Source organism: Salmo salar, chromosome ssa25, assembly GCF_905237065.1.
Source record: "Salmo salar chromosome ssa25, Ssal_v3.1, whole genome shotgun sequence".
Classification (NCBI taxonomy): domain Eukaryota; kingdom Metazoa; phylum Chordata; class Actinopteri; order Salmoniformes; family Salmonidae; genus Salmo; species Salmo salar.
This window is the reverse complement of record NC_059466.1, coordinates 21,276,977-21,401,246: the sequence shown is the minus strand read 5'-3', so window position 1 is coordinate 21,401,246 and position 124,270 is coordinate 21,276,977. Positions and strand designations below refer to the sequence as shown.

Here is a 124,270-nt window from a genome sequence, read left to right as displayed (position 1 = left end):
AGATACTCCAGGAACCTTTTCTTTTTAAAGTGTAAGACCTCTATTCCAGGCGGTGTCAGAGGAAGAGCCAACAAATGTTCAAAGACTCCAGCCACCCAAGCCACAGACTGTTCTCTCTGCTACCGCACGGCAAGCAGTACCAATGCACCAAGTCTGGAGCCAACACGACCCTGAATAGCTTCAACCCCCAAGCCATATAAGACTTCTAAACAAGACTGCTAAATACTGTAATCAAATGGCTACCCGGACTACCTGCATTGACCCTATGCACACTCACTGGACTCTATACAGACACACACACACACACACACACACACACACACACACACACACACACACACACACACACACACACACACACACACACACACACACACTTGCAAAAGTATTCACCCCCTTGGCATTTTTCCTATTTTGTTGTCTTACAACCTGTAATTAAAATAGTTTTGGGGGGAGTTTGTATCATTCGATTTAACAACATGCCTACCACTTTGAAGATGCAACATATGTTTTAAACAAACAATAAGACAAAAAAGCTGAAAACTTGAGCGTGCATAACTATTCACCCCCCAAAGTCAATACTTTGTAGAGCCACCTTTTGTAGCAATTACAGCTTCAAGTCTCTTGGGGTATGTCTCTATAAGCTTGGCACATTTAGCCACTGGAATGTTTGCCCATTCTTCAAGGAAAAACTTCTCCAGCTCCTTCAAGTTGGATGGGTTCCGCTGGTGTACAGCAATCTTTAAGTCATACCACAGATTCTCAATTGGATTTAGGTCTGGGCTTTGACTAGGCCATCCCAAGACATTTAAATGTTTTCCCCTTAATCCACTCGAGTGTATGCTTAGGGCCATTGTCCTGCTGGACGGTGAACCTCCGTCCCAGTCTCAAATCTCTTGAAGACTGAAACAGGTTTCCCTCAAGAATTTCCCTGTATTTAGCACCATCCAGCATTCCTTCAATTCTGACCAGTTTCCCAGTCCCTGCCGATGAAAAACATCCCCACAGCATGATGCTGCCACCACGTTTCACTGTGGGGATGATGTTCTCGGGGTGATGAGAGGTGTTGGATTTGCGCCAGACATAGCGTTTTCCTTGATGGCCAAAAAGTAAAATTTTAGTCTCATCTGACCAGAGTACCTTCTTCCATATGTTTGGGGAGTCTCCCACATGCCTTTTGGCGAACACCAAACATGTTTGCTTTTTTTTCTGGCCACTCTTCCATAAAGCCCAGCTCTGTAGAGTGTACGGCTTAAAGTGGTCCTATGGACAGATACTCCAATCTCCACTGTGGAGCTTTGCAGCTCCTTCAGGGTTATCTTTGGTGTCTTTGTTGCCTCTCTGATTAATGCCCTCCTTGCCTGGTCTGTGAGTTTTGGTGGGCGGCCCTCTCTTGGCAGATTTGTTGTGGTGCCATATTCTTTCCATTTTTTAATAATGGATTTAATGGTGCTCCGTGGGATGTTGAAAGTTTATGATATTTTTTTTATAACCCAACCCTGATCTGTACTTCTCCACAACTTTGTCCCTGACCTGTTTGGAGAGCTCCTTGGTACCACTTGCTTGGTGGTGCCTCTTGCTTAATGGTGTTGCAGACTCTGGGGCCTTTCAGAACAGGTGTATATATATACTGAGATCATGTGACAGATCATATGACACTTAGATTGCACACCGGTGGACTTTATTTAGCTAATTATGTGACTTCTGAAGGTAATTGCACCAGATCTTATTTAGGGGCTTCATAGCAAAGGGGGTGAATACATATGCACTCACCACTTTTCCGTTTGTAATTTTTTCAAATTTTTTGAAACAAGTAATTTTTTTCACTTCACCAATTTGAACTATTTTGTGTATGTCCATTACATGAAATCCAAATAAAAATCCATTTAAATTACAGGTTGTAATGCAACAAAACAGGAAAAACGCCAAGGGGGATGAATACGTACTTTTGCAAGGCACTGTACATGCCTACTGACGCCACACACACAAACACTTTCACACTTACCACATATGCTGCGGCTACTGTCTATTATCTATCCTGTTGCCTAGTCACTGTATCTCAACCTATATGTACACTGAACAAAAATATAAATGAGCTGAAATAAAAAAGGCCAGAAATTTTCCATATGCACAAAAAGCTTATTGTCAACATCCCTGTTAGTGAGCATTTCTCCTTTGCCAAGATAATCCATCCACCTGACAGGTGTGGCATATCAAGAAGCTGATTAAACTGCATGGTCATTACACAGGTGCACCTTGTACTGGGGACAAATACAACACAATGCCACAGATGTCTCATGTTTTGAGGGAGCGTGGAATTGGCATGCCGACTGCAGGAATGTCCACCAAGCCTGTTGCCAAAGAATTAAATGTTAATTTCTCTGCCATAAGCCGCATCCAACGTCGTTTTAGAGAATTTGGCAGTGCGTCCAACCGCAGACAGCTTGTATGGCGTCGTGTGGGTGAGGGGTTTAAGTCAACGTTGTGAACAGAGTGCCCCATGGTGGTGGTGGGGTTATGGTATGGTGCAGGCATAAGCTACGGACAACGAACACAATTGCATTTTATCAACAATTTCAATGGACACAGAGAAAACGTGATGAGATCCTGAGGCCCATTGTCGTGCCATTCATCCGCCGCCATCACCTCATGTTTCAGCATGATAATGCGTGACCCCATGTCACAAGGCTCTGTACACAATTCCTGGAAGCTGAAAATGTCCCAGTTCTTCCATGGCATGCATACTCACAGATGTGTCACTGATTGAGCATGTTTGGGATGCTCTGGATTGACGTGTATGACAGCGTGTTCCAGGTCCCGCCAATATCGAGAAACTTTGCACAGCCATTGAAGAGGACAACATTCCACAGGCCACAATCAACAGCCTGATCAACTCTATGCAAAGGTGTTGCGCTGCATGAGGCAAATGGTGGTCACACCAGATACTGGCTGGTTTTCTGATCTACAGCCCTACATTTTTTAAAGGTATTTGTGACCAACAGATGCATATCTGTATTCCCAGTCTTTTGAAATCCATAGATTAGGGCCTAATGCATTTATTTCAATTGACTAATTTCCTTATGAACTGTAACTCAGTAAAATCTTTGAAATTGTTGCATGTTGCATCCATATTTTTGTTCAGTATACAATACATAGCTACCTCAATTACCTCGTACACCTGCACATTGACTCGGTACTGGTACTCCCTTTATATAGCCATGTTATTTTTACTAGTTATTTTGATTTGTTTTTCACTATATTTATTCCTCATGTCAATATTTCTATTTGTTTTTATCTTTAACTCTGCATTGTTCAAAATGGATCCATAAGTAAGCATTTCACTGTTAGTCTACACCTGTTTTCTACAAAGCATGTCACAAATACAATTTGATTTAATGATTTTTTTAACAAACAGGTTTGTTTCTTATCATCAATCTGAAATGCTCTTGTCCTTATGCCTTAATCTCTGTGTACAGTATCAAGAGATGTTTACTGTTGCCTATCTCTCTCTCTCAACACACACACACCACCTTTTGTGCAGTCAGCAGGTAGGATACTGCATGTGTTCAGGAAGATGCATTCCTGAGTCTATTGTGTTTTGGAGACCAAACAGGAAATGTCTCAGTCATTACCATACCTAATTCTGGATTGTTAGAGAGAATCAAATAACTCTTTATATGGATACACGAGAATGAACATTTGGCACAGAACTATGGAGCACAAATGTAGCTTGTCCACTACAGTCTATTATTGTTGGGGTTACTGTTCTCTCCTGCATCTCTGATCTATTTCCTGTTGACAAAATCATAAAACCCACCTCCATCCCTAAACTAGTAGCCAGCCAGCCACACCACACCAGTCACACCAACCAACGACTACACTAAACCCTTCAGGGGACATCTGACCTGGCAAAGGCCCCACTAGTACAAAGTCGTGACTAAATGTCCCCACCCCCTGCCATGGTCGCCAGAATGGCTGACTTTTGCCTTGAGGGAGAGAATCAAACTCTTCCTTCGTACATCTTCCTAATTTATGGTGCCATATCAAGTCGAATTCTCGAAAGCGAGCATGATTCACATTACTGATACACACTATTACTACTCGCTCCAGGGCCTCTTTCTCATCTCCCTCATCCCCCCTACTACCTCCCTACAATGGAAACCCTCCCCCGCCACTTATATCTTTACACTTCAGCAGTATCCCCCCCTTTCACCACTCTGCATAGAGACCCATGCATGCGCTGCCTTTGACCCAGTTTCCAGGCAGACTCAGACTCCACCAAGCTCATTGCTCACTCAGCTCTATGATATAGTCTGAGTCTCTTGAGGACAGTGTGTGTGTTGAGAGAGCTGAGCTCTGAGTTCCTCTTATCAGGGCTGAATAGGAGACTGCCTGGGTGTCTGTCTGGGCGCTGGTTGCCCAGTTCAAGGACCACACTATGAAAGATTTGGAGCTCTTCCTTGGTGATAGGTTGACTATAGCCATGTTATGACATGGGGACAGGACTATGTCCACTGCCTCGCTTCACTGGCCTTAACCCACACGATGAGCAGCAGATGTACCACTGATCTATTATGAAGGATGGTGCCTTTGCACCTTCTTGCATGACATCATCAGACCTTTAGAGCTGTTCTGTTAATAATATCCTGTTAGGGATAGGGGGCAGTATTTTCACGTTCGGATGAAAAGCGTGCCCAGAGTAAACTGCCTGCTACTCGTGCCCAGAGTCAAATATTTTCATTTTATTAGTAGATTTGGATAGAAAACACTGAAGTTTCTAAAACTGTTTGAATTATGTCTGTGAGTATAACAGAACTCATATGGCTGGCAAAAACCTGAGAAAAATCCAACCAGGAAGTGGGAAGTGGGCTTGTAGTTTTTCTTTCTAATCCCTATCGAAACTACAGTGTCTGTGGGGTCACATTGTACTTCCTAAGGCTTCCATTGGCTGTCAACAGCCTTTAGAAACTTGTTTCATCCGTCTACTGTTACTGGACAGAGAATAGGAGCTCAGTCAATCAGTGGACTGCCTGGGAGCAGTGAGTTGTTTACTGCGCGGGCACGTTGGTACGCCGCTCCTTTTTCTTCTGTAATGAATACGCTATTGTCTGTTTGGAATATTATCAATGTTTTATGTTAAAAAGACCCTAAGGTTTGATTGTAAACATTGTTTGACATGTTTCTAAGAACGGTAATGGAACTTTTTGACTTTTTGTCTCTGGTTTTACGCTCGTGCATTTTGCCTTTGGATAGTGATCTGAACGCGCGAACAAAAGGAGGTATTTGGACATAAATATGGAGTATTTCAAACAAAAATAACATTTCTTGTGGGAGTCCTGGGAGTGCATTCCGACGAAGATCAGCAAAGGTAAGGGAAGATTTATAATATTAATTCTGATTTTAGTTGACTCCAGAACTTGGCGGGTAACTGTATAGCTTGCTTTGATGGCTGAGCTCTGTACTCAGAATATTGAACAATGTGCTTTCGCCGTAAAGCTATTTTGAAATCTGACACAGCGGTTGCATTAAGGAGAAGTGTATCTATAATTCTTTCAATAACTGTTGTAAATTTTATCAACGTTTATGATGAGTATTTTTGTAAATTGATGTGCTCATTCACCGGATGTTTTGGTGGCAATACATTTTCTGAACATCACGTGCCAATGTAAAATGGGGTTTTTGGATATAAATACAGTGGGGGAAAAAAGTATTTGATCCCCTGCTGATTCTGTACGTTTGCCCACTGACAAAGAAAGGATCAGTCTATAATTTTAATGGTAGGTTTATTTGAACAGTGAGAGACAGAATAACAACAAAAATATCCAGAAGAACGCATGTCAGAAATGTTATAAATTGATTTGCATTTTAATGAGGGAAATAAGTATTTGACCCCCTCTCAATCAGAAAGATTTCTGGCTCCCAGGTGTCTTTTATACAGGTAACGAGCTGAGATTAGGAGCACACTCTTAAAGGAAGTGCTCCTAACCACAGCTTGTTACCTGTAAAAAAGACACCTGTCCACAGAAGCAATCAATCAATCAGATTCCAAACTCTCCACCATGGCCAAGACCAAAGAGCTCTCCAAGGATGTCAGGGACAAGATTGTAGACCTACACAAGGCTGGAATGGGCTACAAGACCATCGCCAAGCAGCTTGGTGAGAAGGTGACAACATTTGGTGCGATTATTCGCAAATGGAAGAAACACAAAAGAACTGTCAATATCCCTCGGCCTGGGGCTCCATGCAAGATCTCACCTCGTGGAGTTGCAATGATCATGAGAACGGTGAGGAATCAGCCCAGAACTACACGGGAGGATCTTGTCAATGATCTCAAGGCAGCTGGGACCATAGTCACCAAGAAAACAATTGTTAACACACTACGCCGTGAAGGACTGAAATCCTGCAGCGCCCGCAAGGTCCCCCTGCTCAAGAATACATATACATGCCCGTCTGAAGTTTGCCAATGAACATCTGAATGACTCAGAGGACAACTGGTGAAAGTGTTGTGGTCAGATGAGACCAAAATGGAGCTCTTTGACATCAACTCAACTCGCCGTGTTTGGAGGAGGAGGAATGCTGCCTATGACCCCAAGAACACCATCCCCACCGTCAAACATGGAGGTGGAAACATTATGCTTTGGGGGTGTTTTTCTGCTAAGGGGACAGGACAACTTCACCGCATCAAAGGGATGATGGACGGGGTCATGTACCGTCAAATCTTGGGTGAGAACCTCCTTCCCTCAGCCAGGGCATTGAAAATGGGTCGTGGATGGGTATTCCAGCTTGACAATGACCCAAAACACACTGCCAAGGCAACAAAGGAGTGGCTCAAGAAGAAGCACATTAAGGTCCTGGAGTGGCCTAGCCAGTCTCCAGACCTTAATCCCATAGAAAATCTGTTGATGGAGCTGAAGGTTCGAGTTGCCAAACGTCAGCCTCGAAACCTTAATGACTTGGAGAAGATCTGCAAAGAGGAGTGGGACAAAATCCCTCCTGAGATGTGTGCAAACCTGGTGGCCAACTACAAGAAACATCTGACCTCTGTGATTGCCAACAAGGGTTTTGCCACCAAGTACTAAGCCATGTTTTGCAGAGGGGTCAAATACTTATTTCCCTCATTAAAATGCAAATCATTTTATAACATTTTTGACATGCGTTTTTCTGGATTTTTTTGTTGTTATTCTGTCTCTCACTGTTCAAATAAACCTACCATTAAAATGATACTGATCATTTCTTTGTAAGTGGGCAAATGTACAAAATCAGCAGGGGATCAAATACTTTTCCCTCCACTGTATGAACTTTATCTAACAAAACATACATGTATTGTCTAACATTGAGTCCTGGGAGTGTCATCTGATGAAGATCGTCAAAGGTTAGTGATTAATGTTAGCTGTATTTCTGGTTTTTGTGACGCCTCTCCTTGCTTGGAAAATGGCTGTGGTTTTTCTTGTGAAGTTGATGTCCTAACATAATCTAATGTTTTGCTTTCGCCGTAAAGCCTTTTTGAAATCGGACACTGTGGTTGGATTAGGGAGTATCTTAAATCTTTAAAATGGTGTATAATAGTTGTATGTTTGAGAAAATTGAATTATGAGATTTTTGCTGTTTTGTATTTCGCGCCCTGCTATTACATTGGCTGTTGGCTAGGGGTTCCACTAGCGGAACTCCTGTCCATAACAGGTTTTAACAGATACATGAGTAAGTGTTGCTTCTGGCATAAACCTGAGGGTGTCCCACAAACATGTAGGGCCTGTTTCCTGGACAGATTAAGTAGTCCTGAACTAAAAAGCATGGTTAATAGAAATTCTCAATTGAAAGTGCTTTTTAGTACAAATATGGTGTCAGCAGTCTTTACCTATAGGCCAATAGGGGCCTTGCCCTTGATTCTCTCCCACCCACTGACAGTAGCCCAAACACACATCCTTTCCCAGAATCCCCATATAGCCTTAGAGGCACACAAGCATTCGTTTCCACGTCAAAACCACAGGGCTAGCTACACGGAGCACTCCTTCTCCTTGGTCTGTTATGTCTCAGCAGGATGACAGGGCCTGATAAGGGAACAAAAGGCATTATAGAGGGTTGATGTTTCCCTTTATAAACATTTCTGAACAAACTGTAGCCTTTGTAATGTAATCTTGTGGCATTTCTGGGTGAAATATAGCTAATTTGGTATGGTCGATGATCTACGCCAGCTTGTGTACATTTAACTGCAATAAAAAAAACAATCATTACTCTAAGACTAGTAGTGCCTGTGGAACATGAGGTTCTGACATGACACAAGGTGGCAAAGGTGATCTGCGTGGAATCTGAATCTGGAGAATGCTGGTATGTTCTCACATATTCAACCAAGGAGTTCTTCTCCCTCCAAGGTTATGACCATAGGCATAGGGAAATTACCATAGGGAAAGGAAGATTGTACTTTTCATAGACCGCTTTCCATATACCACTTTCCATATTATTACTCCTATGAGTAGTCATGTCTCATGCTTTACTTTGACCAACTCAAAATAAAGCAGAGGTTTTATTTTATACACAAACGTTTATTCAGTCAAATAAAGCAACATTCTGATAAGAACAGGGGGGGGTGATCACGGATAGGCGAGCAAAGCATTGAGAAGGAACGGTCAAGGCCGGTAAAAAGAAACCATGACAATATTTTAAAGAGTTTCTGAGTTGCTTTTCCATTCCTTAACAAGGCAAACTTAGAGCCTGCACTTCACTGTACTGTCTGTCATTCCTTATGGAAATGATTATAAAAGGAGAAATAAAACAAAACAATACAATACATACAGGTTTTAAGAAGTTGTTCCGTTTTATACTCTATTTCCCTATCATACACAGCTTTTATTGTATTAAAAATGAATCTCAGGCCACAGCCACTGTGGCTGTGCTGGATACACCCACTACAAAGACAGAGGAGATAAATAATATAAAAAAATGGACCAAGTCCTATACACCAAGAGAGATAGGACAAAGGGTGAACAGAGAGAAAGAGAAGAGGGAGAGAAATCGTCAGAGAGAGAGAGCAGATCAGTATCACAGGAAGTACTCCAGCTCATAGCGGAGGTAAGGGTTCTTCTCATCGTTGTAGACGTGGGGGTAATGAGCAATGAGAGCATCCTGGGAGCCGATGTAGATAGAGTTGTAGATCTTCCAGTAGACGTCTCGCACCTTCCTGGCAGGGTGGAACAGACCCTGGGGAGAGGAGACAGGGTTACAGAGCATCATCAACTCAATGGCTGTACTTACAGTGCTACTATATTTTCATTAGGCTTATTCTTTTTACGGTAGTTCTTTCATGGACGTCATAAAGGGTAGGTTTCGGTTGATAGTAATATAAGTTATCACATTTACATCCCTTTCTGGACATTTGATGTTGATTCAACACTGGGTTATTCTGGAACTAGCTTAGACATACATATATAGTAGTCTGCTACCTGTGTCAAAGCAAGGAGAACATTGATGTAGGTCAGGGGTGGGCAAACCTTTTGGCTTGCAGGCCACATCTGGATTTCGAAAGTCGGAGGTCGACAGATTTTTTAGGGACCGGCCATTTAAATCAGGCCGTAGTTTGCCCACCCTTGATGTAGGCAGTAGTGGTAGTAGTTACCTGTAGGCAATACTGCAGCATGCGGCAGGGGCCGATGGCCACCCTGAGGCCTTCCAAGGCCCCCATCACAGCCTGGATGACGTGGGGCGACGTCTCAAACACGTTGGGCCACACATAGTTGAGCAGGTGGTTGAGAGAGTCTTCACAGCCGAAGCCGTAGACGCCCAGGGACATGTGCTGCACCACGGCACTGGCTGTCTGTCTGTGGACCAGGTCTCTGTAAGGAGGAGAGGAAGTGGGGAAACAGGGTTAACATGGGTCCAATCAAAAGGTGTAAAGGGCCTCCGGAAAGTATTCAGACCCCTTCACTTTTTCTACATTTTGTTACATTACAGCCTTAATATAAATTGGATTAAATAAATGTTTTGTCAGCAATCGACACACAATACCCCATAATGACGAAGCAAAAATGGTTTTCGAAACTTTAGCAAATGTATTAAAAATAAAAAACAAATACCTTTACATATGTATTCAGACCCTTTGCTATGAAATTCAAAATTGAGCTCAGGTGCATCCTGTTTCCATTGATCATCCTTGAGATGTTTCTACAACTTGTCCACCTGTGGTAAATTCAATTGATTGGACATTATTTGGAATGGGACCCACCTGTCTATATAAGGTCCCACAGTTGACAGTGCATGTCAGAGCAAAAACCAAGCCATGAGGTCGAAGGAATTGTCCATGGAGCTCAGAGACAGGATTTTGTCAAGGCACAGATCTGGGGAAGGGTACCAAAAAAAGTCTGCAGCATTGAAGGTCCAAGAACACAGTGGCCTCCATCATTCTTAAAAGGAAGAAGTTTGGAACCACCAAGACTCTTCCTAGAGCCTTCCGCTCGGCCAAACTGAGCAATTGGGGGTGAAGGGCCTTGGTCAGGGAGGTGACCAAGAACCCGATGGTCACTCTGACAGAGCTCTAGAGTTCCTCTGTGGAGATGGGAGAACCTTCCAGAAGGACAACCATCTCTGGTGCACTCCCACTAATCAGGCCTTTATGGTAGTGTGACCAGATGGAAGCCACTCCTCAGTAAAAGCCCACTTGGAGTTTGCCAAAAGGCACCTAAAGGACTCTCAGACCATGAGAAACAAGATTCTCTGGTCTGATGAAACCAAGTTTGAACTCTTTGGCCTGACTGCAAAGCATCACGTCCGGAAGAAATTGCTCCATCCCTACGGTGAAGCATGGTGGTAGCAGCATCATGCTGTGGGATGTTTTTCAGCAGCAGGGACTGGGAGACAAGTCAGGATTGAGGGAAAGATGAATGGAGCAAAGTACAGAGATCCTTGATGAAAACTTGCTCCAGAGCACTCAGGACCTCAGACTGGGACAATGGTTCACCTTCCAACAGGACAACGACGCTAAGCACACAGCCAAGACAATGAAGGAGTGGCTTCGGGACAAGTCTCTAATTGTCCTTGAGTGGCCCAGCCAGAACCCAGACTTGAACATCTCTGGAGAGACCTGAAAATAGCTGCGCAGCAACATTCCCCATCCAACCTGAGGGCTTGAGAGGATCTGCAGGGAGGAATGGGAGAAACTCACCAAATACAGGTGTGCCAAGCTTGTAGCGTCACACCCAAGAATACTTGAGGCTGTAATCACTGCCAAAGGTGCTTCAACAAAGTACTGAGTAAAGGGTCTGAATACTTATGTAAATGTCATATTTCCGTTTTTTTGTTTCGTTTTTTTATTAGTTAGCAAAAATATCTAAACTTGTTTTTGCTTTGTCATTATGGGGTATTGTGTGTAGATTGAGGGGGAAAAAGCGATTTAATCAATTTTAGAATAAGGCTGTAACATGTGGAAAGTCAATGGGTCTGAATGCTTTCCAAATGCACTGTATATACTAAGTCTGAGGGTGAAATCCTCATTGACAATGAATTACACTTTACTTTGTAACCAACAGGTGCAGGGTGAGAACAGAAGTGAAATGATGTCACATCTGCCAGTTCTCATGTTGGTGTCCATCTAGCGAAGTACTAGCCCTGATCTGACCACGGGGATAGGTCCAACAGGCGAGAATGATTCGCAGGCGTAATACCACCCATTAAACTGAGTCAACTGCCTGCCAACACTGTTGACATACAGGGCTGAAGCTCACCATGGCTAGTTGTTAAATGTACTGCTTGTAGATATAATGAATACTTATTTGGAGTGAAATGTTATGTTTATCTGGGTAGTGAAGGAGTTCATTGAGTTACTAGAACTTAAGCCAAAACATCACAATGCAGTCCTTTCACCTGTCCATCAGTGCATCCTCCAGCAGGGGCGTGACAGCGTAAATGTAGTCCTTGCCCATCTCCCCAATGTACTCAAACAGGAAGGAGAGGGACTTGAGCACCCCGTTCTGCACGTTGAGCTCTGGCACGCGGTACTCATTCATGAGCGCGGGGAGCACGGTGAAGGGAGAACAGGTCTCAGCCACGATGGCGATGGCCACGGTGGTACACACTCTGTTCTGACGCTCCTGAACCTTCAGGTTGTTGAGTAGTGTGGCCAGCACGTCATGGGGTCTGGAGGGGGAGAGAGGGGTCAGGAGGTCACCCACATGCTAAATCAGTGCACATTAAAAACCACAACAGCAAAAGGAATATGACCAAGCACAATTGAAAATGCTCACATTTGGGAGGGGAAAACATTCAATTGAACACAACATCCTTGAGCAGACATTTCATTTCCAAACAGAATCCCTAATAGATGACAAACCGTGAGGATGGTATGGGCATGAATTAGCCAGAGACTGGAGCACTCACCCGATAGCCTTGGCGATGTATCCAAAGGTGTTGACAGTGGCTCTGCGGATGGCCTTCTTGTGGGCCTTCAGGAGCTCCAGCAGCTCAAAGCAGATCCGCATCCACTCCCTGGCCGACACGTACTCAGCACCCCTACACAGACAGAGCAGGAGTTATAACATGGTTGACGAAACATCTACTAGTTTATCAACTTCTGCACATACGAGTAGGCGTCAGAGGCTTTCTCAATTCATCTTTCCTCCTCTCCCAGAGGGAACTCGGACCCTCTCCAATACGGTTGAGAAGGAAGAGACAGGATGTCGAGGAAAGTCGAATTGAGAGTCAAAGATTGAAATATACAAGGCCATCATCACACACATACCTGTCAGCAATCCTGCCCACCAGGTCAATACAGTTCTCCTGCACCTTCTCATGTCTGTTCTTCAAGATTGGCGTCAGGCGCGGCAGCAGGTCTTTGATTGGTGGAGTCATCTTATGCATGCCTATGAATGACAGGACGGACAACCAATCAGATGTCTGGATGCATATCAACCAGTCTTACTCTTACCACCACTACTACTACTACTACCATAACCACTCTTCTAATGTTAATGCTGTTGAACCCTCTGAACAGACCAATCCAAGTTCTTCACTGAACTCAACTAACCCAATTCATTCTTAGGCATTTCTCTTCCAACTTGAGTGCTATCTCATAAATAATTGCAGCGTATGTTTCAGGAAGCGAGAGGAATGGTGTCCTGAGCTATATAACACAGAGAATAAGTTGTGTTTTGGAAGACACTAAATGCCAATTGACTTTTCATTTGTAACCAACGGGTGCAGGGTGAGAACAGAAGTGAAATGATGTCACATCTGCCAGTTCTCATGTTGGTGTCCATCTAGCGAAGTACTAGCCCTGATCTGACCACGGATAGGTCCAACAGGCGAGAATGATTCGCAGAGAGAAGACCGGTGTAGCAGTGAGAGGGTGATGTTTACATACCAATGACGTTGACGATGGCCTTGAGAGCACCGAGGATGCTTCCCAGTACTTCAGGGTACTCCTCTCCTAGGTACTCATACAACACCACTCCCAGATGACCCATCAGCTTCTCCTGTTGAGGGGAGAAAGAAAGGTTTAGAAAGGAAGAGAAACCCTGCTCATCTTTTGTGACGTTCGTAGCAAAGTTTGTGAGTGAGAGAGTACGAGTGTGTGTCTGAGTCAGTCTAACCTCCTGGCAGGTCTTCATGACCACGGCGGTACGAGAGATGAGGTCAGCAGCCTGCTGGCGGACCTTAGCAGACTTGTTGTTGAGACGCCACAGTACCGTACCACAGATCTGAGGCAGGTAGGGCTTCACCCTCTTCCCCAGGGCATTCACCACCGTGCCAAACCCGTTCAGCATTACAGAGTCCTACACAGGGTCAGAGGCCAACTAGAGTTAGTCATAGTCTACACAGGTAGGCTAATGGATAGAGTGTGTGTTCAAAATGGCATCCTATTCCCTATATAGTGCACTACATTTGACCAAAGCCCATAGGGCTCTGGTTTAAATGGAATAGTATGCCATTTCAGACACAGATGCTTACCCATTCCAATCAATATGAATCTCCCATCAAACCTCAGACTACCAGAAGTCCACACTGCTGTTCAGACAGGGATAACTTGTTTCATCACAGGCGTTTACAAAATGTCTATCTGAACATTCCCCAATGTCCCTAACATTATACCCTGAGCCAGGTTCAGTCGGCAAACATTCTGGAACGTTGCACATAGAAATGTCATGAATAGAGCGGACATGATTCCTTATTCTACAGGTCATAAAGGCATATTTGTTCTACATAAACTATTTCTATCTGAACGTTCCACAACACTGTTCCTCGCTGAAGGTGCCCCTGGTCTCCCCCACCCCCAGGTCTCACCTCAGTGGTCTGTTCCTGGAAGGCGTACAGGATGCCGTCGATCAGCTGCTCCTCCAGCTTGTGGTCGATGTCAGCAGCTCCCAGGTTCCCCATGATCTTCTCTATGGTCTCCATCACCATCTTCCTGTACTGCTCTGCCTCGTCCTTCAGGTCATCTACGATACGAGAGATGATCTCTGCTGCTCCCACCTTGTTGGCCAGCTCTACTGTGGTGTCCACCAGCTAGAGAGAGATGGGGGGAGGGATTGGGTCAGTTCACACCTCGGGGGGAAACACGGCAGTGATTAATTAACGTTGAACTAAACATTGAAATCCAGTCATAAAATCTTCTGCTTATCGTTGCTTGGTATAGTTCAACTTAATGTTGAACTTTACTTAGTAAATCTAACGCTTAAATCACCAGTCATCTTCTGCTACAAGCCTCGGCACAGACCTTAATTTTTGCTTTTCTATTTATACTTGGACACAACTGCCTACTTGACCAAACAAATTCAACATGTTGTTAGTGTATGGAGTCATGTGTACCTACCTGTCTGTAGTTGCGTCTGTCCAGGGCCATCCTGTGCTGCCAGAAGTGCTTGAAGAAGGGGGGCAGGATCTCTGTCTTGATGTAGTTGGCCTCCACACCGTCAGTACCACAGCACTGTTTCACCACCTGGAAGAGAGGGGGAACAATGGGGGTTAGAAACAGGCCACACATACACCAATTCTGTTTTAAGTGTACTAGCTAGCATCTGCAACTTCTTTCCATTTTGGAAATGTAACCAACGGGTGCAGGGTGAGAACAGAAGTGAAATGATGTCACATCTGCCAGTTCTCATGTTGGTGTCCATCTAGCGAAGTACTAGCCCTGATCTGACCACGGATAGGTCGAACAGGCGAGAATGATTCGCACGCACACACACACACACACACACACACACATAGAGTTAGGCTCCCTCACCTTGAGCACGATCTTCTTCATCTCCTCGTCAGGGGACTGGAACTCTCTGATGAGGATCAGCATGACCTCTCTGGTGTAGTAGTTAGCATACTCAGCATCCATCAGAGGGATCAGGTAGCCAATGGCCTTCAGGAACGCAGCCAGACCCTGGAACCCAGAGGGGAAAGAGAGGGAGGTTTAACCTCTTCGCTATAAGGGCAGTATTTTCACGGCCGGATGAAAAACGTACCCAAATTAAACGGCCTACTTCTTGGGCCCAGAGTCAAATATTTGCATATTATTAGTAGATTTGGATAGAAACACTCTGAAGTTTCTAAGACTTTTTGAATGGTGTCTGTGAGTATAACAGAACTCATATGGCAGGCAAAAACCTAAGAAAATTCCAAGCAGGAAGCGGCCTGTCTGTGACAAAGAGATTGGATATGCGCATTCACGCTGTTTTTTTCTTTACCTCTTTGAATGAATACACTATTGCCCGGTTGGAATATTATCGCTATCTTACGAGAAAATACCATAAAAATGGATTTTAAACAGCGTTTGACATGCTTCCAAGTATGGTAATGGAACATTTGGAATTTTTTTGTCTCGAATTGCGCTCGCGCGTTACCCTTTGGATAGTGACCTGAACGCACGAACAAAACGGAGGTATTTGGACATAACTATGGATTATTTGGAACAAAAACAACATTTCTTGTGGAAGTAGTAGTCCTGGAAGTGCATTCTGACAAAGATCAGCAAAGGTAATACCATTTTTCTAATACTAATTCTGAGTTTAGTGTGCCCCGAACTTGGCGGGTGTCAAAATAGCTAGCCGTGATGGCTGAGCTATGTACTCAGAATATTGCAAAATGTGCTTTCGCCGAAAAGCTATTTTAAAATCTAACATAGCGATTGCATAAAGGAGTTCTGTATCTATAATTCTTTAAAAAATTGTTATGCATTTTGTCAACGTTTATGATGAGTAATTTAGTGGGAATACAATTTCTGAACATCACACGCCAATGTAAAAAGCTGTTTTTTGATATAAATATGAACTTGATTGAACAAAACATGCATGTATTGTATAACATAATGTCCTAGGAGTGTCATCTGGTGAAGATCATCAAAGGTTAGTGCTTCATTTAGCTGTGTTTTGTGTTTTTGTGACATATATTCTTGCTTGGAAACTGGCTGTGTGATTATTTTTGGCTATGTACTCTCCTAACATAATCTAATGTTTTGCTTTCGCTGTAAAGCCTTTTTTGAAATTGGACAATGTGGTTACATTAACGAGTCTTATCTTTAAAATGGTGTAAAATAGTCGTATGTTTGAAAAATTGAAATTATTGCATTTGAGGTTTTTGTATTTCGCGCCACTGGATATTGGCAAGCCTAGATGTAAGAAGTTAACTCAGTTACCAGGTCTACACAGTCAAGTAACTCTGATAAAGTTGAATGTGATTTCAGGTAAACTTGTATTAACTACTTGTTTTAAGAATGTAACCAACGGGTGCAGGGTGAGAACAGAAGTGAAATGATGTCACATCTGCCAGTTCTCATGTTGGTGTCCATCTAGCGAAGTACTAGCCCTGATCTGACCACGGATAGGTCCAACAGGCGAGAATGATTCGCAGGCATGAAACCGAAGGCAATGGGTCCTCAACAGTTTGGTCCTCCAGTGTTTTGTCCTCACCTTTCCTCTGTGCTGTCTGATACCCTTCCACAGGGGTTTGAGTACGGAGTCAAAGGACTCGATACCGTAGGGAGTGGCAGCCTCTGCCAGGGCAGCGATGGCCAGGGCACTGATGGTCCGCACCTTCTGCTGCTCATCCACCAGACCTGAGGGGGGCGCAGACAGTAAAGGTCAGTAAAGATCATATTTTATCCTTCCTGGTAGTGTGTTTAGTGTTTAGTGACCATGTGTGAAATGCACTTAAAAAGCCAATGAACTTGAAAACGCACAAAAAAAATGTAAAATAAAAAAGCTCAACTACGAATCACATTTACTAGACAGTAACTCCCAAATATAACAAAATGACTATTACTAGATAGTAGAAAACTAAACTACCCCATCAAGTCACATACTATCTGTCGCTCCCTCGGCTCACCATGCTCGATGATCTCCACCAGACTCCTCAGATGGGGCAGGATGGCACAACCCATGAGGATGGCGATCTGCTGGACAATCTTGATGCCCGTGTGGCGGGCCTGCCATGACTTCTTGCTCTTACACACAGCCTTGAGGAAGGGCAGCAGGGAGGGGATACCCAGAGCGGACGCTACGACAGCGAAAGCTCTGGCTGTTGTATTTCTGACATACTCATCCATGTTGTCAATATCAGGCCTCATGGTGGAGATCATAGTGGCCAGGCCGGCAGCCTAGAGGGGGAGGGAAGGAGAGAGACATGGAAAGAGATCAACAGATTAATTAGTGTTCATGACACTGCTTGCATAGACAGCATAAGTGTCATTTTCTAATGTGATTTCAGGAGAGAGAAAAAAATATTCTCTACTCGCTGTAGGAATGTAACCAACGGGTGCAGGGTGAGAACAGAAATGAAATGGATGTCAAATCGGCTAGTTCTCGTGCTGGTTTTTCAGCTAGCCCTGATCTGACCACGGACAGGTCCAACAGGCATATTACCTAACCGTGGTGGATGTGGGAGTACATTATAGGTCTGGGAGTGGGGCTCACCTTGGCCAAATTGGAGATGATCTCTCTGCCCTCCACTCTGGCGTAGTAATCTTCATCAATCAGCAGGGGCTCAATCACCACCAGGATCTGGGGAACAGAGAGTCAGTTAGTGAACCACACACAGTGCCAATCTCAGCACAGGAGACATATTGAAACAGAGTCAGAGTACTGCCACTCTCACACACACACTGACCCACCTTGTGTACGTATGGGCGGACGAGATCGTCCAGCTTGTAGAGGATGCGGTCAATGACCTTGACCAGTAGGTGGCGCTCCTGGTCCTCCAGAGTAGGAGACATGAGCAGGGGTAGGATCTGGTTGAACAGGGGCCCTGCTCCAAACTCCCTCGCCTTGTCTGTGATCTGACGCAGGGCAGCCTGAGAAGAGACGCAAAGGGGTTAGACTGGGTGGTTGACATTTCAGTGGTGAGAGTTACACACCAAAATGAAGATGGAGTAAAGACCATAGAGATACAATATATATAGCCTATGTCATAAACCTTCATAGCTCGTAGAACGTGCGGATAATGGCAGCCATCTTGGTCAGGGAAAGTTCCATTTTTTATTCTGTGGTCAAGACTGAGGACAGTTGGCAGCTGGTCTCACCTTTCTCATGGGAGGTGTTCCGTTCTTGATCTTCAGCAGCAGTTTCATGATCTTACGCTCCTTCTGTTCCTCTGGGCTCAGAGTGGACTCATCTACCTCAACCAGCAGTTTATCAAAGTACTGGATGTCGTCTGGTTTGAGGAAGGGCAGGTTCCCACTAGGCTGGTCGTTGATCTGCTTCATGGAGCGGTCCTCCTGCTGCATGTGGAAGCCTGTCATACCCCCCATGGGGGTGGGGGTGGCAGACAGCTTCCGGGCCGGGGTACGAATGGGCACATAGCCTGCTGGTGGGGGAAGGACCTGTGGAGGGAGGTGGAAGATGAAACATCAGTACTGTTCACTTACTATACCGTTAACTTATTTTACAGTACGGTTTACTCTTTTTTTGTGTACAGGACTGAGGTCTTCAGTAAGAGACACGCCGTTGTGGGGAACTGAACCCAGAGAGACAGAACGTGACACAGACCCAGTGACCAGAGACAGACTGTCCTGTTCCAACTCATTATCTTATCATCACTGAAGACTATTCACTCAATTAATATAGGTATATGATGGGATTTCTCCATTGTGCTGGTGAGTGTCTACCCTACCTTGTATCCCTCTGGGAACATGGCGTCCAGCTCATCGTCTGTGAGTGGTCGGTTTCTCTCATCGATCTCCCTCTCCCAACGCCACGCCTGCAGCTGCTCTGGGGTCATGCTCATCAGGTGACCTGACAGGATAGGAAACGCATACATAATGTAAAACACGCCTCAACCTAGTATCACGACTTAGTGGGACATTCTACTACTTCTATCACTAGTAATTTATACTACTAACAAATTAACAACAAGTACGTAATAGCAAACGTGATTCGCCAACCGTTGTCAGTTTTAAATGATATTCTACCTCTAAAAGAATTGAAAATGGGTTGAGATGTAGGTTAGGTGATTGACAGTACCTGGAGAGGGAGTGGCCATATTCATGGCAGGGGTTCCAATGGGAGTCTTCCCAGGGGTCATCAGTGGAGTGGAAGAGCCCATCTGGCTGGCAGGGGTCTCGTCCCAACGGGACTTCCTCTTACTGGCCCCGGGGGTGGGGGTCTCTCCCACCGACTCGTCTCCTCTGTCTGTACGGGGAGTCTCGGCCCAACCACTACCATGACCAGGGGTCTCCCTCTCAGTCTTGGGGGTCTCGTCCCAACGGTTTTTGCGCACGCTGCCTGTGGCTCCCCCATGCCCGGGGGTGGTGTGTCCCGGTGTGTCCCCTCTGCCTGGGGTGGCTGCTCCGGCTGGGGTGTGGCTGGGGGTTGGGTCCCACATCCGGGAGCTAGGAGTGGCCCCTGGGGTCTCGCTACCCTTATTCCTGCCAGGGGTCTCGTCCCAGCGGCTGTTGGAGGGGGTGTGGCCAGGGGTGTGTCCTGGGGTCTGCTGTGGAGAGAGCGAGAAAAAGAGTCAGGAGATAAAGGCATCAATGAGTTCTTACAGACCAGAAATGAAGCCAGGTTGATGTCCTTAGTTCCACTAGGAGCATAAAAAAGAATATTTAAGTCATGGCAAGACAGAAATAAACTGCCCCAAAAACACTTGGTCCTATATAATTTGCTGATCAAACACTAGCTCGCACCAAGTCACAGTAAGGATACAAACTTGATTGATCTGATCAGCTAAGACAACACGTTTTACCTCAGCAGCCTGGTCAGCCTGGTCCCAGCTAGACATCTTCTTGGGTGTGCCGGCGTTGCTGGGTGTTCCTGATTGGTCCTGTTTCTCGGCCGTCTGGTCCCAGCGGCGTTTGCGCTTGGCGGCGGCAGCGGCAGCCTGGGAGGCAGCAGAGCCGTTGACAGCCTTCAGGTCTCCCGTCTTGGCCTTTTCTGCCATCTGCTGACGGATCTCTTTCTGCATAAAGGGAGAGAAGAGAGAGTGAGAACACGAACCAGATACTAACCACAACACAGGAAAGTTTCCCTTGAGCTTTGTAGGACGGAAGTCTATTGAAGGCAACAAAACCCCACACTGAACAGACCCACATAATGAAATATTCTTATATATTATAACCCTCTATGGATACACCACTAATAAGACACATTACCTGAAGACAAAGTTATGCCCTTGAGCTAAACCACAAAGGGGGTATATCTGGTCTGTCTTACCTCCTCTTTGGTCAGGTGCTGCTCCTTCATGACATCCATGTACGACCTGGACTGCAGCTTTGGATCCGGCGTTTTGCCCCCTGCGCGAGAGAGCACCAACAAGACACAGGGCAGCCGATTAGAACACGCCCCAGGACCCGGATCCATAACATACACAGCAAGTAAAACACAGCCAGCTCAGCTAGGCCCTCACTTCTTTAGAAACTTTTACTGTTTTAGTTCCTTAAGCTGAATCACAACAAGACAAACCTAGATACACAACATACAGGCAGTCCTCTCTTGCTTGCCTTACATACAAACATAGCTGAATAAAAAAACAACAGGCAGATACATAGAGAAAGAGCTGAGGTGGGGTTTTTTTCTTTCTTTTAAGGAGATAACAGGCGAGGATAAAGCCATCACTGATGCAGGGGTCCTGGGCTGTGCTCTCCAGAATACGTACACTTTCAGTGCCAAGGGTCCTTCTGCAGTCAGACTTCAACCGGCAGAAAAGAAGCCTAGAAAATGTCTCTTTACCATTAGTAACACTTTGGAAAAGGGTTGGAACTCACACACATAAGCATACCACCTGTGATTTGTTTTTAAGTCACTCAAAAGAAAAATCCTCCTGGGGCTCAAACCTTAAATAAATGAAAAAATGTAAAATACCCTCTAGATTGTGAAGTATTGATTAATAAAATTAAAATCTAAAAATTGTTCCCAAATCTAGGAATCTTCTTGTGAGATAAACGTGTAGCTACTTTATGTAACCCAGGGTAGGGAGAGCATCTATACGTAGTTACACGTTTACATCAGGGGCTGTGGAGGCTACGATTAGTTCCGGGGGGGGGGGGGGACAGGCAGCCTGCTACTGAGCAGTTGGTAGTTTGACATCAGAGACGATTGCCATTTCAACTTCGTAAATGTAGATCTTGACTTCCTTTTTAGAAAAATATATTTTTTTTTAATTCATTATTAATTACAAAATCAATCTAAAGCAAAAGACTACCATGAAATTGCTATGGTTTAAAGGTAATGATATAAAGTCTAGGGTAGAAGATAAAATTAAAAAGGTTCTCAGGGTAGAGGTTTATTGAGTAAGAGCTGCCCCCCCCACCCAGACAGACAACCAGCGGACCCTGACAAAAGTGACAAGCGCACGCTTCTGTCTGTTCACCATAACCTACACAAGATGAGTTGCTGCACCCTTAAGAGACTGCAGTACAGGACTGGCAAAGCAGTACTGCTGTAGGAGAGAAATTAAGGACAGTTAGTATGGGCCTGTGGAATTGCGGCACACAGATTTCTTTGATATGTTTCTATTTTACAAAGATGTAAAATAGAAATATATTTACACAACATCTTTGTATATGACAGAGCTGTCTATATGCAGGCCTACCCAGACTACATAGAGGCACTGAGGCCACTTCATCTCAGAAAAGAGACATGGGTGCTTCAGCCAATACAAACAAATTGTTGCATTGTGTAGATAAATACCTTAAATCTATTCTAGGCGGTATGTGTTTAGTTAATCAAATACTCAATGGCTAGTCAAGCCGTATTCTCAGAGATAGTTAAACAAAAGAGGGCCTGATGGACTATTCAGTTCATTTAGGCTTTGAGGAATGTGAATATAGCTAGTTGACAGCTCCTTGCCCCTGTGAGGGGTAAGGGGCAAGACAAGCCCGTTGCCAAAGATTAAGCCGCAATTGTAATTCACTCTATTAAATCACACACTTGGGAGTCCAAGTCACGACGCCTGAACCGACTTGGACCAAAAGCCATTTAAATGTGCGATGAAATCTGAGACCATAACTCAGTAATGTGGATGACACACACACAAACTGTAGTGCCGTTGTGTCATAATTTGTGACGTCCTGTTCTTTTCTAATGGAAGTTCCCCAACCCCTAGAAGTCTGACAAGCCAACAGTGGTGGTAACTGACCATAAGCCTGCACAATGGTACTGTACTGGAGTGAAGGAAGGGCCACTTGGAAGAAAAGGAGTGGTCTGATTACATTGCTCATTTTATGTGTTCTTGTTCTACACAGAAATACTTCATATCTGTACCCAGGTGGTGTGCCATCTAGGGGCTTTCAGTGACTTGGAGCCAAGCTTCATACGGCCAGCACGTTTCTGGGGTGGTGTATGTATGTGTGTGTGGGGGGGTCATTGTGTTCCCGTCTACTGGGCACAGCAGGTTGTGGCATATTGCATGAGCAGGTGAATTACCCCAAAGTTGACCATCAAACCCATATAGAAGTTTATTTTCTTTGCAAATCACATTACTTAATACCTTTCTTAAGAGTAAGACAGTTCTTTCCACCATCAGTACATGAGATAGCCACATGGGTATGTTAACCCTTCGAGACACACACAAGCTACCTGCCACCCATGTAGTGTTAGGTACGAAAGTCTAACCAAGACAACGGCAAACCACCTCTCCCTAAAACAAAATGGAACCCCTCACTGGCAGACATTTATTTTATACTACTTAAATCCTGTTTACAATTATTGTCATTTTCCAAGAAGAAAAAAAAAACATTGTATCTGCATTGCAGACCGTTTGCCTCAAAGCAAAGAGATTTTATTGAGAGAAAATGATGAGTGATAAAAGGCGCAGTGACAAGAGAACCAACCGCCCTCGGGCCAGGAAAGATTACCAAGGGAAGGTCTTAGTCTGGGGAGCAAGCCGTTGCAGTGCTCGAAGGGCTAAGCAACAAGAGGTGGGTTGAAACCCTTGAAAGGCAGCCATGGGATAAGGGAGAGAGGGTATAACATGAACAGGGGAGGACACTATGGAGGGAGGACGGAGGGGTGAAATTTACCATCTGCAAAGGGGTCGAGTCGCTCCGGAGAGATGATCATCTGTCGTCGTCTGGCCTTGTACTCGTCCTCACGCTCTGCAATCTTGGCGGGCCTGTGCTCGGCGAACGGGTCGTACTGAGAGGAAAGAGAACACAGCATGTTACAATACATGTCATCATGGTAAACAGACATTTAATGTGAGAACTAGCCATAATAAAATGTATATGACAAGATAGTAGCAGGATAATTAAGCAAATCCCAAACTTTTGCAATAAGGTTCAGTAATAGGTTCTCTGTCAGGTTTGAACTCAAAAGTAGAATTCTACACTTATTGCAAAAGCTGGAGAGGAGAGGGAGATGGTGTTACTGGGGCTAACCTGTTCGTCTGACTGTGGTATTGCATTGAGTATAGCCACCGGAGCATGATACCCCGGTTTCTTCTGTCCAAGTAGACTTGTTGAAGAGTCCTCCTCGTCATCCTGAAAATAAGAGAGAGAAGAGTCTGGTCAAGCCTAGCCACTTAAGGCAGACTCTCCCAGCTCGCAGACAAGACATAATGGAGTAGTGAACGCCATTAAAAATATGACACTGGAATAGCTGACGCCTGACCCCTAGGAAGAGAAGGAGGATGTCAGTGTTGCAGACAACATAAAACACTTTTATGTGACAATTTTCAAAGTTAAAAAGAAAACAAGCATACATACACATACATCAAAACACAGGATTTGACATGCAACACTTACATCCTCCTGTTCATTGGCAGCAATGGAGGTGACATATCCAGCGAAGCGGCTGTCACTGCCACCATAGATCTCCTGGTCGTAATATCCAGTTGAGTCCAGGCCCACACCCTGATCTGCTCCCTCCTCCACCAGGGCAGCCTTCATGCCCTGGATCTCCAGGATCTGGGCCTCAATGTCTGGGGACAGGGGGAAGAATAACACAACAGTCATTGACTTTCAGGGTGTTGAAAAATATGTACAAACGCATCACCAAAGATATCAAGCATATTACCATATGAGAATTAACAAAAACGTAAATAGCATCAGCAGTAGTGAAAAGCTACATATTTCCTTTAAAAAAAATCTACTATTGTATTGTAATGAATTAGTATGCTTGTATAGCACGCATTAGCTCTCATCTGTGGTCAAATCGATCGCTGTGTTGACAAAGTAACTAGGGCATCATTTCCCAAATTCAGTTCTGGGGACCACAAGGGGGGCACGTTTTTGTCCTAGGACTACACAGCCGATTCAAATCATCAAATCTGGATGATTAGTTGATTTTGTTGATCAGATTTGTAGCGCTAGATATAAAACCTTAACCTGCAGCCCTTGGGATCCCCAGGACCGAGTTTGGGAAACGCTGAGTTAGGGCCTGCTAAATTAGTTTCAATTTGAGCGCAATCAGATCGTGCTGGCTGGACAAAGATTAGATCATCCAAATAACGTTGGCTATCATAGCTAGTTAGCTACAAAATGTATTCGTGATATGTGTAATCTGGAACACGTCAAACGTTACGATACTAGGATCAGTGCGGTGTCCGTCCGACATCATGCCATACTTCCAACGCCATTTTAGTTTCTACAACAACACTGACGCTGTTAAATAAATATAGCCATGTCTGTACCATAGCAAGTTTATTATAGCAACATCTACACAATTAGTATAATTGAAGAGCATACTGATAAAGGAAATCATGGTTGTAGAAATGTTGTATTGTCTAGCTAGCCTAGCAGTTGAAGGGGGGGGGGGGGCATTAGCTATCCGTCCTCGTTGCGTTTATCGTTAGGTTGTCACGAATGAAAATAGAGCTAAAACATGTAGCTACCTTATAAACAATGGATGCATATTAATCCTCTTTTTAATAGGAACCCGACGTACGTCAAGTTAAATTATAATACACATTTACAACATTTTCTAAATAAATAGTCTTACCTTCGTGTGTTTTGGCGACTTTCGCCATTTTGGTGGTTCCGTAAGACTGAAACCGGAAGTCCGAATTAATTCATATCCGTTCAGCAAAAATAGATAAATCCTGGACAGTTTAGTCACAGATAGAACAATGAAAGTTGTAAAAGTCTTTGGCTCAGTGGTCCTGGATGAGAAAGGTATTGTTAATGACGGCCAGGAAACCAGGATTGACCCAGTAATAAACTGGAAATGAATATGCTCTGAATATTACTCTGATCTCGAGTTCAAATGTGGTGTGTAAAGTAAACATACTTTAAAGTACTACTTACGTCGTTTTTTTTGGGGGGGGGGGTATCTGCACTTTAATCTTTATATTTTTGACAACATTTACTTAAATACATTCCTAAAGAAAATAATGTACTTTTTACCCCGTACGTTTTCCCTGACACCCAAAAGTAGTTGTTACATTTTTGAATGCTTAGTAGGACAGGAAAATGGTCAAATTCACTCACTTTTCAAGAGAACATCCCTGGTCACTCCAACTGCCTCTGATCTGGCTGACTCACTAAACACATGGTTCGTTTGTAAATTATGTCTTGAGTGTTGGACTGTGCCCCTGGCTATCCATAAATAAATAAAAAACAACAAAATGGTGCCATCTGGTTTGCTTAATATAAGGATTTTGAAAAAATTATTTTTACTTTTGATACTTAAGTATATTTTCTCAATTACATTTACTTTTGATACTTAAATATATTTAAAACTAAATACTTTTAGATTTTTACTCAAGTAGTATTTTACTAGGTGACTTTCACTTAATTTTCTATTAAGGTACAGTATCTTCACTTTTACTCAAGTATGACAATAGGGTACTTTTTCCACCTCTGGAGTTCAATGGCAGGCATATGTAGTTACAAAGTTTGGAAGGAATCTACAGGGGTAGTGTCACCGCCGTCCTACAACCCCAAAATCTGAGGGGGCACAAAGTAAGTAAAGATGGCTGGTGGGTGGTCCGGAGGGGGGCTAGAGCCCCATCGATATGTTGGAGAATGTTTGCATTTTTCAAACACCTGAAACAGCTTTATCCCGCAATCTAGAGCCATAATCATTATGCTTAATTCTATATTAAAAATATGTTTTATTTCTGGTTCTATTTTTAAAGAAACTCAGGGGTGAAAGTAAGGTGGTAAGGTCCGGTAAGGCGTACAGGCAAAGGCAATATTGGGGTACGCCATACCAGTAAAACATGATGAGCCTATCACAATAATTAAAACAAAACCATGGAAACCATGTGTTTGATGTTGTTGATACCTTTCCAATTATTCTGCTCTAACTACTACCACATCCTCCCCAATTAAGGTGCCACCAACCTCTTTACATTTGAGTCATTTAGCAGAATCTATTATCCAGAGTGACTTACAGGTGCAATTATAGGTTAAGTGCCTTACACAAGGGCACATCAGCAGATGTTTCACCTGGTCTTTCGGTTACTAGCCCAACGCGCTTAACCGCTTGGCTACCTGCAGCCTCTTGTGTTCAACTGACAGATTAGTCTTCTCTTTTCAGCAGTAGGCATTTGCTTTCCAAACTACGTTTTTCCCACGATTGTATTTTGAAATCTGCAAAAGGTATACTGACAGCCGCAATCAACCATATAAATATAATCCATAGATGGCGGTACCCATTCAAGTCAGGACTGGCATCCATTGCTAGTGTACCCATGAGTTTAATAGTAAAATTGCCAGGGTAAGAGGTTACAAACCTTTCTATGTCATTGACCACAACGCAACAAGCTTTATATTTGGTGCACATGCTGCCCAAACTGCAGTTTCCCACTGTAGGCATACTGGTAACTGCCAAAATAAAGGAAACACCTGAGTAAACGAGAGATACAAAGTATATGTTACATGTGGGGTGCATTTTTCTGGCATGGTTTAGGTCCACTCATATAATGTTTTATAAACTATTGATCCTCTGTGGCTAAATTATGATTTTTGGTGTATTTTGAACATTGAGAGCAGAGCGGATGTTTAGCAGAGTGACAGGCTGACTACTGACTACACTCATTGAGAGTGGGCTCCTGAGTCCTCCTGTGGTTGGTGGTTGCAGTAAAAAATACAAAATATATACTACATACATAATATACACAGTATACACTGAGTGTACAAAACATTAAGAACACCTTCCTAATATTGAGTTACACCCCCCTTTTGCCCTCAACACAGCCTCAATTCATCGAGGCATAGACTCTACAAGGTGTTGAAAGCGTTCTACAGGGATGCTGGCCCATGTTGACTCCAATGCTTCCCACAGTTGTGTGAAGTTGGCTAGATGCCCTTTGGGTGGTGGACCATTCTTGATACACACAGGAAAGTGTTGACTGTGGAAAACCCAGCAGCGTTGCAGTTCTTGACACAAACTGGTGCACCTGGCACCTCTACCATACCCCGCTCAAAGGCACTTCAATCTTTTATCTTGCCCATTCACCCTCTGAATGGCACACATACACAATCAATGTCTCAATTGTCTCAAGGCTTAAAAAGCCTTCTTTAACCTGTCTCCTCCCCTTCATCTACACTGATTGAAGTGGATTTAACAAGTGACATCAGTAAGGGATCATAACTTTCATCTGGATTCACCTGGTCAGTCTATGTTATGGAAAGAGCAGGTGTTCATAATGAATTGTACACTCAGTGTATATTTCCTTTATTAAAAAATATAGGAAAAAATCTGTTGTTATTTTTTGTTTTGTTTTGCTTACTTTTGGGCCCCCCATGGGCCAGGGTACCGGGGCTTCAGCCCCGTTAAACCTCTGCATTAATCCGGCCCTGGATGTAGTATTTCATTATGTATTTTGTTTTCTTAGGGAAATTAGCACAATGGGTAGGATTTAAACCTTCCCTGTCTCTGATCTACACTCCAGTCCAGTTGGTGTCGGTAATGCACCTTAAAGTTGGTTGCTAACTCCCATAGAAAATGCACAGAAGAAGCAAAATAAATAAATGCACATGTGTAAACATTACAGTCCCTAATTGCTTTTTTAAAATAATGTTTGCCTGTTTTGCATGTTATTTTGGCATTAATACATGTCACATATCAGTTTGCAAACAATGTAAAAAATAAATAATCTTTCAGTTAATAAAGCCACATACAAACATGGTCTCTTTTTTTGCTTTCTTGAGTAAGGGAGTTCCAAAATGCAGGTGTTTCAGACTAGCTCAGTGCTTTCTGTGGTGGTGGGGCAGCCAACGGAAAATAAGGAACACAGGGGTTGGTAATGTTCTCTAGTTGCGCAGTGATTGGCTCAGTGTTTTGTCACTCATAGGGACACTATGTCGCCGCAAAATCTACGGGGAGAGATAAAAAATTCAAGCCCCTTGGGTGCTGCCATAGATTTACATTAGAAGTAACCATCCAAGAAGGCTCAAGGTCATTGGCCATAGATAAAATGACATCAAATCATGTTATATCTACTGTAGCAAGCAGTCATCATCATGAATCAAATCAACAATCTACTGGCAAATCCTTTTCAATCCTTGTCATATGAAGAGAAATTATGAAGAGAAATTATAGATAAAACATATCGGTGCTCATCGGCCATTGGACATAAACATTACACAACAAGTTTGAAATTGCAAATTCAACAGTGAGTGGTTTGCAAAGCAACCACTAGCCTGCTATTCAGTGGAGTTGTTGTGTGGTCCAAATCTGGGTTTAAGGGTCTCTTTTCCAAGCTTAAAAGGATAAACATTCAAAATTGGCCATGCTGTCAATCCAGCATGACTTCTGCCGCGTTAAAAAAAACTGGAAACTAGGAACTAGGAAATCTTAGACTTCATTGAGTTCAAGACAACTGGGAGGTCGTTAAAAATTAGCTCAGACTGGGAAAATACGTTTTGAACGGTCATCCAACTCGGAATTCCAAGTAAGGAACTCGGGCCTCTTTCTAGAGCTCCAAACTGAAGATCACTGACGTCATGATTAATCCTTGTTTTTTTTCAGAGTTCCCAGATTTCTTGAAAGCACCATAAATCCAGAGAATGCCCGACTTTGATTACAATGTTTGATGACAAAATTTGTCCACGAAGGAATGCCGCACCACCTTCCATTTCAAGTGAGCACAGCACAAGGTGAGTACAAAAATGTCTTGTAGGCTGCTGCATAAATTATGTAATATGCCAGGGAGATATGTATAGTGCAGTTAAGAAAGTAATACTAAGTGTATGTTGAACAGTAAGCTGTTAGCTATTGGTGGTGCACATGTAGCCTATAGCCTGTTTAAGAGAAATGTCATCATCTAATATTTTAGAGCTTTCATTTTCTACTTATATGCCCCCTTTATTTACCCAACGGTACTGACTTGGTGTACAGGGATAATACTGTAAGAATGGCCCATGTTCTGAATTCTGTCGCTGTACATTTCATAAGTGCTGAACAAATAGTTTAAGTCCTGTCTGTCCTAGCTCGCTCACTAACGTTTTCAACAAAATTACGGATTGCCCCCGTCATCTCAATTGTCAGTAGAAACCACATTTGTTTAAGCAAGTCAGCCATATCAGCTTAATTTTTTTTAAAGCATGTAAATGAGGCAGGAAATGAGGCTGAATGAACTGTTTCGCTGCCAGACAAGGCTCTGCTGATAGCCAGGTGTAGCAGTAGTAAGGATTCACTCCATAGTGTGAGTGACTTTGCTGGTATGCATCTAAAACATTTTTAGTTTTTGTTTGTCCCACCAAGATTTACATGCTAAAATCAACACTGCATTTGTTTATTGGACAAAATGCTCACTTTAAATCCATTTATGATTATCGTGAATCATCAATCTTCATATTACTTTGGCTTTGGACTTCCAACAACATGCGGGAGCCGGGAGGAAATAGCGTACAATAGCCCGGCTCCCTAAAAGCCAACATATGCTTGATCCGAAATGTGGTCTGGGGTGCCTAATGGATGGTGTGGTGCAATTGCGGTGCCTCTGGAGGCATGCAGAGGCCAAATTGAGCTCCATACCGCATTCCTGTGCGCCTCTCAAATTGTTTAACAATGAGGAGGGCTCTGTATAACTCTGCATTGACATGATTGGTTGACGGTAGGAGAGGGCGGGAGGTCCTGTATAAATGCAAACTCACTTCCTTCACAACAGCTTCACGAAGTGCAAGAAGTATGAATGCCCTGACTTCTGCAGAGGCCATATCGCCGTAAATGCTGCATGGCAAATGCGGAAGTCGGATTGACCATACAAGACCTTTGCATTGGATGCACTCATAAATGTGCTGCAACTCACAATATTTCCGAGATATCAAGTTATGATGGTGCTTGCATTTCATCAAGTACTCGCAGTCAAAACAATAATAATGTGCAACTCTGGTTCTTTTCCTGAGTTTGGTCTGGACTGTGTTCTCACCAGCAGCAAACACACCACTACAAATTTTAATCTGACGGAGACCACCATTTTTGAGCAAACCGCTGTGCGTTTAGTGAGCTCCTGAGTGCGGATAGAATGTTCACACTAGTCCAAACTGAACTAAGGGGTTAAAAGCACCAGTTTGGAAAGATCGCACCAAACCATTTCGTTGTGAAAGCTCCCTTATAAGTAGTTTTCACAAAGCCTACAAAATGTATGTCCAAACTCTGAATCAAAAATGCTCCCCCAAAATAACATGCAGTGGAAGAACATTTATTTTGATTGGTGATTTTCAGATTTTATCTGAGTGCCATTAGGTAGCCTGATTTCAGATGTGTCCATGTAAACAGGATTACACAGAAATTGTTCATCTTGCAAAACATGTAAACGTTTTAATCAAAATATTATATTAATTTGACTACCCACAATATTCGCATTGTGTGCATGTAATCATACTCATGACGCTCTCCTCCAACATTTATCAGTATCTGGGTCACAGAGGATAGGGGACTGTCTTTTGCCGAAATGAGAATCTCCCCACGTGTTCAGTGTTTGTGATGGCATGTAGCGGCCTAAGTTCCTTCTCTTTTCCATGTTGTGCATACCTGAGTACACTCTAAAAAATGAGGGGTTCAACAAGGGTTCTTCTAAGATCCTCAAAGTTCTTTGAAGAACCTTAGGGTTATTGGCACTGAAACTGGCCCTTCCAAGAACCACTTAGGAGGTGGGGTTCATCAAGGAATGGTGTGGGTTCTTGCAGGAACCTGACTGCTCAACTGAAACATTTGGATTTGAATTTGAAAGGACAGCAGGTGCAGGCACTTAACTGAAAAATGTTAAGATCTCCTCAATTTAAGGTAAGGTTTGTCCCTTGTATGATCTATATTCATCTTGTTTTGCGATGATACCATCTATCTTTTCATATTTGTGAAAATCTTTATAAAACAGAAAATGGACACAATTCAATGGATATCAATCAATCCAACAAAGAGGTAATAATATGTAGGCTATAAGAATATGTTGAAAGCTAGCTGTATTGGGTGCAGATGACAGTGTAGTCCTAGGGCAAAAACCAAAATGTGCACCTCTTGGGGTCCCGAGGACAAGAGTTTGGGAAACCCTGGCCAACACAAAAAGAAAAGGTTCCTGGAGTATCCTTTAGGGGTTCTTCAAATTGAAACTGTGGGGGAAACCCTATAAGTTCTTCAAAGAACCCATTTTAACAGATCCTCAAAGAACCTTTTGAATAACTTTTTGGGGTACATTTTTGAACTACCCCCCTATTATTATTATTATTAATAATAATAATAATACGCATAACAATAACACAACATTTTAGATGTCAGTGTTTATTATGATTTTCGTGGCAAAGAAAAATGTAAATATGAGGTAATCTCGCAGCAGAGCCCAAAGTCCAATTGATATATCCTCTGGTGTGTTGATGTTAATGCGTTGATGTTCTCCGTTATCCATAGCCAGATTTTTTTTCACCTTTATTTAACCAGGTAGGCTAGTTGAGAACAAGTTCTCATTTGCAACTGCGACCTGGCCAAGATAAAGCATAGCAATTTGACACATACAACAACACAGAGTTACACATGGAATAAACAAAACATACAGTCAATAATACAGTAGAACAAAAGAAAAAAAAAATACAGTATGGGGATGAGGTAGGTAGATAGATGGGCTGTTTACAGATGGGCTATGTACAGGTGCAGTGATCTGTGAGCTGCTCTGACAGCTGGTGCTTAAAGCTAGTGAGGGAGATATGAGTCTCCAGCTTCAGAGATTTTTGCAGTTCATTCCCGTCATTGGCAGCAGAGAACTGGAAGGAAAGATGACCAAAGTAGGAATTGGCTTTGGGGGTGACCAGTGAGATATACCTGCTGGAGCGCGTGCTACGAGTGGGTGCTGCTATGGTGACCAGTGAGCTGAGATAAGGCAGGACTTTACCTAGCAGAGACTTGTAGATAACCTGTAGCCAGTGGGTTTGGCGACGAGTATGAAGCGAGGGCCAACCAACGAGAGCGTACAGGTCGCAATGGTGGGTAGTGTATGGGGCTTTGGTGACAATACGGATGGCACTGTGATAGTCTGCATCCAGTTTGTTGAGTAGAGTGTTGGAGGCTACTTTATAGATGACATCACCAAAGTCGAGGATCGGTAGGATGGTCAGTTTTACGAGGGTATGTTTGGCAGCATGAGTGAAGGATGCTTTGTTGCGATATAGGAAGCCGATTCTAGATTTAATTTTGGATTGGAGATGCTTAATGTGAGTCTGGAAGGAGAGTTTACAGTCTAACCAGACACCCAGGTATTTGTAGTAGTCCACGTATTCTAAGTCAGAGCCGTCCAGAGTAGTGATGCTGGACGGGCGAGCAGGTGCAGGCAGTGATCGATTGAATAGCATGCATTTAGTTTTACTTGCGTTAAAGAACAATTGGAGGCCACTGCAGGAGACTTGTATGGCATTGAAGCTCGTCTGGAGGTTAGTTAACACAATGTCCAAAAAGGGGCCAGAAGTATACAGAATGGTGTCATCTGCGTAGAGGTGGATCAGAGAATCACCAGCAGCAAGAGCAACATCATTGATGTATACAGAGAAGAGAGTCGGCCCGAGAATTGAACCCTGTGGCACACCCATAGAGACTGCCAGAGGTCCGGACAACAGGCCCTCCGATTTGACACACTGAACTCTATCAGAGAAGTAGTTGGTAAACCAGGCGAGGCAATCATTTGAGAAACCAAGGCTGTCGAGTCTGCCAATAAGAATGTGGTGATTGACAGAGTCGAAAGCCTTGGCCAGGTCGATGAATACGGCTGCACAGTAATGTCTCTTATTGATGCGGTTATGATGTCGTTTAGGACCTTGAGCGTGGCTGAGGTGCACCCATGACCAGCTCTGAAACCAGATTGCATAGCGGAGAAGGTACAGTGGGATTTCAAATGGTCGGTAATCTGTTTGTTAACTTGGCTTTAGAAGACCTTAGAAAGACAGGCTAGGATAGATATAGGTCTGTAGCAGTTTGGGTCTAGAGTGTCACCCCCTTTGAAGAGATGACTGCGGCAGCTTTCCAATCTTTGGGAATCTCAGACGATATGAAAGAGAGGTTGAACAGTCTAGTAATATGGGGTTGCAACAATTTCGGCAGATCATTTAGAAAGAGAGGGTCCAGATTGTCTAGCCCAGCTGATTTGTATGGGTTCAGATTTTGCAGCTCTTTCAGAACATCAGCTATCTGGATTTTGGTGAAGGAGAAATGGTGGGGGCTTTGGCGGGTTGCTGTGGAGGGTGCCGGGCAGTTGACCGGGGTAGGGGTAGCCAGGTGGAAAGCATGGCCAGCCGTAGAGAAATGCTTATTGAAATTCTCAATTATTGTGGATTTATCGGTGGCATCAGTGTTTCCTAGCCTCAGAGCAGTGGGCAGCTGGGAGGAGGTGCTCTTATTCTCCATGGACTTTACAGTGTCCCAGAACTGTTTTGAGTTAGTACTACAGGATGCAAATTTCTGTTTGAAAAAGCTAGCCTTAGCTTTTCTAATTGCCTATGTATATTTGTTCCTAACTTCCCTGAAAAGTTGCATATCACGAGGGCTATTCGATGCTAATGCAGAACGCCACAGGATGTTTTTGTGCTGGTCAAGGGCAGACAGGTCTGGAGTGAACCAAGGACTATATCTATTCCTAGTTTTTAAAAAATTGAGTGGGGAATGCTTATTTAAGATGGTGAGGAAGGCACTTTTAAAGAATAGCCAGGCATCATCTACTAACAGGATGAGGTCAATGTCATTCCAGGATACCCCAGCCAGGTCGATTAGAAAGGCCTGCTCACAGAAATGTTTCAGGGAGCGTTTGACAGTGATGAGGGGTGGTCGTTTGGTCGCAGACCCATTACGGATGCAGGCAATGAGGCAGTGAATGATTTTGCAGTACATGGTGATCGAACAGGTTTCCTGTTATATTCATCAGAGGTGTAGGGAGGGTGAAGTCTGTGAATCCAAAAAATAGTAATTATATAGATTTTTAACAAAACATGCACATGACAGTATTCCTACCTAGGTTTTTGTGGTAAATGTTAATGAAAAAAAAAACTGTTTCGATAATGGTTTTCATACACATACCTTGTCCATAATGTAGAGGGATATTCATTGAAGATTTCAGGGAGGAGGATGGTACATGTGATCTGAAATCATCTGCACCCACAGTCATCTGCGCCCAACTGCGCCCAATACAGCTAGCCTTCAACATATTCTTATAGCCTACATACTCTTACCTCTTTGTTGATTGATATCCATTGAATTGTGTCCATTTTCTGTTTTATAAAGAATTGCACAAATAAAGATAGATTGTATCATCATCAAACACTATTAATTTAGATTATACAAGGGACAAACCTTACCTTAAATTGAGGAGATCTTACCATTTTTCAGTTAAGTGCCTGCACCTGCTGTCCTTTCAAATTCAAATCCAAATGTTTCAGTTGGGCAGTTAGGTTTCTGCAAGAACCCACACCAACTAAGGAGGTTGGTTCCTCGATAAACCCCACCTCCTAAGTGGTTCTTAGGAGAACCTTTTGGGGGCCATTTTCAGTTTCGAAGAACTTTGAGGATCTTTGAAGAACCCTTGTTGAACCCCTCATTTTTAGAGTGTAGGCTAACTACACAGAGCGTGCTCAGGAAGCACAGATCACCCGAATAGCGTTGTCGAATCATACAAACTTTGTAATGGCAGTCAAACAAGTAAAATAACCAAAGTTGCTAAGCTTACTAGATAACCTCCTACGAATGACAGAATATCTCCTATTTGGCAAAGTCGAGTTGATGATTATACAGACAGCAGATCAGCTCATGAATAACAGGGAGATGATGAGAGGGAACTGTTTAAATATCAAGGTATCTTAATGGGGACCAACTCTATTTATACAAAAAATTATCCATATCTACTCTCATACTGTTTGTTGGTCACACATTCTCTACCGAAGCTCTCATACGGGCAGCATTACGAGATAGTGCAGAGAAGCGAGGGAAATCTTATTGCGGTATTTGGACATGCACAGGTGAGAAGTGCTTTAATAATGCAACCTGTGGATTACAGAATAAAATTGGGAATTTTCATCTGAGACAAGATTTGGGGTTTCAGTGGGATTTGGAAGATGTGAAAATAGCCTAGGCTCTATATAAGGCTACTAAGTGAGTCAATAGATAAATAATACACTTGATTTAGGCTACATTGTTGCATGCTAAATGTTTCTGATCAGTGATAGATGAGCATACGAATAAAGTATCTTCCACTTGAGAGATCAATTAACCAAATATACAGACAGAGATTCAGTGAAACAAAATCACATTAACTGATTATCAGACAAGTATTTTTGGTCGGAGTAGGACAGGCTACTACGTGAGTGAAGAGCAAAATCCACTAGTATAACATGCTAGAAAAATGTTCATATATGAGCAAACTAGAATTATGATGATCCTTAGCACCTACCTCAATTTAGCTAACATTTTCCCAGCCTTATTGTTACCAAATATCCATACGGAGATTCATTGAAATCAAAGATCTGACATTGTTTTTATCTAGATGAGTCCCCCATTATCCCGACCCCTCCTGTCTTAGTCTCCAGTATTTATGCTGCAATAGTTTATGTGTTGAGGGGCTGTGGTCAGTCGGTTATATCTGGAGTATTTCACCTGTCTTATCTGGTGTCCTGTGTGAATTTAAGTATGCTCTCTCTAATTCTCTCTCTTTGTCTCTCTCTCTCTTTCTCTGGAGGACCTGAGCCGTAGAACCATGCCTCAGGACTACCTGGCCTGATAACTCCTTGCTGTCCCCAGTCCACCTGGTCATGCTGCTGCTCCAGTTTCAACTGTTCTGTCTGCGGCTATGGAATCCTGTCCTGTTCACCGGACATGCTACCTTGTCCCAGACCTGCTGTTTTCAACTCTCTAGAGACAGCAGGTGCAGTAGAGATACTCTGAATGATCGGCTGTGAAAAGCCAACAGACATTTACTCCTGAAGGTGCTGACCTGTTGCGCCCTCTACAACCACTGTGATTATTATTATCTGACCCTAATGGTCATCTTTGAACATTTGAACATCTTGGCCATGTTCTGTTATAATCTCCACCCGGGACAGCCAGAAGAGGACTGGCCACCCCTCATAGCCTGGTTCCTCTCTAGGTTTCTTCCTAGGTTCTTGCCTTTCTAGGGAGTTTTTCCTAGCCACCGTGCTTCTACACCTGCATTGCTTGCTGTTTGGGGTTTTTGGCTGGGTTTCTGTACAGAACTTTGTGACATCAGCTGATGTAAGAAGGGCTTTATAAATACATTTGATTGATTGATCGGTCACTTAAATAACCGAACTGACCTCAAAAAACACTAATCACTCAGCACTAATAACTAAACACATGCCAGGCTGGGAGTAGCACAGGGTCAAGGGCACATTAGTAGGTGGCACCTGAGATATTGATGCCAACTACACTGGCATACTTTGGGTAGCTAAAGTTGCTGTGTCCCATTCAGTTGTAAAGTAATCCTCTGCCATAGCCTGTGTCTGCATATCACTACTCAGTCATAGTATACAATTTTAAGAACCATGGGAAAGAAATGGCAGTTGGGTTGATATCATAAGGTGAATGCACCAATTTGTAAGTCGCCCAGAGCGTCTGCTAAATGACGTACATGTTGATAATATATCAGGCATACAGTATATTGACAGGTTTGACACGCACACAAACTCGGATTACATTGTGTCCTTTAAACAAATTTAGCTCTTAACCTTTCAGAGCCAACTGTGCACTGTAGGTCGACCAAGTATATGCAACTCAATCCCACATCTCGTGACATTTCTGCGCACGCACCCCATCATTACGCAAAAACTTACGTCAACAGTTTTAAGGTGTGACGGAGAGCTCATTTGACCAATGAAAACTCGTACTAATTAACTATTGTCCAATCATAGTGCTAGTTACAGAAGGCGCGTCCCCAAGAGAGGCTGGCAATTCTGGTGACGTAGATTTCACGCCTTCCAACTGAGTAGCAGAGAAGAGATCATCGCAGTGATTATGGCGAGAGGGAGCCGGGGACTGAGGAAAGCGGTAGAATGTATAAAACAATTGCCGGTTACAGCCAGCCGAGAAACACCTACAAGGAATGGCTTGAGGTAACTGTTGTTCAAGTTTAATGTACAATTGTAAAAAATGAACGTTTTAAGCTTGCATTAGCATAGCTACACTTAGCTAGTAGTTTTTCTCGATGCCTTCTAGCTACTATAACTTGTTTGATTATTCTTCAGATGCTTTGTCAATCCGGTCAATCTGCCGGTAAAACTTTTTTTCTGTCTAGTTAGTAAACTTTAGCAGACTGCTAACCTGTTAACTACCTAAGTTATCAGACTGTCGCTAAAAGTACATGTTTAGTTAGCTAACTTTTGGCAGCTAGGTAGGCCTGTTGGATTGCTTAACAAGCTAACGACAGCTAGCTAGGCTAGCTAACTAAAATGGTAATGACCCAAATGTCTTTTCCCCACCTGAATGTGACCGACAGGTGTTCGTTCTTGAAGGCAGTGGAGGTTTACTACAGTTTGTACAAGTTGTAATGACTGTTATGGAATGTTGGCTTTTGAAAGGGTAGTTGGCTACTGTAGTGTGTTACTACCTCAGTTGTAGCAGTCAATGGCTGTCTGGCTGAAATAGTTAACATGCCAAAGACATCTGTCAAGGCATTCATCCAGTTAGCAAACTGTTAAGTGACTGAAGTTATTAGAGGAGTCTGGACAACTTTTTCCATGTCTCCAACTACCTGTGTTACGCAATCAGTCTTTGCACATTCATCTGTGTCTTAAAAGGGCCACAGGGTTTCTTTGTTTGCTTGGCTCTCACTAGCTGACCAAACTCAGATCTATGGTGAAGGAAGTTTCTGATGAACTCCATCTACTGAGTTGAGCAGAGACCAGGCGTTGTGGAATTCAGTTCCAACTATATTGATTCGTCCAAGGTCAATACTTAAATTATTAAACTTATCTTGTACTTATGTTTGTCCTCTGTAGTTTGCAGAAATCTGTATTTAAACAAACAAAAAATAATGTCAATCAAATACAACCCCCTAAATGTTTTGGGTGTAGTTACCCTATAATTTAATTGGGCACCTAGCAAGATGCTTGTTTGGCTTGCTCTGTTTTTGTACCATGGGGCATTCTACAATGTAGGCTACATGTGATGGCAGAGTTTGTAAAACATGCCCCTGTGATTGATACAAATCATCATGATATCATTCTGCCAGGTAGGCCTACTTTGCAGTCAAGCTTTAATTGGGAAGGTTTTTTTGGAAAGCTTTTAGAAATTCATTCGATTGGCGCATGATGACCAAGGGTGAAAGTCAGTGGTGTGTTTTCATGGAAGCCAAGGAAAGCTGAGAAATTTACCAAGGAAAAAACACTATTTGGCTTGCATTGATTGGACTAAATCGTTTTTGCTATCTTTTAGTTGTCACTGTATTAGACTAAGCATACGTGATTTGATGATGTTGAAATGGTGCTGGAATAGTGGAGGCAGCTCCTGTTTTCTTTGCTACTTGTGGTAACTCTGGTTCTAAATCAATTGTTTAGTAGTCCGAAATGTCGGAAACATTACCTTCCTTGACAATGCTGTAGATCATGTGACTGTTTGTAACATCACTGGACAGATGTTGCTCTTTTTTATTGAAACAAATGTGTGGTAAAATAAATTCTGCCACTGTCTTGGCCTATAGATCTCTATCACGGTGTGTTTGGAAAGTATTCAGACCCCTTGACTTTTCCCACATTTACAGCGTTATTCTAAAATGTATTTAAAAAAAAAAAAGTTTATTCATCAATCTACACACACTACCCCATAATGACAAAACAAAAATAAGGTTTTTCAAAATTTTTGCAGTTGTATTAACTAAAATGATCACATTTACTTAAGTATTCAGAGCCTTTACTCAGTACTTTGTTGAAGCATCTTTGGCAGCGATTACAGCCTCAAATCTTCTTGGGTATGATGCTACAAACTTGGCACACCTGTATTTGGGGAGTTTCTCTCATTCGTCTCTGCAGATCCTCTCAAGCTCTCAGGTTGGATGGAGAGTGTTGCTGCACGGCTATTTTCAGGTTTCTCCAGAGATGTTGGATAGGGTTCAAGTCCGGGCTCTGGCTGGGCCACCCAAGGACATTGAGATTTGTCCCAAAGCCACTCCTGCATTGTCTTGGCTGTGTGCTTAGTGTCGTTGTCCTGTTGGAAGGTGAACCTTCGCCCCAGTCTGAGGTCCTGAGTGCTCTGGAGCAGGTTTTCATCAAGGATCTCTCTATACTTTGCTCCATTCATCTTTCCCTCGATCCTGACTAGTCTCCCGGTCCTTGCCGCTGGAAAAACATCCCCACCGCATGATGCTGCCACCACCATGCTTCACCGTAGGGATGGCGCCATGTTTCCTCCAGATGTGACGCTTGGCATTCAGGCCAAATAGTTCAATCTTGGTTTCATCAGACCAGAGAATCTTGTTTCTCATGGGTTAGAGTACTTTAGGTGCCTTTAGGGAAACTCCAAGCGGGCTGTCATGTCCTTTTTACTGAGGAGTGGCTTCCGTCTGGCCACTCTACCATAAAGGCCTGAATGGTGGAGTTCTGCAAAGATTGTTGTCCGTCTGGAAGGTTCTCCCATCTCAACAGAGGAACTCTGGAGCGCTGTCAGTGACCATCAGGTTCTTGGTCACTTCTCCGACCAAGGCCCTTCTCCCCCGATATGCTCCATTTTGTCTGGTCGGTCAGCTCTAGGAAGTGTCTTGGTGGTTCCAAACTTCTTCCATTTAAGAATGATGTAGGCCACTATGTTCTTGGGGACCTTCAATTCTGCAGACTTTTTTTGTACTCTTCCCCCAGATCTGTGCCTCGACACAATCCTGTCTTGTAGCTCTACGGACAATTCCTTCGACCTCATGGCTTGGTTTTGCTCTGACATGCACTGTCAACTGTGGGACCTTATATAGACAAGTGGGTCCCATTCCAAATCATGTCCAATCAATTGAATTTACCACAGGTAAATTATGTCCAATCAAGATGTAGAAACATGTCAAGAATGATCAATGGGAACAGGATGCACCTGAGCTCATTTTCGAGTCTCATAGCAAAGGGTCTGAATACGTATGTAAATAAGGTATTTATTAAAAAAATATATGTAATATATTTGCAAAAATTTGTAAATCTGTTTTTGCTTTGTCATGGGATATTGTGTGTAGATTGAGGAAACACTTAACTTAATCACTTAAAATAAGGCTGTAATGTAACAATTTGGAAGAAGTGAAGGGGGTCTGAATACTTTCCGAATGCGCTGTAGCTAACTATATGATGGTATTCAATCTGAGGTTTGTCAATAAATGGATATTTTAGCTAGGTAGCTAACTAGCCAACATTATGTAGGTAACGTTAGCTTGCTTGTACAAAGTCCAGCAGCTAGTCTCTGTAGCTAGTTAACACCAGTCCGCTGAAAGCCTAGCCAGCTAACAGACCAAGGTAGCTTGACCAAAAAATGGGGTTGTTTTGATTAGCGAGGTAGCTTGCTAGCTAAGAAAACGTTATACCAGTTAGATGAGAGCTAATGTTGGTTAGGCAGCAAACCAACAAGCAAGGAAAGCTAGCTAGGTATATTTTGCCAAGTAAGGTATTTCACAAGGCTGAAGTCATGTGTAAACTGCTGATCTAGATACTTGCGTGTAGTCTGAGCACAAACATGTACAAATAAACTAGCGAATGTCCTTGGCTGCTATGATAGCTAGCTAAAAGTTAATTAGCTAAGTAACCTTAGCCAACATAAGATTGTAATGTTAGCTAACGTCTATTGCCAGTTCATGCACCACAATAACTCATACTTTCTTTCCCAAAGTTTGATGGTTATTAACTTTGTAACTGCCACGCTACTCACATTGATTTGCATTGCACAGACCAAGCTACAGTAAAATGAGGTAGCCAGATTTGAGACAGGACACAACTGTCCTTAGTTACGCTACTTTTCCTCGAAGAACAACCAAAACCTCACAAACCATAGCTGAGGGAAAAAAATAGTTTTGTTAAGAAGAGTAAGCTAGTTATGAACCACACAGGAAATGGTTGAACCGCAAATGCACATGTATACAGAACCTCAGTTGTGCATGCTGGCTTGCATCAACTTACCAGACTCGACTGACAGCATTGCTGTTTCAAACGTGTAGGTGTCTTCACGGAAAATCTGAAATCGCTATGCAGAAGTAAAAAGTAGTCGAGGGTGAAACATCAATCACTGCATGCGCAACATGCTGTGTTGCAGCCTGGTCTCATAGGTCTAGTCTAACCTAGTCAATTTAAATCTGTGATGTTAAAACGTGTTTGGTATGATTACATAAGACCGAAGGTTACTTAAGGCAAAAAAGAGGGTGGTTGGTTGGGGTGGAAGGATGGGTGTATAACACAAATGTCTAGTAATCTGAAGGTTGAGTGTTCTAATCTCATCATGGACTACTTTCACATGTTTAGCTAATTACCAACTTTGCAACTACGTGCTACTTTGCAACACTTAGCATGTTAGCTAACCCGAACCCTAACTAGAGGTCGACCGATTAATCGGAATGGCCGATTTAATTAGGGCCGATTTTCAAGTTTTCATAACAATAGGAAATCGGTATTTTTGGACGCCGAATTTTGTTTCAAATTTATTTCATTTTGAAAGTAATTTTTTAAAACTTTTTTATTTTTTTTTATTTTTTTGGGGCCTTTATTTAACTAGGCAAGTCGGTTAAGAACACATTCTTATTTTCAATGACGGCCTAGGAACGGTGGGTTAACTGCCTTGTTCAGGGGCAGAACGACACACTTGTCAGCTTGGGGATTCAATCTTGCAACCTTACGGTTAACTAGTCCAACGCTCTAACCACCTGCTTTACATTGCACTCCACGAGGAGCCTGCCTGTTACGTGAATGCAGTAAGAAGCCAAGGTAAGTTGCTAGCTAGCATTAAACTTATCTTATAAAAAACAATCAATCAATCATAATCACTAGTTAACTACACATGGTTGATGATATTACTAGTTTATCTAGCCTGTCCTGCGTTGCATATAATCGCTTAGGTACACGTTGCTCCAACCATAAACATCAATGCCTTTCTTAAAATCAATACACAAGTATATATTTTTAAACCTGCATATTTAGTTAATAATGCCTGCTAACATGAATTTCTTTTAACTAGGGAAAATGTGTCACTTCTCTTGCAAACAGAGTCAGGGTATATGCAGCAGTTTGGGCCGCCTGGCTCGTTGTGAACTGTGAAGACTATTTCTTCCTAACAAAGACAGCCGACTTCGCCAAACGGGGGATGATTTAACAAAAGCGCATTTGCGAAAAAAGCACAATCGTTGCACGACTGTACCTAACCATAAACATCAATGCCTTTCTTAAAATCAATACACAGAAGTTTGAATTTTATAAAGCAAAGAAGTTAAAATGTTTACCTGCGACTGTTTCTTGAGCAACAGAGAACACTATTTAGATATTGCCGTCTATTCATTTTTCAAATGAATAGCTAAATGAAATCCAGGTTAGCAGGCAATATTAACCAGGTGAAATTGTGTCATTTTGCATTCATTGCACGCAGAGTCAGGGTACATGCAACAGTTTGGGCCGCCTGGCTCGTTGCGAACTAATTTGCCAGAATTCTACGTAATTATGACATAACATTGAAGGTTGTGCAATGTAACAGGAATATTTAGACTTAGGGATGCCACCCGTTAGATAAAATACGGAACGGTTCCGTATTTCACTGAAAGGAAAAACGTTTTGTTTTCGAGATGATAGTTTCCCGGATTCAACCATATTAATGACCTAAGGCTCGTATTTCTGTGTGTTATTCTTATAATTAAGTTTATGATTTCATATAGCAATCTGACTGAGCGGTGGTAGGCAGCAGCAGGCTTGTAAGCAGTCATTCAAACAGCACTTTCGTGCGTTTTGCCAGCAGTTCTTCGCTGTGCTTCAAGCATTGCGCTGTTTGACTTCAAGCCTATCAACTCCCAAGATTAGGCTGGTGCAACCGATGTGAAATGGCATGCTTAGTGGGTGCGCGCTAATAGCGTTTCAAACTACACTCGCTCTGAGACTTGGAGTAGCTGTTCCCCTTGCTCTGTATGGGTAACGCTGCTTTGAGGGTGGCAGTTGTTGATGTGTTCCTGGTTCAAGCCCAGGTAGGAGCGAGGAGAGGGACGGAAGCTATACTGTTACACTGGCAATACTAAAGTGCCTATAAGAACATCCAATAGTCAAAGGTATATGAAATGCAAATCGTACAGAGAGAAATAGTCCTATAATAACTACAACCTAAAACTTCTTACCTGGGAATATTGAAGACTCATGTTAAAAGGATCCACCAGCTTTCATATGTTCTCATGTTCTGAGCAAGGAACTTAAACGTTAGCTTTTTTACATGGCCCATATTGCACTTTTACTTTCTTCTCCAACACTTTGTTTTTGCATGATTTAAACCGAATTGAGCATGTTTATTTATTTGAGGCTAAATTGATTTTATTGATGTATTAAGTTAAAATAAGTGCTCATTCAGTATTGTTGTAATTGTCATTATTACAAATAAATAATAAAAAATCGTCCGATTTAATCGGTATTGGCTTTTTTTGGTCCTCCAATAATCGGTATCGCCGTTTAAAAATCATAATCGGTCGACCTCTAACCCTAACCTCTACCCTTTTGCATAACTCTTAACACTAACCTTAACTGTAACCCCTAGCCTAGTTAACTTTAGCAACAACAAAAAAATAGAATTCCTAACATATCATACATATTGGAAATGTGTAACTTATTGCTATGAATTGCAACATATCTTGCGAATTGCAAAATGGATTATGGACATCCACACATCCACAAATGTAATACATACCATACTAAATGGTTGTAATGGATTTACGTACAGAATAATACGAAATGCAATGATCAGGTTGCAGGCCCTGAGCAAGCAGCGTGCAGTGAAAAAAGGAAATGCTTGTTAACTACTTGATTTAAATGGGTCTGTTTTCAGCTGTTTTAGACTTATATTTTCAGTACGCGAGACATTTTAAATAGTCAATCTTTTTAAGAATAGGCTTCGTAGTGTAATGGTTAGAGTTCCCCGCCTGTGGATCAGAATATTGCTGGTTCTCCTCTTCGATGTAAAGTCCCCTGTTTAGTGGACTTGCGTGGTTCTGGTACCAGTTCCGACCAACATTTTCACTTAAATCAATCTGTGGATACCGTTCTCCTTTCTTCTTGGCTTTTTGTGCTGACCAATAGTGCCAACTAACAACTTTGCCATGTGTTGGATATTTTCCTACTCTGTCATGCACACCAGCTAGCCACAATAGTGGAATTTGGAAGCACCTCTAAGTATATGAGTTAGGTTGTTTTGTTAAGGTTTGAATCCTAAGCATCCTGCCTACACATAGTTTGAAGTACAATACCAACGTAGCTACTGTAGTAGGTAGAGGTCGACCGATTATGATTTTTCAACGCCGGTACCGATTATTGGAGGACCAAAAAAGCCGATACCGATTTAATCGGACGATTTAATAAAAAATAAATAAATAGTATTTTTTAAATATTTTTTTTATTTGTTATAATGACAATTACAACAATACTGAATGAACACTTATTTTAGCTTTAATATAATACATCAATAAAATCAATTTAGCCTCAAGTAAATAATGAAACATGTTCAATTTGGTTTAAATAATGCAAAAACAAAGTGTTGGAGAAGAAAGTAAAAGTGGAATATGTGCCATGTAAAAAAAGCTAACATTTAAGTTCCTTGCTCAGAACATGAGAACATGCTGGTGGTTCCTTTTAACACGAGTCTTCAATATTCCCAGGTAAGAAGTATTAGGTTGTAGTTACTATAGGAATATTTATCTCTATACGATTTGTATTTCATATACCTTTGACTATTGGATGTTCCCCTTGCAGAGTTGTTCCCCTCTGCAAGGGGAACAACTACTTCAAGGTTTCAGAGCGAGTGACGTCACTGACACTCTATTAGCGAGCACCCTGCTAACTAGCTAGCCATTTCACATCGGTTACACCAGCCTAATCTCGAGAGTTGATAGGCTTGGAAGTCATAAACAGCTCAATGCTTGAAGCACAGGGAAGAGCTGCTGGCAAACGCACGAAAGTGCTGTTTGAATGAACGCTTACCAGCCTGCTGCTGCCTACCACCACTCGGTAAGACTGCTCTATCAAATCATAGGCTTAATTATAACATAACACACAGAAATACGAGCCTTTGGTCATTAATATGGTCAAATCTGGAAACTATAATTTTGAAAACAAAACGTTTATTCATTCAGTGAAATACGGAACCGTTCCGTATTTTATTTAACGGGTGGCATCATAAGCCTAAATATTCCTGTTACATTGCACAACATTCAATGTTATGTCATAATTATGTAAAATTCTGGCAAATTAGTTCGCAACGAGCCAGGCGGCCCAAACTGTTGCATATACCCTGACTCTGGGTGCAATGAACGCAAGAGAAGTGACACAATTTCCCTAGTTTAATATTGCCTGCTAACCTGGATTTCTTAATTAAATATGCAGGTTTAAAAAAGTATACCTCTATGTATTGATTTTAATAAAGGCATTGATGTTTATGGTTAGGTACAGCCGTACAACGATTGTGCTTTTTTCGCAAATGCACTTTTGTTAAATCATCCCCCGTTTGGCGAAGTTGGTCTTCACACAGTTTGCAACGAGCCAGGCGGCCCAAACTGCTGCATATACCCTGACTCTGTTGCACAGAACGCAAGAGAAGTGACACGATTACCCTAGTTAAAAGAAATTCATGTTAGCAGGCAATATTAACTAAATATGCAGGTTTAAAAATATATACTTGTGTATTGATTTTAAGAAAGGCATTGATGTTTATGGTAAGGTACACATTGGTGCAACGACAGTGCTTTTTTTTCTCACGAATGCGCTTGTTAAACAACCGTTTGGCGACGTAGGCTATGATTCAATGATAATCGATGCGGTGCCTGTTAATTTATATGCAACGCAGGACAAGCTAGATAACTACACCTGGTTGATATTACTAGTTTAACTAGTGATTATGTTAAGATTTTTTTTTTTTTTTTTTTTTTTTATAAGATAAGTGTAATACTAGCTAGCACCTTACCTTGGCTCCTTGCTGCACTCGCATGACAGGTAGTCAGCCTGCCATGCAGTCTCTTCGTGGAGTGCAATGTAATTGGCCATGATCGGTGTCCAAAAATGCCGATTACCGATTTATGAAAATTAGGGCCGATTTCAAGTTAATCGGCCATTCCGATTAATCGGTCGACCTCTAGTAGTAGGTCAAAGCTGTGTGTTGGAAAACCTTGGTAGAGCATGGGTGGAATAGGCATTGTGGTGCTCATGAATTTCCTTTATTTTTTGGCTTCAGACAAATGCCTATTCTCATTTAACAGTTTTTTGTTTTTAATAGGTTCATAGAATTGAGTTAGGGTGAACTCCTACTTGGCTATGCACTTAACCTATGATGGGAATTCTACATTTTAATCCCACCCACATGGGAAAATGTATATCCAAAAATGATAAACCATGTTCTTTTTTAAAAACACAAATCAATTCACAAATGAATAAACAAGCCGTTTTCATGTTTCCGATAGCTCCATTTTAACTCAGAACACAAACGATCAAAACGTACACAGACTGAAATCTTACCACAAATCTTGACATTATGTTGTCTGTGACTGGCTAATTATCTTGACTGCTGTGACGTGAACACAAATGTTCTGTCAATTCTCCAGATCAACATTAATTCCTGGTGTGCAGTATCACACCAGCTCTTTATCACTTGACTGTCATTCAGAAAATCCTTTCCTGAATTGGCTGTTGTGTGATCATTTTCAAACATAACCAATCAGCTAAACAACAAATGCGCATCAATTATTATGCATAATTATTGAAGAACCCTGGTAATGACAGTATCAATAATTTTTTTTTGTGGGGGCGGGGGGTTGATTCCTCTTGATAAGGTTACTGTTAGAAGCATTCGAATGAGCAATCCATGCATTACTTTGGATGCATGTACCCATAAATTATTTTCACACCGTAAAATAGAGAGATACGAAATATTACAGTGCACTCCGAGCTCTCCATACAAAGTGTCCAATATCCAGGCATTTTACAGGATCAAGTTCAATATGTAATACATTTTTTTAGTATGTGATAATGCCAAACAGCAGTGTCAGAAATGTAGTTTTGTCACGATTACATTTTTTGTACTTTAATACCCCTTTTTCTCCCCAATTTCGTGATATCCAATTGGTAGTTAGTCTTGTCCCATTGCTGTAACTCCCGTATGGGCTCGGGTGAGGCGAAGGTCGAGAGCCGTGCGTCCTCCGAAACAACCCCGCCAAGCTGCACTGCTTCTTGACACACTGCTCGCTTAACCCGGAAGCCAGCCGCACCAATGTGTCGGAGGAAACACTGTACAACTGGCAACCAAAGTCAGCGTGCATGCGCCCGGACCGCCACAAGGAGTCGCTAGAGCGCGATGGGAGAAGGACGTCCCGGATGACGCTGGGCCAATTGTGCACTGCCTCATGGGTCTCCCAGCTGCGACACAGCCTGGGATCAAACACGGGTCTGTAGTGACATCTCTAGCAGTGCCTTAGACCACTGTGCCACTCTGGAGGCCTGTCACACGATTTTTGCCAAATCTATAAAGACTTCAAGCATGAGAGGGTTTAAACAACATTAGGTTTTGATTCAACTCGTGAATTCTATTGAATGTATCAACGTTCCCCAGTTAAGGTATAATGTATTCATGTGGAAAAAAAGGGAAATTATGAATGACTTTGTAACTGCTCCAAACAGAAAATGCTCACTGGTACCCTAGTTTATAGAAAGATCCATGTGTATTGGTGTCTCTGCATATTGCCTTTTTTGTTGGAATTAAACCACTTTGAATAGTCCTAATTGTGCGTTGATAGGTTCCCTGTTGCACACCAGCTCTGACAGAGATTCCCTCGGGCAAAGATGTTTCAACCACATTAGTATGGAGTGAGCAAGCAGGCTATGTGTCATTGGGGCAGTTGCAGGTGTGCTCACTGAGAATGTGACAGACCTGGAGGACCCGGTCTGTCTTTATGTTTCAAGCCTCTGTAGCCTTTCATTAGGCTAGTCACATGGCATGCTTTCTAATGTCAGCAATGTTGTATTGGAAAAGTCCAAGGGCAAAGGATAGGTACTTCATGTTGTAATGAACAGAGTTTTCTAATTAAACAATGTGATGAAGCGCAAGACATGCTGCCAATTTCACTTGTCATAGCTACCCCATTGGAATGGCATGTGTAGGCTGCAGCTTCCCAGGACAGAAGATTGTGTTCTAGTTTAACAGTGCCAAATTCCTCATGTATTGCCACGCAATGTATTGGTTGACTTTGCATTAGTGTGTGTGTGTGTGTGTGTGTGTGTGTGTGTGTGTGTATGTATATATATGTGTGTATATATATATATATATATATATCTGAAACACTGGAAGGTAGTTTGTTTTTGGAGAAGCATTAATTTACTCTGGTATTTATGGTTTGGTGTATACGTCAGCAGTGTCAACATGAGCTCATAGACCTTATGAGGTTCTGATGAACCATTGGCCACTTACATTATTGACCACTTGCGTCGTACATTGATTCAGCTTTGATCTAACTTTTGAAAGAGCACCCTGCAGGCTCCGACACCCGGCATCAGTAAAGGGAGCAGCGTAAAGTAGGGAATCCCATACATGCGCAGAAGGTCCGGTCGTTCAGCTATCGGGAAGGGCGTCCAGAGAATTTGGCCACTCTGTAACTGGCAAATTTCAATGTACAAATGAATGTGACACAGATGTGACGATTTGTGTGTGTGGCAAATAATAGGCCCTTGTGTTTTGCTTTGACTCACACACTTCTCGCTCCTTGTTTTGGAACAGATATCTCTCCTCATGCGGGATCCTCATGACGAGGATGCCGCCCCTTCTGGGGACCATGCCCAGGCCCAGAGTCATCGTGGCCCCCACCCGCTCCTTCTTCAACCTGGCTGACACCTTCAACAAGAGGAAGGAGTACTCTGAGAGACGCATCATGGGGTCAGTCACCATGCCTCATTTGAAATCCGACCGGCCTGGGTTCAAATAGTATTTTGAAGTCTTTCAAATAATTTGAGCATCAGCTCTAGCCTGACTGGAGTGCCAGGTGGTCATGGTTTGCACTTTTCTATTTGTTCCATTGCAACAGGCAAGTTTAATGAAGCACAAAGTATTTCAACTAGTATTTGAATCCTCCTAGAAATGTATAGATACTCTGGTTTCTCTATGTACGTCTGACCTGCTCCTGCCAATGACGCTGTTGTGTATCCAGTGAAGGTCATAATCACTAGGAAATTGTAACTTATTAATAGTGACACTGTGTGCCGGACTTGTTGCCAGGCTGTTATGTAATGCAGGGACAGCAGTGGTTGCTATGGTCTGACTCGCTGAGTTAGTCACCAGGCCAGTTAAGAAATGGGGACAGAGACTGTTGGGTTATATGGGACTCTTTCACCCTCGTCAACCTCGCCTTCTCCTTGACAATATGTCTGTTGACTGGTCACAGCTTGAGGAATAATCAGCAGGTGACTTGTGTGTTAAGTATTTCCAGTCACTTACTGAGACGCGTATTCAAATTCCAGTTTTAATCAGAGCTGAATCTCAAACGTCCTTGAGGAGGAACCTCCGCTCTTCTCCTCTGTGCCTCGAGAAGGAGATACAGAGGAAGTACTTATGAGATGTTGACCCGGGCCTCCTCTCTCAGGTACTCTATGTTGGAGATGTATGAAGTGGTAGCTGGGGTGGAGAACTACCTTCACTTCGTTCCCTGGTGTAAGAAGTCTGACGTGGTGTTCCGGCGCTCTGGGTTCTGCAAGGCCAAGCTGACCGTTGGCTTCCCCCCCGTAGTGGAGAACTACACCTCGCTGGTCACCACAGTGCGCCCCCACTTGGTCAAGGTAAGGCATTGTAGTAGCCACTGCTATCTCCCACCACTACTGTATCTGCAGTGAAGGTACCTGGCTAATACAAGATGAGCAGCTGTGATATAGATGGATACTGGGTGTGTTCCAGCTTGTTATTTATGTCATAACGTCTGGAGAAGTGTTTCAACATCTCCGGAATCACATAAATATTATATAGCAGTCTTATGAGATTCTTGGTACGCTTGTAATAAAGACGACCTGGAACGCAGCCACTGTGGTTATATCATCAGCATCACAGTCTGACTGGCTGTTTTGACCCCCAGGCTGCCTGTTCAGACGGTAAGCTCTTCAACCACCTAGAGACTGTGTGGCGCTTCAGCCCTGGCCTCCCTGGCTACCCTCGCACCTGCACCGTCGACTTCTCTGTAAGTACCGCAACACACTGTCAGTGTGTCCGTGGATGCGTCTGTCTGCGAATGAGGTAGCTAGCTTGCCATGTATCTCTCTAAGACAGAAAATCTTCTAGTTTGTCTGTGTGATGAGCTACCTATGCAAGAAAGGCATTTCACTGTACTTGTGCAATTGACATGAATAACTTTAAACTATATCTCTGTCACATTTTCAGTATTATCTCATTACTTTTTCACCTGAATTCTCTCTCTCCTCTCTCCAGATCTCCTTTGAGTTCCGCTCTCTTCTGCACTCCCAGCTGGCCACGGTGTTCTTTGACGAGGTGGTGAAGCAGAACGTGTCTGCGTTTGAGAGGCGGGCCGGGAAACTGTACGGAGCGCAGACCATGATCCCCCAAGAGCTCATGTTTCACGAGGTCCACCACACGTAGCGCGCCCCAATGGGGCTTCTCTTTACACACATGCGCACAGCCATGGCTTGAAGAGAGGGAGGGGGATGAGAGAAGAAGTTATGTGCCTGAACACTGCAGTGCCTTATCATAACACAACCAATTATTTTATTCCCAACAGCCTGCAGCTGGATTTTGTCATGGACATTATCCCCTCCCTACCCCAAATAATTCCCCCCTCTCAAACATACATCACTCCTCCTCCCCCTATGCCACCATTGTCCCCTCCTGGCGCCCCTTCTCCCCAAAGAAACCATCAGCACCTATGGCCAGGAGTAGGCACACCCCAGAGCTTTGTGCTGTCCCCATGGGGTGGGCCTAGGTCAGGACAGGGCTCATAATGCCCCTCTTTTGATAACACTTCTGCTGAGGCTCAAATAAAAATGGGTTGATAGTACCTTACACACAGCCTTTTACTATGGTAGGGAGATCATGGGAAAGGGTGTGGGGTTCTCATGTCCTGATCAGTCCAAGAGGTTGTGAAGGCCCATCCAAGCGATCTGGTTTGGTTTGTTACAATAACATATCACACAACATGCAGTAACCTAATGCTAGGTTGTCATGTGGATAAGATGGTGTATCAAACGATCAGGGTGTACGTTTTAGATTTTTTTTTAAATGGAAAAAGCTTGTTTGTCACTGTCCTTGTGAATGAAGTGTGGGGACAGTGAGCACTTAAAGATGTTTCCAAAAAGAATGTACCACTGCAGAGCAGGGGTGTATTCATTATGCTGATTCTGTTGCAAAATGTTTTGTGAACTGAACAAAACTGGGAGGGACCAACCTGAATTTGTTCAACCGCTTCAAAACCGTTCTGTTTTGCAACTGTTTGGGCTAATGATTATGCCCCAGATGTATACACACTGCCATGCCTACCTACATACATACATACATACATACATACATACACCTGTTCCAAGAGGTGCTGTGTTACAACAATATCGCTGGGGGCATTTCTGCGCCCCCCCCCCCCCATATTGCACCTTGCTCTCTAACCCCCATGGGAGCAATGTTTTATAGCTAGTTTATAGCTAGTTTTTAAAGTCTGCAATATCGTAATGCATTTGATTTTAAATGCAGCAAATTTTTCGCCAGCAATATTTAAAAATGGGACCAGATGGGTTAGGCTGGGGACAGGGTCATCCCCTGTGCCCTAGTTGGCACCCTATTCCCTACGTTGTGCACTACTTTTGAACAGAACCCTGTGGGTCCTGGTCAAAAATAGTGCACTATAAAATATAATGGGGAATAGGGTGCAGTTTTGGATGCTTGCTATCACAGTGAGGCATCTTAACACCCTAGAATTTCTTTACCCAGTGTCCTTTTGACCTGGTCCTATTGGCATCTTTATTGTATATCATTATGCATTGTACTCGTATAAAGATATTTATTAAGATTAATGTGAGAACACATGTACATATTGTTTTAAGACCACAGATGAAAAGAGTGCACCTTGAACTTGCTGGCATAACAGAACTGATTTGTTTTGGGGATTGGAATTTATAGTGCAAATGGAGGTGTTTCAATGTGTCAAATGGGTGAAGATGTAGCGACTGCATGGTTTAACTATTTTTATATTAAAAAATGTACTCTAGCCAAGTCTGTTTTTTTTTGGGGGGGTTGTGTGTGTGTGTTTGAGTTATTAATGGTCTCGCTCCACAGTATTTAATCGGATGCATTGTGGGTCAATTGTGATTGACAAATACTGTGAAGTTATTAATTATGTAGGGTGATTTGTAGTTCAGTCAGTCTTGATTCACCTGCAATGTCAAACAAGCCCAATGTTAGTCAACATCTTGTTGGTTTTGTGAGGTAACAATAGAATTTACATTTTTATTGGAGTTATGACTCATGCTGGACAAATACACAATATGAACCAATTGTCCTAAGCCAAGGGCAGAAATCCTATAACAAAATACCATAGACAGGTGTATTTTGAGTTACTGGACTAACGCCAAATGGCCCTTGCCTTGAGCTAAGATACTATTACAGTCCTAGTACAGGTGTCAATTAGCCTTGCGGTTACAGCGTTAGGCCAATGAACGAAAGGTTGCCGGTTCTAGCTGACTAAATAAGGTGACTAAATCGGTCTGCCCTAGAGGGGGCCAGAGGGCTGACCCTCTACAATGCTCTATCTGGTGTGACTTTTAAAAAAAAATGATAGAACATTAATTATACCAAATAATTATACCAACAAGGAGACAGATATTTAAACAGATGTATAAATGCGAATCATCCGGTTGGCGTTTCCACTCACTACTAAATATGGTGGCCGGCAGTGGGAGAAGAATAGCGCGAGATGGATTTTGGATGACGTTCTAATTTTCTCATGGATGAAACATTTGATCTCGGTACAGTTTTCTTTTTCCAAAACTACAATCTGTTACGAGCAGGGTGGACTATGTTTTGTAGACATTACCCTTTATCAAAGTTATTTAAAAAAAAAATGCGTTTAGGATTGCAAGGGCGAATGGAGTTAATGCACACGTGCACTTCAGAGTAGGCGTTCCCTAACGGAAATATGCAAATACATGCTTGAACGCACCAATATGCTGTCACTAGCTCATGCTTAGCTCTGCCCACCTTGCTTGTCCTGCCCACTAGGATTCGTTTGCTCCCATTGGAAACAATAGACTGGTATACCTTGGGTTAGTTCTAAAAATCTTTGCAACATACACTACATGGAGTTGGTCCCCCCTTTGCCGATAACAGCCTCCACTCTTCTGGGAAGGCTTTCCACTAGATGTTAAAAAATTGCTGTGTGGGCTTCCATTCAGCCATGAGCATTAGTGAGGTTGGGCGATTAGGACTGGCTTGCATTCCAATTCATCCCAAAAGTGTTAGATAAGGTTGAGGTCAGGGCTCTGTGCAAGCCAGTCAAGTTCTTCCACACCGATCTCAACAAACCATTTCTGTACGGGGGATTGTCATGCTGAAACAGGAAAGGGCCTTGCCCAAACTGTTTCCACAAAGTTGGAAGCACAGAATCATCTAGAATGTCATTATATGCTGTGGTGTTAAGATTTCCCTTCACTGGAATGAAGGGGCCTAGCCCGAACCATGACAATTATTCCTCCACCAAACTTTAGTTGGCACTATGCATTCGGGCAGGTAGCGTTCTGCCATGGAAACACATTAAGAAGCTCCAGCCGAACAGTTATTGTGCTGGTGTTGCTTCCAGAGGCAGTTTGGACCTGAGTGATTGTTGCAACAGAGGATAGACTATTTTTACTTGCTACGTGCTGCAGCACTCAGTGGTCCCGTTCTGTGAGCTTGTGTGGAATACCACTTTGTGGCTCAGCCATTGTTGCTCCTAGACATTTCCACTTTACAATATCACTTGCAGTTGACCAGGGCACGCTAGCAGGGCTTTGACAAACTGGGTGGCATCCTATGATGGTGCCATGTCACTGAGCTCTTCAGTATGGCTCCCTCCCTCCCCCCTTCCACACGGAACCCCACTAATCCACAGACGGAAACGCACGAGGTGGCTAAATACAGACCTCCCTCCATCTTCCACCAGCTTGCTACCTATGGCCCGGCTAGCTGTCTGAATCTCACTGGACCCTTTGATCACTCGGCTAAGCATGCCTCTCCTTAATGTCAATATGCCTTGTCCATTGCTGTTCTGGTTAGTGTTTATTGGCTTATTTCACTGTAGAGCCTCTAGCCCTGCTCATTATACCTTATCCAACCTCTCAGTTCCTCCACCCACACATGCTATGACATCTTCTGGTTTCAATTATGTTTCTAGAGACAATATCTCTCTCATCATCACTAAATGCCTAGGTTTACCTCCACTGTATTCACATCCCACCATACCTTTGTCTGTACATTATACCTTGAAGCTATTTTATCGCCCCCAGAAACCTGCTCCTTTTTCTATCTATTCTGGACGTCACAGACGACCAATTCTTATAGCTTTTAGCCAACCCTCATACTCATCCTTCTCTGCTCCTCTGGGGATGTAGAGGTGAATCCAGGCCCTGCAGTGCCTGGCTCCACTCCTACTCCCCAGGCGCTCTCTTTTGATGACTTCTGTAACCGTAATAGCCTTGGTTTCATGCATGTTAACATTAGAAGCCTCCTCCCTAAGTTTGTTTTATTCACTGCTTTAGCACACTCTGCCAACCTGGATGTTCTAGCTGTGTCTGAATCCTGGCTTAGGAAGTCCACCAAAAACTCTGAAATCTTCATCCCTAACTACAACGTTTTCAGACAAGATAGAACGACCAAAGGGGGCGGTGTTGCAATCTACTGCAGAGATAGCCTGCAGAGTTCTGTCCTGCTATCCAGGTCTGTACCCAAACAATTTGAACTTCTACTTTTAAAAATCCACCTCTCTAAAAACAAGTCTCTCACCGTTGCCGCCTGCTATAGACCCCACTCGGCCCCTAGCTGTGCTCTGGACACTATATGTGAACTGATTGCCCCCCATCTATCTTCAGAGCTCGTGCTACTAGGTGACCTAAACTGGGACATGCTTAACACCCCAGCCATCCTACAATCCAAGCTTGATGCCCTCAATCTCACACAAATTATTAATGAACCCACCAGGTACAACCCCAAAGCCGCAAACACTGGCACCCTCATAGATATCATCCTAACCAACGTGCCCTCTAAATACACCTCTGCTGTTTTCAACCAAGATCTCAGCGATCACTGCCTCATTGCCTGCACCCGTAATGGGTCAGCGGTCAAACGACCTCCACTCATCACTGTCAAACGCTCCCTGAAACATTTCAACGAGCAAGCCTTTCTAATCGACCTGGCCCTGGTATCCTGGAAGGATATTGACCTCATCCCGTCAGTAGAGGATGCCTGGTTATTTAAAAAAAAAATGCCTTCCTCACCATCTTAAATAAGCATGCCCCTTTCAAGAAATGTAGAACCAGGAACAGATATAGCCCTTGGTTCTCCCCAGACCTGACTGCCCTTAACCAACACAAAAATACCCTGTGGCGTTCTGCATTAGCATCGAACTGCCCCCGCGATATGCAACTTTTCAGGGAAGTTAGAAACCAATACACACAGGCAGTTAGAAACGCCAAGGCTAGCTTTTTCAAACAGAAATTTGCTTCCTGCAACTGAAACTCTAAAAAGTTCTGGGACATTGTAAAGTCCATGGAGAATAAGAACACCTCCTCCCAACTGCCCACTGCACTGAGGATAGGAAACTCTGTCACCACCGATAAGCCCACTATAATTGAGAATTTCAATAAGCATTTTTCTACGGCTGGCCATGCTTTCCACCTGGCTACCCCTACTGCATTCAACAGCACTGCACCCCCCACAGCTACTCGCCCAAGCCTCCCCCATTTCTCCTTCTCCCAAATCCATTCAGCTGATGTTCTGAAAGAGCTGCAAAATCTGGACCCCTACAAATCAGCTGGGCTTGACAATCTGGACCCTTTCTTTCTAAAATGATCTGCTGAAATTATTGCAACCCCTATTACTAGCCTGTTCAACCTCTCTTTCGTGTCGTCTGAGATTCCCATAGATTGGAAAGCAGCTGCTGTCATCCCCCTCTTCAAAGGAGGTGACACTCTTGACCCAAATTGCTACAAACCTATATCCATCCTACCCTGCCTTTCTAAGGTCTTCGAAAGCCAAGTCAACAAACAGATTACCGACCATTTCGAATCCCACCGCACCCTCTCCACTATGCAATCTGGTTTCAGAGCTGGTCATGGGTGCACCTCAGCCACGCTCAAGGTCCTAAACGACATCGTAACCGCCATCGATAAGAAACAATACTGTGCTGCTGTATTCATTGACCTGGCCAAAGCTTTTGACTCTGTTAATCACCACATCCTCATCGGCAGACTCAGTAGCCTTGGTTTCTCAAACGATTGCGTCGCCTGGTTCACCAACTACTTCTCTGATAGAGTTCAGTGTGTCAAATCGGAGGGCCTGCTGTCCGGACCTCTGGCAGTCTCTATGGGGGTACCACAGGGTTCAATTCTTGGGCCAACTCTTTTCTCTGTATACATCAATGATGTCGCTCTTGCTGCTGGTGAATCTCTGATCCACCTCTACGCAGACGACACCATTCTGTATACTTCTGACCCTTCTTTGGACACTGTGTTAACAACCCTCCAGACGAGCTTCAATGCCATACAACTCTCCTTCCATGGTCTCCAACTGCTCCTAAATACAAGTAAAACTAAATGCATGCTCTTCAACCGATCGCTGCCTGCACCTGCCTGCCTGTCCAGCAACACTTCTCTGGACGGTTCTGACTTAGAATTTGTGGACAACTACAAATACCTAGGTGTCTGGTTAGACTGTAAACTCTCCTTCCAGACTCACATCAAACATCTCCAATCCAAAGTTAAATCTAGAATTTGCTTCCTATTTCGCAACAAAGCATCCTTCACTCATGCTGCCAAACATACCCTCGTAAAACTCACCATCCTACCAATCCTCGACTTCGGCGATGTCATTTACAAAATAGCCTCCAATACCCTCCTCAACAAGCTGGATGCAGTCTATCACAGTGCCATCCGTTTTGTCACAAAAGCCCCATATACTACCCACCACTGCGACCTGCACGCTCTCGTTGGCTGGCCTTCGCTTCATAATCGTCGCCAAACACATTGGCTCCAGGTCATCTACAAGACCCTGCTAGGTAAAGTCCCCCCTTATCTCCGCTCACTGGTCACCATAGCAGCACCCACCTGTAGCACGTGCTCCAGCCGGTATATCTCTCTGGTCACCCCTAAAGCCAACTCCTCCTTTGGTCGTCTCTCCTTCCAGTTCTCTGCTGCCAATGACTGGAACGAACTACAAAAATCTCTGAAACTGGAAACACATCTCCCTCACTAGCTTTAAGCACCAGCTGTCAGAGCAGCTCACAGATTACTGCACCTGTACATAGCCCATCTATAATTTATCCCAAACTACTACCTCTTCCCCTACTGTATTTATTTATTTTATTTATTTTGCTCCTTTGCACTATATTATTTATATTTTAACTTTGAACGTTCTTCAAATAACAAATCTACCATTCCAGTGTTTTACTTGCTATACTGTATTTACTCTGCCAGCATGGCCTTTTTTGCCTTCTCACATCATTTGCTCACATTGTATATAGTCTTATTTTTCTACTGTATCATATATTGTATGTTGTTTTACTCCATGTGTAACTCTGTGTTTTTGTATGTTGTCGAACTGCTTTGCTTTATCTTGGCCAGGTCGCAATTGTAAATGAGAACTTGTTCTCAACTTGCCTACCTGGTTAAATAAAGGTGAAATAAATAAAAAATAAAATAAATCGGCCATTCTACTGCCGGTGTTTGTCTATGGAGATTGCATGGTTGTGAACTCAATTGTATACACCTGTCAGCAATAGGTGTGGCTGAAATAGCTGAACCCACTAATTTGAAGGGGTGCCACATACTTTTGTCAATGTAGTGTAGATTCAGCGAAATGATACTGCCACGAGCAGCAACGCAGAAATTGAGATGACCGCGATGCAAGACTTCGCTCCGTCACAGTATATATGCACGAGTTCGTGTCACGCGGTTACAGCGTGGTAGCCACAATACTTAAAACAGCGGAGAAGTTGCGCCTTGGACTTCAATGCTCTTAGTGGTTGCGGGAATGCACTCACTACGCGGTTTAATTTAACATAGACTTAATGTACACTGTAGTTCATGAATCTCAAATGTATTTTTGTTAGAATTCTAGTTCAGCGTTTGTTTGGTATCATACTTTGAAAGCTGCAGATATTCTGAAGTTGTATGTTTGGTCATTAAAAAAAAAGCACAATACACTTGTTCCTTCAGAACATTTGATTTTATTAAATACATAAAAATAAAAAAAATCACAAAATCTCTACATTGTACAAAACACGTTGAATGATCAGTTGTTTGCAAAGACATAACGTAGAGGGGGAGAAATAGAGTAGCACAGTTTAACGCTTGCTTACACGCGCGCATGATAGTTTGTGGCTCCTATTGAACACACAGCAAATAAAATGTAGGCTAAATATCATGAGCAGTAAGTACACATCAGGTCACAAGGACACCAACGGGTTTAACATTAAAACGTGTGGCTTAGACCTTCACTGGCCCAAACTGCTACATCTACCTACCCATTCAACCTCTGCAAACTGCGCCCTCCCTTTGCCAGAAAGGCATTTAGCTGATTTAGCTGATTTAGCCGTCCCCTCCGCTAAATTACTAGTAAACGAGGCACTCTTATCCAATCATAAGGTCATGTTTCTTAGTAAAATGTATTGATTTATTCTTTCAGTTCTAAAGTAACAGAATATGAGTATTAAAATCAGGTCAGAGAAGACAAGAAAACGCTCATGCTCAGCAATAATTGTTTTTTAATTAACTTAACCCCTCTCAGTTATGGTTCCTCCCAACATTGTGGATGAACCTGGAAAACTGAAATTAACAAAAAGGTTACAAAAAAATAAGTGTTGTTCCTGCAACCCAACCCCCCCCCCTTCTGTAAATCAATATTGTGTTACATCTATACTGTGTTTGACCATTTTAGGTCAGTCTTCTCTTTTGAACTTCTGTAGTGCACACAAACAGGCTTCATTACTTCCATTTGATATCAAATGACAACTTATCAAGAACAGCATTGCATTATTCTCACTGGTGAGCATCTTTCATAATTGACAGTGAATATTCTGCATTATATTTATGACTATTTTGCATGTTGAGGATGGATGATGAGACTGCCATGTTTGTGAGGTAAACTGTGTGGGGGGGGGGAATCATCGGTGCAGATTGGAGTCGGTCAGAGCCTCAGTCAGGTGTGGGTAGAGGGACGGAGTAAGGCTGGGCGAGGCTGGTCCGGTCTTACAGAGGGTGGACAATCAGCAGAAGTAGTAGGGTTCATCCATTTGCAGCACCAACAAACTTATGGCCAGTCTGTTTAGGCAGGTCTGGGGTTGGAGGGATAATTTGCCCCCTAGCCTCATGCTGCCATTAAGTCTAAACAGCACTTTGAGGTGAGCCTTAGAACATGCCACCTCCCATGCCACCCCCCATACCACCCATGCCACCTGGCATGCCAGCCTCCTTTTCATCCTTGGGCAGTTCTGTGACCACACACTCTGCGGTGGAGAGCAGAGAAGCAACACCTGCAGCGTCCATCAGTGCCGTTCTTACCACCTGTAGGGGGAGACAGTCATTGCTGTAATACAGACAGACACCGGCAAAGGGAGCAAAATCATCAGACAACGTGTGATACCGCCATCAGCCAACTTTTGTCTATGCTATGTCAGTCTAACCAAAGATTACATCATAACGGAAGTAGAAAAAAAATAAGTAGACGGGTTGTCTACGTGCTTCTACACCTGCATTGCTTGCTGTTTGGGGTTTTAGGCTGGGTTTCTGTACAGCACTTTGAGATATCAGCTGATGTAAGAAGGGCTTTATAAATACATTTCATTTGGTTATTTAGCAACTATGGGGCAAAACAGAAAGGGTTGGCTTAGATTTGACAACATGTAAACTATATATTTACTCTCCAACTGTTTATTGAAAACAAATACATTTGCAGAATGAGCACTTGAATTAAAAATAACTTTTGCAAACATTATGGCTGTACATTTCCAATCACTAGAAAACTGAACCTGTCTTTATATCTTTTGTACGCTGGGTGAACGACAGTAGTGCCGAGCTGAAGCATCCATACCTTGGTGGGGTCGATGATGCCCTTCTCTACCATGTTGACGTACTCTCCCTCCATGGCATCGTATCCTATCTCCCCCGCGGCCTGAAGGATCTTCTCCACCACTAGAGAGCCCTCCACACCAGCGTTCTTCGCAATGGTCATGGCTGGCACACGCAGGGCTCGTCTGATGATGTCAATTCCTATGGAGACAGGAAGTGATACACCAAGTTAAGCTACAATACTTATCTGTCCAGAAGTTGGAAAGAAAAATCTAACAACTTTACAGCCAAAATTAAAACCGATTGGCATGTTAGGTTAAGATCCAGAGTAGGAACTCTACTTACCAATCTTCTGGTCAGTGTTAATGGGCACGAGGGCATCCAGGGCAGGGATGGAGCGCAGCAGGGCACAGCCACCTCCGGGCACGATGCCCTCCTCCACAGCGGCCCTGGTGGCATTCAGGGCGTCTGTCACACGATCCTTCTTCTCGTTCACCTCCACATCACTCGTTCCTCCTACCTGGAACAAAACAGAACAGTCAGTGACACTTTCACTTTCTCTGCCATGCAAGGTAGATACAGAAGCGACTCATTAACAAATGTAAATCTTGTCTCAGAGTAGGCATCTCCTAATTTTAACATCCTACCTAATTTCATAGGCCTAGACTAAAACTGGACAATATTCAGGGACATTAAAAGGACAAAAAGCAATCAAATCATACTGCTACCCATCTCGCTACACTCTTAAGACTTTCACTCTGCGATCGTATGTCCCCCTCCATGTTTTATTTAACTAGGCAAGTCAGTTAAGAACACATTCTAATTTACAATGACGGCCTACATTGGCCAAACCCGGATGATGCTGGGCCAATTGTGCTCCGTCCTATGGGACTCCCAATCACGGTTGGTTGTGATACAGCCTGGTTTCATACTAAGGTGTTTGTAGTGATGCCTCTAGCACTGAGATGGTGCCTAAGACCACTGTGTCATTCGGGAGCCCAGCTGACCCCCTTCCCCACTCCCCCTTAACCCCTGCCCTGTGACTGACCTTGAGCACAGCCACTCCGTCAGACAGCTTGGCCAGCCTCTCGTTGAGCTTCTCCTTCTCGTAGTCGCTAGTGGTGTTCTCCAGCTGCTCAACGATCTCTGCCTGGCGCTTCTCGATGGCCGCAGTGTCTCCCTTCCCCTTCAGCAGCATGGTGTCATCCTTGGTGACAGACACCTCGCCAACCTTACCAAAGTCATGGGCCTGGATGTCCTCCAGGGCAATGCCCACCGCTTCATCACCAAATACCTAAAGAGAAGGAAGAGGGAAAGGGAGGGATGTCAGTAAAGGGCAGGATTTGAACAGGTATACATTGGCCCTAATTGAACATTTCAAAATGGCACCCATCTTTCAAGAGAGGCATGAGGGTGCAGTTTCCATTATTACAACAGGTCCAAGTTAAAGCCTCAACCATGGGATAAGCATGATTACGCAAACTCTCTTCATTGATTGGCAAATCATGCCAGTGTAGAAGTGTCAGACTAAGCGTCCCTGCCTGGCATGGGATGCAGTCAGACAAGGATAGTAGGAGACATGTTTCTGTGTAGAAGGGGGAACGACAGAAAAGCACTGCACAAGCCGCACTAACTTATCTTGCTTTACAATTAGTTTTCTCAAATCAAAATGGACTGATGCAAGTATGGGGTGGTTGGTGTCAAAGTATTCTTACAGTAATTATAGATCAATGTGACCATGGGGTGGTTGTATTGTAAAAGTAATCTTACAGTGCCCCCGGTGGCAACGGCCATGTCATGCAGCTGGGCCTTCCTGTTGTCTCCAAAGCCTGGGGCCTTGACTGCCACCACTTGCAGTCCCACCTTCAGCCTAAAGAAAGAGTAGAGGTTAATATAATACAGGCTCTCAAAGTGGGAATATTTTAGAGTGTGTAATAAAATATTGTGAATCTATACAATTTCTTAACCCTGTGCAACATGGGACTGGGAGGCTTACAGGGATATTGGTATCCAGAGTACTCCACCAATTATATATTTTTCAATTCAATACGTCTTGTATCCCTCCAAAATGTGTATACATAAATGCACTGTAATTTAAGCTTTAAAACTGCAAATTTCTCTGCCTCATGGCAAAATTTGAAGTATTGCAGGAAATTAGTTTAAACTGCAAAAATGTATCCAATGCCAAGAGGTGGGCCTTTAAAAAATGTTCCTTCCCAGTGCACGAGATTTGGTTTGTCTGGCCATGCACTGCTGAAGTCATAGTAAAACTCCTTGTATCCTATTTTTATCTCACTCAAATTGTGTTCGGATTAATAACACGTTTTGTCCTGGAGACAGACCTGAGCGAGTTCCCCTTAGATAGGCCAGCTGCAAAGTGAAAATTGGCTATAGCAGTGTGGATAAGGTTAGGTTTAAAATCATATTTTATGACTGTGGGTGTGCCAGCTAGTGACCACACTACAGAGCTGCCTCCAGAACAAAATTCATTACAAAAAAATACTAACCTGCAATGAATGCCATCACAAAAGGGATCCCCAACCCCAAAAAGTTTGAGAACCCCTGATAACACACCCAACACCCTCCAGCATCTAAGTCTACACAGAGAGTCCAACTCTGATATTTTGCCCAATTATTGGCCAAAGATCTGATTGGTCAATAAAACAATTAGTGGCAAAAGATCAGAATTGAGCTGCCTGTGTAAATGCAGCCGTTGTAGAGGTTAAAATAACACTCCACCAAACTGACTGACTCCCTACATCTACACACATTCCTCTACCCATAAAGAGAGGGCAGGAATTGTGAAAGGGTCTACAGCTTTATTGAGGTTGACTCTTCAGTCATATATTAATACCTAGAGCTGAATGATGTTGGTGATATAGATAAGCCCTTTATATTATTGTTGCAGGCCTGTGAGCTGGTTGTGTCCCTTTGGCCCAGGCAGTCAGTCAGTGTTAATGTGAAGGGGAGAGCAAAAAGAGGTACTTAAGGGTGTTTACTGGTTAAATAAAGGACACCGACTGAGTACAAGGGCCTGTATTCACAAAGCATCTCATTTGGACTCTTTCCCTAGATCAGGTCCCCCGTGCATATAATTATGATCTAAAAGCCAAAACCGATCCCAGATCAGAACTGCTTCTCTGAGACACAGGGTGCTTAACGGACAGGGAACTGACCTGTTGAGGACCAGGGTGCTGAGGGCCTCTCCGTCAACATCCTCGGCCACGATGACTAGAGGTTTGCGGTGCTGGTTGGCCAATTCCAGGGCAGGGACGATGCTCTGGACAGAAGAGATCTTCTTCTCACTCAGCAACACATAGGCATCCTGGAACTCACACTTCTGGCCTGAGGAGCAGAGATGAGGGAGACGGTTGATGTAAAAGCTCCAAAATGGCCAAATGTGGAGCATCAAGACCATAAAAACCCATTAAATCTGTAGAGCATCAAGATCACCAGTGTGCTGGAATTTCTCTTCATCTTAAAGCCCCAAAACAGCAGAAGATGGGCTTGGTGGTGGGGTCATGGGGACCTTACCTTTGGCTGTGTTGATGAAGTAAGGGGAGATGTATCCGCGGTCGAACTTCAGCCCCTCAATGATCTCAAGCTCATCATAAAGGGTTTTGCCATCCTTGACAGTGATGACTCCCTTGCGGCCCACTTTCTTCATGGCGTTGGAGATGATGGCGCCGATCTCCACGTCTCCATTAGCAGAGATGGTGGCCACCTAGCAGACAGAACAGAAAGCATTGAAAACATTAGTCACCATCAAAAGGTTATCTTAATATAAAGTAGAATATAGATATCGCATCTCGCAAAACAATAATTTGCATCAATTGAATAGATATGAAATGATAAGAATATTGACTTATTTGAGCAATCAATATTCTTAACACAATTGGTTACCTGGGCAATCTCCTCAGGGGTGGTGACTGGCTTGGACATCCTCTTCAGCTCGTTGATGACGGTCTCCACAGCCAGCATGACGCCACGGCGGATCTCCACAGGGTTAGCTCCTTTACTGATGCTGTCAAAGCCCTCCTTGGCGATGGCTCTGGCCAGCACGGTGGCAGTGGTGGTGCCATCTCCCGCTTCCTCGTTCGTGTTGTTGGCCACGTCCTGGACCAGCTTGGCACCAATGTTCTGGTACTTGCACTTCAGGTCGATGGCCTTGGCTACAGTGACACCGTCCTTGGTCACCTTGGGGCTGCCCCAGCTCTGCTCGATGATGACTGTGCGACCCTGGAGGAAGGGAGGGGGAAAGGATACAGCTCAAAACACTTGTGTTCAGTTGTTCCTGCCAGAAACAGCACCTGGAACAAGACACTGTGGTGCACAGGGTTCTTCGGGTGGAAATGAGAGTCAAATGAAAAGTGGAACACTAATGGATTGGATTTACATAGCAGTTTCGTACATTCCACGAAATCAGAGTGAAATGTAAAAATCGTACAGAATTGTATATTTCATTTGGCACCACAATACCGCAACCCATGGTCATAGCAAGTCCCTCCTCTCCTACCTTGGGTCCCATGGTGACGGCGACAGCATCAGCCAGCAGATCCACTCCCTTCAGCATCATGGTCCGAGCATCGGCTCCAAACTTGACGTCCTTGGCGTAAGCCCGGGTGAGGTGAGGGGCCAGGGCCCTGCTGACTGGCCTCATCTGCCTCATCACTGTGGGTAGACGCAACATCTCTGAAGGGGAGAAAGAGAACTGTATTTACTATGTCATAGTCCACTCAAAAAGCCTGCGTTGTGGCAACAGCTGTTGGCTATCAGGCCCTTCCTTTTAATATACACTTCAATGTGTTGGTAATAGCTAAAAGTAGCAAACTACTTGTTTGGCCTGTAACACATGAACCTTCCGGATCATTCCCAAAACACCTTCTCCCCCAGTCCAGATGTCACATATGGACAATGTCTGGAGGTGACAATGGCAAGTACACCCTAGTGACCACTCCTGGTACAGAAAGAGTTGTAAGACAAGAATCAACGAATGAAGTGATACCTATGATGCAATACACCGAAACTCTCAAGGACATCATTTCCATAACACAGAGCGAACACATGCAAATGTGTGTTTGATGTCTTGCAGAAAGACCAAGACATTTAAATGCCAAACTTATTTAACAGGTCATGGTCTCAAAAGGAGAGAATCTTAATAAACTGTCACAGTAGGCTATCATAAGAGTTAGTCAACATGTGAATGATTTGGCAGAATTTCTTATTCCACAGAACCCAAACCGAGGGCAGAGGACAAGATAGCCATAGAATTAGGAATTAGATTTCATTTAATAGGAAATCTGTGTCGTTAGAATTCTGCATAATAATCAAGTAGCAGCCTAATTCCATGTTCAGCATATGAGGGCTATTGCACTTGGTTGTTAATCTCTGATTACAAATTAATGTTGTATCTGATGGGGAGTTTGTTGAGATTTGCTAAATTGTGACGTATGTCTCGAACCGCTCTTTTCCTGATTCTGCCCACGTGTGTTCAGGACATGTAGCGTAAGGTCAAATTGCTCATATGGCACGTGCACAGTAACGTTTAATGCCTTCCCCAAATGAATGAACTAGCTACTGAATTAATTGAAAATGTAGTAAAGATGCCCTAAGACAAAAGAAAGCATTATTTGTGAACTGAAAATGCAAAGGTTTATTTATATGCAGCCTATAGCAACCCGAGTAGACACTAGCCCAGATCGAGCTTGGACAAGACCGGACTGGGTTGACTGCTCACCCCTTTAACTTCGGATTTACAGAATTCAATATCTGACAAATGCAGATTGAGTGGGGGGAGAAAAAAAATCTAGATAAATGTAACAATCTTTTGGAATAAATTGTGACGGCGATCAAATCTCTTGTAGGTACAGCATGTCATGACGTGAGTCAATGTGACCAATTGGGCTCTCATTATTTAAATCAAGATGAGAGGACATGACAATCAATATGAAAACAATTACGCGACTAACTACCATCGAAATACCAATTAAACGTAAATACCAAGACTAATGGGAAAGTATTGGAGAAAGACAGCCAAGTCAAGTTGCCATAATTACCAGTGTCTTGTAATTATGGCAACTTGGATGCACGTTACATTCCTAATCCTACTTAGGCTAGTTAGCTAACGTTAGCACAGATAGCTACTTATTTGAATGTCGTTGTTGGAGAGGCATGACAGGCTTGAAAATATGTTCAGCTAACAAAAGCATGACGTTTCAGACAATATGTTGTTTAGATTGATGCTCATTAAGGTCTATAAAATGTTACGAAGACATAATAGTACTTACTTGTTGTTTAATGATGACACGATTTGCTCGTCTGAAGGAGACAAGATGGTATAACGTGGAAAAGAATGGTACAGCAGTTGTGCAACAGAGACAGGCAACAATGCACGTTGCCTTTAGCATCCGGGCAATTTACCGGTCCACCCCTAAACATGCATAGGAAAAAATATATATAAATATTTCCTGAAGTTGAAGGACTTTTTACATCAAAACCATATTATGTCAAATAATTGTGCTATTTATGCACTTTGTTTTAGGAAAATCATTTATTTTGTGTGTTTAACTTGTCAATAAAACTACACGTTTAACTGATATTCTCGTTCCAGGGCCCCATGTTCCAGAACTTTCTCATGCGCCATTGGAGAAAAAAGGGGGTTCAAAGTTGACACACTGTGCAACATTGCTGCAAACTGCAATCACATGAGAACACATGAAACATAAATTATCATTTCTTCACAACTGTTCTGGCGAGTTCCTTATGTCGAATTTTTGTTACTTTTATATAATGGAATATTTTGGAACTGAAACTGTCCAGGAACAGTAAAGTAAGGACATTTGACGACACGCATGCGCGAACCATTTCTTGATATTTCCTCACGTGGAGATTCTCGTTCAGTGTGTCAAATCCACGCTCAAAGAAGTAGGTGCTCAACATTACAAGGTCTCTCACATACAAATGGTAAGACATTCTTTATCAAAAACACATAGCTAGAATATAATTTAGGATGGAAAATGTCATGTTTGTCACTAGCAGAGTTAGCATTCCGAGTTTCATATTGTATTGTAGTAGCTAACCTATGCTTTGATTTCTCGCAGGCAAGGTCAGGCATGACCAAGAATACAGGAGGACTTTATCAGATTAGCTAGCTACTGTTACTGTGTAAAGGTGTGTCATATATGACCTATGCGATCTGCCATGCATTGTCCCACACTTCTGATTGTCCGTTAGCTAAATTAGCTAGCTCGAGATTACTTGCTATTTTGCACCATCAATCTCAAAATCGTTGGATATTATATATATATATATATATATATATATATATATATATATATATATATGGAGAGAATTGCCAGCACCAGTTTCACAATTGGCACTGTAATTGATGGGTAGTAGTAAACTATGAATAACGAATAAATTGATGAGTAGAAGCATTTGCTGTTGCCATCTAAATTGATGCTATGTGCACAAGTGTGGTATTTTATATGACCTATTGTATGTTCTAGTTTATTTCACTGTCTATCCTTGCACAACGAAAAATAATTACCGGCTATCAACCAGTTCCGGGTAACGCAGACGCGGTGACCCCATGTGCAATAGCGTCACCGCATTTTATTTGTCCATTAATTTTGCCGCACTTGTAATATCCTAAAACTAGTCATAGATTACACAATTCTGCTTGGGAATATTGCACAGTATTCTAAAGATGTTAGAATGGGATCTGAAACCCCAGTCACTGAAGAACAGACCTTGAATGCTATTTGTTTATGTGTTCAATGTTTTCAATGTTCTCTTGACGTCTGGGTCCTTGAGCCTACTAAACCCCACAAAGCCTTGCCCAGGTTTCACTGTTTGTCTACACCTGTTTAGGAAGCATGTGATAAATTAAGTTTGATAGATTTTTGGGCCCATGTGGGGGTGTGTGAGCACACTCCCTGACCTGTTCTGGAATTTAGTCTAACATCAAAGCCATGATTAGTATATATGTTTATCTGTGGGTCAGGGTTGGAGAGCCCTGCCTGGAACCACAAACCCTCCGGTGTCCCCTGTCTCACCGACAACCTTCATTCAAGGTCAAAGATGCATCTGTTACCAGACAGGCAGCTGGTGTTGCAAATCTTCAAAATGTTGACTCCTAAGCTCCTTGCATTATGCTGGCCACAGAGAGAATCCATACTCTGAGTAGTTTTAGCTTAAAGATCATTCTACATCATATCTAACAATTGCTTGCTTTACGCCAGGGTTTCCCAAACTCGGTCCTCGGAACCCCAAAGGGTGCATGTTTTGGTTTTTGCCCTAGCACTACACAGCTGATTCAACTAATCATCTAGCTTTGATCATTTTAATTAGCTGTGCAGTGTTAGGGCAAAACCCCAAATGTGCACCCCTTGGGGTCCCAAGGACCAGGTTTGGGAAATGTGCTTTACACCTTTTCAATGGTGAATACTAACATTGCCTTTGGCAGGCTCTACTTGAAATTGCCTGGACACTGCTAGTAGTCAAGGGCAGTAACAAACCCTCACATGATTTCCTGTACAGTTACAAGTAGAGGAAGGTTCCACTAATTATATTTCTATGGTATATTGGTGGTCCGCAAAAATATGTGCGGTGTATGCCGCCACCCACTGTACGGGTTAGTATACTCCTATTGTTTCCAAATAAATAAAAGACAAAGAAACAAATCAATGTACTCCTTTAGTCATTCAAACGTCAACTCCGATCCCTTCAGACTCTGGGGCTTGAGAAGGAAGAGCATCTTTGGACAGTATTCCTTGCAATGTTTCGGCCGTGAAGTCCTGGAGACCCAATAACCTTTCAGCCGCAGATACAATTATGGCCAGTTCCTTGGACTTCTTGTTCATTTGGGCAGGACAATTAATCACATGTGCAAGAAAAGCCACAATCCACCTTCATGATCAGCATATCAGTTTCCCTAAAACTGTTGAATGACAATCTCCACAGCCTGCGGGGCATCCACCATATCTTCAGCTTCGCTCACTCCTTCAACTATTTTTGCGTAGAGTACCACTAATCTGTAGTAGGTTTATGTATACCTTTAGTGACTAGTTTCTTGTGTTCAGTGTGCAAGCTCATTTGGCTACATTCAGCTAAAAGATATGTTAATTTAGATCCCAAAGTGCCCTTTTTTTCAGTAGCACTTAAATGTACATACCACCAGCTCAAAAAACAGTAGTAGACCTAACCGTATGCAAGTCAGGGAGCCAAATGAAAGTCTCTTTCACAGATGTGATTCGGTTTCAGACGTTCACAAAAAATAGCCGTTCAAAAAGAGCAACTACAATTACCAAACCAGGAACTCTTGGAATCCACCTTTAAGGTTTTGAATGGTGTACACTGGGGCTCCAGAGTGGCGTAGCGGTTTAAGGCACTGCATCTCAGTGCAAGAGGCGTCACTATAGTACCTGATTCGAATCCAGGCTGTATAACATCCGGGCGTGACTGGGAGTCCCATAGGGCAGCGCACAATTGGCCCAGCGTCGTCTGGGTTTGGCCGGAGTAGGCCGTCATTGTAAATAAGAATTTGTTCTTAACTGACTTGCCTAGTTAAATAAACAGTCCCCCACCAAATTGTCCTTATTTTCAGCAGATGGTTACAACACATCTCCTTTTGGCTATTGAAGGGGCCCCTCTCATGCAATTTGTATTACTCAAGCCTTTATCAGTTCACACAGTGGATCAAACTCTACCTAGTGGCAATTTGAGGGTATAACAATTGGAATGTCAAGCACTCACTGAAGAAGAGTCCAACACTTCTCAACCTCAGATCAGCTATGTAGATGAAATCCGTTGCAACGTTTTGTTGTACATTGTCTCCGTCATAAATAAAACCGTTCGCCTACATCTTTTAGGCTTTCAGGAAATTCCTTCCCATGTTTGACCGGGTGCTGGTGGAGCGTCTGGCTGCAGAGACTATGTCGAAGGGGGGCATCATGTTGCCAGAGAAGGCCCAAGGCAAGGTTCTACAGGCCACAGTGGTGGCAGTGGGACCAGGCTCCACAAACCAGGTAATTTTACTTCAATCTCACTCTCTCTGGCTAAACAGTAGCTTATGTATGATTTGTGTAACTAACTGGAGTCTGTCTACAATTGTGGCTTAGTCTGTCTGTGTTGTCTAACTGGTTTATCAGATTTCACAATGCCTAGAGATTAGAAGTGTTTAACTTCAAGGACCACATAGGATACAATATATACATCTTTTTTTCTACTGATGTCATTCAGAAAGGGAAGCTGACACCCATGAGTGTCAAAGTTGGAGAGAAGGTCCTACTGCCAGAGTATGGAGGAACTAAAGTCAACCTGGAAGACAAGGCATGTTTAGAACTGTTTTCTACTTTATTATTAGATGTATGATAAGTGATCATTTGATATTGTCCAACTATCATATTTATTAGTTTGTGTATTGATTGTCTATTTTAATATATCCATTTGTCTTTCAGGAATACTTCCTGTTCCGTGATGCTGACATCCTTGGCAAATATGTAGAGTAAAACATGTTTCACTGTAAAACATCCATGTAACCCCCATCCACCCTGTTAGAGAAGAATGTTGCCTCATTCATGTCTTAGTTTTTTTTGAATGTTATTCAATTGTAAATAATTCTGATCATGTTTTGTTACAATAATAAAGTGGACTATTGAATCTGGATGTGTATCTCCTGAGCAGATATATGAAAAGAGGATTTGGGATGTATTGTATGTGCAAGTGGGGACTGCTCAGGCTGAGGAGTGCGTTTCACAGGCCCCCATCTGCAACACTCTGAATAAGACAAGTTGAATATACATATGAACTTAATTAACATGAAAATCAGATCTGCATAACATTGTTGAAGGAACTGGTTTTGGTAAAAGGTCCTTCCACCCCTGCATTCACTTCTATTCTTCAAATGCTATGATTCACACTTGTGTATGTAAGCAAGCAAATATGCAGTGTCAGTGATATCTCTGGAGGAATGACAACCATTTGGTAGCTCACAGCTCCCTATCCCCGTTCTTGTTATCCGTCACACAAGCCTGTGCATCATTTGCATCCGGGCATTCTGTCGAGATGGTCATGGCGGAGGGTACTGCAGTTCTGAGGAGGAATAGGCCTGGAACCAAGGCGAAGGTATGTTTCTATAAATCGGAATACGATTACATTTGGTTAAGAGGCCATCGGTGATCATAGTGGCCTTGCCTCAACCGTAAATTTAATTTCTGTGATGACTTTTTAGTCGTTGCTCGGAGATGTCTTCTGAGAAACACAGGAAGGATCGGGGCTGCAAGCCAGCAACGTTAGTAGCTTGCTAAAAATGTTGCACAGCAGACATTTCGACACTTGTCTAGCTAGATAGTTGGCAAACTAGACTTACAAAAATCCCAATATGAATACCATACTATACTTTTGATAGCTAGCATAAATTAGTTACTAGCTAGCTAACGTAGTTGCCAGAAGATGCCGACCCTACTGTTACGCTTGTTTACGACTGAGCTGCACTGGGGTAGGAACGCAGTCATGGGTATATTAACCTCTTTAACCACACCATGGAGCTGGTGCAAGATATGGGTGGGGAAACGTACCTCAGTGCAGGGATGGGATATCCCATTGTACTCCAAATTGTACATGTATCCACACTGATACATCGAGAAGAATACTGCTATTTTTCATGGAAAACTACCCTTTTCGTCCTCGTGCTAGCTAGCAATAACCACTGCAGACATTTTGGAATTTCAGTGCCAGACAATTAATCTCCATTGTTCAACACAAAGTGCCGTTATGGAAGTAACCATTCTGCTGGCTTGGCAGTTTTGAAAGAAGTTTAAAGGTAAAGTAATCAAGAGTAACATGCTGACCAGACCGGACACGTCGCAAAATAAATTTAGAAATCCATGTTATTCAATTATTGCACGCACACTGCTCGCATGCGCCAACGAGTGTCTGCTTTGCCAAGGGCTAAAATAGAACTATTTCTGATGCATATTGCGCTGAAAGTCCTGCCTCTCCCATCTCCTCATTGGTTTATAGAAGCAGGTACCCACGTGGCATCTCCTCATTGGTTATACCCACGTGGGTGATTGAAAGAAGAACTGTTTTGCCGGTAGTCGTGGTAATACTATGAAGGTTTATATGCCAATCACCATATAAGTTCAAAGATGAAAAAGCCTGGAAGGAGGAGAGATGACTAGAAACGATTTGGTTGGCCGTTTTATGTGTGGATTAATTGGCGGAGTAAAGGAGCTTGTGGATTTCAGGTAAAATAACAACTCAATGTTTATATCCCAGGACAAATTAGCTAGCAACAGCAAGCTAGCTAAATAGGACAAATTAGCTAGCAAGTGCAAGCTAACTAGCTAAATTGCCATACATGTTTAATGCTTTTTGACCTGTCCCCAAATTAATGTAATTGGTTCAGAGTTTGTTTTGATATTTTAACCTGCGTGTCGTGATCGCGTTTGGTGTAGGGGACAAAATAAATGTATGCACAATAGCGCACGTGCGTAGCCGGTTTGGGTTCCGTGTAAGGCTCCTCATTCTGGAAGATGGTTTATTTTTGTTAGATGTGAATGGTGGGCTTTTTATTTTGGGGAGCATTTATGTTACAAATAACAGTTCAAAAACCTATTTCAAGATTTTTAGCAGGAAATCCATTTACTTTTAGATATATTTGTGGATGCCAGACTGAATTTTGGAGGGGATTGGAATTCTATTGGGGATCCTCAATGGGATTGCTTACCTCCTGAGCTACAAGAATGAATAATCCCTCCAAGTTTAATTTATGTTTGGGATTTGATGGTTTTTAGATATATATATTGTGTTGCAAAGATATGTCCAAGCAATCAAGAATCATATTTTAATATCCTGAGTAGATGTCTCTATTGAAACTTCTGTTCTCACGGACCATAAAGCCATTTTTCTTTCAATCAACCTCACAGCATCTACAGATGGACAGAAATAACAATTACCAGAAATGTAACAAAGCACTTCTGGCTGATGAACAGTTCAAGACTGCAGCTAAATCTATTATAACAATGCTAGAATAAGGCAAACTTATTGAAGTTATATGGTGCATACTGTGAATTCAGAAGGTTGGCCATTCAAAGAGGAAAGGTGGTTGCTAAGACCAAAAGTCTATAATCAAAGACATTGTTACCATCTATGGACAAGAGGACTTGAGTCATCAAGACGAGCACATTATTAAAACAGAATATATGAGGACAAAGCTAAAGGATTCTGGACTTCCTGACGGGATGACTCCAGGTGGTAAGGGTAGGCAACAACACATCTGCCACGCTGATCCTCAACCCTGGGGCCCCTCAGGGGTGCGTACTTAGTCCCCTCCTGTACTTCCTGTTCACCCATAACTGAGTGGCCAAGCACGACTCCAACACTGTCCTTAAGTTTGCTGACGACAAAACAGTGATAGGCCTGATAACCGACAACCATGAGACAGCCTATAGGGAGGAGATCAGAGACCTGGCAGTGTGATGCCAGGACAACAACCTCTCAATGTGAGCAAGACAAAGGAGCTGATCATGGACTACAGGAAAAAGAGGGTCGAACAGGCCCCCATTAACATCTACGGGACTGAAGTGGAGCGGGTCGAGAGTTTCAAGTTCCTTGGTGTCCACATCACCAGCAAACTATCATGGTCCAAACAAACCAAGACAGTTGTGAAGAGGCCATGACAACACCTTTTCCCCCTCAGGAGATGGAAAAGATTTGGCATGGGTCCCTAGATCCTCAAGTTCTACAGCTGCACCATCGAGAGCATCCTGACCCTTTGCATTACCGCCTGGTATGACATCTGCTTGGCATCCAACCGTAAGGCGCTACAGAGGGTAGTGTGTACGGTCCAGTACATCAATGAGGCCAAGCTTCCTGACATCCAGGACCTATATACTTACTAGGCGGTGGTGTCAGAGGAAGGCCCAAAAAAATTTCAGACTCCAGTCACCCAAGTCATAGACTGTTCTCTGCTAACGCACGGCAAGCGGTACCGGAGCGCCAAGTCTAGGACCAAAAGGCTCCTTAACAGCTTCTACCCCCAAGCCATAAGACTGTTGAACAACTAAACTGATCAAATGGCCACCCGGACTATTTACATTGTTTTTACACTACTGCTACTCGCTGTTTATTATCTATGCATAGTCACTTTACAAATGACCTCGATTAACCTGTACCGTCGCACATTGACTCAGTACCCACTGTATCCTCATAATTGTTATGTACATTTCTTGTTACCTTTTGAAAGATTAGATTTTTTTAAACTTTCGTTTATTTAGTAAATATTTTATTAACTGTTTCTTGAACTGCGTTTTTTGTTAAGGGCTTGTAAGTAAGAATTTCACGGTAAGGTCTACACCTGTTGTATTCAGCGCATGTGACAAATACAATTTGATTTGAGATCAAGAACAAAGTGGATAGAAGGTGAAAAAACACTAAATATATTTTTAACTTGGAAAAAAGAAATGCTGAACTCTCCTTGGTTAAACTGAACATTAATGGACATACATCAGAATGGACATACATCAGAATTCCAAAGGAAATGTCTTGCTTTGTTACATAATTCTATGAGAAATTATATACTAAAAGGGATAATATTGGCGATATAACCTCTTCTGTCCTCCATAAATGAGAATGCTAGGTGTATTGATGCGGAGTTCAAAAGAATGTGTGACCTAAATATCTTTGGAAGAGATTAAGAAAGGCATCATCTGGTAATTAGGGTCAAACCAGTGAATTTCATAAAGTATTTCAAGATGACATTTGTCTTTTTTTTTTATTTGTATTCATAGAAACTATTGAAATGGGGAAGTTACCTTCTTCGATGTCTCAAGGTTTAATCTCTTTAATACCAAAGCCTAATAAAGATGCTTTAATATTAGAAAACTGGAGGCCTATAACTTTAAATAATTGTCAAATTGTTAACTATTATCTTTGCAGAAAGATTAAAGATGTCTTGAAACAATTACTGATGATTGTCAATCGGGATTTATGAGAGGGAGGCACATTCGTAATAATATTCTTTGGTTTTAGATTTGATAGATTATAGTGACCTTATAAATTAAGACCGTTTTATTTGTCAATCCCCCAAAAATATATATTTTAATTTTTTGTAAAGCATTCGATACGGTAGAGTATAGTTTTATGTTTGAAACACTGGATTTCTTGAGATTTGGCAATTACTTTAAACAAGTCATTCAGACATGGATGCAATAGCTCAATTAAATTACCTAATGGAACTACTCGCCGATTTCAAATAGGTAGAGGTATAAAACAAGGTTGCCCAATAGCACCATTCCTGTTTTTATTGGTCACACAGACTATGGCGCTTCTCATTCAAAAATATGAATTTAGAGGTATTCAAATACTGGGGGGGGGAAAAAGTCAGCTCTCAGATGACACTGTACATTTTTTACAGGATAGAACAGTCTATAAAAAGCTGTGTTTGAATGTATTTTCTTGTATCTGGTTTGACATTTAAATAAAACATGTTTCATTAAAGTATCAATCTAATGATTTGGTTGATATTGCCGGTATTCCCATAAAATGTTATTACATACCTGGGAATCAAGATATGTAAAAACCAAACAGAAACGGCTAATTAAAATTTTACTCCCATCACTGAGAACGTTGAAGTTTGATGCTTGGTTGTTAAATGGTCGCATATTGCTGTCAAAAACTGAAGAAGAATCGAGACTATTATATACTGCAATGGCATTGGATGTTCCCCACGCAACAATTCAAGAAGTAGACTTGAAACTTTTACATTTTGTTTGGAGGAATAAACCACATTATTTAAAAAAGAGTGTATTGTGTAATACTCTAGATCAGGGTGGTTTAAATGTGCTTGATTTTGGTACATCAAATATTATCTTTAAGACTAGGTGAATCAAGAATTACATCCAATTTGGGGATAGGATTTGGAATATTATTCCAAATCTTGTTTTTGAAAAGGTTGGTGGCATTGAATTTTTCCAAAAATGTAACTTTGAGGTAATTAAAATTCCCCTTAAATTATCCAATTTCCATAAGCAGGTGTTACTATCCTCGTTAATTGTGTATAAACGTAACTTCTCCCCTAATAGATGTTTGATTTGGAATAACAAAGACATAAAATATAATAATACATCTTAATTTTTCTGTAAATGGTTTGAGAACGGTATTTTGTTAGTGACACAATTATTTATTGGAAATGGACATGTATAGTTATGTTGAGTTTTTTAATAGATGTGTAATTCCAGTGATGGTGAAGGACTATGCCATTGTTCTTTTATGCAATACCTACAGGCTTTAAGAAGATTACAGGGAAATTATGTTATTGAGAGGAATGTGGAATTCAGTTTCAGCATCATATTAGATGGCGTATGCATCAAGGATAAAAAGTGGTAGAATTTCAATCTTCTTGATGGAGCAGGGTGGATAAATGTACAATTTGGAGTACAGTGGCACATCCCATTCTAGCATTGAGGTACGTTTTCCGACCCATATCTCACGCCAGCTCCATGGTGTCTTAATGTAACAATGATTGAGTTCCAATCCCAGTACAGCTCAACGTAAACAAGCGTAGCGGTAGGGTCATTATCTTTTGGCAAGCTAATTTAGTAGCCAACCTAGTTTACATTTGGTATTGATAACGTTCATCTACACTGAACAAAATTATAAAAGCAACAAGTAAAGTGTTTCTTGAGCTGAAATATAAAATCCCAGAAATGTTCCATACCCACAAAAAGCTTATTTTTCAAAAATGGTATTTACATATTTGTTTACATCCCTGTTAGTAAGCATTCTCTTCTGCCAAGATAATCCAGCCACCTGGCAGGTGTGGCATATCAAGAAGCTGAATTAGCAGCATGATAATTACACAGGCCCCCCCTTGTGCTGGGGAAAATAAAAGGTCACTTAAAATATGCAGTTTTGTCACACAACACAATGCTACAGATGCCTCAAGTTTTGAGGGAGCGTGCAATTGGCATGCACCTGCAGGAATGTCCACCAGAGCTGTTGCCAGAGATGTAATGTTCATTTCTCTACCATAAGCGCCATTTTAGAGAATTTGGCAGTGTGTCCAACTGGCCTCACAACCACAGACCACTTGTAACCACACCAGCCCAGGACCTCCATATCTGGCTTCTTCACCTGTGGGATCATCTGAGGGGGGTGGGGGAGGGTACTGAGGAGTATTTCTGTATGTAATAAAGCCCTTTTTTAGGGAAATATGAATTCTGATTGGCTGGGCCTGGCTCCCCAGTGGGTGGGCCTATGCCGTCCCAGGCCTACCCATGGCTGCACTCTGCCCGGTCATGTGAAGTCCAGGGCCTAATGAATTTATTTCAATTGACTGATTTCCTTATATGAACAGTAACTCAGTAAAATCTTTGAAATTGTTGCATGTTGCGTTTTATAGTTTTGTTCAGTATAGCTAGGTAATTTGGGGCACTTTCTAAGTATAAGGTCAACACAAATAATGACTTTGTTTGATAGTTAGCTGATGCTAAATATTTTAGCTAGTTAATTACAGTGCTGAAGTCTACAGTTCATGAACAGTTAACTTGCTAGCAAGCTATGTCAAAATAGCTGACAGTTAGCTAACGTTAGCTAGCATGTCAACAAATACAGTTGTTGCTAGCTAACGTAAACAGTGCTGTCTATGGCTAGATGATGTGAAGGCTGAGAGGTGACACTTTTGTCCATTGAGCACATACAGTGAATATGTGAACATTATCCCTTTGTCCCTCTCTCACTGCAGGATTTCTACAATTGGCCGGATGAATCCTTTGAGGAGATGGACAGCACTCTGGCTGTACAACAGGTTTGGTTGAGTTAGTCAGTGGGGAATGACTGAGGAGTCCATTTTGAGCTTCAAATTAGCTTCAAGTGTCATGATTGCAGAATGCTCTTCGTAGCTGTCAAGCCTGACATTGACGAGCTGTCCCTTATTTTAACATGGCTGCTGCCCTATAAACCTACAAAGCATCTTATCTAGTGTGATCATTGTCATGCATGTCAGAACCTTAGTCTGTTAACAAGGATGTTAGCAGAATCCGGATGTTTGACTAACCTCAGTGGTACCCCTGTCCACGTTCAGTACATTCAGCAGAACATCCGGTCAGACTGCTCTAACATCGATAAGATCCTGGAGCCGCCAGAGGGACAGGACGAGGGAGTGTGGAAGTACGAGCACCTCAGGTACACTGCGTTCCTTCACTTGACTTACTAGACGTATTACTTTGATAGTATACTAACTACACACTTGACTGATTAGACTCTCTACACTGAGTGTGTCTACCAAATCAATTACAAGTAACTGATTTTGGTGTTGAGTCTCATCTTTTTCCTTATCCCCATACCCCACCCACCCCTTCTTTCTCTCTGTTATAGGCAATTCTGTCTGGAGCTGAATGGACTAGCTGTGAAACTGCAGAGTGAGTGCCACCCAGACACCTGCACGCAGATGACCGCCACAGAGCAGTGGATCTTCCTCTGTGCTGCACACAAGACCCCCAAAGAGGTGAGTGTTACTAAAATCAGAATTCAATTCACTCAGGATTTTATTTTTCAATTTAGCCTGCCATGCACTATACTTAAGATGTAATTGCCTGTGTGTTTGTGTCCACAGTGTCCTGCCATTGACTACACTAGGCACACGTTGGACGGAGCTGCCTGCCTTCTCAACAGCAACAAGTATTTCCCCAGCCGGTGAGCACACACACACATACACTATGTAAAGGAATACTTTGGTTTCCTACTCATACACTTTCAATCGTCTCTCCCCAGTGTGAGTATCAAGGAGTCCTCTGTAGCCAAGCTGGGCTCTGTGTGTCGCCGGATCTATAGGATATTCTCTCATGCCTATTTCCACCATCGCCAGATATTCGACAAGTATGAGGTAAGTGGAAGTTCCCACTTCCCAAATAGACCTGGCGAAGGAACAGGATTTGGGCTCCTCATTCTTATTGAAACTGATAGAATAGCGTCACAGGGACACAAACTGCTTTTTTTCTGCTTGTTTGAATTAGAAAATGTAAAGCTCATATCCACAAGTGAACACCAGGTTGAGGAGGAAATTGAGAAGAATCAGTTATTGTGCTTTTTTTCTGCCAAATGAGTCATGATCATGTTCCATTTTGTGGTTGAATCATATTCAGTCAACAGGTGGCACTACAGACCAGGGCCTGGTTTCCCAAAAGCATCTTAAGGCTAAGTTTGTTAGAATTAGCCTTAAAATGCTTTAGGGAAACCATACCAAGGTCTGTAGGGAAAGACTGATATGTGGTTATTACTAGAACTGGGCATATGATTACGTTCACTGATCCCAGCTCAGTCGTCAATGTAATGACCTCAAGCAGACCAAAGCTATAATTGCACTACAGTCTATAAACTAGTGAATCGGACCTCATATCATACACGGCTTCTCTTGATTCACCTCTGTGTCTAGGGGGTACGTGCTATGGGTTGTTTCTGGACAGAGCCTAACTCAGCCTAATTCTCTTGTTTGTTTCCCTTCTATGTCCCTCCCTGCAGAATGAGACGTTCCTGTGCCATCGGTTCACACGCTTCGTGATGAAGTACAACCTGATGTCCAAGGACAACCTGATCGTTCCTATCCTGGAGGAGGAGGTTCAGAACGCTTCAGCCGGGGAGAGCGAGGCCTGAGAGGAGAGCTGCACACAGGAGACCAGACGTGTGTTCAAATACTAGTATTCAAATACTGCTTGATTGAGCTTGCCTGTTGCAATGGAACCAAGAGAAGAGTCCCACATGTGCAAACCCTACCCATCTGGCACTCTAGGCAAGCTAAGGCAAATGCTCAAAGTATTTGAACCAATGATTTTTATATACACTAGACTGACAGGGGGCGCTGTTTAAGCCACCGCGCCTCCATCTTGGCACCATTGTAAAAACAAAAAGTCTACAATTGTTTTTGCCATTTACTCTATTACAGACAGCTACATGCATCATTTGTAATTATGTGAGCTAAACATAGTGTAATTTTAAATGTCTTTAAAAGTACTGTTACTGGCCCCGCTACAACAACAAACAATACTTAAATAAAATGTAATTTTGTCCTTGAAACTTTCAAGTGGAATTCCTTTAGTTCCTTTGGAGGACTGCCAATATGGCCAACCGGTGGCTTCAAAGCCTCTCATTAGCCAATGGATAGCATCAGCAATCCAGAGTTTATATACATCATTGATTTGAACCCAGGTCTGAAACAGCTACACACAGGCTCTCACTAATGTTGCTTTAACATGTTGAGCACCTGGATTTGCTAAACCTACATAAAACCATAATGTGATGACAAAGGCACACACTCATGGGTTCCCTGTATATAACCCCTGCTCTCCCATGTCCCTCCATCTCTACTATAATTATTTTCCTGGTGCTTTACATTTGCATTCTCTCTGTTGCCTTTGTTCTCTCTCGCTGAATTGTAAATGGACCCCTAGCCACTCCTGTAAATCTGAAAGGATTGGTGGAAAAAAATATGCAGACATTTCCATGCAGCCCATTGGAAGGCAAGATGAAGCTATGACCATAATGCTTCTGTATCCAATCTGCTCAGATGTACAGGTGTGCGTAGGGTTTAGAGGCTATGGATCCATTTGTGGTTCAGAATCTCTGCTTTTGTTGCTCTGAGTACATACCTCCTTCACCATTTACCCTCCCCCTCATCATTAAGTTATTTTGTGAGAGGAGTCTTGTCTATCTGCCCCACTTTTTAATTTTCCTTTTTTAATGAACTGAATTTTGTTACATTTTCATGTCTGTTAATAAAAAAAGACTGTTACCCAATGTGCTTGACTTTTTGAAATGTCCCTTTGTATAAATTGGCCCCATCTGTCGTTGCAACTTAATTTCTAAGGTTTACACCTCAACACCTTGATGAAGAAGGTTAAGGTAGCAGATGTGAATGTGGGGCCAAGCGCTTTAAAAGTAAATTGGTCAGTAAATGTGAGAAATCATGGGCAGTGTATTTAAGCAGAGAATACAACTGCACGCAAAGAGGAACAAGGGAAATTCACTTTTTAATTAGATAAAACACCAATGACAACAAATTACAATTTCTCCAAAATGAAAACACTGCAACAGGTAGATAATACTGATTTGTTTCTCCGTCCCCAAAAAAGGGAGCTCATTTAAAAACTTGTATTCTGTGCATCTCTAGTAATACTTCCTGTTAACGTTACGATATGTACAGCAGCATGGTGTTGTTTTGTTATACAACAAGCCCTTGGTTGTTTCTCTTCACATGATCAAACATTTAAAAGAGTCAAATGTCACTATGTCCTGAAGAAACAAGGGCTTTTGTCTCAAGATCTGAGGAGAGGAATCTACATCACTGAGCAGAATGAAACAATTGAGGCCTGAACCAGTACCATGTGGCTATGAAACAACTACCAGCTATTTCCAATGACAGAATAGGTGCAGGAACAGAATAGCTACTGGTCCAATGCCAACTGATAAAATACTTAAGAAATATACACTAATGATGACATCATGAACAGATTAGTGAACGATAGATGTTTAGCACCAATCAGACTGTCTGAATACAATGGCTCTAATGTACTGTATGTGTACATCTCAAAAAAGGTTTGAAATGTTGTCCAATCGTTCCTACTTACCCAGTGGCTTGGCAGTCCTCTCTCTGTGTGTGTGTGTATATAAAAACACATCTGAACTCACCCAAGAAATGAATGTACAAACAAGCTTCTCCAGGCCTGAACTCAAACACCCCGAGTTAAACACAACCATCACAGAAAGAGAGAGGGCTGTTTGTAATATGGCTGTACTCACCGCCAGGCCCATAGACAAGTCTGACCTGGATATTGTCAGTACCGCCAACACAGCGAACGTGTCTATTTGTCTACCTGATAAATGTTTACATCCTGCTGGGTGTGTTTATGGGAAAGGAGAGGAGGGAGAGGAGCTGGTGGCAGGATGCAGATATGCGGTTTCTCTGAACCGTGTGACCTTGAGCCTGAGCAGACGTGATGTCACGTCAGAATGAGGAGAGTTGTATTGAATTGAATAGAGGTGTTGGCAGTTCTAAAGGGGAGGGTGGATGAGCAGGTGAGGCGGTTTCCCAAAACAGGAACAATGTCTGAAACATGTGAGGAGTGACTGAAGAACAAAAACATTGGGACACATCTGTCCAACAGGTGTGCTGTGGGTCACAGGGAGTTTAGTCCAGAGGTCTGTCTGTGCACAGAGAGGTTCTTCCTGGTGTGTCCTGTGCTTCCTGCTTTGTGCTGGTGACAGTTATGTGTGAATGTGTGTGTGTGTTCTCATCACATGAAAAGGTGCAGTGTGAACAATGTGATCTTTTTGAATCAGGACTAATAAGTGTATGTGTGGAAGAATGTGGGTCTCAATGTCACTGAACGCAGACTGCTTGGTTCTATCAACAAAATGTTTAAAAAAGGAAATAACACCATCTCAAAATGGTGCGTATGGCTTCATAATAAAATACATTAAAAAGTGCCAAGTTTTGCTTTCTAATCTATGATCTTCTTGGTTAGGGAAGAGATTAGAGGGATAGATGGGGGCGTATATTATCTGTGTGTTAATCTCAGGGTTCACATGCACGTGACCTCTGCCGCCCCGTCGTCCTGCTCGAAGCCTCCCTCCTCCAGGTGGGACAGGGCGCTGGGGTACCCCCCTCCGAAGACGGGGAACCCCCCGATACCCCCCGCGGTGGGGGACAGCTCCTCAGTGGGGCGTGTTCGGGGGCTGCCCACACCACGACTCACAGAATGAGTGGCCACGTCCCTCTGCACGGACCCCGCCTGGGAGAGGACAAAGAGGTGAGGAAGAGTCTAGCATGCAGTGTTGACTTTGGCAGCTATTTTAGATTTAGTTTTAAAATACTTTTTAGTCTTAGTCACATTTTTGTCATTTTATCATTTGTTAGCTTTAGTTATTATCAAATGACTGGACAATGTCACAATAGTCAGTGCATCTTTTTCTATTAAATAATGAATATTTAGGTTACCTCTAACTTCCATCATGTGCACATTCAGATAGCTTTATCCAACTAGGCCTAGTACCCCCTCATATACCTTAGCTGGCTACATTGATATTGTGGCAGATTGTAACCAATGACAGCCATAATTAACCTTACAGCCTATAAAGACTTGGATACAGGTTAGACAATTTACAGCTCAGATTTTCACCACATCATAACAGTCAAGGGGGGTAAATAAATTGTACCTTTCCAAAAATGCCAGAAGTATTACTGTACACCTAATATTCAACAAATACCATTTGTTATTTCCCATAGGAAAAAAACTACCACAACTAGCATTTGTAGAACACGCCGCGAGATCGGCAACACAGATAAATAAATAACAGTGCACATGGGAAAATATAGAGCTTCTGATGTGATCAAAGCAACAACAAAAAGCCTACATGAAAGTAAGAAAGAGAGTAAACATGATTGTTTCTAGTTGAGATCAGTTACAAGCCAAGTGTCCTGGCTTCGCAAGTTCAAAAGATTGAAGAGTGTGACCGCCTGGGAGCTTTGTGGGAGAGCCAGGCAGATCAGCTCAATTAGACCGTGCAACTGAAAGACGTTAATTCTGCCAATGAGAGGATTGCATGAAATATTCTGCATGCATGCATGTTTAGGATTGGACAAAACTATGGAAGCCCATTCCCGCCGATAATTAAAAATAAATAAATAGGCCAATGCTCTCTCAAAATATCTTGGGGCCCAGAGTTTTTCTTAATCTGGTTGACTAACCCAGTGGTTCTCAAACCATTCCTCGTGGACCCCCAGCCGGTTCATGTATTTGATCTTTCCCAGAACCAGCACACCTGATTCAACTTGTCATCTAATCATCAAGCCCTTGATTAGGTCATTCAGGTGAACTAGTTCTGGGATAAAACTAAATTATGAAACGTCTGGGGAACCCCGAGGAGAGGTTTGAGAACCACTGGACTAACCTAACCAGGTAAAATTTCAGACTAGTTGGCGGGTATGACATAGTAATAAATCAGCTATACAACGTGTTTATATGGGCTATGATGGGACCAGATATTTTCTAATCAGGTCATATGGTTAAAAAATAAATAAATAGACAACTGCGAATGGACAATAGAACTAACAGGGCTGAGTTTGCTTTATGCAGTGTTGCATCGAGTAGGCCTTCGCATCTGTAAATAAATATTACTCACACAGTATGTCATCACTATTGTGTTGATTGATTCATTCCAGTCAATAATTCAGGAATGATAAGGTCTAGGTAGCCTAGCCACCCAAAGTTTGAATATAAACCAAATTTGATCACATTCACATTTTCTCTTAACACAAATAAATAGGGCTATTTTAGACTATAAATACTGTACATAGCTAAGACTATAAATACGTGACGTTACTGCTTCGATTCCCCTGGCCAGAGGGTATCAGCGTGCATAAGCTTCTCTAGGCTACCTGCGGCTGTGGTTGTTATCAGTAGGCTACAGTTGATCAGACAGAAACACAGATTAATTGTGCACGAGTTGACAAATCATGAGGCAAATCAGTCTAAACAACAGAACCTTACCCCCATTTTCAATACTTTCGTGTCAATATTGTTAATCAAACCAAATTAAAAAGTGATGGGGCATATGCCAGCTCGTCACATGTTTGCCAGCAGCCCTGCTGCGCTGATCTTTGCAACACGGATAGATGGAAATCGCCACACAATGCTACAAATGACGAAACATATCCTATATGTATGTTCTACCTCAAAATTTGGAGTTAGTATCTCGAAATTGAGATAGTATCAACATTTGAATGGTCAGAAATGGGCTTTCATACAAAACAGATGAAAAGGAGTTTCACGTCAAATTAAATGTCCATTGGGCTCCCAAGTGGCACAGAGGTCTAAGGCACTGCATCGTCACTACAGACCCTGGTTCGATTCCAGGCTGTATCACAACCGGCCGTGATTGGGAGTCCCATTTGTAGTCAGGAAAAATTGGATATTTTTTATTGTTGATGAAAATGTACACTGCTACCATGTACCTGTGATGATTTAAAATGTTCTATGCAAATAACACCAAATGTTTTGCAGATAGTCAGGGATGTCATCAAAATCCTGCCTGAATATCTAATTAAAACAACTAACATAATTTCGAATGCAGCACAGATGTGCTTTGATTTCATTTTCGTCATCTTATATCAAAAACCCACAAGGGGCAGTATTGTCCCAAAAATAGCAACTTTCCTGGTGTAGTATTTTGTGCTAACTGAAGCCAAGCCCTCACCTGGTTCCTCTGTGGTACTGAAGACGTCTTGACTGGTCTCTGTAGGAACACCACCTGCTTGGTTGCCAGATTACCATCACTGGAGAAACACACACAATATATTATAAAGGAAAATCCTCATAGAAGGCCTGATAACCCGAGTTTGTTCCGAGAAGGACCATCAAGCAAAACATCAACTATGTGTGTTACCTGTCATGGCGGATGATAGGTGTGGGCAGGACACAGGTGAGCAGCCAGCCAAACTCAGCCAGTGTGTGAAGGAGTGGCCCGTAATCTGTCTTCACATCAGAACCCTATACAGCACAGCAATGATGTCACACACTGGATAGAGGTAATTGTTGCACGTTGTCTACACTGGTTTATCCATCTTGTAGTATTACGGTCAGGGTTGTTGGCACACAAACACACTCCTGAGACACATTATGTTACTCACAAGTGAATGTCATTCACCACAACTAGTTATTTGAGCTGTGTTTACTTGGACAGACACGGAGATGTAACTGTAATGCTAATCTCTCTCTCCCCCAACAGGATCTTCCCCAGAGAATATTTACCTACTGCAACACATTCACCTGTCCTCACTGGCTGAACACACACACACAGGTAATACGTAACACACACACGGCTCTCTGACCTCGATGACGGTCCACTGCTCCACTACGATGGTGTCGTTGGCAGGAGGGGCAGTGCTTCTCTCCTCATAGACAAACAGCCCCTCTAGAGACCTGGGTACGGGCTCACCTGAGACAACACACAGACAATCAGTCAGCAAACTACAGTATCAACATACAATGCATATCTACCAGAAAACACACTCAAACGCTATGAGTTACACAAATGCAAATCAGTGGACAGACATTCATCACCAGATACCTTTACTGTAGCGGCTGAAGTGCATTGTGAACAATGCTCTACATGTGGCAGTGAATTCCAGTTAGTACAGAAAATACACTATCGGTCAAACATTTTAAAACACCTCCTCATTCAAGGGTTTTTCTTTATTTTTACTATTTTCTACAATGTAGAATAATAGTGAAGACAAACTATGAAATAACGCATATGGAATCATGTTGTAAATTTTTTAAGTTCTTATAGCCTTTAGCCGTATCCTTATCCGACTTCTCCTCTGGTGATGTAGAGGTTAACCCAGGTCCTGTAGCCCCCAGTTCCACTCCTACTCCCCAGGTGCTATCATTTGTTGACTTCTGAAACTGTAAAAGCCTTGGTTTCATGCATGTTAACATTAGAAGCCTCCTCCCTAAGTTTGTTTTATTCACTGCTTTAGCACACTCCGCCATCCCTTATGTCCTAGCTGTGTCTGAATCCTGGCTTAGGAAGGCCACCAAAAATTCTGAAATTTCCATCCCTAACTACAAAATTTTCCGCCAAGATAGAACGGCCAAAGGGGGTGGAGTTGCAATCTACTAAAGAGATAACATGACAGAACTCTGCAGGCTATCCAGGTCTGTGCCTAAACAGTTCGAGCTTCTACTTTTAAAAATCCACCTTTCCAGAAATAAGTCTCTCACTGTTGCCGCTTGTTACAGACCCCCTCAGCCCCCAGCTGTGCCCTGGACACCATATGTGAATTGATTGCCCCCATTTATCTTCAGAGTTTGTACTGTTAGGTGACCTAAACTGGGATATGCTTAACACCCCGGCCGTCCTACAATCTAAGCTAGATGCCCTCAATCTCACACAAATTATCAAGGAACCTACTAGCTACAACCCTAAATCCGTAAACATCATTAGATATCATCCTGACCAACCTGCCCTCTAAATACACCTCTACTGTCTTCAACCAGGATCTCAGCAATCATTGCCTGCATCCGTAATGGGTCCTCGGTCAAACGACCACCCCTCATCACTGTCAAACGCTCCCTAAAACGCTTCAGCGAGCAGGCCTTTCTAAAACGACCTGGTCCGGGTATCCTGGACGGATATTGACCTCATTCCATCAGTAGAGGATGCCTGGTTATTCTTTAAAAGTGCTTTCCTCACAATCTTAAATAAGCATGCCCCATTAAAAAAAAAAGTAAAACTAAGAACAGATATAGCCCTTGGTTTACTCCAGACTTGACTGCCCTTGACCAGCACAAAATCATCCTGTGGCGTACTGCATTAGCATCGAATAGCCCCCGCGATATGTAACTTTTCAGGGAAGTTAGGAACATAGGCAGTTAAGAAAGCAAAGGCTAGCTTTTCAAACCGAAATTTGCATCCTGTAGCACAAACTCCGAAAGTTCTGGGACACTAAAGTCCATGGAGAATAAGAGCACCTCCTCCCAGCTGCCCACTGCACTGAGGCTAGGAAACACTGTCACCACGGATAAATCTACGATAATCGAGAATATCAATAAGCATTTTTCTACGGCTGGCCATGCTTTCCACCTGGCTACCCCTACCCCGGTCGACAGCTCTGCACCCCCCACAAAAACTTGCCCAAGACTCCCCCATTTCTCCTTCACCCAAATCCAGATAGCTGATGTTCTGAAAGAGCTGCAAAATCTGGACCCCTACAAATCAGCTGGGCTAGACAATCTGGAACCTCTCTTTCTAAAATTATCCGCCGCAATTGTTGCAACCCCTATTACTAGCCTGTTCAACCTCTCTTTCGTATCGTCTGAGATCCCTAAAGATTGGAAAGCTAATGTGGTCATCCCCCTCTTCAAAGGGGGAGACACTCTAGACCCAAACTGTTACAGACCTATATCCATCCTACCCTGCCTTTCTAAAGTCTTTGAAAGCCAAGTTAACAAACAGATCACCGACCATTTCGAATCCCACCGTACCTTCACCACTATGCAATCTGGTTTCCGAGCTGGTCACGGGTGCACCTCAGCCACGCTCAAGGTACTAAATGATATAACCGCCATCGATAAAAGACAATACTGTGCAGCCGTCTTCATCGACCTGGCCAAGGCTTTCGACTCTGTTAATCACCGTATTCTTATCAGCAGACTCAACAGCCTTGGTTTCTCAAACGTCTGGCTCGCCTGGTTCACCAACTACTTCTCAGATAGAGTTCCATGTGTCAAATCGGAGGGCCTGTTGTCCGGACCTCTGGCAGTCTCTATGGGGGTGCCACAGGAATCTATTCTTGGGCCAACTCTTTTCTCTGTATACATCAATGATGTCGCTCTTGCTGCTGGCGATTCTCTGATCCACCTCTACGCAGACAACACCATTCTGTATACTTCTGGCCCCTCTTTGGACACTGTGTTAACAAACCTCAAGCCGAGCTTCAATGCCATACAACACTCCTTCTGTGGCCTCCAACTGCTCTTAAATGCAAGTAAAACAAAATGCATGCTCTTCAACCGATCGCTGCCCGCACCTGCCCGCCCGTTCAGCATCACTACTCTGGACTGTTCTGACTTAGAATATGTGGACAACTACAAATACCTAGGTGTCTGGTTAGACTGTAAACTCTCCTTCCAGACTCACATTAAACCTCTCCAATCCAAAATTAAATCTAGAATCGGCTTCCTATTTCACAACAAAGCATCCTTCACTCATGCTGCCAAACATACCCTCGTAAAACTGACTATCCTACCGATCCTTGACTTCGGCGATGTCATTTACAAAATAACCTCCAACACCCTACTCAGCAAATTGGATGTAGTCTATTACAATGCCATCCGTTTTGTTACAAAGCCCCATATACTACCCACCACTGTGACCTGTACGCTCTCATTGGCTGGCCCTCGTCGCCAAACCCACTGGCTCCAAGTCATCTATAAGTCTTTGCTAGGTAAAGCCCCACCTTATCTCAGCTCACTGGTCACCATAGCAGCACCCACCCGTAGCACGCGCTCCAGCAGGTATATTTCACTTGTCATCCCCAAAGCCAACTCCTCGTTTGGCCACCTTTCCTTCCAGTTCTCTGCTGCCAATGACTGGAACGAATTGCAAAAATCAATTATTTCGCCACTATGGCCTATTTATTGCCTTACCTCCCTAATCTTACTACATTTGAACACACTGTATATAGATTTTTCTATTGTGTTATTGACTGTACGTTTGTTTATCCCATGTGTAACTCTGTTGTTTGTGTCGCACTGCTTTGCTTTATCTTGGACAGGTCGCAGTTGTAAATGAGAACATGTTCTCAACTGGCCTACCTGGTTAAATAAAGGTGAAATAAAAAATAAAAAAAACTGTTCAGAGGAGACTGCGTGAATCAGGCCTTCATGGTCGAATTGCTGAAAAAAAAACACTACTAAAGGACACCATTAATAAGAAGAGACTTGCTTGTGCCAAGTAACATAAGCAATGGACATTAGACCGTTGGAAATCTGTCCTTTGGTCTGATGAGTCCAAATCTGAGATTTTTGGTTCCAACCGCTGTGTCTTTGTGAGACGCAGAGTAGGTGAACAGATGATCTCTGTATGTGTGTTTCCCACCATGAAGCATGGAGGAGGTGTGATGATGCTTTGCTGGTGACATTGTCTGATTTATTTAGAATTCAAGGCATACTTAACCAGCATGGCTACCACAGTATTCTGCAGTGGTATGCCATCCCATCTGGTTTGGGCTTAGTGGGACTATCATTTGTTTTTCAACAGGACAATGACCCAACACACCTCCAGGCTGTGTAAGTGCTATTTTACCAAAAAGGAGAGTGATGGAGTGCTGCATCACATGACCTGGCCTCCACAATCCCCCGACCTTAACCAAATTGAGATGGTTTGGGATGAGTTGGACTGCAGAGTGAAGGAAAAGCAGCCAACAAGTGCTCAGCATATGTGAGAACTCCTTCGAGACTGTTTGAAAAGCATTTCAGGTGAAGCTGGTTGAGAGAATGCCAAGAGTGTGCAAAGCTGTCATCAAGGAAAAGGATGGCTACTTTGAAGAATCTCAAATATATTTTGATTTATTTAACACTTTTTTGGTTACTACATGATTTTTGGTTACCATGCTATTTCATAGTTGTGATGTCTATGTAAAATTTGTAAGTCGCTCTGGATAAGAGCGTCTGCTAAATGACGTAAATGTAATGTAGAAAATAGTAAAAATAAAGAAAAACCCTTGAATGGGTTGGTGTTGTAAAACTTTTCACTGGGAGTGTATGTCATTAGAATGACAATGAACTAGTTACAGACATGGAGAAGTAGGCTGTGTGCATATGTGCACATGCATGCACACAAGAATTTGCCTGTGTGTGTGAGAGAGCGACAGAGAGAGACCCCCGTGTGCTATATTCCCAGGCCCCAGATGTCTACAAATGATGTGGATTTTCGCGGCTGCTGCCAGTCTGTGGCGTAACAGGAAGCCAGGTCGGAAGGTTGGGAATAGAGCTCCAAATATAGCCACAGTGGGAGATATAAGGGAGGAGGAAGGTAGGAGGAGGCAGAGAGGGGTAGAAAGGAGGAGGAGCAGGAGGGAGAGGAGGAGGGGGGAGAGAAGAGGTGGGACTAAGAGACAGGAAGTGACTCATCCGGGGGACGTAGGGGGAGGGGAGACAAAACATAACAAGAACTGATTTTTGAGAAGACACAAAAATGGATAAAGTAGCAGAATGAGAGAGGTGGATGAGGACAAAGTGTTCTTAATCTCTCTATACTCTCTGGTCCTCTGGAGCTCAGTTGGTAGAGCATGGCGCTTGCATTGCCAGGATAGTTGGTTCGATTCCCTGGACCACCCACACGTTCAAAACATATGCATGCATGACTAAGTCACTTTGGATAAAAGCGTCTGCTAAATGGCATATATTAATATATTATTATTATTATTATTAAATCCCATCCTCTCTTCCAGAGAAGTAAAGTGTCACAAGATGTTGGCCTATCATTGCACTAATGCTCTTTGCTGGAGATCTTACAACTCCAAAGCAAGATGTCACCGTATGTATGTTGTTATTGCTTTTTAAGCTTGGTGTGGCTGTTATACAGTATGAATCTTACATCCACCTTAAGAGTCTCTCTATATCTTAGCATTTGACAGTACCTTTGGGTGTGTCCCAGTACACAAACGAGTCCACCAATGACCAGCCTTTACGATAGTAGGCTGCGGTCAGCTCCAGCCAATCGGCCTCCAGCGCGCTGATCACCTGACCCTTCCTGGACACACGCATGGACAGTGCCCCCTGGTGGTACTGACAGGCCAGAGCTTCCAGCGGAGCACAGCCTGGTGCCCAAGAGTGGAAGAACACCAGCAACCTTAGGTCTGAGACGGGGGGGGGGTGTAAGAGGTAGAGGGTCAGATCAATCTGCCAGTTCAAGCCATCATGGAGGAGAACAAGAAAGAAGGTGCAGAGACAACAGACATTGGCGGTCTATGTGAACTCCAACGTGAACTCATCTCGCCCTACTTAGGACGAGGACGTCTCAGTCTGTATGGTTGTCTCTGTGGAGTTGTGGGTGAGGGTTAGCTGACTGACATGCAGAGGCCTCTCTTACCCCAGGGCCATCAGTCAGTGTCTTCCACACAACACAGAGTTCAACTGAACATCACTGACAGACCGGGGGAGAGGGGGATGAGTAGTGTTGAAGGGAGAAACAAATCTAGGACTCCACAGTCTGGCTGTGATGTGTTGAGCATTTTGAGGTTGTGTGGCGTTAAGAGGAGATAGCAGATATATCCCACATGTCAACATTGTTAAGGGAAGGAGACAGATGAGAAGTAGTCTCGTGTTGCCGTCCTTCCAAGTCATGAGAAAGTGGAAGCCTGGGAGCTGAACAGAAGAGAGGGGAAGAGAAAGCGAGACACGGGACGAAAAGAGAAAACTAGTATCTCACCAGGGCTGTAGGTAGGGCTGTGATCCTCCAGTTCTCCTTCTCCAGGAGGGGTACATGGAGGAGTGTGTGGGGGGGATCGATAGCCTCTCCTGGGGCTAGGCACCCTGCCGTTACTGCCCCCTCCTCCAGCCTGCTGGAGCACTGAGCCCACAAACCTCACTCCGCCCCGGGCACTACTGTTCACCCTGTCGATCAGTGCTCTAACCGTGTCGTCTGTCAGGGACTCCCCTGGGATAGGCCACTCCTCCACCCTCAGCACAGGAACACTGTGACACATGGACACCACCTGCTTACTAAGAGAGAGAGAGGAGAGAACAGAACAGAGACACTGACGTTCACAGTCATTGTCCTGCAGGTTCAAACTGGTAATCACAAGCTCCATACAGGGCATTCATTCATCATTCATGTGTTTTGACTGTTAGCTACTCTGAGACTGTAAATCCATGTCTAATCTGTATGCATTAGATTGGTAAATAGTCTCACGCTACAGAGCCCTGTCCAGCTGGAGAGTTCATACTTGATTTGTTTTTGTCAGTGTTTGCAGACAGAATTCATCATTTATTAATTGGCCATGCATGAGATGGCTACTACTTTCTAAACATAAAGCATAAACAACCATACTAAATAGGTAGTGTGATATATATATATATATATCACACACACACACACACACACACACACACACACACACACACACACACACACACACACACACACACACACACACACACACACACACACACACACACACACACATTGTAGTATATGTATATTCAAATAAAAGACCCTCACATTTTAATAATATGTAATATTACAGGTTTGATAATAACACAGAAGGTACCATGTGTGAGATTCTGAGGCCCTATTGGCCTTGAGAGAGCTGTTGTTGTCAGGGTACATTTCTACCCAATGGCAACCCCTGCAGCTGAGAGCCCCACAAAACATACTCTCCAGGAGTCTCCCCCTAACCCCTCCCCCTTAAACAGCAGTCTGACCTCCCACTGAAGTTGCATTAAAGATGCAGCTACATCATCTATCATTCATCTATTTACCAGGTTGTATGGGTTAAGGCTGGGTGGCTTGTTCCAATGCTGAGCTCAGATTAAGGGATGGGCGGGAGGGTTATGGGTTGTGGCGGCCCCTGGCCTAGGCACAGATCTAAGGTAAGTTTTGTGCTTTACCTCCCAAATGGTTCAAACTGATTCTAGAACGGGGCAATTCTACCTGGAGCGGCTGTCTGTGTGTGTAAGTGCTTCCAGGCATGCATGCGTGTGTGTCTGGTACCTGGGTCGTGGACGTGCCAGGATGGCTCGGTAGAGCAGGCTAAAGGGCAGGGAACGCGTGCGTCCAACAGAGAGAATGATGGGATGCAGAGTGGTGAGGACATAGCCCTGGGTGTAGTAGGGCTGCAGGGCCTGGGACAGCTCACACAGAGAGGACACATACTGCACCGTGGGGCGACTACCTGAAGGGGGAGGGGAGGAGAGGAGACAAGAGGAGAGGAGATGAGAAAGAAAAACAGAAAGGAAGTGGCAAGGAGAGGAGGGGAGATGAGACGTGAGGAGGATGAGTAAGAAGAACAGAGGGAAAAAAGGGGCAAGGAGAGGAGTAAATAAGGAAGATGAAAGAGAGAAGGAGAAAGAGGAACACAGTGAGTCAATAAAATCACTAGAAACTCCTGCATAAAGAATAGAGGAAGGAGGAGTAGAGGCTAGCAGTATGACATCTGTCTTCCTCCATCTGTAGTCTAACCCCAGAGGTTAAGTCTGTCCTGAACTGAACACCAATCAGATCTTCTCGTCTGTCTGTCGTACAATCTCTTTAGCAGGCCCTTGCTATTCCCTAGTCATTCCCAGAGGAGATAAGAGGGGAAATGCTGAGGTATTCACACAGAGAGAAAGTGGAGAGTAGAAGGCCAGTCTGGAGACTCTGGACTGTCCCATAAGCAGACAGTTTACTATAGCAGACAGACACTCTTATGCAGAGCGACTTAGTCATTAAATAATGCTGCCAGTCTCACACTTTAGCAGCACATCACTTCACAAACTCTTCTCATGGTGTACAGCTAACAGTTCCAAAATAAGACATCTCCTCTTGCTATGCTGATCAGACAGATGCCTGTTCATCCGGTGGTTTCCCTTCCACCACCAGTAACCCTGACAACCCTAACCCAGGGCAGGCCCTGATGAGAGGACACCACCATAGAACCACCAGTAACCCTGACAACCCTAACCCAGGGCAGGCCCTGATGAGAGGACACCACCATAGAACCACCAGTAACCCTGACAACCCTAACCCAGGGCAGGCCCTGATGAGAGGACACCGCCATAGAACCACCAGTAACCCTGACAACCCTAACCCAGGGCAGGCCCTGATGAGAGGACACCGCCATAGAACCACCAGTAACCCTGACAACCCTAACCCAGGGCAGGCCCTGATGAGAGGACACCGCCATAGAACCACCAGTAACCCTGACAACCCTAACCCAGGGCAGGCCCTGATGAGAGGACACCGCCATAGAACCACCAGTAACCCTGACAACCCTAACCCAGGGCAGGCACTGATGAGAGGACACCGCCATAGAACCACCAGTAACCCTGACAACCCTAACCCAGGGCAGGCCCTGATGAGAGGACACCGCCATAGAACCACCAGTAACCCTGACAACCCTAACCCAGGGCAGGCCCTGATGAGAGGACACCGCCATAGAACCACCAGTAACCCTGACAACCCTAACCCAGGGCAGGCCCTGATGAGAGGACACCACCATAGAACCACCAGTAACCCTGACAACCCTAACCCAGGGCAGGCCCTGATGAGAGGACACCACCACATACTCTGCTATATATACACTGTAGCTTACCAGCTACCTCTCCAGCTGTTTTGGTGTTAATGTTGTAGTGCCTCGCTTATATTGGTAACATAGATATTCTAGGGGTGTTGCATTAAGTTAGGACTGAAGACATGTGTTGCTGGGGTTATTTTTTTGGTTTCGGGTTGGTTTGCAGTGTTGTTGCAGGGCGGCAGGTAGCCTAGCGGGTTAGAACGTTGGGCCTGTGACCAAAAGGTGAAAAATCTGTCAATGTGCCATTGAGCAACCCTAATTAACTATAGCTGACCCTGTAAAACAACATTTCACTGCAGCTATCCGGTGTATGTGACAGTAAAACACATGTTGGTGCTGCTGATAGTTGTCTGTGTTGAGGGGGCATTGTGTTCAGGTTTGTTGATAACATGTGACTAGTCTGTGTCTGGTGGGGTTGTTTTCCATAGTTTTCTCACGGCTCTGTCTGGAGACCTATAGCATCACCATACATCCTGTGTTCACAAAGAGGGTCTGTTCACTGGCTCCACGCCGGAGACATACACTCACATGAAAGTAAACACAATCACAGTCAAGCATGCATGCAAGCACACAAAAACAAACACCAAATCCCATTTTTAGACATAAAAACACGCTCCGCACATTCCAACTGATGGAACTCATCACACATTCACACACAAAACACACTCCCACTCAAATCTCATACACACACACACACACTCTCCCACCCAAACACCTCAGACTGAGATAATAACAGCTTGTTACTGGAATTTCTGCCATGTGAATTTGGCAGGGCCTGGCTGAATTTGGCTATGGTTTAAAACATACTGGCAAGTCCAGGTCATAGTGAAATCTCTAGACGGGTGGGTGGCCAGGGAAGCAGTGGAAGAGAAGCTTTTGAGCTGGTGGTGTCTCTGTCATCTCAACATGTGTGTCTGAGTGTATGTGTCTGTTGGGTCCCACCTGAGCTCTAGAGCAACAAAAATGACATTTTGACCAAAAGCTCCCTAGAGGAGCTCAACGCCGGACTATTAATCCAGTCTCTCCCTCTCTCTCTCTCACACACACACACACACACGTCTCTCTCGCCTGGGCTCTTTTGTCCCTCTCCGTCTCCCTTCTTTCAGCCACCTCACACCCCCTCCCATCACTACGGCTCACCCTTGTCAACCCACACACTGAGCCCTCTGTTCTCTACTGTGTGTGAGAAAAAGAGAGGAGAGGGGGAGCACAGGAGGGGGAAGAGAGAGGGGCCGACTGTGGAAAGAAGGAGGGAAATGGGGAGAAATTAGAGGGGGAAGGAGATACCAAGTGTGGTGCAAAAAAGGGGTTTACAATAAAGATTTTATGAGCCAGAAAGCTTGTGTGTGAAAAGGAAAGCTTGTATAAAAGTGAGGAAGAGGGAAAGAAAGCTGGCAAAAGAAGAAAGGTGAGTAAGAAGAGAAAGAATGAGGGTAGAAGGAGACTTAAGGAAATTGAGAGGAAAGAGAGAAAGTGATGCTGGATTCCAAATATAGGCATTTCCATTGAAAAGGACCCATTAGTACCAATATCTGAAGTTCATAGGAACATATCAAATTGGGTGTCAAATGAAATCTAAGAGTCCATATTTTGGGGAATTTAAGGCATAGAATTTTCTTTCACCAATTTTCCAAAATGTGGCATAAGTTAAGGCATTGATTTCTGGATAAATAGACGAAAAGAAATCTACCAGAAAAAGTCTAAAAAGGTATCAGAAATACATCAAAAACACAATAATGTTGATGTGAAGGACCCCTACTAGAATTACCCCCCCCCCCACAAAATCTGTAACATAATTACTGCAACTGAATTGCCTATAATTACCTGAATCTTCAGGAAATGTTGGTAATTAACAGAAAATCAAACATAATATAGGTAATTTATACTTGAATAACAGAAGAAAAAAAACTGTATTCATATATATTGTATTAATGTATTATATCTGTGTCCATTCATGAGTTTCTAATAGATAGACCATATGGTTCAAGAGAAAATAGCCTACTCAACAGCATCTAATCAATGATGGCATTATTTTCTATTAACTTTTCCAACTGTGTTCACAACGGACACCAGTTTCACGTTAAAACAAATACAATGCCTATAGAATTTCTTCACATTTAATTGTGTTACGAAGTGGGATTTAATTGTCATTTTTGTCAACAATCTGCACAAAATAATCTGTAATGTCAAAGTGGAATAATAAATCAAAAAAAAAAATACTAATATACCTTGATTCGATAAGTATTCACCTCCCCCCCAGTCAATACATGTTAGAAACACCTTTGGCACCAATTACAGCGGTGAGTCTTCTTGGATAAGTCTCATAAAAGCTTTGCACACCTGCATTGTGCACTATTTGCCCAATATTCTTTTTAAAATTCTTCAAACTCTGTCAAGTTGTTGGGGATCATGGCAAGACAGCAATTTTCAAGTATTGCCATAGATTTTGAAGCAGGTTCAAGTCAAAAATGTAACTTGGCCACTCAGTAATATTCACTGCCTTCATGGTAAGCAACTCCAGTGTAGTTTTGGCCTTGTATTGTAGGTTATTGTCCTGATGAAAGGTGAATTACTCTCCCAGTGTCTGGCGTAAAGCAGACTGAAGCAGGTTTTCCTCAAGTATTTTGCCTGTGGTTAGCTCCATCACGTTTCTTTTCATCCTAAAAAAAAAATCCCCAGTCTTTGCCGATGTCAAGCATACCCATTCAGTCACCGGCTTTATCAATAATTGCATCGACGACGTCATCCCCACAGTGACCGTACCTACATATCCCAACCAGAAGCCATGGATTACAGGCAACATCTGCATCGAACTAAAGGCTAGAGCTGCTGCTTTCAAGGAGCGGGACACTAATCCGGACGCTTATAAGAAATCCCGCTATGCCCTCAGACGAACCATCAAACACAGGACTAAGATTGTATCCTACTACACTGGCTCTGACGTTTGTTCGACGTGGTAGGGCTTGCAGACTATTACGGACTACAAAAGGGAAACCCAGCCTTGAGCTGCCCAGTGACGGGAGCCAACCAGACGAGATAAATGCCTTCTATGCTCGCTTTGAGACAAGCAACACTGAAGCATGCAGGAGAGCACCAGCTGTTTCGGACGACTGTGTGATCACGCTCTCCATAGCCGATGTGAGCAAAACCTTTAATCAGGTCAACATTCACAAAGCCGCGAGTCCAGACGGATTACCAGGACGTGTACTCTGAGCATGCATGGACCAACTGGCAAGTGTTTTCAACCTCTCCCTGAACGAGTCTAATACCTACACGTTTCAAGCAGACCACCATAATCCCTGTGCCCAAGAAAGCGAAGGCAATCTGCCTAAATGACTACCGCCCCATAGCACTCACATCGGTAGCCATGAAGTGCTTTGAAAGGCTGGTCATGGCTCACATCAAAACCATCATCCTGGAAACCCTAGATCCACTCCAATTCACATACCGCCCCAACAGATCCACAGATGACGCAATCTCAATCGCACTCCACACTGCTCTTTCCCACCTGGACAAAAGGAACACCTATGTGAGAATGCTGTTCAACACCATAGCGTGTGTTGCGTTCAACACCATAGTGCCTACAAAGCTCATCACTAAGCTAAGGACCCTGGGACTAAATACCTCCCTCTGCAACTGGATCCTGGACTTACATTTACATTTTACATTTTAGTCATTTAGCAGACGCTCTTATCCAGAGCGACTTCCAGTAGTGAGTGCATACATCATGCATTTTTTTTTTTTTTGTACTGGCCCCCCGTGGGAATCGAACCCACAACCCTGGCGTTGCACACACCATGCTGGCGTTGCAAACACCATGCTCTACCAACTGAGCCACAGGCCGCCCCCTGGTGGTAAGGGTAGGCAACAACACATTTGCCACGCTGATCCTCAACGTGGGGGCCCCTCAGGGGTGCGTGCTTAGTCCCCTCCTGTACTCCCTGTTGACTGCATGGCCAAGTAAGACTCCAACACCATCATCAAGTTTCCTGACAACAAATTCTACCGAATGTGGAAACCTTTCTTTACCTATTTCGAGACAGTGAAATGTCCCTCTACTCCACAGTTAACTCCCTACCTAAGCTTTGTATTTAATTGTTCTACCTTTGTGAGTGTTTAATATTAGCCTGTCTTACTATTATAATTTTTCTATTCATTTAAGACTAGTCATGGTTTTTTAGTGCACTTTGTTGTTTCTAATGTATGTTTTGTTATGAAAGTATTACTTAAGTATTTTATATTTTCGCATGTGCATATACATTCCTACCTCATTCAAAAAGCATGTCCCATGGTATATCAAATATATAAAATACCATGTGCAATGTACTGTTTTTCAAGCATTGTTTACTGTAACTTTGAAAAAAATACCAATAAAAAGAGTTAAAAAAAATATAAGAAAGTTTGTTGACAACAACGGTGATAGGCCTGATCAGCAAAGATGAGACAGCCTATAGGGAGGAGGTCAGAGACCTGGCAGTGTGGTGCCAGGACAACAATCTCTCCCCAACGTGAGCAAGACAAAGGAGATGATCGTGGACTACAGGAAAAGGAGGGCTGAACACGCCCCCATTCACATTGATGGGTTTGTAGTGGGTCGAGAGTTTCAAGTTCCTTGGTGTCCACATTAACAAACTGTCATGGTCCAAACACACCATGAAGATGCCTCACAAGTCCTCAACTGCAGCTTCATTAAATCGTACCCACAAAACACCAGTCTCAACGTCAACAGTGAAGAGGCGACTCCGGGATGCTGGCCTTCTAGGCAAAGTTTCTCTGTCCAGTGTGTGTTCTTTTGACCGTCTTAATATTTAATTTTAATTGGCCAGTCTGAGATATGTGTTTTTCTTTGCAACTCTGCCTAGAAGGCCGGCATCCCGGTGTTGCCTCTTCACTGTTGTCGTTGAGACTGGTGTTTTGCGGGTGCAATTTAATCAAGCTGCCAGTTGACGACTTGTGCGGCGTCTGTTTCTCAAACTAGACACTCTAATGTACTTGTCCTCTTGCTCAGTTGTGGACAGGGGCCTCCCACTCCTCTTTCTATTCTGGTTAGAGCCAGTTTGAGCTGTTCTGTGAAGGAAGTAGTACACAGCATTGTACGAGATATTCCGTTTCTTGGCAATTTCTCGCATAGAATAGCCTTAATTTCTCAGAACAAGAATAGACTGACGAGTTTCAGAAGAAAGTTCTTTGTTTCTGGCCATTTTGAGCCTGTAATCGAACCCACAAATGCTGATGCTCCAGATACTCAACTAGCCTAAAGAAGGTCAGTTTTAACACTTATTTAAATCAGAACAACAGTTTTCAGCTCTGCTAACATAATTGAAAAAGGGTTTTCTAATTACCAATTAGCCTTTTAAAATTATAAACTTGGATTAGCTAACACAACGTGCCATTGGAACACAGGAGTGATGGTTGCTGATAATGGGCCTCTGTACGCCTATGTAGATATTCCATGAAACAAATCTGCTATTTCCAGCTACAATAGTCATTAACAATGTCTACACTGTATTTCTGATCAATTTGATGTTATTTTAATGGACAACATTTTTTTTGCTTTTCTTTCAAAAACAAGGACATTCCTAAGTGACCCCAAACTTTTGAACGGTAGTGTACATGTACAGATGACCTCGACTAACCTGTGCCTCGCACATTGACCCAGTACTGGTACCGGTACACCCTGTATATAGCCTCCACATTGACCCGGTACTGGTATCGGTACCTCCTGTATATAGCCTCCACATTGACCCGGTACTGGTACCGGTACTCCCTGTATATAGCCTCCACATTGACCCGGTACTATCCTACCTGACAGGTCGCTCCTACCAGGTGGCATGGCGAGAATCTGTCTCCGCACCATTCGCTCTCACCACTGGTGTCCCCCAGGGCTCTGTTCTAGGCCCTCTCCTATTCTCGCTATACACCAAGTCACTTGGCTCTGTCATATCCTCACATGGTCTCTCCTATCATTGCTATGCAGACGACACACAATTAATCTTCTCCTTTCCCCCTTCTGATAACCAGGCGGCGAATCGCATCTCTGCATGTCTGTCAGACATATCAGTGTGGATGACGGATCACCACCTCAAGCTGAACCTCGGCAAGACGGAGCTGCTCTTCCTCCTGGGGAAGGACTGCCCGTTCCATGATCTCGCCATCACGGTTGACAACTCCCTTGTGTCCTCCTCCCAGAGTGCTAAGAACCTTGGCGTGATCCTGGACAACACCCTGTCGTTCTCCACTAACATCAAGGCGGTGACCCGATCCTGTAGGTTCATGCTCTACAACATTCGCAGAGTACGACCCTGCCTCACACAGGAAGCGGCGCAGGTCCTAATCCAGGCACTTGTCATCTCCCCGTCTGGATTACTGCAACTCGCTGTTGGCTGGGCTCCCTGCCTGTGCCATTAAACCCCTACAACTCATCCAGAACGCCGCAGCCCGTCTGGTGTTCAACCTTCCCAAGTTCTCTCACGTCCCCCGCTCCTCCGCTCTCTCCACTGGCTTCCAGTTGAAGCTCGCATCCGCTACAAGACCATGGTGATTGCCTACGGAGCTGTGTAGGGAACGGCACCTCCATACCTTCAGGCTCTGATCAGGCCCTACACCCAAACAAGGGCACTGCGTTCATCCACCTCTGGCCTGCTGGCCCCCCTACCTCTGAGGAAGCACAGTTCCCGCTCAGCCCAGTCAAAACTGTTCGCTGCTCTGGCACCCCAATGGTGGAACAAGCTCCCTCACGACGCCAGGACAGCGGAGTCAATCACCACCTTCCGGAGACACCTGAAACCCCACCTCTTTAAGGAATACCTAGGATAGGATAAAGTAATCCTTCTAACCCCCCCCCCTTAAAAGATTTAGACGCACTATTGTAAAGTGGTTGTTCCACTGGATATCATAAGGTGTATGCACCAATTTGTAAGTCGCTCTGGATAAGAGCGTCTGCTAAATGACTTAAATGTAAATGTAAATGTACTGGTAACCCTGTATATAGCCTCCACATTGACCCGGTACTGGTACCGGTACCCCCTGTATATAGCCTCCACATTGACCCAGTACAGGTACCCCTTGTATATAGCCTCCACATTGACCCGGTACTGGTAGCTCCTGTATATAGCCTCCACATTGAGCTGGTACTGGTACCCCCTGTATATAGCCTCCACATTGACTCAGTACTGGTACTGGTACTGGTACCTCCTGTTTATAGCCTCATTATTGTTATTCTATTGCGTTATTTTTTACTTTACTTTATTTAGTAAATATTTTCCAAACTCTATTTTCTTAAAACTGCATTATTGGTTAAGGGCTTGTAAGTAAGCATTTCATGGTAAGGTCTACACCTGTTGTATTCGGCGCATGTGACAAATAACATTTCATTTGATTTCATGCTTGAAAATAATGAGGCAGTTACTCAGTGATGTGTTGGATTTGCCCCTAACACAAGGCTTTACATTTAGGCCAAAAAGTGTATTTTCTTGCCATGTTTTTTGCAGTATTATTTTAGTGCCTTGTTGCATACATATGCATGTTTTGTAATATTGTTATTCAGTATATTTTGTTATTCTTCTTTTCACTCTGTCATTTATGTCATTATTGTGGAGTCAATACAATGTTGTTGATCCATCCTCAGTTTTCTCCCATCACAACCATTGAGCTCTGTAGCTGTTTTAAAACTTCTCATGAGCTTAGTTCAACTGTCACACCCCATCAGAACCCAAAGTAGATGCTTGTTTAACGCCAATGTTTGTTTGCAAACACAGTATAGCCTCAACAAATGCTTATAACTATAATTTTGATATCATGGATGGTCAGTCCTTGGATCCATAGCTCTGGCTATGAATTTGAGAGTGGTTACATTTTTCCAACCTCATCCCTAACGCTTTGTTATTGTTTCAACTGCTGATTGCCACTTTAAAGATATACTCAATGTCTGCTTTGTTATTGTTACCCATCTACCAATCATTGCCCTTCTTTATGAGGCTTTATGAAGCTCATTGGTCTTTGTAGTTGAATCTGTGCTTGAAATTCAATACTTGACTGAGGGACCTTACAGATGTACAGTATCTATGGGGGACAGAGGAAGGGGTAGTCATTCAAAAATCATGTCAACCCCCATTACTCTATAGAGTTCACATATCTTCTTATGTGATTTGTCACGCCAAATTGCCTTAAAGGGGGAGAATACTTATGCAATGAGTATATTTTAGTTATTTCGTTTTTTTATTACTTTTGTAAAAAAATAAAATGTACAAAAAAAAGAGAGTCTAAACAATATTTTCACTGTGACACCATGGAGTATTTTTTTTTTACAACTAAATCCATTTCCATTCCACTTTAAAATGCAACAAAAAGTGGGTGTAGACGTTCTCATGTACAGCGCCTTATTGGCCTAGTAAAATAAATAGGTGTAGAAAAAGAAAGGGGATTTCATGCTGAAACCCTTATATTAAACACCAATGGTATTCACTAAGTTGATGGTTTATTGTTTATATTTAGGTTGATGTTTTTAAGCTTTGTCATTCTATATTTTTGTATCTTATTGAATTATTTCACATATTTGACATGTAATCAGGCCACGCTGAGGACCAGAGTATTACAGAAACCTGTGATAATCTGATGTACCTAATCTAGATGTATTGTGATAGATTACATAAAATCTTTGAAAGATGCCAAAATTCTGGTAGTTTACTGGTAAACTTCGAAAGTTTCCAGTAATAAACCATCCCATTGCAACCCTAGCTATAATGGGAAGTAGTAATACTCACAAACCACAGTTGGGTCACCTGCATCTCTCTCTCCCTCCATCTCCAGTTAATGTCACCTCTCCCAGCTCCCACCTACCCATGAGCCCCCTCTCTTTCCATTTACTTTAACCAGCATCCTCACCCACTGAGCACCGACCAACACCGGATGTTAAAAAGTAGTTTGGTCAGTCCACCAGGGACTTGATGTTAACATCCACAGACAGACCGGACTGGACCAAATCTGAACCTGTCATATCATGTTTCACAAGTTTGGATAGCACAGTACAGTAGTGAGTAGAGCACAGTACTGTACAGTGACTACAACACCGTAGAGGACATTATAATAGTGAGTGAAACATGAGGAGAATGCATTTCTCCTCATAATTATGCATTTCTGTGTAGTACGCATGATGTAATTCCGTTACAGTAATTCCGTTACCAGGTGTAAATCCACTTCACTTAGTGTAGTTTTATAACCAAAAGAGATTTTTCAAAGTCAAGATGCCATGTCATAGCTGACACCCCAGTCTTTCTGCAGACATCTTAATCTTAATTCGGAGCGGATATTTAACAGTTTTTGGAAAAATCTGGGTCACAAAAACCTGAGGGAGATTTCACCATAATTCCTTTAAAGATTCCATCTGCACAGTTCTTCCAATAAACTCATTTTTGTAAAATTTACAGTGGAAATTGTTAAAAGTAGTCCTTGTGCATATACACCGGACAAAAATACAAACGCAAATGTGAAGTGTTGGTCCACATGAGCCGAAATAAAATATCCCAGAAATGTTCCATTCGCACAAAAAGCTTATTTCTCTCAACCGTCCTCAAAACCGCAGACCACGTGTATGGCGCCGTGTGGGCGAGCGGCTTGCTGATGTCAACGTTGTGAACAAAGTGTCCCATGGTGGCGGTGGAGTTATGGTATGGGTAGGCATAAACTATGGACAACAAACACAATTGCATTTTATCAATGGCAATTTGAATGCACAGAAATCCTGTAACGAGATCCTGAGGCTCATTGTGAAGCCCATTTATTTTTTTAAGGTATCTGTGTCCAACAGATGAATATCTGTATTCCCTGTCATGTGAAATCCATAGATTAGGGCCTAATGAATTCATTTTAATTGACTGATTTCCTCATATGAACTGTAACTCAGTAAAATCTTTGAAATTGTTGCATTTATATGTTTGTTCAGTATAGTTGTATCGCTTGTTCAACTTTAAAATCAATGTTTTTTGTCTGGTATTCATTTTAAAGTGAACAAAAAAAAGTTTCAAAGCGTAATTCTGTTACTGTGGAATTCAGTGGAGGTTGGTGCCATTTAAGATTAGGGAGGACAATATATATTTTTTTAGCATTATGGCTTTATTTCTATTACAGCATATTGGATGACTGTTATTCATATTCCATTAACCCAGCTCAATGTAATGTCAATAGATTTAGGCTAATACATTTTTCCTATACCCATCATGAGGTTGCTACAACGTAGCCTATGAATTAAAAAGTTTACAACGTAGGTGCACAGGTCAAGATACATTTTTTTTAATCAAGGTGACAGACAGTGACACATTCAATACCGTTTTACACACTCTTGCCTGCATTTTGCTGTTCTAGAGTGTAATCATTAGTCCAAATCGTTGCTCATTCAGGTATGTTTATCCCCATTTTGTTTCGTTTACTTCTGTTTAAGAAGCATTTGTCAACACAATTGGCAGAACGAATACACCCTTGATCATCCGCAAACACAGTTCACTTTCATAGCAGCCACATACAAACAGCATGATCACCTTGCTCCTTGTATAATTCCTTCTCGAATCTACGTGCTATCCTTCTCTCACCTTTTCCCTTCACTGTTGTGCACAACACAACAGCTGTCTGTGACCAGGCAAAAAAAACTTTCCAAGCCAAACCTTCATACCATAACCTCTACACACAGCCTACATCGTTGTCACCACATTAGCTAACGTCAGTCAACATAGCGACTAAAACGAATGTGTTAGTAAGCCTGCAACAATCATGCAGTATAGTGTACAGCAAGCAGTTTAGCAGTTAAACCGGCAAGGCCAAGTTGACAATAAATTAATATAACCAAAAGCTTACCTTGACTTGCAGTGTTGGATAGCCATAGCTAACATAGTATCCCTCTCTGTTTGAGCTGGTGTTTGAGTAGGCTAAACTAGCTAGCTGCATTCGTTAGCTAAGTAAGTGAAAAGAAATACAACAAAATATAGCTAGATTTCTCTCTCACTTCTCCTTCATTTTTCAAGAAATTAATTTGTTAAAAACTGTTCAACTATTGTCTTTCTCTTTGAGTTAGCTACTCACCACATTTTATGCACTGACGTGCTAGCTAGCTGTAGCTTGTGCTTTCAGTACTAGATTCATTCTCTGATCCTTTGATTGGGTGGACAACATGACAGTTCATGCTGCAAGAGCTCCAATAGATTGGAGGACGTCCTCTGGAAGTTGGAATAATTACTGTGTAAGTCTATGGAAGGGGGTGAGAACCATGAGCCTCCTAGGTTTAATATTGAAGTCAATGTACCCCGGAGGAGGACAGAAACTCTCTGTCCTCCAGCTACACCATGGTGCTTCCCTAGAGAGTGCTATTGAGGCTACTGTCGAACTTCATTGCAAAACAGTGTGTTTTAATAAATTATTTGGCGACGTGAATATATTTAGTATAGTTTTATCCCCCCAAAAATGTTTTTAATGTTCGTCCTCCCCTTCCTCCGCTGAGGAGCCACCACTGGTGAAATTACCTGTACTCTACAGGAATAAACATGAGAGGACAGAGTGTGTAGTTCTCGTGTAAAGTGGAAAGGATTATCCTAATATGATTACCAAGGCACCATCTCTGTTAACAAATCATTACATTACATTAGCTAAATACTATACCGTTCTGCCAATCAGGGCCCCGCGACTTCACTGGAAACTCCAGTTAGCTGAGCAGAGCAGAATTGATTCTTCACAGTGTGTTAAACCATATCACTACACCAGCCAGGTTTGGAATGTACCATTGCCCTTGTAGTCTCCTCCAAATGTAATATATACTCTATAATCAGAGCTAATCCAGCATTTTCTAGGGTCTGGTTCCAGTCAGATTAACACAGAGAGAGAGAAAGAGAAGAAGAGAGATTATAGTAGATTGTGGTTGCGTTGAATTTGTTCTGGAATTACATCCGCATATGGTCCAGGTGAGGCGGAATTTAATTTGCCGCATACAGACAAATACCAAAAACCTAGCCTGGTTCCAGGTCTGTTTCTGCCGTCTTGCCAACTCCTATGGTTATTGGCGTAAGAATGACCATATGAGTTGGCAAGACAGCACAAATAGATCTGGGTCCAGGCTACTAAGAACAGGAGGCTGATGAGAATCCAGGCCTAGCAGTCAATCGAGGTAAACAACCTTGGAAAGAGAAGAGTCATAATATTTTAGCATAGCGGGGTGGTTGGATACACTTATCCCTCATCCCTAAATCCTTTAATCTTTCAATCTATCCTCCTATCCAACTAATATCCTCTAGGGCCGGGACGACACCAGTATCTCGATACTCGTTAGTATCATGGCAAGAAAACAAAACACAAAGCGGATTTAACTTCTTTAGGAAAACACCAGTAATGTTGCAAACATCATGTTGTCATACAGAGTCACATGTATTTATTTTCCAAGCTATAGCTCACAATATGTTAAATACAGCAGGTTATTAAAGGACCAAAGAGTTAGATCTGCTTTGTGTTTTCATTTTTGCCATGGAAAAAATATCGTCCCAGCCCGAATATCCTCCCATCCAGCTTGAATTATTAATCTCTCTAGCCACCTCTGTCCAACCACAAATCCAATCTCTCGACCTGTCACCCCTCTGCCCGTTAATTTATCCATCTAGGCATCCATCCATCCCCTTTACATCTCTCCATCCCCCACTCAGCCCAGTAGAGGCCCTGTGGATCAACAGTGTGAGGCCCACTCTGCCCCCCCTCTTCACGGGCTGCCGTCCAGCCTCTGTCCTGGGCCCAGCTGAGCTCTCCAGCCCTCCCTTCCTCCCTCAATCCACACTGACTGTACTGCGGGGCTAAACTAATCAGCATGTGAGGCTTTAGCCATTAGACATTAGCCACTTTGATGTGATGCCCCTGGCCTCTGCTTCCGCCACAGGGAGGAGTAATGGTGCTTTAAAAGGAGGCCAAGCTACTGGGCTGGGCTGCTACTGGGAAGAGGGGTGGGGGTGTGCATGTGAGGGAAGGTGCAGCCAGCGAATGGCTTAGGAGAGAGGTTGTGTGTGTGTCCCAGAAATGTTTCTTCGTTTCAAGGAGAATTGAGGAAGAGAAGAGGGAACATGTAGTGGGTTCTAACTAGTCCCCAATCTTCAGGCAGGTCCAGTGTTGATGCTAACACTGATGTCAATACTGAAGCTAAATCACACTAGTTTGGCATAAAGCAGAGAACAGCAATGAAACGGATCCAAGATGGATGATTAAGGACGTTAGTTCTAATCTTTATTAATCTGTCCGTTTGGCTCTGCCTCACACTGAAACATCTGGCTCAGAGGCCCTGGAGGAGAGAACATGGTAGTAAACAGTCAACCTAGCCACCTATCCAGTGGAATACCCTGGTACTGGAAGTCATGGGAGTCACACTTGACTTGGGAAGGTACAGTACCTATAGCAAGCATCAAATGTCAATCAAATGTGGCTAAGCTCTTCTCATAAAGAACTAAGACAAGTAAGGCTTTGATACTGTGTAGCACAGACAGGCACACAATACAGCAGTACCTAGAGGCATTCAAAGGAGTAGGTACTGTCTAGCTGCACCTTTAAACCCTTGAGAGTCATGTTGAATTATAAGCATAATATTGTTTTCATTTCCAGCCTCTTGGAGTGTGCCTGCTACTCAACTGTCAGTGTGTGGGTCTCTATACACGCCTATACAGCAGCTGACAGTGCAATCAGAGGAATTCTATTACTTTTATTTGACCCTGCTGGTCATCTATGAACATTTTAACATCTTGGCCATGTTCTGTTATAATCTCCACCCGGCACAGCCAGAAGAGGGCTGGCCACGCCTCATAGCCTGGTTCCTCTCTCGGTTTCATCCTAGGTTCTGGCCTTTCTAGGGAGTTTTTCCTAGCCAGCGTACTTCTACACCTGCATTGCTTGCAGTTTGGGGTTTTAGGCTGGGTTTCTGTACAGAACTTTGTGACATCAGCTGATGTAAGAAGGGCTTTATAAATACATTTGATTGATATTCTGGAGATGTTTGCTTTGCCTCGAGGCATCTGCAGGCCAGGGGCTCCTCACTAAGGAATGGAGCTCAATCACGTTTAGGATTATGTATGCTCCAAAACAGACCCTCAGGCTGTCTATATATCTACACTATATACAGTATTTGGGGTTGAACTTGACCACATGCACCACAGTCCTAATATGTACACAGTAGTACATATCATTTGATATCTACAATAAGCAGTACTTCATTATTTCAATAATGTCTATGAGGCCGTGTTTTTTTCTTGACCAGGATTTCTGTTGGTATGGAAGTCACAACAACCAGCCTACACAGACAGGGACTCCTAAATCCAGTTGAACAGGATTTGGCTGGTGGAGGAAACCCATGACTTTCTGGTTATCTCCCAATGAAACTAAGGTCACTAAACTGTTCAGGCAGTTTACACACTCACGTACAGACTCATTGAGAATATATATATGAAAATGTATTTAGGCCATGTCCAGATAAGGGCCGGGTTGTGCTGTAGAATAAGAGTGACTGTATCAACTAGTGGGCTTTACTCCAAACCCCTGAACTGGGAGCCCAGCCACTTTCGACTGTGTCCATTATTCTGCAAGCCCAAACCCAATAACCCATGTAGACATAACCACATCGTCATATCTAAAGCTCATAGGCCTAACCATAAGGACAGAGGCTCCACAGTGAGAGAGATAATGGTGACTCACACTAGGGAGCCTCAGTCTACAGAGTCAAATACATTACAATTATTTATTAGGGAATGGGGTTGAACACGGGTTATATGGGTTCAATGGCATTATTTGGGTTCTACCAGATACTTAATAAACTAACACTCCATCCAAAGTGACATACACCACTGTTTACATGGCTGGCTTCTAGCTAAACAAATATTAGCGTTATTTCCCTTCCAAATAGGTCATTGGTACATCAACCAGTCCCAAGCTCCTCATGTTGTAGAGATTACACTAAAAACACTGCATTCTGACAAAGGATGCTGTTGCACTTTCAGATGATCAGAAATCATATTATAATGTGGTGGCAGGTCTCTGTGAGATTAGGACAGAAGGTATTTTTCCTTTCACATGGATGCGCGAACGCACACACGCTGGAAGAGAGGGGGTAAAGAAAAACCGTCCCGACCTATTTCTCTGGATGATAAAATGACAGCACTGTTGCTAGGAGAGAGGACCTGAGCCACTGCATAGGATACACACGTGTAGTGTTCCAATTAAGATCAGCCACAGGAAAGACCATTGCAGCCTATTTGAAAAGAAAACCTGCCATTTGTAAACCAATGTTCAAAAACCAAAATCCATACATAGTCAAAATAGTGACAAGCTTTAAAAGCACCTTACCCAGGTTATTTCAGAGGAAAATAGTAATTCATGTTTTTCTTTCATTCATTCAGTTAGTATAGCCTAGTCTATGTCTAAAGAAACATTGTTTAGAATATATCCTAAGTATTATGCTTAATCTATCAAGGTGAAACCCAAATGCATACCTTCCAAACTGAAATCCAGTAGGACATACTCGTAAACGGTGTCGGTTTTGATCTCTACTTGTGGTCTCTTCAGAGTGGAGTAGATCTTCCCGGGGCTGCTGTCCTCCGGGTCTTCCAGTTTCCTCAATCCGCAGCCCATAGTGCTGTGGTGGGATATCCAGCTCAAACTGCCCGGGCACGGTGACGGGAAGAGCCCGCTCCGCTATACAAACCGTTTTGCTACTGCTATGAAGTTAACGGGATTACTCCATCCACGGAGACGCTATTATTCCGTTTGAGTGCCGCCGGATAATCACTGTTATTTTTTGGGGGGGGGGAGGGGTGCAATTGTACAGTGAGAATATTTTCTGTAATAACTTATTTTGCAACGAAACGTGCGTCTGGAGCGTGCAGCTCTCGTTCCCTCTTGAAAAATAACTCACGGAAAAAGTTACATTTGACAACTCCTCCACCTCTGCGCGAGCGGCTACTTTGTTGCAAACGTCGATGAATTGTCAACAAATCCACTTTTGGTTTTATTTTCACCGATAAAACGATATCACTTGCAGCTTATCATCTAAACGAGAGTGGTTTCAGTAAAGCCGAATAATACGTCTGTGAGTGATTTAGAAAAGCCAAAGCAGCTTGCAGGAGACAGAAAAAATGGGAGGACCGACGGAGAGGAGGTGATTTGGGCAGCAACAACATCCACTAATGTCTAACTGAGGAAGTTGTAGTCTAGCTCTATTTTTATGATATTCTGTCACACTTCATGTAGTTTAGGTCATAGATCATATAACATTGTTCAACCTCTATAGTTTAGGTTTGTGCTGTTTAGTGCAAAGAAAATACACTGTTACCCTACTACTGCAGGGCAGGGTAACCTTTTCAGGTTATATGGAGTTGCTTATATAATTAGACCATACTTTTGTATGAATTTACAACCCCAGTAACATTAGATCATATTGAGGGCATTGGTATAATTCAAAGCCACCAGAGACTGCTATATTCTCTGTAAAGTTGAAATAGTTACTGTAAGTAATTGGAGTTACAAAGTGAATGACAGGATGTGTGACCAAGGTGTGTACCACTCCACCTGTTCAAAGGTTTATGGAGCAGATAGTTTCATTCACCTGTCATTTCCATTACCAACACTTTCTCTAAGTCAGTGACCGAAGTCCAAGGTCCATCTCTATAGTTATGGCCTGCCCATAACTCATATCTGCCTAACTAAGACACAGGCATGTTGACATGTGCACGGTCAATCTATCGACCCATCTTTTCACTACTTGAATGAATTGGAGGTCCATTATGACTTCATTGAAACAATCTATGACAGAGAGGTTATTCAGAGTGGTGGGCATGTTGTCCATTGTCCATCTCAATTGAAGCTGTTTTGCCAATAGATACAGATTTCTATTTGATTGTTAAATTTTACTATATCTCTATCCCCAGACAAGGGAACTGGTGACAATTAGTAATATACATTTGAACCAAATGAACTGAAATGAAGTCTATTTTGTGTGTCTGTGTGTGTTATAGCTCTCTCTTTCTCTCTTACACACACACCGCCAAAGAACCCATTTTGCAATCAACAAACTGCCAACTTAATGTGATCACCAGATAATGTCTAACAGAATTAGACTCAAAACGCTATCTCTCCACAGGTTGTCCCTGAGGGGGGGTTATGGATTGGCCAGGATGGCATATGTCACCACGGCCCAACGGCCCACCCCCTGTCCCAGGCTACCAGTGAGGGCTAATGGAACCCAGGTGGTGGAGAGCGTCAGGGTGTGTGTGTGGGTGGGTGTGTGTGTGTCATCTGACCCGCTCTACTGTGTTTGTCCACTCTTTGGATGACAACTCCGAGGGGTGACTTCAGCAGCCCCCCTTTGCCCCTTGCTGTCCTGTACCTCTGACCCCATCACTCAGTGCCTGCCTATCCCAACAGCCACCCGTATCGTCTGCCTATCCCAACACCACCCATATCCTCTGCCTATCCCAACAGCCACCCGTATCCTCTGCCTATCCCAACACCACCCATATCCTCTGCCTATCCCAACAGCCACCCGTATCCTCTGCCTATCCCAACACCACCCATATCCTCTGCCTATCCCAACAGCCACCCGTATCCTCTGCCTATCCCAACACCACCCATATCCTCTGCCTATCCCAACAGCCACCCGTATCGTCTGCCTATCCCAACACCACCCATATCCTCTGCCTATCCCAACAGCCACCCGTATCCTCTGCCTATCCCAACACCACCCATATCCTCTGCCTATCCCAACACCACCCATATCCTCTGCCTATCCCAACACCAGCCATATCCCCTGCCTATCCCAACACCACCCATATCCTCTGCCTATCCCAACACCACCCATATCCTCTGCCTATCCCAACACCACCCATATCCTCTGCCTATCGAAACACCACCCATATCCTCTGCCTATCCCAACACCACCCATATCCTCTGCCTATCCCAACACCACCCATATCCTCTGCCTATCCCAACACCACCCATATCCTCTGCCTATCCCAACACCACCCATATCCTCTGCCTATCCCAACACCCCCCATATCCCCTGCCTATCCCAACACCACCCTTATCCTCTGCCTATCCCAACACCACCCATATCCCCTGCCTATCCCAACACCTCCCATATCCTCTGCCTATCCCAACACCACCCATATCCCCTGCCTATCCCAACACCACCCATATCCTCTGCCTATCCCAACACCACCCATATCCTCTGCCTATCGAAACACCACCCATATCCTCTGCCTATCCCAACACCACCCATATCCTCTGCCTATCACAACACCACCCATATCCTCTGCCTATCCCAACACCACCCATATCCTCTGCCTATCCCAACACCCCCCATATCCCCTGCCTATCCCAACACCACCCTTATCCTCTGCCTATCCCAACACCACCCATATCCCCTGCCTATCCCAACACCTCCCATATCCTCTGCCTATTCCAACACCCCCCATGTCCCCTGCCTATCCCAACACCCCCCATGTCCCCTGCCTACAATAACACCCTCCATGTCCCCGGCCTGCCTCAACACCCCCCATATCCTCTGCCTATCCCAACACCCCCCATGTCCCCTGCCTACAATAACACCCTCCATGTCCCCGGCCTGCCTCAACACCCCCCATATCCTCTGCCTATCCCAATACCACCCATATCCTCTGCCTATCCCAACACCACCCATATCCTCTGCCTATCCCAACACCCCCCATATCCCCTGCCTATCCCAACACCACCCATATCCTCTGCCTATCCCAACTCCACCCTTATCCTCTGCCTATCCCAACACCACCCATATCCCCTGCCTATCCCAACACCTCCCATATCCTCTGCCTATTCCAACACCCCCATGTCCCCTGCCTATCCCAACACCCCCCATGTCCCCTGCCTACAATAACACCCTCCATGTCCCCGGCCTGCCTCAACACCCCCCATATCCCCTGCCTATCCCAACACCTCCCATATCCTCTGCCTATTCCAACACCCCCATGTCCCCTGCCTATCCCAACACCCCCCATGTCCCCTGCCTACAATAACACCCTCCATGTCCCCGGCCTGCCTCAACACCCCCCATATCCCCTGCCTATCCCAACACCTCCCATATCCTCTGCCTATTCCAACACCCCCCATGTCCCCTGCCTATCCCAACACCCCCATGTCCCCTGCCTACAATAACACCCTCCATGTCCCCGGCCTGCCTCAACACCCCCATATCCCCTGCCTATCCCAACACCTCCCATATCCTCTGCCTATCCCAACACCTCCCATATCCTCTGCCTATTCCAACACCCCCCATGTCCCCTGCCTATCCCAACACCCCCATGTCCCCTGCCTACAATAACACCCTCCATGTCCCCGGCCTGCCTCAACACCCCCCATATCCCCTGCCTATCCCAACACCACCCATATCCTCTGCCTATCCCAACACCACCCATATCCTCTGCCTATCCCAACACCACCCATATCCCCTGCCTATCCCAACACCACCCATATCCTCTGCCTATCCCAACACCACCCATATCCTCTGCCTATCCCAACACCACCCATATCCTCTGCCTATCCCAACACCCCCATATCCCCTGCCTATCCCAACTCCACCCTTATCCTCTGCCTATCCCAACACCACCCATATCCCCTGCCTATCCCAACACCTCCCATATCCTCTGCCTATTCCAACACCCCCCATGTCCCCTGCCTATCCCAACACCACCCATATCCTCTGCCTATCCCAACACCACCCATATCCCCTGCCTATCCCAACACCTCCCATATCCTCTGCCTATTCCAACACCCCCCATGTCCCCTGCCTATCCCAACACCACCCATATCCTCTGCCTATCCCAACACCACCCATATCCTCTACCTATCCCAACACCACCCATATCCTCTGCCTATCCCAACACCACCCATATCCTCTGCCTATCCCAACACCAGCCATATCCCCTGCCTATCCCAACACCACCCATATCCTCTGCCTATCCCAACACCACCCATATCCTCTGCCTATCCCAACACCACCCATATCCTCTGCCTATCGAAACACCACCCATATCCTCTGCCTATCCCAACACCACCCATATCCTCTGCCTATCCCAACACCACCCATATCCTCTGCCTATCCCAACACCACCCATATCCTCTGCCTATCCCAACACCACCCATATCCTCTGCCTATCCCAACACCCCCCATATCCCCTGCCTATCCCAACACCACCCTTATCCTCTGCCTATCCCAACACCACCCATATCCCCTGCCTATCCCAACACCTCCCATATCCTCTGCCTATCCCAACACCACCCATATCCCCTGCCTATCCCAACACCACCCATATCCTCTGCCTATCCCAACACCACCCATATCCTCTGCCTATCGAAACACCACCTATATCCTCTGCCTATCCCAACACCACCCATATCCTCTGCCTATCACAACACCACCCATATCCTCTGCCTATCCCAACACCACCCATATCCTCTGCCTATCCCAACACCCCCATATCCCCTGCCTATCCCAACACCACCCTTATCCTCTGCCTATCCCAACACCACCCATATCCCCTGCCTATCCCAACACCTCCCATATCCTCTGCCTATTCCAACACCCCCATGTCCCCTGCCTATCCCAACACCCCCCATGTCCCCTGCCTACAATAACACCCTCCATGTCCCCGGCCTGCCTCAACACCCCCCATATCCTCTGCCTATCCCAACACCCCCCATGTCCCCTGCCTACAATAACACCCTCCATGTCCCCGGCCTGCCTCAACACCCCCATATCCTCTGCCTATCCCAATACCACCCATATCCTCTGCCTATCCCAACACCACCCATATCCTCTGCCTATCCCAACACCCCCCATATCCCCTGCCTATCCCAACACCACCCATATCCTCTGCCTATCCCAACTCCACCCTTATCCTCTGCCTATCCCAACACCACCCATATCCCCTGCCTATCCCAACACCTCCCATATCCTCTGCCTATTCCAACACCCCCCATGTCCCCTGCCTATCCCAACACCCCCCATGTCCCCTGCCTACAATAACACCCTCCATGTCCCCGGCCTGCCTCAACACCCCCCATATCCCCTGCCTATCCCAACACCTCCCATATCCTCTGCCTATTCCAACACCCCCATGTCCCCTGCCTATCCCAACACCCCCCATGTCCCCTGCCTACAATAACACCCTCCATGTCCCCGGCCTGCCTCAACACCCCCATATCCCCTGCCTATCCCAACACCTCCCATATCCTCTGCCTATTCCAACACCCCCCATGTCCCCTGCCTATCCCAACACCCCCATGTCCCCTGCCTACAATAACACCCTCCATGTCCCCGGCCTGCCTCAACACCCCCATATCCCCTGCCTATCCCAACACCTCCCATATCCTCTGCCTATCCCAACACCTCCCATATCCTCTGCCTATTCCAACACCCCCCATGTCCCCTGCCTATCCCAACACCCCCCATGTCCCCTGCCTACAATAACACCCTCCATGTCCCCGGCCTGCCTCAACACCCCCCATATCCCCTGCCTATCCCAACACCACCCATATCCTCTGCCTATCCCAACACCACCCATATCCTCTGCCTATCCCAACACCACCCATATCCTCTGCCTATCCCAACACCACCCATATCCTCTGCCTATCCCAACACCACCCATATCCTCTGCCTATCCCAACACCCCCCATATCCCCTGCCTATCCCAACTCCACCCTTATCCTCTGCCTATCCCAACACCACCCATATCCCCTGCCTATCCCAACACCTCCCATATCCTCTGCCTATTCCAACACCCCCCATGTCCCCTGCCTATCCCAACACCACCCATATCCTCTGCCTATCCCAACACCACCCATATCCTCTACCTATCCCAACACCTCCCATATCCTGTGCCTATTCGAACACCCCCCATGTCCCCTGCCTATCCCAACACCGCCCATGTCCCCTGCCTACAATAACACCCTCCATGTCCCCGGCCTGCCTCAACACCCCCCGTATCCCCTGCCTATCCCAACACCCCCCATATCCTCTGCCTGCCCTCCTAGTCTGTTTCCGCTGTGGACCATTAACAACACAGACCCAGACAGCAGACCGCCTCTCAAACACTCCCATTAACCCTTTCATTAGTGATAAATAGACACACAACTCCACGCCCACACAGACACTGGAAATTAGGAACATAAAATACTGTTTGTCTCATTCTCAAATTTGACATTTTACTCATTCTCATCCAGTCCTACAAACTCCCACAGAGACACAAATAAGAATACATCATACATCCATGATGAAGTTAAGCCTACCCTACATTCTAAGAATTAATCAGACACGTGTTGACTCCATGTCTCACACACTCACACACGTGAGTGGACACTGTGTGTGTGTGTGTGTGTGTGTTGATTGAGGAATGCTCACTGGGATCATTGAAGCAGCTGAGGCCGGGCCAGTATGACAGCTGTAGGTCCTTATTGGGTAAACCACCAACACCAGGTGTTGACTGGTTCACACTGATCATAATTGGATCAACATCTATACACTTCTGATTGCTGCATCTGTCACGTTAGAATGCGCCTCCAGGAAAATAATGACTTTTATCCTGTAATGTCTTGACCTGGTGATTCTGTAAGTCTTCTGATTTCATTGCAGTCACAGGCTAGAAAAAAGGAAACATTGATTAAGATGGTGCATGTAGTTATTGTTTTGTAGCATATTTAGAGCTCTTGATAAGACTTTGCTTTGACTTGACTATCAACACTGAAAACATGAAAGCGTGTCACAGCTGAAGATTATTATCCTTGTACAGTCACTTTGTCACAATGAACAGAAGGGAGGAAAGAAAAGAAGGAAAGAAAGGAAGGAAGTCGCCAAATGGACGGAATAAGAGAATGAAAGCTATGAAAAAACTGCAAAAATCCTTGAACATATGAGAGAATGTGGATGATTAATTTCTGAAACAGCCAGATATAAAGGCTGCTTCTGTCAACCAAACACCTGCTGAGCTTGACTGACCAGAACAGAGAAGAAGAAGAAGAGATAATAGTTTACACCCCATACACAGTCACAAAGAATGAAACCACTCATGGATAAGTATAGAATACTATATGGAATTGCTAGCTATTCGTCCTGGAAACAGTAGCCAGTATGATTTTGTATAAGCCGGTGACAGCATCAATACTTGGGCCGAAACAGTTCAGCCAGCACCCTGGCTAGCCTGGGCAGTAGTCGTTCAAATACGTCTCAGTCAAAGGATTTCCACACCACATGCTATATGTGTTTGTGGTCTGGAGGAATGTTCAAAAATAGCCTCTGTGTAAAAAGACTGACAACTGTCTGTGTCCAAAATAGCACCCTATTCCCTGTATAGTGCCCTACTTTTGACCAGTGCCCTGTGGCCCTGGTCAAAAGTAGTGCACTACATAGGGAATAGGGTGCCATTTGGGATGAAGACTGGGACTCTCAGACAGGAAACCACTGTCATTCTAGAGCCCCACCCAGTCCAGAGCAGAGGACAGTGGGAAGGAAACCCTTCTTTAAACACTGGGAAGGAAGGACACTATATGACCTAAACCATACAGTGGGGGAAAAAAGTATTTGATCCCCTGCTGATTTTGTACGTTTGCCCACTGATAAAGAAAGGATCAGTCTATAATTTTAATGGTAGGTTTATTTGAAGAGTGAGAGACAGAATAACAACAAAAAATATCCAGAAAAACGCATGTCAAAAATGTTCTAAATTGATTTGCATTTTAATGAGGGAAATAAGTATTTCACCCCCTCTCAATCAGAAAGATTTCTGGCTCCCAGGTGTCTTTTATACAGGTAACGAGCTGAGATTAGGAGCACACTCTTAAAGGGAGTGCTCTTAAGCGCAGCTTGTTACCTGTAAAAAAGACACCTGTCCACAGAAGCAATCAATCAATCAGATTCCAAACTCTCCACCATGGCCAAGACCAAAGAGCTCTCCAAGGATGTCAGGGACAAGATTGTAGACCTACACAAGGCTGGAATGGGCTACAAGACCATCGCCAAGCAGCTTGGTGAGAAGGTGACAACATTTGGTACGATTATTCGCAAATGGAAGAAACACAAAAGAACTGTCAATATCCCTCGGCCTGGGGCTCCATGCAAGATCTCACCTCATGGGGTTGCATTGATCATGAGATCAGTGAGGAATCAGCCCAGAACTACACGGGAGGATCTTGTCAATGATCTCAAGGCAGCTGGGACCATAGTCACCAAGAAAACAATTGGTAACACACTACGCCGTGAAGGACTGAAATCCTGCAGCGCCCGCAATGAACCCCTGCTCAAGAATACATATACATGCCCGTCTGAAGTTTGCCAATGAACATCTGAATGATTCAGAGGACAACTGGTGAAAGTGTTGTGGTCAGATGAGACCAAAATGGAGCTCTTTGGCATCAACTCAACTCGCCGTGTTTGGAGGAGGAGGAATGCTGCCTATGACCCCAAGAACATCATCTCCACTGTCAAACATGGAGGTGGAAACATTATGCTTTGGGGATGTTTTCTGCTAAGGGGACAGGACAACTTCACCGCATCAAAGGGACGATGGACGGGGCCATGTACCGTCAAATCTTGGGTGAGAACATCCTTCCCTCAGCCAGGGCATTGAAAATGGGTCGTGGATGGGTATTCTAGCATGACAATGACTCAAAACGCACGGCCAAGGCAACAAAGGAGTGGCTCAAGAAGAAGCACATTAAGGTCCTGGAGTGGCCTAGCCAGTCTCCAGACCTTAATCCCATAGAAAATCTGTGGAGGGAGCTGAAGGTTCGAGTTGCCAAACGTCAGCCTCGAAACCTTAATGACTTGGAGAAGATCTGCAAAGAGGAGTGGGACAAAATCCCTCCTGAGATGTGTGCAAACCTGGTGGCCAACTACAAGAAACGTCTGACCTCTGTGATTGCCAACAAGGGTTTTGCCACCAAGTACTAAGTCATGTTTTGCAGAGGGGTCAAATACTTATTTCCCTCATTAAAATGCAAATCATTTTATAACATTTTTGACATGCGTTTTTCTGGATTATTTTGTTGTTATTCTGTCTCTCACTGTTCAAATAAACCTACCATTAAAATTATAGACTGATCATTTCTTTGTAAGTGGGCAAACGTACAAAATCAGCAGGGGATCAAATACTTTTTCCCCCCACTGTACGTCTTGTCTTCCTCTGCCAAGCTGAAGGGTTGGTCACTGGCATGCATCACATGTATAATGAACAAAAATATGTTTCATGAGCTGACGTAAAACATCCAGAAATGTTCCATATGCACAAAAAGCTTATTTCTCTCAAATGTTGTGCACAATTTATTTTACATCCCTGTTAGTGAGCATTTCTCTTTGCCAAAATAATGTATGGCGTCGTGTGGGCGAACAGTTTGCTGATGTCAGCGTTGTGAACAGAGTGCCGTATGCTGGCTGTGGGGTTATGGTATGGGCAGGAATAAGCTACAGACAATGAACACAATTGCATTTTATCGATGGCAATTTGAATGCACAGAGATACTGTGATGAGATCCTGAGGCCTATTGTGGTGTCATTCATCTGCTACCATCACTTCATGTTTCAGCATGATAATGCAAGGCCCCATGTTGCAAGGAACTGTACACAATTCCTGGAAGCTGAAAATGTCCAAGTTCTTCCATGGCCTGCATACTCACCAGATGTGTGTTTCAGTTCCCGCCAATATCCAACATGTTTCAGTTCCCACCAATATCCAGCAACTTCGCACAGCCATTGAAGAAGAGTGGGACAACATTCCACAGGCCACAATCAACAGCCTGATCAACTCTATGTGAAGGAGATGTGTCAAAATGCATGAGGCAAATGGTGGTCACACCAGATACTGACTGCTTTTCTGATCCACACCCCTACCTTTTTTTTAAGGTATCTGTGACCAACAGATGCATATCTATATTCATAGTCATGTGAAATCTATAGATTAGGGCCTAATACATTTATTTTATTTGACTGATTTCCTTATAGGAACTGTAATTCAGTAAAATCTTTGTTGCGTTTATGTTTAGTGACAAGAACCTCCTCTGCACCAAATCTGTGTTCTCTTTCTTAACATCATATTTTGGTTAGGGCCAGGAATTTTTCATGAACACATGATCTAATCAGGAGATCTGTGGGCCAGAGTTATAGGCTACGTTGCTTTTGTGGTCAGATACAACTCTGGGCCCTAACCGTACTGTATGTAATGCTGTGTCTGTGTGTTAATATGGTGTTTGATTGACAGCTGGGCTGGTCTATGTGTTAATATGGTGTTTGATTGACAGCTGGTGTTTGGCTGGTTACGCCCAGGGGTCCAGACCCATTGAGTGGTTATATCTGTGTCTGCATCTGCGTGTGAGTGGTTCAGTTGACCTGGTCATAATAAATACTGAATTACTACTGCATGGAGTCAGAGAGGCTTTATCCAAGAGGAACAGATGGACAAGCAAGTGTGTCAGAGAGAGAGAGTGTGTGTGTGAGAGAGAGAGAGAGAGAGATCATGGTGTTTGATTAGTTGGGTAATGTTGCCACCTAGTGTCTAACATATTATTATTCACAGTTTAAAGAAGTAGTCAGTAATGCAATGGACTTAACAGTAGAGCCAGTCGATCACATGTCCGTGTTCCAAATTATACTTCCATGTGGTTCTATCAATAAAAATGGCAGAGCCTGTGGAACAAAATTTTAACCTTTCAGAATACAGACCATATTAGGTCTAAGGTTTAGGGCTTCAGATCCTACCGTGACATAAGAAGGAAGAAATAATGTATATCTGGTATTAAGAATGAATGGAAAACCTGTGCTCAGTGCAGACTACATTAGAATATAGTGAGTGGTTTGGAGAGCAGCTGTGAGTCTACTAGGGTTGTGTTGTCGTCATCCCCCAGGAGAGAGAGAGAGAGAGATCACATCTGCTGCTTTCCTCTACTGCCTATTACAGTAACAGAGTAGGAGGAAGACCCAATGACCTTACACATCTCAACACCTGCTGTACTGTGTTGCTGTAAAGCCAGAACACAACTAACTCCCCAAGATCCTGCACTACAGCCAGACACACAGATACACATAGTCCCTCAAATACCGGCCCTGTCTCTCATACACACACACACACACACACACACACACACATAACACAGGAATGCAGTAGGGGAGAAGGAGAGGTCCATTTTTAGAGCAGTGAAAATAATTGTTTTTGCAGAGTACACTCTTAGAAGGAAAGTGCTATCTAGAACCTAAAAGGGTTCTTCGGCTGTCCCCGTATAAGAACATTTTGAAGAACCCCTTTTGGTTCCATGTAGAACCCTTTCCACAGAGGAACCAAAAAGGGTTCTGCTATGGGAACAGTGGAAGAACCATTTTGGAACAATTTTTTCTAAGAGTGCACTGTCCTCCTGACTTTGAAAGATGTATCTCGTTTTGAACAAGCATCTGCTCTTTCGGATTCTAGATAGAAACATTGTGATTAATAACCTGGATAATCTGAACGGTAGGCTTCGTCTATCAATAGGTTTGGCATCTCAGTCCATAATTTCATTTTAATTATGTATTTTTTTTATTTAACATTTATTTCAGCAGGGAGTCATTGTGAGACCACGAGCTCAGATTACTCACAACATTGTCAAAGCGCCACTGAGAAGCTATCTGTCACGTCCTGACCAGTAAAGGGGTTATTTGTTATTGTAGTTTGGTCAGGACGTGGCAGGGGGTGTTTGTTTAGAGTGTTTCGGGGTTTGTTGGGCTATGTTCTTATGTAAGAGGGGTGTTTGTTTTATGTGTTTCGGGGTTTGTGGTTAATGTTCTATGTTAGTATATTTCTATGTTCATTCTAGTCTTTCTATTTCAATGTTTAGTTAATGGGGTTGACCTTCAATTGGAAGCAGCTGCTCCTTGTTGCATCTAATTGAAGGTCCTATTTAAGAGGGGTGTGTTTTCTATGGGATTTTGTGGGTAGTTGTTCCTTGTATAGCTGTTAAGCCTTACAGGACTGTTTATCGTCGTTGTTTTTGTATACTTTTGTTTTGGTTTTCCTTCTTTCTGCCAAATAAAAAAAGATGAGTATACACATTCCCGCTGCATTTTGGTCAAATCCTTATGACAAACGTGACACTATCAAAGATACAAACTACAATAATATTTGTCTTCCTTTCATGTGGTTTCTATA

The 124,270-nt window shown here is 43.5% G+C and overlaps 5 protein-coding genes across 12 annotated transcripts; 2 read left to right on the top strand and 3 right to left on the bottom strand.

The window, feature by feature from the left end:
* Positions 1-8,519: 8,519 nt before the first annotated feature.
* LOC106586372 (splicing factor 3B subunit 1) lies at positions 8,520-25,613 on the bottom strand. 6 transcript variants are annotated; one of them, XM_014173571.2, is made up of 23 exons: positions 25,344-25,613; positions 24,149-24,324; positions 23,783-23,884; positions 23,426-23,540; positions 20,619-20,698; positions 20,152-20,364; positions 19,428-19,896; positions 19,078-19,199; positions 18,488-18,787; positions 18,080-18,259; positions 17,883-17,969; positions 17,296-17,566; positions 16,881-17,026; positions 15,209-15,355; positions 14,795-14,920; positions 14,266-14,487; positions 13,575-13,757; positions 13,346-13,457; positions 12,725-12,845; positions 12,364-12,495; positions 11,851-12,123; positions 9,611-9,827; positions 8,520-9,195 (listed from the first exon to the last, which is right to left on the bottom strand). In XM_014173571.2, exons 1-23 carry the CDS (start codon positions 25,369-25,371, stop codon positions 9,037-9,039), a joined length of 3,981 nt encoding a protein of 1,326 aa, XP_014029046.1. In that variant the 5' UTR covers positions 25,372-25,613; the 3' UTR covers positions 8,520-9,036. The 6 variants fall into 6 exon arrangements, with proteins under 6 accessions (XP_014029046.1, XP_014029047.1, XP_014029048.1 ...); XM_014173572.2 differs by having other exon boundaries at positions 19,428-19,893; XM_014173573.2 differs by lacking the exons at positions 23,426-23,540; positions 23,783-23,884; positions 24,149-24,324; positions 25,344-25,613 and adding an exon at positions 21,061-21,782.
* Positions 25,614-37,729: 12,116 nt separating this feature from the next.
* On the top strand, positions 37,730-53,190 carry LOC106586371 (coenzyme Q-binding protein COQ10 homolog B, mitochondrial). The gene is made up of 5 exons (XM_014173570.2): positions 37,730-37,885; positions 49,719-49,874; positions 50,578-50,770; positions 51,061-51,162; positions 51,411-53,190. The coding sequence occupies exons 1-5, from the start codon at positions 37,788-37,790 to the stop codon at positions 51,576-51,578; spliced, it is 717 nt and encodes a 238-aa protein (XP_014029045.1). The 5' UTR covers positions 37,730-37,787; the 3' UTR covers positions 51,579-53,190.
* Positions 53,191-59,916: 6,726 nt separating this feature from the next.
* On the bottom strand, positions 59,917-67,686 carry LOC106586369 (60 kDa heat shock protein, mitochondrial). Its single transcript, XM_014173566.2, has 10 exons — positions 67,525-67,686; positions 65,754-65,929; positions 65,141-65,476; positions 64,772-64,961; positions 64,414-64,582; positions 63,008-63,107; positions 62,286-62,531; positions 61,583-61,757; positions 61,260-61,438; positions 59,917-60,733 (listed from the first exon to the last, which is right to left on the bottom strand). The coding sequence occupies exons 2-10, from the start codon at positions 65,925-65,927 to the stop codon at positions 60,578-60,580; spliced, it is 1,725 nt and encodes a 574-aa protein (XP_014029041.1). The 5' UTR covers positions 65,928-65,929; positions 67,525-67,686; the 3' UTR covers positions 59,917-60,577.
* A 203-nt stretch (positions 67,687-67,889) lies between these two features.
* LOC106586370 (MOB-like protein phocein) lies at positions 67,890-82,033 on the top strand. Of its 3 annotated transcripts, XM_014173569.2 has the most exons (8): positions 67,890-68,200; positions 71,110-71,265; positions 78,987-79,049; positions 79,326-79,426; positions 79,619-79,748; positions 79,857-79,936; positions 80,015-80,126; positions 80,762-82,033. In XM_014173569.2, the coding sequence occupies exons 1-8, from the start codon at positions 68,198-68,200 to the stop codon at positions 80,891-80,893; spliced, it is 777 nt and encodes a 258-aa protein (XP_014029044.1). In that variant the 5' UTR covers positions 67,890-68,197; the 3' UTR covers positions 80,894-82,033. The 3 variants fall into 3 exon arrangements, with proteins under 3 accessions (XP_014029044.1, XP_014029043.1, XP_014029042.1); XM_014173567.2 differs by lacking the exons at positions 67,890-68,200; positions 71,110-71,265 and adding an exon at positions 72,142-72,364; XM_014173568.2 differs by lacking the exons at positions 78,987-79,049; positions 79,326-79,426; positions 79,619-79,748; ... (1 more) ...; positions 80,015-80,126; positions 80,762-82,033 and adding exons at positions 71,480-71,569; positions 71,698-71,903 and having other exon boundaries at positions 67,891-68,200.
* A 214-nt stretch (positions 82,034-82,247) lies between these two features.
* rftn2 (raftlin family member 2) lies at positions 82,248-112,200 on the bottom strand. Its single transcript, XM_014173563.2, has 8 exons — positions 111,569-112,200; positions 94,517-94,697; positions 93,233-93,525; positions 92,442-92,660; positions 87,126-87,232; positions 86,681-86,784; positions 86,492-86,570; positions 82,248-84,027 (listed from the first exon to the last, which is right to left on the bottom strand). The coding sequence occupies exons 1-8, from the start codon at positions 111,705-111,707 to the stop codon at positions 83,818-83,820; spliced, it is 1,332 nt and encodes a 443-aa protein (XP_014029038.1). The 5' UTR covers positions 111,708-112,200; the 3' UTR covers positions 82,248-83,817.
* Between the last annotated feature and the right edge of the window lie 12,070 nt (positions 112,201-124,270).

Excerpts from the sequence above, each read along its gene's own strand:
- LOC106586372 (XM_014173571.2), bottom strand. The coding sequence starts at position 25,371 with ATGGCGAAAGTCGCCAAAACACACGAAG. Across the intron at positions 24,325-25,343 it reads AGTCGCCAAAACACACGAAG|ACATTGAGGCCCAGATCCTG; the intron begins GTAAGACTATTT and ends CCCTGTCCCCAG. Across the intron at positions 17,970-18,079 it reads TCCGCCCATACGTACACAAG|ATCCTGGTGGTGATTGAGCC; the intron begins GTGGGTCAGTGT and ends TCTGTTCCCCAG.
- LOC106586371 (XM_014173570.2), top strand. The coding sequence starts at position 37,788 with ATGGCGAGAGGGAGCCGGGGACTGAGGAAAGCGGTAGAATGTATAAAA. Across the intron at positions 37,886-49,718 it reads CCTACAAGGAATGGCTTGAG|ATATCTCTCCTCATGCGGGA; the intron begins GTAACTGTTGTT and ends GTTTTGGAACAG. Across the intron at positions 51,163-51,410 it reads CCTGCACCGTCGACTTCTCT|ATCTCCTTTGAGTTCCGCTC; the intron begins GTAAGTACCGCA and ends TCCTCTCTCCAG.
- LOC106586369 (XM_014173566.2), bottom strand. The coding sequence starts at position 65,927 with ATGTTGCGTCTACCCACAGTGATGAGGCAGATGAGGCCAGTCAGCAGG. Across the intron at positions 61,758-62,285 it reads ACGGAGTGGCTGTGCTCAAG|GTAGGAGGAACGAGTGATGT; the intron begins GTCAGTCACAGG and ends GTTTTGTTCCAG. Across the intron at positions 61,439-61,582 it reads TAACACTGACCAGAAGATTG|GAATTGACATCATCAGACGA; the intron begins GTAAGTAGAGTT and ends CTGTCTCCATAG.
- LOC106586370 (XM_014173569.2), top strand. Across the intron at positions 79,050-79,325 it reads GCACTCTGGCTGTACAACAG|TACATTCAGCAGAACATCCG; the intron begins GTTTGGTTGAGT and ends GTCCACGTTCAG. Across the intron at positions 79,427-79,618 it reads TGGAAGTACGAGCACCTCAG|GCAATTCTGTCTGGAGCTGA; the intron begins GTACACTGCGTT and ends TCTCTGTTATAG.
- rftn2 (XM_014173563.2), bottom strand. The coding sequence starts at position 111,707 with ATGGGCTGCGGATTGAGGAAACTGGAAGACCCGGAGGACAGCAGCCCC. Across the intron at positions 93,526-94,516 it reads CTGGCACGTCCACGACCCAG|TAAGCAGGTGGTGTCCATGT; the intron begins GTACCAGACACA and ends TCTCTCTCTTAG. Across the intron at positions 86,571-86,680 it reads CCTATCATCCGCCATGACAG|TGATGGTAATCTGGCAACCA; the intron begins GTAACACACATA and ends GTGTTTCTCCAG.